Here is a 109,774-nt window from a genome sequence, read left to right as displayed (position 1 = left end):
TAAAATGCAAGGTGGTTATTTTTAATACTGTTGAAATATGTGACTTCTCAGTGTATTTCCATTGTCTCTCTCATTTTCTAGATAGTTCAGTTCAGTCCAGTCAGTGCTCAGGAGGCTGTCAGCAGTCACTTCCGTGAAGCCCGCCCAGCCTCGGTGTGTGAGGGATGCTGGCAGTGGCTTCTTCACGCATTGGAAGCCCATGGAATTGACAAAGAATACCATGTTGCTGAGCATGATAATAAGTCATTTCACTTCACTAGTTAGTACTGGAGCAGCATTCTCGGAGGAATGCAGTGCTCAAAGCCCAAACTCCCTCGGGAGCTCATTCAGCTTTTGCAGTGGTTGCCAGAACTGGATAGTCACTTACAGAACAGTGCAGGGCAGGAGAGCAACTTTAAAAGCACAGGGTAAAAAGCACAACATGCAGTTAAAATGCAACTAGAGACTAATTTTAAATATTAGTTTTAGTTTTAATATTCCGATATTTACAAACATTTGTTCTTATGTAAAATAATTAACTTTCTTTTGGGGAAGTAAGCATCTGGCTTTTATAATAGCACCAGCCAACAAGTTCAACCAATACCATACCATGGGAGGGCTTACCCGTAACAATATCCTGCTCTACACAGGTTAGGTCCCTTTGGACTCTGCATGTAACAAAATGGATTGTAATGATAACTCAGTGACTCTGATCACTGCAGTTTTAATGCCAAATAACACATGTGCTATAATCTGTCTGTGAGTCTCTGAGGCGATTTATCAGTAAGGTGAATTTGTGCTGTTGGCTGAGAGTTGTGAGACTGTTCTGAACTGCAAGTCCTGTCTGCTGCCCCCTGTTTCTTTCTGCTGCTTCTCTTGGTCGGTCGGTAGGTTGCTAGTTTTTTGTTTTGTTTTGAGGATTGGACTCTTCATTAGATTGATTCATTTTACCCAGCAACAGCCACAGAACTTGTCAAACTCTTAGAGAAAAAAGGTGGCAACATTTGTCATTCATACTCCAGACTGTTGTTGGGATGTGTGTATGCTAAGAGGCACAGTGGGAATTGCAAGACTGGCCAGAGCCCTGGGAGCCTTGACTCGGAACCAGAGCCTCATAACCAGTCAGCTCATTGCCTGGACCACAAACCTGTGCTTGAAGGAAGCTGGAACTCTTTGTGCATGAAGCCTTGTCTCACACTGTCAGATGATTAGGAAGCAATTATCCCCATCAGGACCCCACTGGTGAAGGTTCAGAGTAGATCATTAGTCAGGTGTTTCCTCAGATGAAAAATAACAAGGTTAGCTAATGATATCATCATTCCAAAACTTGCCTGCAATTTTGGTAAAGTGGTGGTGAACCCACCCTGTAACTCTAGCTCAAAATGTTTTTACATTCCTTAACTTTTCCTACCTGCTGCAAAAATGAATTGCAGTCAGAAACTTGTCAATTCTTGGTCACTTTGCAAGTATATGAATGTTTTGCAGATGTCCATAGTATTGGCAAAACAATTATTTAATTCAAATAAATTACATTATCCTTCAAAAGAGAGGCTCGTCCCATTCAGACACTCTGGAGAATTGCCCTTTAAGTTAAATAGTTATTTAAAGACAGAGACATATGAAACCATGACTTGAATGGTTTAGAGGCTGGGCCTCTGTTATGAATTAGTTTAAAAGCCAAGGTCATAAATTGAATCAATAGTCAATTTCCCTTTGACATAGGGAAAAGTTGATTTAGATCAATAACTCTTTTGAAGGTTGTGGCTGACCTGTTCATACGATGTCACCTCCTTGTTGGCCTGGTGTGGAGAGAGGAGTGATCGTGAAGATGCAACCTACACAGTGGGGCCTAATGTTCCAGAAGCCTGGGCCCCAGGGCCCAGTTTAGCAAGCACTGATTTAGGCAATCAATAATAAATAGGTTGATTACTTTTCAGTAGTGTTAAAACAAAGGGTTGCATGTTCAAAAAAACAGCTGGTGGGAACTGATACTCTGGGCATCCTGCTGTGACTTGTCCATTTTCCCAGTGACTTCTAGGAGTATGAAACCCATTTAGAGGAAAACAGTTTTCAGGCATATATTTGTTTTTTCAGAAAGTCTAGTGTTCTTCAGACCCTGAAGCAGTCCTTAGTACAAAGATATTTTGCTAAACAAATTATGCATTTAAAAAGTTAAACTATTCTTTGTGTTTCTGACCAAAATTTAGTGTTAAAGAAGCTTGACAAGCATATCTTCTGTCCTCCCCATCACATATACACACGGACCACAAGAAATTTCGAAATAGCAGAGAAGAATATTTGAAACTTACAAAGATTTGCCTGGCGAATGTGGCTCGGTGGATTGAGTTGTCCCATGGACTGAGAGGTCCCAGTTCAATTCTGGTCAGGGCACAAGCGCAGATTGTGGGCTCAATCCCCAGCAGGGGGCGTGCAGGAGGCAGCCAATTGTTTCTCATATGGATGTTTCTATCTCTCCAAAAAAATCAATAAAAACATTTAAGGAAAACTTACGAAGATTTGTCATGAGGATACACATACAGCCACTAAACTTATGGGAGAGGAAATAGGGACCAACAGTGGAGGCCAACACCATCTGGGAATTGGTGCACAGATGAGTGCTTCTTTGGCTTCTAATATTTCCATTTGATCTTCACTGTTATCTTCATAAAAATGAAGTGTCAACAGGCAACTACTTTCAGAAAACTACTGCTATCTAGAAGAATCCATTCAAATCCCTGCCTCCATCTCAGAACCGGTAGTAGCATCCTGATAGGGGTGATCCTGTATCTTCCATCTAATTGCTCTTCTCTCGAGGAAGTCTTTTTTAGGAAGAGTTCCAATCAATGGCCTTCAGATACTGGTCCACAGACAAGATATATACCAGTCCAGCCCCCGCCCCTCAAAACAAAGTCTGCCCATGCCTTGGCCACACCAGCTCCTGATTTTTCCCAGCCGCCTCCTGCTTGCTGCGCTTCTTGAGGTTTGCTGCTCAGAATGGCAGTGTTCACTGCATGTTCATTGGTATGCCATTCATTTTTCTTAAAACTTCTAAAGCTCAGCAGTATATGAAGGAAAATACCTGGGAAGGATACTTGATTTTTGTTAACTTTTTAATTTTGTCTAAGTGACTAAAAGCAGAAATATGCCAGTGCTTGGCACCAAGTCTTTATACAGTGACACATTCCCCCAAGTCTGCCTCAGCACTCTCTGCCAGCATCGCCAATCTTAGTTGAAGAGCAGGGACACGGGCTCCTGGTCTGCTTACTTTCACCTAGATTACCTTGGCAAATTTGAATAAAGTAGCACTATTGGGTGACAAGTTGGCAAGTCTCCCTCCTCAATGTAAAGAACACTGTATCTTACAGTGTCACACCAAACTCACAGATTAAGCAACTTTGCTTTCACCCCAGGTCACAAATGACAGTCTCGCAGCTTTGCAGCTCACCTCATTTATGGATTTAAATGAGACCAAGGCCGTGCTACTCGCTGCCAAAATCAGAGAGGTGGATGGAAAGTATTCTCCTGCCTGATGATCTTCTACATTTCAGCTTAGGTCATGTTACTACCCAAAGTTCTATATCTTTTGCATAGTTCAAGTTACTAATTTCTGTCAGGGTTAGACAGTCTTTTGTTGCTGCTGCTGCTTTCTGGGTTGGCTGCATGAGGAAACTGTCATGTATGAGTGGGATGCCTTGCTAAGAAAGCACTGTCTTCCTTTCATCCTTTTCTTTCCTTCCTCAGTGTGTGCTTGTTTCAGTGTACTGTGGTGGGGCTTAGAGCTTTACAGAGATTATCACTATACGATACATGCGTATTATATGGATCCCTATAATTGCAGAGAGCTCTGCATGTCAGTAGTTTTTAAGCAACTGAATTATCTCATGCTCTGGTTTTAGCAGACATAGGAGCTGAGCCCCCACCACTGCCACACTCCATGCTCCCATCCTTGTTGTGCCTCACTTATAATGGTGCTTCTTCAGTTGTCTTTTCTTACATTTTTATTTGTAAGGTGCTGTATATAACTTGAATATATTATGCACATATCCTACCCAATGGGTAGAATAAACATTAACACTGTAATATAATGTACAGATACCAATTTTAAAAGAAATGGCATAGAATTTGTGAATTTCTATGTGCTTTGTTCTCTTTTGTAAGGAAATTTGCAAATGGATGCATACAGATAAAAGTCTATGTAGTTTATTTTCCTATTAAATATCAATATTATTACACGAGGGGAAAAGTCTGAACAAGCAAGCCACAGTTTATGACCAGCGTATGTATAGCAATTGAGAGTTGCATCCTTGCTGTGAAAACACTTTTAAAAAATAAGTTTAAAAAATTCCATAGCTTTTTGGTCACCACTACATGCTTCTTCTTTTAATCTCTTAATGCTCTGTTGGACAAGTGTTAGAAAAAACTTTTTTTGATTTTTCAACTTGTTTTATGAAAAGACATTATGCAGCATAGAATAGACCCCAGAGAAAGTACACATTTTGTGAAATTACATCCAACGTAATTTGTCCTGCAGCAGAGGCTTTTGTTCAGTACAGAGGCTTTTATGACCATCTGTGTCCTGAGTCTCTCCCTGCCTTTTTCTTTCACAAATTGAAGCTGTAGAGCCAATGAAATAACAGTAGAATTGTAGGGAAAGAATACCTCAGGAAAATTGAATCCACTAATAAGACCCCATTCTTCAAAAAAAAATGTCATTGTGGATTACGAGTTATGATTATCAGAGAATTAGCTATCAGCCTGCTAAGTGAAGAATCTTATGATGTCTCATGGTGATCTTGACCCAAAAACAAATTACTTTTGCCACCAGTTAGGGATTACATTTGCAGTTGCGTGCTATGTCACACTTCTCTTATACAGTGTCTACTTCTAGCTCAGTTTTTAGTGTCTGACTGTGACCTCTGCATTTATCCTCAAATATTCTAATATTACAAAAAAAAAGCCTACAATAACATGTTTACTGAACCAATGTTGAACATGGGTGTGAGCATCCTTTCCAGTGTAGCCTGTCACTAGAGGATATTAATTCCAATAAATTCCATGGTTTATATTTGCTCTGTGGTGTATGTTCTGGTCTTGAAAATCACAATAGGATCATACCCTTATCGTCCAGAAAAAAAATTATTACCAATTATCCTTAAACTGAAAATGCCTCTACAATGCAGCTCTTTATGCTAAATGGACTAACCAGAGATCATTTATTATCTGTTTTGAAAGATCCATGAAAAGATCATTCTCTTGTGTGTTCTCTATCCTGTCCCGCCCCCACTGTCTGCTCCATTGTATACTTCAGGGCTCCCCTATGCTTCAGCATTAAGAACAGAGGCTCATTACTGTCAGGAACAACACTCCCACCCCTCCAGGTTTGATCTCTTGTTGAGTGTGGGTATCATCAGAGAATGTTCTGGACTCAGAGGTACTAAAATTTGTTACCACACCATTGCTTTCCTTCTATAGAATGAACTGAGGCTTAAACTTTACTGTTAATAATACTGGTTCATTTCAATGGTATATTGTTATTTTTCATTTCATGGTTTTCAAAAATCACGTTTTCTAATTGTATACTTGTCTAGTGTAAAACTGTTTTAAAGTATGTAATACTATTCACAGCATTTAGTTCATTTAATTATTATAAATCAGATTACTTAAAAGTACAACTGTATTTGTATTTTTCAAGTTGATCACATGAGTTATGATAGTCAGAAGTCATTAAAGTATTTTTTAACAGCCATTTGTGCTTACTTTTCAAAATAATTCCTAGTTATATACTGAAAAAATTCCACCTGTTGTGTATCTGCCTCTTTTTAACTGAGCAATGGTGATGTAGTTCTTAGACCTAAGGTCTGTAATTGCAATACTTTTAAAGAAAGATGTTGCTATAAGTGCTGTTAAAGTTATGAAATCAGCTTTTTCTGCTTGTTCTTAATGCTGTGGTCAAACCATAGCACAACATTATTAAAAATAATCAGTGATATACATGTGTCCTAGTTTGTTTTTTAATCTTTCAAAAACAAAGCACATGTGGCAGGGCAGGGAGGGGGACTACATATGTTTTATCTTTTTTTAATTTATTTATTTTTTATTTATTAATTTATTTTTGTTACAGATGTTTCTCATTTTCCCACCAGACACCCTCCTCCTGATCCTGACCTACCCCCTTCCCGCCCCCCCCCCCCCATAGTATTGTTGTCTACGTCCATTGCTTACCCCTACATGCATATAAGTTCTTTGGTTTACCTCATCTCTTCCCCCACCCCCTCCTCTGAAGTTTGTCAGCCTGAAACATACTCCTTTCTATATCTCTGGGTCTATTTTGTTTATAAGCTTTTTTTGTTCATTATATTCCACAAATAAGTGAGATTGTGTGGTATTTGTCTTTCTCTGATTGGTTTATTTCACTTAGCATAATGCTCTCCAGGTTCTTCCGTGTCATTTCAAAATACAGATCTTTCTTTCTTATAGCTGCATAGTATTCCACTGCATATATGTACCACAGCTTTTCTACCCATTTATCTATTGATGGACACTTGGGCTGTTTCCAGATCTTAGCAATTGTAAATAGTACTGCTATGCACATAAGAGTACATATATTCTTTCTGATGGGTGTTTCGGGCTTCTTAGACTATATTCCCACAAGTGGGATGACTGGGTCGAATGGCAGTTCAATTCTTAATTTTTTTAAGAAACACCATGTCGATTTCCATAGTGGCTACACCAGTCTGCATTCCCACCAGCAATGTACTACAGTCCCCTTTTCCCCATATCCTTGCCAGCACTTGTTTGATAATTTGTTGATGGCGCCATTCTGGCAGGTGTGAGGTGATACCTAATAGTCATTTTAATTTGCATTTCTCTAATGATTAGTGATGCTGAGCATTTTTTCTTATGTCTCTTGGCCATTTGCATGTGCTTTTTGGAGAGGTGTCTATTTAGGTCCTTTTCCCATTATTTAGTTGGGTTCTTTGTCTTCCTTTGTTGAGTTGTATGAATACTCTATATATTTTGGAAATTAACCCCTTATCTGATGTATTGTTGGTAATTATGCTCTTCCATATAATGTGTTCCCTTTCCATTTCAATGCTTGTTTCTTTTGCTGTACAGAAGCTTTTTAGTTTGATGTGGCCCCATGTATTCATTTTATCCATTGATTCTTTTGCCTTAGGTGAAAATTCTGCTATGTGTGATGTCTGAAATTTTGTTGCCTACATTTTCTTCTAAGATTTTTATAGATTCATTGGTCACATTTAAGTCTTTTATCCATTTTGAATTTATTCCTGTGTGTGGTGTAACTTGGTGGTCTAGTTTAATTTTTTTGCATGTAGCTGTCCAATTTTCCCAACACCATTTATTTTTTTCCTTGTTAAAATATTATACTGCTTGAGTACATAGACATTTTATGCAACCAGGGCAGAGGCTGTGGATGACTCATATTTCCAATTGGGGTGGGGGGTATTCTTTTGGTCTGTAATATTGAGTCAATCGGTGAATATGGCTCTCAATCAAAACCAGACAGAATTTAGCATCCTTATCCTTTCTGTTCCTCTCAAGATGCTTTTGAACAGCAACAGCTTTCTTAATTAAATGGTAGAGATCCTCAAAAAGATCAGGAGCAAGTCTTTTGGACTTAAGAATTCTCAAGATTCTATTGTCTGTCACAAAGCGTGCTTGTGCTATGCCACGTGAATCTCTCAAGATCACATTGATTTGTGAGGGAGTCAGGCCCTTCTTGTAGATTTGCTCCTTCACATCGACAGATGTCAACTTCAGCCAGATGGGGATGCTGCGGTGGTATGGCAGAGCCGACTGGGATAGGACCTTTCCAGGAACGGGCATGCGAACCATGATGGCGGCTGACTGAAAGTGGAAAAGAACCCAACACCATTTATTAAAGAGGCTGTCTTTACTCCAAAGTATGCTTTTGCCACGTTTGTCTTGGGTCAATTTCTGGGTTCTCTGTTCTGTTCCATTGATCTATTTGCCTGTTCTTGTGCCAGTACCAGGCTGTTTTGCTTATAATGGCTTTGTAGTATAACCTGAAATCCAGTAATGTGATCCCTCCTACTTCTTCTTTTTCAAGATTGCTGTGGCTATTCAGGGTCTTTTTTGGTTCCATATAAACTTTTGAAGTTTTTGTTCTAGTTCTGTGAGATATGTTGTTGGTGTTTTGATGGGGATTGCATTGAATTTTAGATTGCTATGGGTAGTATGGATATTTTAATGATGTTAATTCTTCCAGTCCGAGAACAAGGTATATGCTTCCACTTTTTTATATCTTCCTCTGTTTCTTTTTTTCAATGTCCTGTAGTTTTCTGAGAACATGTCTTTACTTTTTTGATTAAGTTTATTCCTAAGTATCTTAATTTTTTTTCTGCAATGATAAATAGAATTGTATTTTTAGTTTCTCTTTCTGTGAGTTTATTATTGGTGTATAAAAATGCCATCGATTTCTTAATGTTAGTTTTGTATCCTGCTACCTTGCCAAATTTATTTATTAAATCTAGTAAATTTTTTGCCCTGGCCGGATTGGCTCAGCGATTAGAGTGTCAGCCTGTGGTCCAGAGAGACCCAGGTTTGGTTCCTGCTAAGGGCACGTACCTCAGTTGCAGTTTGTCCCCGCACCTGGTTGGGTCGTGTGGGTGGCAACCACTCGATGTGTCCCTCACTCACTCTCTCTCTCCCACTCTATCTGAACAAAAAATGGAAAACTGTCCTCGGGTGAGGATAAAATAAATAAATAAATATAGTAAACTTTGGATGGAGTCTTCAGGGTTTTTTATGTACAATATCATGTCATCTGCAAATAATGAGTTTCACTTTCTTCTTTCTAATTGGATCCCTTTCATTTTTCCTTCCGGTCTGATTGCTGTGGCTAAGTCTTCCAGTACTATGTTAAATAAGAGTGGCAAAAGTGAGCATCCTTGTCTTGTTCCTGTTCTTTAAAAAAATTATTTTAATTTTTGCCCATTGAGTATGATGTTGGCTGTAGGTTTTTCATATATGGCCTTTATGGTGTCAAGACATGCTCCCTCTCTTTTCATATTGTTGAGTGCTTTTATCAGAAATGGGTGCTGGATTTTGTTCAATGCTTTTTCAGTGTCTGTTGACATGATCATATGCTTTTTTTTTGTTGGTTTGTTTTTAATCCACACCCAAGGACATTTTTTTTGCATTTATCTTCAGATAGAGCAGGAGGGTGAGAGGGGGAAGAAAGAGAGAGAGAGAGAGAAACATCGATGTGAGAGGGACACATCAAGTGGCTGCCATCTGTATGACCCCAACCAGGGCCAGGGATAAACTGCAACTGAGGTATGTGCTCTTAGTGGGAACCTAACCCGGACTCTTTGGTCCACGGCCCGACACTCTAACTGCTGAGCCAAAACTGCAAGGGCTTGATCATAAGGTTTTTATCTTTAATTTTGTTTATGTGGTGTATCACATTTATTGATTTGTGAATATTGTACCAGCTTTGCATCCCTGGAATGAATCCCACTTGGTCATGGAGAATAATTTTTTAAATGCATTGCTAGATCTGATTTGCTAATATTTTGTTCAGGATTTTGGCATCTGTGTTCATCAGGGATATTGGCCTGTAGTTTTCTTTCTTTGTAGTGTCTTTTTTCTGGTTTTGGAATTAGAATTATGCTTGCCTTATAAAACAAGTTTGGAAGTCTTCCTTCTTCGTGAATTCTTTGAAATAGTTTGAGGAGAATGGATATTAGTTCTTTGAATGTTCAGTAAAATTCCCCCGTGAAGCCGTCCGGGTCTGGGCGTTTGTTTGCTGGGAGAATCTTGATTAAATCTTCAATTTGTTTTGTTGTTATTGGTCTGTTCAAGTTTTCTATGTCTTTCTGGTTCAGTTTTGGGAGACTATGTGTTTCTAGAAATTTGTCTATTTTGCTTAGATTGTCAATTTTGTTGCCATATAATTGTTTATAATATTTGTTAATGATCCTTTGCATTTCTGTGGTGTCAGTTATTATTTTTCCTCTTTTATTTCTGATTTTGTGTATTTGGGTTCTCTTTCTTTGTTTCTTGGTGAGTCTAGTTAAGGGTTCATCAGCCTTACTTATCTCTTCAAAGAACCAACTCTTTGTTTCATTGATTCTTTAAATTGGTTTTTTTTTTTTTGGTCTTCATGTCATTTTTTTTTTTTTTTCTCTGATCTTTACTATTTCCTTTCCTCTACCTGCTCTGGGGTTTTTTGTTTGTTTGTTTGTTTTCTTTCTAGTTCTCTAAGTTGTGAGGTTAGATAGTCAATTAGAAATGTTTCTTGTTTCCTGAAGTAGGCCTGTACTCCTATGTTTGTTCATGTTCATTGGTTTCCAGGAAGTTTTTAATTTCTTCCTTGATCTCCTTGGTAACCTATTCATTGTTTAATAACATGCTATTTGGCCTCCATGAGTTTAAATGTTTTTGCTGTAACTGATTGCTAGTTTCATGTTATTGTGATCTGAGAGGATGCTTAATATGATTTCAATCTTCTTATACTAGTAGAGACTTAGTTTGTATGCTAACATGTGGTCTGTCTTTGAGAATGTCCCATGTGCACTTGAGAAGAATGTGAACTCTGTAGTTTTGGGGTGTAATTCTGTGTAGATATCTATTAAATCCATTTGATGTAGTGGGTCATTTAGACTTTCTGTATCCTTATTAATTTTTTGCCTAGAGTATCTATCCAGTGATGTCAGTGGGGTGTTGAAATCCCCTGTTATGATTGTATAGCTGTCAATTTCTTCTTTGTAGTCCTTCAGAAGTTTTTAAATATATTTTGGTGCTCCCTCTTTGGATGCATATATGTTTACCAAGGTTATATCTTCCTTTTGGATCAATCATTTTAATATTATGTAGTGGCCTTCTTTGTCTCTAGTTACAGCCTTATTTTGAAGTGAATTTTATTGGTTATGAGTATTGCTACCCCAGCTTTTTTTTTCTTTCCATTTGCTTGGAAATTTTTTTTCCATCCCTTCACTTTCAACCTATGTGAATCATTTGTTGTGAGGTGCATCTTTTGCATACAACATATACATGAATCATGCTTTCTTATCCAATCAACTAATCTATGTCTTTTGATTAGAGCATTTAATCCATTTACATTTAACATTATTATTGATATCTACTTATTTATTGCCATTTTTGTTTATTGTGTTTATATTTTTCTTCCTCTTTCTTCTACTAATTACAGAAATCATTTTAACATTTCTTGCAGTGCTGGTTTGGTGCTAATATATTCCTTTAACCTTTTTGTCTGGGAAGCTCTTTATTTGACCTTCTATTTTGAATGATAGCCTAGCTGAATAGAATAGTCTTGATTTCAGATCATTGTTTTTCATTACCTTGATTACTTCATGCCATTCCCTTCTGACCTATAGTGTTTCTGTTGAAAAGTCAGCTGATAGCCTTATGGGGGCTCCTTTGTCAGTAACCTGTTGCTTATCTCTAGCTGCCTTTATTAGGATTCTCTCCTTGTCTCCAATTTTTGGCATTTTAATTTTATGTGTGCTAATTGGGGCCTGCATGGGTTCTTCTTACTGGGGGCTCTATGTGCTTCTTATACTTGCATGCCATTTTCCTTCACCAAGTCAGGGATGTTTTCTATCACTACTTCAAATATATTCTCTAACCCTTGCTCCTTTTTTTCTTCTTCTGGAAGTCCTATGATGCGGATGTTGTTATGTTTCATATAGTCCCACAGTTGTCTTAGGCTGTATTCCTGTGGGGTTTTTTTTGTTTTTGTTTTTAATTTTTTTTCTTTATTGATTTTTAGAGAAAGGGGAAGGGAGAGTGAGAGAGAGATACAAACATCAATGAAAGAGAACATCCATTGGCCCACTCTTGCATGCCCCCAAATGGGGACTTGGGTCATAACCTGACCAGGAATTGAATTGGAAACCTCTTACTATCTGGGTTGACACTCAACCACAGAGGCACATCGGCCAGGCCACACCTGTTTTTCACTTGTTTTTCTCTTTTTGGTTCTCTGATTGAGCAGTTTTTTCTACCCTGTCTTCTAATTCACTGACCGATCCTTGGCTTCTTCTACTCTGCTGGTTATTCCTTCCAATGTGTTGTTGTTATTTTTTAAAAAAATATTAATTTATATATTTATTTATTTTTGTTACAAATGTTTCTCTTTTTCTCCCCATTAACACCCTACTACCCCTCTGTCCCCACATTGTCCCCAGCTTTCTTGTCCATGTCCATTAGTTATATATACATGTATATAAGTCTGTGGTTTATCTCCCTCCCCGAGCCCCTCTTCTGAGGATTGTCAGTCTGGACACTACTTCCACATTTTTGGAACTACCCTGTTCTTAAGACTGTTATGTTCATTATATTTCACAAATAAGTGAGATAATATGATGCTTGTCTTTCTCTGCTTGGCTTGTTTCGCTTAAGATAATACTTTCCAGGTCCCTCCATGTCGTCTCAAAAAATGAAAGATCTTTCTTTCTTACAGCTGCATAGTACTCCATTGTGTATATGTACCACTGCTTTTTTATTCATTTGTCTACGGATGGACACTTGGGCTGTCCAGATCTTAGCTATTGTAAATAGTGCTGCTACAAACATGGGGATACATATATTCTTTCTGATTGGTGTTTTAGGTTTCTTAGGGTATATTCCTAGAAGTGGAATTACTGGGTCAATGAAAGCTCAATTTTTAATTTTTTGAGGTAACATCATAGTGTTTTCCATAGTGGCTGCACTAGTCTGTATTCCCACCAGCAGTGTACTAGAGTCCCCTTTTCTCCACACCCTTGCCAACACTTGTTGTTGGATGACTTGTTGATGGCAGCTATTCTGACAGGTGTCAGGTGATGCCTCATTGTTTTAATTTGCATCTCTCTGATGATTAGTGATGTAGAGCATTTCTTCATATGTCTCTTGGCCATTTTTTTTTTTTTTTTTTTAAATTTCTTTATTAAAAGAATTCTCCCATTGACCCCCTCCTCCCCACTCCCACCCCCCTCCCACCTTTTCCCATACTATTGTCCATGTCCATTGGTTATGCATATAAGTTCTTTGGTTTATTTCTTCCCACCCCCCCAACCCCTTTCCCTTTGAGGTTTGTCAGTCTAGCAATGAATTTGTGCTTCTCAATCCCTTCACCTTTTTCATCCATTCCCCCAACCCCTTTCCCAACTGGCAACCAACAAAATATTCTCTGTATCTATGAGAATGTTCCTGTTCTTCCTGTTCATTTTGTTTGTAGATTCCATTGTTGATAGATATGTATTCATTGCCATTTTGTTTGTTCCTACATTTTATCTTTTTCTTTAAAAAGACCCTTCATCATTTCATATAATAACGGTTTGGTAGTGATGAACTCCTTTAACTTTTTCTTGTCTGGGAAAGTTTTTATATGTCCATCGATTCTAAATGACAGCTTTGCAGGATAGAGTAATTTTGGTTGTAGGTTCTTGGTTTTCATCACTCTGAATATTTCTTGCCACTCCCTTCTGGCCTGCAAAGTTTCTTTTGAGAAATCAGCTGACAGCCTAATGGGAACTCCCTTGTAGGTAACTAGCTGCCTTTCTCTTGCTGCTTTTAGGATTCTCTCTTTGTCTTGAACCTTTTGCATTTTGATGATGATGTGTCTTGGTGTGGGCCTCTTGGGGTTCATCTTGTTTGGGACTCTCTGTGCTTCCTGGACTTGTATGTCTGTTTCCTTCACCAAGTTAGGAAAGTTTTCTGCCATTATTGTTTCAAACAGGTTTTCGATTTCTTGTTCTCTCTCTTCTCCTTCCGGCACCCCCAAGATGCGAATGTTGGCACGCTTGAAGTCGTCCCAGAGGCTCCTTACACTATCCTCATTTTTTTGGATTCTTTTTTCTTTTTGCTGTTCTGGTTGGGCGTTTTTTGCTTCCTTATATTCCAAATCGATGGTTTGCTCCTTGGATTTACGTACTCTATTATTGAAGCTATGTAAATTATTCTTTATTTCAGTTAAAGCCTCCTTCGTTTCTAACTGTGCAGCGATCGTTTCTGACTGGTACTTTTTTATGCTCTTGAGGCCCTCACTGAGTTCATTGAGCATCCTTATAAGCAGTATTTTGAACTCAGCATCTGTTAGGTTGCTTATCTCCATTTCGCTTAGTTCTTTTCTTGGGGTTTTGTTCTGTTCTTTCATTTGGGACCTGTTTCTTTGTATCCTCATTTTGCTGCCTTCCTGTGTTTGTTTCTGTGTATTACTTAATGAGAGGTATGGGGCTCGCTGAGACCCGATGCTGCTCGTTTGAAAGAATTTAGGAAAAACCTGAAGCAGGACCCAAGACAGGCCAATCCTATGGTTAAGCAAGTAGCAACAGCTTGGGTGGGCCTGAAAGTTGGGTGGGGCGGGGCCTCAGGGAGTCAGCAGGGCGGGGCTACCAGTATGAGCCAGGTTGCTGGAGTCCCAGATATGGCGACTGTCTGCCGCCCCAGGGAAGGGCTCACCAAAGGAACAAAGGCCTCTGACAGCACGTTTGTCCCCGAGAAAGCCCCCTCTCCAGCCCTCGCTCCAGTGCCAAACAGCTCAGTTCCTCCCTGTATTTCTCTGGTGCCCCTGGAGCTGCCTCCCCTCCGAGCTTGGAGGGAGAGAGTCCGACCAGTCTGTGCGCGGGCCCTTTAGGGAGCTGCCTGTGGCTCCAGCCAGGTCAGCTTCCCTGAGCCTCAGTTTCTGCTGGTTTTTCCAGCCAGAAGTTATGGGGACTTCTCTTCCTGGCACTGGAAACCTGAGCGGGGCACCTGGTGTGGGACGGGGACCCCTCAGTCCTCAGGAAGGACCTTCCCAGCCTCGGGAGCCTCCTGATTTTTATCCGCCACACTTGGGTGTGGGACCAGCCCGTCGCGCCGCCGCCGTGCCGCTGCCGCCACCCCTCGCGCCGCCGCCCCTCCTACCAGTCTGGATGTAGCTGCCTTTTTTTTTAATTCCGTAGTTGTAGGACTTCCATTCAGCTTGATTTCAGGCGGTTTTGGATGATGGTTGTTCTGTAGTTTTGTTGTAACTTGGATGTGGTTGTGGGAGGACGCGATACTGCGTTTCCCTACGCCGCCATCTTGACCGGAAGTCCTCTCTCTTGGCCATTTGTATGTCCTGTTTGGAGATGTGTTTGTTCAGCTCCTCTCCCATTTTTTAATTGGGTTCTTTGTCTTCCTTTTGTTGAGTTGTATGAGCACTCTATATATATTGGAAATTAACCCCTTATCTGATACATCATTGGCAATGATGTTCTCCCATACAGTGGGTTGCCTTTCCATTTTGATGATTGTTTCTTTTACTGTGCAGAAGCTTTTTAGTTTGATGTAGTCTCATGTGTTCATTTTTTCCTTTGTTTCTGTGTCTTAGGTGATATATCAGTGAAAATTCTGCGTCGTATGATGTCAGAAATTTTGTTGCCTACATTTTCTACTAGAATTTTTATGGATTCATAGGTCACATTTAAGTCTTTTATCCATTTTGAGTTTATTTTTATGTATGGTGTAAGTTGATGGTCTAGTTTCTTTTTTTTTGCATGTAGCTGTCCAATTTTCCCAACACCATTTATTAAAGAGGCTGTCTTTACTCCACTGTATGCTCTTGCCAACTTTGTCAAATATTAATTGAGCATATTGCCTTGGGTCCATTTCTGGGTTTTCAGTTGTGTTTCACTGGCCTATATGCTTGTTCTTGTGCCAGTACCAGGCTGTTTTCATTACAGTCGTTTTGTAGTATAACCTGATATCTGCTATTGTGATACCACCTACTTTGTCCTTCTTTTTCAAAATTGCTGTGGCTATTCGGGAACTTTTTTGTTCCATATGAACTTTTGAAGTATTTGTTCTAGTTCTGCGACATATGTGGTTGGTGTTTTGATGGGGATTGCATTGAATCTATAGATTTCTTTGGGTAGTATGGACATTTAAATGATGTTAATTCTTCCAATCCATGAACAGGGTATGTGCTTCCACTTTTTTATATCTTCTTCTATTCCTTTTTTCAATTTCCTGTAGTTTTTTGCAAATAGGTCCTTTACTTCTTTGGTTAAGTTTATTCCTAGGTATCTTTTTTTTTTTTTTTTGGCGTGATGGTAAATGGGATTGTTTTTTCAGTTTCTCTTTCTGTGAGTTTATCATTGGTGTACAAGAATGCCGTCGATTTCTTGACGTTAATTTTGTATCCTGCTACATTGCCAAATTCATTTATTAAGTCCAGTCGATTTTTGATGGAGTCTTTAGGGTTTTCTATGTATAATATCATGTCATCTGCAAATAATGACCGTTTCACTTCCTCCTTTCCAATTTGGATCCCTTTTATTTTTTCCTCATGTCTGATTGCTGTGGCTAAGACTTCCAGTACAATGTTAAATAAGAGTGGCGAAAGTGGACATCCCTGTCTTGTTCCTGTTCTTAATGGAAATCATTTTAGTTTCTGTCCATTGAGTATGATGTTGGCTGTAGGTCTTTCATATATGGCCTTTATTATATCGAGATATGATCCCTCTATTCCTACATTGCTGAGCGTTTTTATCAGAAATGGATGCTGGATTTTGTCGAATGCTTTTTCAGCATCTAAGGATATGAGCATGTGGTTTTTATTCTTCATTTTGTTTATGTTGGGTATCACATTTATTGATTTGAGAATATTGTACCAGCCTTGAATACCTGGAATAAATCCCACTTGGTCATGGTGAATAATTTTTTTGATGTATTGCTGGATCTGATTTGCTAGTATTTAGTTCAGGATTTTGGCATCTATGTTCATCAGGAATATTGGCCTGTAGTTTCCTTTCTTTGTAGTGTCTTTTCCTGGTTTTGGAATTAGAATTATGCTGGCCTCATAGAACGTGTTTGGAAGTCTTCCTTCTTCTTGAATTTTTTGAAATAGTTTTAGGAGAATGGGTGTTAGTTCCTATTTGAATGTTCGGTAAAACTCACCCGTGAAGCCATCTGGGCCTGGGCTCTTGTTTGCTGGGAGAGTCTTGATTACCTCCTCAATTTCCTTATTTGTTATTGGTCTATTGAAGTTTTCTGTCTCTTCCTGGTCCAGTTTTGGGAGACTGTATGTTTCTAGAAATTTGTCCATTTCACATAGATTGTCAAATTTGTTGCCATATAGTTGTTCATAGTTAACAATTTTTTGTATTTCTCTGGTGTTGGTTGTTACTTCTCTTTCATTTCTGATTTTGTGTATTTGAGTTCTCTCTCTTTATTTCTTGGTGAGTCTAGCTAAGGGTCCGTCGATCTTGTTTATCTTTTAAAAAAAGCATCTCTTTGTTTCATTGATCCTTTGAATTGTTTTTTTGGTCTCTATGTCATTTATTTCTGCTCTGATCTTTACTATTTTCTTCCTTCTACTTGCTCTGGGGTTTTCTTATTGTTTGCTTTCTAATTCTTTAAGTTGTGAGGTTAGACAGTCAATTAGAAAATTTTTTTGTTTCTTGAGGTAGGCGTGTAGTGCAATGAACTTCCCTCTCAGGACTGCTTTTGCTGTATCCCATAGATTTTGTATTGTTGTGTGTTCATTTTCATTAGTTTCCAGGAAGTTTTTAATTTCTTCCTTGATCTCCTCGGTAACCAATTCATTGTTTAATAATATGTTATTTAGCCTCCAGGTGTTGAAATGTCTTTGCATGTTCTTGTTGCAATTGATTTCTAGTTTCATGCCATTGTGATCTGAGAAGATGCTTGATATGATTTCAATCTTCTTGAACTTGTAGAGATTTAGTTTGTGTCCTATCATGTGGTCTATCTTTGAGAATGTCCCATGTGCACTTGAGAAAAATGTGTATTCTGTAGTTTTGGGGTGTAATTCTCTGTAGATATCTATTAAATCCATTTGGTCTAGTGCTTCATTTAGAGTCTTTGTTTCCTTGCTAATTTTTTGCCTAGAGGATCTATCCCGTGCTGTCAACGGGGTGTTGAAGTCCTCTGCTATGAATGTATTGCTGTTGATTTCTTCTTTGAAGTCCTCCAGAAGATTTTTAATATATTTTGATGCTCCTATTTTGGGTGCATATATGTTTATCAAGGTTATATGTTCCTGTTGGATAGATCCTTTCAATATTATGTAGTGGCTTTCTTTGTCTCTAGTTATGGCCTTCATTTTGAAATCTATTTTATCAGATATGAATTTTGCTACCCCAGCTTTTTTTGCTTTCCATTTGCTTGGAAAATTTTTTTCAATCCCTTCACTTTCAATCTATGTGAGTCTTTTGTTGTGATGTGGGTCTCTTGTAAACAACATATAGATGAGTCATGCTTTCTTATCCAATCAGCTACTCTGTGTCTTTTTATGGGAGCATTCAATCCATTTACATTTAAGGTGATTATTGATATGTACTTATTTATTGCCATTTTTGTTTAGTGTGGTTCTATTTTGCTTCCCATTTCTACTGCTAATTACAGCAGTCCTTTTAACATTTCTTGCAGTGCTGGTTTGGTGCTAATGTATTCCCTTAGCCTTTTTTTTTGTCTGGGAAGCTCTTTATTTGACCTTCTATTTTGAATGATAGCCTTGCTGGGTAGAGTAGTCTTGGATTCAGATTCTTGTTTTTCATGACTTTGATTATTTCATGCCATTCCCTTCTGGCCTGTAGTGTTTCTTGTGAGAAGCCAGTTGAGAGCCTTATGGGGTTTTCTTTGTAGATAACCTGTTGCTTATCTCTTGCTGCTTTTAGGATTCTCTCTTTGTCTTTAATTTGTGGCATTTTAATTACTATGTGTCTTGGTGTGGGCCTGTTTGGGTTCTTCTTACTTGGGACTCTGTGTGCTTCTTGAGCTTGAATGCCTTCTTCCTTCACCAAATTAGGGAAGTTTTCTGTCACTATTTCTTAGAATATATTCTCTATCCCTTGTTCATTTTCTCCTTCTTCGGGGACTGCTATGATGCAAATATTATTACATTTATAGTTGTCCCACAGTTCTCTTCAGCTGTCTTCCTGTTTTTTAATAGTTTTCTCCTTTTGTTTTTCTTATTGGTTGATTTTTTCTACCCTGTCTTCTACTTCACTGATGCGGTCCTCAGCTTCCTCTACTCTGCTTTTTAAACCTTCCAATGTGTTTTTCATTTCTGAGCTGTCATTTTTTATCTCTTCTTGGTGGTTTTTAACTTACAATTGGCTAATTTTCAGCATCTCTATGTCCTTAGTCATGCTGTTGAGCTTCCTCAAGATCATGGCTCTGAATTCTAGCTCTGTTAACATGCCTAATTGCTCCACATTGATCTCATCTTCGGTGGAGGTCTCTCGCTTTTTCACTTGGCTTCTGTTTCTGTGTTTTACTATTGTGCCTATCACAGTGGGCTTTGGAGCCTGTCAAGTTTTCCCTGTGGTTGTTGGTGTTCTGCTGTTTGTGGCTCCCTCTCCTGGCTTTAGATGAGCAAGGGAAGACCCACGTTAAACACCACTGTCAAGTGTTACTTTCCTGGTTAAAGTTGCTAGCCCAGGAAAGGTACTGTTAACCTCTAGCTTTTTGCCTGGAGGCCAGCAGTCAAGGTTACTTGATGAGTTTTGGGTTGTCAGTTGATTGAAAAACTCCCTCAGGTGCTCAGCATAAGGGGATTTCACGAGGGTGGGGCAGATGCTGGTTGTTAATGAGCTTCAATTAGCACTTCAAAGGCCCACAGGGTGGGGTTGGATCTCTGAGGGAGGGGCTCCTGCCTCTTCCCAGAGCCCTGGGAAGGAGCAATATGGCCACCATCCTGCGTGGCTTCCACTCAGCAAAAGCTCTGAGTGCCCTCCAAATCCTGAGTGTACCGACACAGTTCCAGTCCAGTCTGCCCTCCCTCTGCTGGAGCCGAAGGTGAGTGGCTGTGGTTTTTTTAGCCTCTGTCCCGGCTCTGTGCTGTGGACCCGCTTGGGAGCGTAACCCGAGGGCTCCGCTCACAGCTAACGCCGCTGCCGAGCTGCCGACCGTGGGCTCCCAGCCCCCGTCTTGCGCCTTCGCCAACCTACCAGGATCGAGTCAGTGTCCCTGGTTGTATGGTCCTCGGAAACTGCTTTTCTGTTGGTTTTTCCCATCGATTTGTCTGTGTTATAGTTGTAATTCCAGTTTGGTTCTGGGAGACCGTCTGTGTAGCTTCCGTTCACTCTGCTGCCATTTTGGAATCCTGTCAATTTCTTGATATTAATTTTATATCCTGCTACTTTGCCAAATTCATTTATTAAGTCTAGTAAATTTTGGATGGAATCTCTAGGGTTTTTTTTATGTATAATATCATGTCATCTGCAAATAATGATAGTTTCACTTCCTCCTTTTCAATTTGGATCCCTTTTATTTTTTCTTCCTGTCTGATCGCTGTGGCTAAGAATTCCAGTACTATGTTAAATAAGAGTGGTGAAAGTGGGCATCCTTGTCTTGTGCCTGTTCTTAAGGGAAATGCTTTTAGTTTTTGTCCATTGAGTATAATGTTGGCTGTAGGTCTTTCATATATGACCTTTATTATGTTGAGATACGATCCCTTTATTCCCAAATTGCTGAGCATTTTTATCAGAAATGGTTGCTGGATTTTGTCCAAAGCTTTTTCAGCATTTATTGATATGTTCATATGGTTTTTATCTTTCATTTTGTTTATGTGGTGTTTCACATTATTGATTTGTGAATATTGTACCAGCTTTGCATCCCTGGAATGAATCCCACTTGGTCATGGAGAATAATTTTTTAAATGCATTGCTAGATCTGATTTGCTAATATTTTGTTCAGGATTTTGGCATCTGTGTTCATCAGGGATATTGGCCTGTAGTTTTCTTTCTTTGTAGTGTCTTTTTCTGGTTTTGGGATTAGAATTATGCTGGCCTCATAAAACAAGTTTGGAAGTCTTCCTTCTTCTTGAATTCTTTGAAATAGTTTGAGGAGAATGGATATTAGTTCTTCTTTGAATGTTCAGTAAAATTCCCCTGTGAAGCCGTCCGGGCCTGGGCGTTTGTTTGCTGGGAGAATCTTGATTAAATCTTCAATTTGTTTTGTTGTTATTGGTCTGTTCAAGTTTTCTATGTCTTTCTGGTTCGGTTTTCGGAGACTGTGTGTTTCTAGAAATTTGTCTATTTTGCTTAGATTGTCGAGTTTGTTTCCATATTTGTTCATAATATTTGTTAACAATCCGTTGTATTTCTGTGGTATCAGTTATTATTTCTTCTCTTTCATTTCTGATTTTGTGTATTTGGGTTCTCTCTGTTTCATGGTGAGTCTAGCTAAGGGTCCATCAATCTTGTTTGTCTTTGCAAAGAACCAGCTCTTTGTTTCGTTGATCCTTTGAATTGTTTTTTTTGGTCTCCATGTCATTTATTTCTGCTCTGATCTTTACTATTTCCTGCCTTCTACTTGCTCTGGGGTTTTCTTATTGGTTGCCTTCTAGTTCTTTAAGTTGTGAGGTTAGATATTCTATTAGACATTTTTCTTGTTTCTTGAGGTAGGTCTGTAGTGCTATGAACTTCCCTCTCAGAACTGCTTTTGCTGCATCCCATAGATTTTGTTTTGTTGTGTGTTCATTTTTATTGGTTTTCAGGAAGTTTTTAATTTCTTCCTTAATCTCCTCGGTAACCCATTCATTGTTCAATAACATGCTATTTAGCATCCATATTTTCAAATGTCTTTCCTTTTTCTTGTTGCAATTGATTTCTAGTTTCATGCCATTGTGATCTGAGAACATGCTTGATATGTTTTCAATCTTCTTGAACTTGTAGAGACATAGTTTGTGTCCTAAGAAGTCTCTATCTTTGAGAATGTCTCATGTGCACTTGAGAAGAATGTGAATTCTGCAGGTTTTGGGTGCAATTCTCTGTAGATATCTATTAAATCCATTTGATCTAGCACTTAATTTAGAGTCTCTGTTTTCTTGTTGTTGTTGTTTTTTTTTGTCTGGAGGATCTATCCAGTGCTGTCAACGGGGTGTTGAAGTCCCCTGCTATGATTGTGTTGCTGTCAATTTCTCCTTGGAAGTCCTCCAGAAGATTTTTAATATATTTTGTTGCTCCTATATTGGGTGCATATGTTTACCAAGGTTATAGCCTCTTGTTGGATAGATCATTTCAATATTAGGTAGTAGCCCTCTTTGTCTTTAATCATGGCCTTCATTTTGAAATTTATTTGAACAGATATGAGTATTGCTACCCCAGCTTTTTTTTTCTTTTCCTTTTCTTGGAAGACTTTTTTCCATCCCTTCACTTTCAACCCATGTGAGTCTTTTGTTGTGAGTTGGGTGTCTTGTAAACAATATATAGATGAGTCATTCTTTTTTATCCAGCTAGCTACTCTGTGTCTCTTTATCAGAGGATTCAGACCATTTACATTTAAGGTGATTACTGAAATGTCCTTATTTGTTGCCATTTTTGTTTGGTGTGGTTGTATTTTTCTTCCTATTTCTTGTACTAATTGCTGCAGTCCTTTTAACATTTCTTGCAGTGCTGGTTTTTTTTGTTTTGTTTTGTTTTGTTTGGTCTGGGAAGCTCTTTATTTGACCTTCTATTTTGAATGATATCCTTGCTGGATATAGTAGTCTTGGATTCAGATCCTTGTTTTCCATGACCTTGATTACTGCATGCCATTCCCATCTGGCCTTTAATGTTTCTGTTGAGAAATCAGCTGATAGCCTTTTGGGGGTTCCTTTGTAGGTAACCTGTTGTTTATCTTTTGCTTCCTTTAGAAGTCTTTCTTTGTCTTTAATTTTTGGCATTCTAATTATTATGTGTCTTGATGTGGGGCTTTTTGGGTTCTTCTTACTTGGGGCTCTTTGTGTTTCTTCAACTTAAATGTTTTCTTCATTTAGGAAAGTTTTTGTTACTATTTTTTCAAATATATTCTCTAATCCTTTCCCACTTTCTTCTTCTTTGGGGAGTCCTATGATGCAAATATTATTACGTTTCTAGTTGTCCCACCGTTCTCTGAAGCTGTCTTTTTGTTTTTCAATTGTTTTTTCCTTTGGTTTTCTGATTGGTTGATTTTTTTCTACCCTGTCTTCTAATTCACTGATCCGGTCCTCAGCTTCCTCTACTCTGCTGGTTAGTCCTTCCAGTATGTTCTTTATTTCTGCTATGTCATGCTTCATTTCCATTTGGTTGGTTTTCAGTGTTTCTATATCTTTACTCATGGTGTTGATGACCTTACTTTTGCTGTTGAGCCTTCTCAAGATCATGGCTGTGAACTCTTTCTCTGATAAGGTGCTTAACTGCATTTCATTTATCTCATCTTTGATAGAGTTCTTTTCTTTCATTTGGGATTTTGTTTTTATCTGTTTGTTTCACCATTTTGGCTATCTCAGTGGTTTTTGGAGCCTGCTAAAATTATTCTGTGGGTGTTGGTGTTCTGCTGTTTGTGGCTCTCTCTACTGGGTTTGGATGAGGATTGGAGGGCCTACGTTAAATACCACTGCCAAGTCTTACTTCCTGGGTAGATTTGCAAGCCCAGGAAAGGTGGTTATCCTCCAGATTTTTGCCTGGAGGGTAGTAGTCTCAGTTCCTCAAGGCCTTGGAATGTAGACCTGGTGTTCTGTGTAAGAGGATTTCCAGAGGGTGGGACAGATGCTGGTTGTTAATGAGCCTCAATTTGCATTTCTTTGCCTCACCTGGAAGGAGCTGAATCTCCAAAGGTCGGGCTGCTGCTTCTCTCCCCAGCTCTGGGAAGGAGCAAACTGGCCACCCTGCTTTGTGGCTGTGACTCAGCAAAAACTCTAAGCGCCCTTTAAATCTCAGGTGTCCTTACAAAGTTCTAGTCCAGTCTGCCCGCCCTCTGCCAGAGCCCCAGGTTAGTGGCTGTAGTCAATTCAGTGCTCTGTTTCAGCCCTCTGTGCTGTGGAGCATGCTTGGTATTTTATTCCCAAGGGCACTGCTGACAGCTTAGACCACTGCTGTTTGTGGGCTCCCAGCCCACCACCCTCTCGTGCCTCTGCAGATCCTACCAGTGTCCCTGGTTACATGGTCTTGTCCCGCTGCTTTTATCCAATGATTTGTTTTTATTTTAGTTGTAATTCTTGTTTGGTCCTGGGAGATGTTTTTGTAGCTTTCATTCACTCCACCGCCATCTTTAACCTGAATCCTAATGTGTTCTTTATTGCTGCTATGTCATTCTTTATTTTTAATTGGTTGATTTTCAATGCTTCTATATCTATATTCATGCTGTTGAGATTACTCATGATTATTATTCTGATCTCTCCCTCTGATATCTTGCTTAGTTCCCTTTCATTTATTTCATCCTTTGTCAAATTATCTTGTTCTTTCATTTGGGATTTGTTTCTTTGTTTCACCCTTTTGGCTATCAGTGGGTTTTGGAGCCTGCCAATTTTCCCTGTGGGTGTTGGTGTTTCACTGGTTGTGGCTTTCTCTACTGGGTTTGGATGAGTGTGGGAGGACCCACATTAACCACCACTGTCAAGTTTAATTTTCTGGGTAGATTTGCAATCCCAGAAAAGGTTCAGTTATCTTCTAGCTTTTTGACTGGAGGCTAATAGTCTCAATTACTTGATGAGCATTTGGTTGTAGCCCTTAACTGAATGAAAAAAATCCCTGTGTTCAGGGTAAGAGAATTTCCAGTGGGTGGGGCAGATGATTGCTGGCTGTTAATGAACCTGAATTTGCATTTCTTTGGCCTGGCCTGGTGGTATTAAATTACTGAGGGAGGAGCTGTACCTTCTCCCTGGGGCTCTGGGGCTCTTTGAGTAAGATGGCTACTATTTTAGGAGGGAGTGAGTCAGTACAAATCTTTCAGTGCCCTCCATGTCCCGAGTCTCTCCACACAGTTCTAATCCAGTCTTCCCTCCCTCTGCCAGAGCTGAAGGTGAGTAGCTGTAGCTAATTTAGTGCTCTGTCCCAGCTCTCTGTGCTGTGGAGCTGGCTTGGGATTTTAACCCTGAGGAAGCTGCTCACAGCTAAAACAGCTGCTATCCATTGGCTCCCATCCTGCCCTTTTGCACCTCTTCAGTTCCTACCAGGCTCTATTTAGGGTTCTTTTTCTGTCCCTGGTTATATGGGTTCTCTCTAGCTGCTTTTCTATTGGTTTCCCCCAGCAATTTGTCCTTATTTTAGTTGTATTCCAGTTTGGTCCTAGGAGATGCTCTGTGTAGCTTCCATTCACTCTGCTGCCATTTTGGAATCACTGATTCCATGTGTTTTAAAACCCATCTCAAAGAAACATGTCTTTGCCCTAGCTAACCTTTCCATTCAGTTTGTCTTGATTCTGACTTAAAAAAAAATTATTATATCCTACTATAAACAACTCTGACCAGATCATACTGTATGATTCTTTCCTCAATTCTGTGTTCTCCACAGAATATTCAGGAGTTGACCTTAGGTCTCATCATGAGAAGAACCATTGAGAACTGCTTCACCTGAGCTGAGGTGCCTGGAGATGAGTTGGCAGCTATCTTCAAAGTTTCTGGATGGCTGTTGCAGAGAAACTGAGGTCAGCTCAGCCCAAAGCATGGATAAGATTTCTAACATAATAACTTATATTATGGTATTTTATAAAGGAAATTAGAAAGCTCTAAGGAGAAAAATAGATGTAAGAAAAGGATTTCTTTTCCTTAAAACAGGAACTAGTCATTGATAAACCACACTGTGCTCTGCAATAAATTCTATAGTCTTATTCAGCAGATCATTTGAGAAATATTAAAGAATTCCCCGAATTTGCTATTCTTGAGTAAAGCTAAGATTAGTGTAAAAATTCCTCATGGGGAAAGTTCTGCTCAGAAGGAATAACGGGATTCTGGACTTGAGATTCCTATGTGATGATTCTATTCAGTAAACCCTGGGGTCAGTTTGTGATAACAGAGAAACAGCAGAGAACTCCCACCCCTGCCCCACCATAGGAATCTGCACCAAGTGTCATCTGGTAGCTGACTCATTGTGGGGTCCCCTAAAAGCAAAGACTGAGTCAAGGATCTGGATGCAGGTAGCTTACCTAGAGCTGTTCCCAGAGGAGGAAGCTGGTGAATAAGTGAGGAGGGAGAGATAGTAAATGTGCTCGAACTGGTTTCTACTCTAGGCAACAGGGGCTAGTATGGCACCAAGAAACCACGTAGGAAAGGAGCACGGGACACCAATCCCAGTGCCCTGGCTGTGGACTGAGCAACCTCTGAAGACTTCAGAAGAAGCCCCAAGGCAGAATAACACTGACATTTAATGCCTGGAAGGGTCCAGTATACACAGTAACTGTCTAGACTGGAGCCTAAATGACAGTGACCAAGGAACTTTGGAGGAGGCTCTCACACCTCTACAACAGTGCACACCAGTCCTTGAAAGTACCAGGTACTGCCTGCCAGAGAGAGAAATGCCAAGATCTGGACCCAGTTTTTCAGGATAGGCTTACACTAAGTACAGGACATATACGGAGTCCCACACCTCCTCCCCTTGAGGATGTTCTTAAGTTCTGTCTGGGCTTCCTTGTGCCCCAACCTGAGAATTCAGGGAGCTCTCCACTAGACTTCAGTGCTACTGAAACGTGCCCACACCAGACCCCAGACTCCTACAATCTCTGGCTGTCTTTGGCTGACTGTTCATTGGTTTGTTTGTGAAACAGCAGAGCTGCCAACTGCTAAACAGGTCAACTAGGAGCCACACTCATGAGGCTGCCCTCTCCCTGTACCTTCAGAACATTTACACATGCAGGTCATGCTTAGAAGAATCCTCCAGAATTTTTCAGAGGTCCACCTATAGTGAGCCTTGGAATAAAACACCATATTCTGACCCTGTGATACTTGCACAGAACAGTGTATAATGAGTCTGTTACTTAGAACATCATAATCAGGTTTCTCTTATTACACTGTTTTGATGTTTTGCGCTAAATGCGTTCTAATTAAAATGTGCTTTTTTCCTAATCCTCACTCAAGGATATGTTTCTATTGATTTTTAGGGAGAGAAGGAAAAGAGAGAGAGAGATGTGAGAAACATAGATTAATTGCCTCCCACACATGCCCTGACTAGGGATAGAATCTGCAGCCCTTTGGTGTATGGGACAATGCTCCAACCAACTGAGACACCCAGCCAGGGCAAAATGCACATTTAAAATAGCAGCCAAAAAGTAAAGGCTTTATGTTTATAAAGGTCTGTGTTTTAATGCCATGTTTCTGTCCAGACCTCAGGTTTTCCCCTAATAGTGCAAATCTCATTCACCCTACTTTCTACTCCCACTGTGAAGAAAAGAGATTAGCTGTGCAAAAGCTACAGTTTAATCATTGGAACACAACATAGTGGTAACTGAAATAGAGAACCTGAAAGGCCTTACCAGGAAGCATTTACATATATTGACAAATAGTTGCATAGAGTAGCTCTTGCGTAATTTAACCTGTTTACACAGCCATTTATTTGCATTTATACAGTTGTACTGTCATTACTGTTATCAGGCATCTGTAAACAGAAAATGTCTTAGTGAACAGAATAAGCATGTTTTGAAACCAAAGGACAAATGTCTGGTCTCTCCACTGTGCTGGGTGGCCATCCCCTTGCCTAGTCTTCAACTGTGCTGCTGCTCGAGCAAGGGCTCTGTTCGTCACGCCGGACTTTGGCATGGGACTCAGAGGTGATTTAGCACCTGTCTCACTTCTGTGAGATTTCCTATTTAGTTAAATGGCAACACAGGCTTTGGAGCCCATAGACCTGGATAGGTGAAATATTAGCTTTGCCTCAAGTTAATGTCCCTAAAGGGCACATATACAACAGGAACACCAATAGGAAAGTCTGGAGGAGGAAGTGTGCTTGCCATGCAGGTCCCTCAACAAGGAAGGGCCTGTAACTTTCATATTCTAGGTTTGATTTCAGATATATTTTGTGTCCAGCTAGTGTGGCTCAGTGGTTTAGCATCAACCCATGCACCAAGAGGTCACTGGTTTGATTCCCAGTCAGGACACATGCCCAGGTTGTGGGCCCAATTCCTAGTGGGGGTCATGCAGGAGGCAGCCAATCGATGTTTCTAGCTCTCTCTCTAAAATCAATAAAGAAAAAAAATAAATAATAAAATAAAATAAATTTTGCCCAAATACTACAGACTTGTAAATAGCACTTTGTCCTGTAATGCTCGCTACACTAACCACTGCAGCTTCAAATGCCAGTTAAAGAAAGAGGCATCAATTTTAATGCTCTAGCAATTAATTAGTACCATGAAGGGTTGGAGTACCCGATGTCAAGCTGAAGACTAAATCATCATGCTTGAAATTTTCTTCACATAGGTTGTTTTTAAACTCATCTTTATTGTTGAATGCATTACAGATTTCCCCCTTTTTTCCCCATTGACCCTCTCCTCCCCAAGCCCGCCTCCCCCCAGCCTTCTCCACACTACTGTCGGTGTCCATTGTTTATGCATATATACATAGAAGTTCTTTGGTTTATCTTATCACACCCTCCCTCCCCTCTTCCCTTTGAGGTTCATCAGTCTAACAACCAATTTGTACTTCTTAATTCCTTCATCTTTATCGCCCATCCCTTCAGCCCCCGTCCATCTGGCAAGCAACAAAAAGTTCCCAGTATCTATGTGTCTGTTTCTGTTCTGCTTGGTTGTTTTGTTTGTAGATTCAAATTGTCGATAGATATCTATTAATTGACATTTTATTGTTCATATTTTTGTTCTTCTTCTCTTTCAAGAAGACACTTCAACATTTCATATAATACTGGTTTGGTGGTGATGACACTCTTTTAACATTTTCTGTCTGGGAAACTCTTGATATGGCCATCGATTCTAAATGATAGCTTTGCGGGAGAGTAATCTTGGTTGTAGGTCACCTTGTATTCATCACCTTGAATATCTCTTGCCACTCCTTTCTGGTCTGCAAAGTTTCCTTTGAGAAATAAGCTGACAGTTTAATGGGAGCTCCTTTGTAGGTAACAAACTACTTTTCCCTTGCTGCTTTTAAGATTCTGTCTTGAACCTTTTGCATTTTGATTATGATGTGTCTTGGTGTGGTCTTTGGGTTGATCTTGTTTGGGACTCTGTGCTTCCTGGACTTGTATGTCTGTTTCCTTCACCAAGTTAGGGAAGTTTTCTGTCATTATTGTTTCAAAGAGGCTTTCAATTTCTTGTTCACTCTCTTCTCCTTCTGGCACCTCTATGATGCTAATGTTGGCATGATTAAAGTTGTCCCAAAGGCTCCTTACACTATCCTCATTTTTTTTTTTTTTAAATTCTTTTTTTCTTTTTGCTGTTCTGATTGGGTGTTTTCTGCTTTCTTATATTCCAAATCAATGGTTTGCTTCTTGGCTATACCTTGGCTTTACACTACTATTGATTCCCTGTAAATTATTTCAGTTAGTGCATCCTTCATTTCTGACTGGTCCTTTTTTACGTTGTTGATGTTCTCACTAAGTTTCTTGGAGGTCTCCTTAAGTTCCTTGAATGGCTCACCAAGTTCCTTGAGTAACCTTATAACCTGTTTTGAACTTTGCATCTGATTGATTATCTCCATTTTGTTTAATTCCTTTCCTGGAGTTTTGTTTTTTTCTTTCATTTGGAACATGTTTCTTTGTCTCCTCATTTTGGCTGCTTCCCTGTGATTATTTCTACGTATTAGGTAGAGTGCTGTCTCCTAGGCTTTGTAGGGTGGCCTACTGCTGTAGGATCCAGTGGCACAGCCTCCCTGATCACTCCAGCTGGGCCCTCGAGGTGCACCCCTAGTCTGGACTATACACACTTCTGTTGCAACTGAGTCTGGGTTGCTGTTGGCACATCAGTGAGAGGGATTTACTCAGGCTGATCAGCTGCAAAGATTGGCTGTGCCCATTGACTACTGGCCTCTGACTACCTTGGAGGATCAGCTGTGTAGGGGCCCACCACACAGAGCAAGATTTACTTCAGTAAGGCTCTGGTACCCATTGAGTACACTCATTGAGTGTGCCACTTGTGGGGGTGGTAGTGTTTTGATGTGGTCTGAAGCTGTCCACTGGGTGTGCTGGCTCTGGGGCAAGGTCAGCCACTGCCTGTGTTTTATCTGAGGCCACTCAGAGTCAGCTACAAAGTGATCTGCTAATGTCTGCTTCTTGTGCTGGGCTTGGAGCTGCCCAGGAAAAGCCAAGTTGTGAACCAAGGCTGGCTGCTTCTAGTGCCAGGCCTGGGGTCACTTAACAAGTATTGGGCTCACTGAGACCAGATGCTGCTTGTTTGAGAGATTTTTGGAAACTCTGAAGCAGGATACAAGATGGGCTAATCTTATGGAAAAGCCTTTGGAAACAGCTTGGGTGGGTCCAAAAGTTGGGTGAAGTGGGGCCTCAGGGAATCACCAGGGCGGGGCAAACAGTGTGGATTAGGTTGCTGGAGTTCCAGATACAGCAGCTGTCTGCCACCCCAGGGAAGGCTTACCAAAGAAACATCAGCCTCCGCCAGCTCATCTGTCCAGGAGAAAGCCACCTCTCCAGCCCTCGTACTGAGGCCAAACAGCTCAGTTCTTGCCTGTATGTCTCTGGTGCCCCTCAAGCTGCCTTCTCTCCAAGCTAAGAGGAAGCAAGTTCAAGTCTGTGCTTGTGCCCTGTAAGAGGAACTACCTGGGGTTCCAGCAGCCGCAGCCTCCCACAGTCTCAGTTCTTGCTGGTTTTACAGCCAGAAGTTATGGGGACTTTTCTTCCTGGTACTGGAACCCTGAGCTGGGGGACTGGGATGGGACGAAGACCCCTCACTCCTCAAGGAGGACCTTCCCAACCGAGGTGTCCCTCCAGATTTTTATCCACTACACGAGGTTGTGGGACCACCCGTCCACACCTCCGCCCCTCCTACCAGTCTCGATGTGGTGGCTTTAGTTTCATAGCTGTAGGATGTCCATTCAGCTTGATTTCAGGCGGTTCTGAATGCTGGTTGTGCTGTAGTCTAGTTGTAATTTTGATGTGGTTGTGGGAGGACGCAATACCACATTTACCTACGCCACCTTGACCGGAAATCCCCATAGGTTTTAAGTAAAACACATTTATTTTCCCCATTATTCTATATGTACACAGAACTTTTGGTTAATGAACTGCATTGTGAGGGGAGGACTGTTAGTATTTCTTACAGTCCTAGTAATAAAATGTGAAATTCTACAGGGAGAGTAGTTTTAAATGTTGATTTGAGCACTATTACTTAGTGTTCTCTCCTCTTTCCCATTTTAGACCTGAAGTAGACTCTGGCTGAACCTCAGGCTCCAAGTGCTGGGATCTTGCACTTCAAGGCACCCCCGCTTTTTCACATCTGGAACCCATGACATGTTCTTTACTTCTCTTTGCTAATATTAGCACAATCACTCTCTTCTGGACCATTATCCACAAGCACTAGGTTTTGTCTTACCAACCTCTTCTAAACATACACGCTTTTTCTCAGTACTGAAATTTCTTTCACTATCTGCTCGTCTCCTTCTGCAAGGGTGTCACTACGCATAGCTAAAGGAGAGGGAGAGAGACAAGATGCTGCAACCTGCCCAGGCCTTTGCATTCATATGGAGGGGCTGCTGCCCACACCATATTTGGTTCTCAGCACCCTTGCTGTGGATCTGTGAAGCGTACATGCATGCTACCAACACGTGAGTGACAGAGAGGAACGCAAGGCAAATGTAGCACAGCAAGTTTTAGACTATCAAGTCCATTACACACTGTTCCTGCAGAGAGTCCATGTAACGTCAAGATGACACTGTGAAGAACACAGCTTTCCTCTACCACATCATGGTACTGCACAGCTGTCACATGGTGTGTGAAGTGCCAGGATTTATGTTTGCTCATTTTCATGGGATTCAGAGAGGCCAACCTGTGTCCTTTGGTGAAATCTAAAATTCTTAATCAGGAATATAATGAACTTCTCAGTGCTAAAATTTGCCACTAATGCCAGCTTCTGATTGCATCAGATGTTCCAGTGATGGGCTCCAAGTAATGGAAAATTCCAATCTGAGCTGGCTCTAAGTGTGCCACAGATACAAACTCAGACATCATGACCGTTATCATGACCCTCCAGCCAGGGGCAATAGGAAAAAGCAAACTCACTTTTTACCAAGAGGGCAATAAGGGTATTTCCTAAGGTCAAATCTTCTTTGGATATATAAAACATTAAACATGTACAGATGTATAAAGACTAGATCTAATTACCAAAGTTTAGATTACTTGCTCTCAAGCATAGGTTTAGGTGTTTGAAAATAGCTAACTGCTTTGCCAACAACCTAGACAGTAATGACGCAGCAGTGCACTGGCTGCGGCAAGCTTTCCCACCTAGCAGTCTGAGAGAAAAATGAAGGTGGAGCATGAGAAAAGGTAGTGAATGCTTCCTTCTGTAATCACACATGAGATAACAGAATAGCTACTCTCTCCTCTTCCTATTATTCTAAAGAAAACAGAAGATGAAAATAGAACCCAAACGAATTAAGGAAAAATTAAAAGCCTAAAGATGGAAGGTACCAGCAGGAAAGCAGGTAAGGAATATTAATACATTGGCTTTAGCTGTAAAAATACAAAGACTTTCAAAAGTCCCAAAGCATGTATTTGCTTTATTTTAGTGCCCCGATGAGAAGAAAAATATTAACTGAAAGTTGAGATCTGAATTTCAGATCCAGCTCTCCCATGACTCCTTCAAGTAAAAATATTGGCCTGTTTCCTAAAATTACCCACTAAAGGCAAAAGTCTATAGAAAATCTCTGTAAGTCTGAGATTTGACTCAAAATTCCTATTAATCTAAAATGCTTCCAAAATAATGCAGTTGCTAAATGGTCTAGATTTTCAACAAAAGTTGATTATGTTTTGTAAACTAAAGTGTTTGACAATATTTTCAGCTTTTTTGGGAAACAAAGATATCCTTTATTTCTCACCTTTTTTTCTGTGAGGAATGCAAATTACCACTCATCATATCCTGCATCTTCTTCAACAAGGGAATAAAAAGTTCATGTTGTTGGAGCACCATGGCAACCGAGCCCTGTAATTCTATCTCCAGACAGAGCTGAAGGGCGGTCAGAGCGGTTGGCATTTGAGGACTTCGCAGATCTCACTTTTGGCACTCTGAGTGTAAGAGAAAACCAAAGTAGCCACTATTCTTAGAAAAGTAAAGCAACCTCAACAATTAAGTCACCATATTAGGTGTCTAAAGAAAATATTCATTCAAATTCAATAAAATATAGTCAAAATATGGTTCGATCATTTACAGAATCTCTAATCTAGTACTTAGAGGTGCATACAGGGTAATAACTGACATATCTGTGTGTATACAGAAAATTCTGTACTTAATTTAAAATTCCATTTTAAGGAGTCTGGTATAAGCGAAGATAAAGAATTGACATTATTTCATGTCATATGCTTAAACTTTATGTAATTATCATAATAAAAGGCTGACTTTCACCACGTACTTGACTAAAAAGTAAGGGAACAACTTCAAGCTTACTGTACCACTAGAGATGGAGAGGGAGAACTGGCATGCCACCACAAAGTGAGCCATGCTCATGGGCAAACTTGCCTTTTTCTGTCTAACTTCAAAGAGTTTTCTAACATTTAAATTGGTCACATTTCAAAACAGACAAAACTGGACAGTGAGAGGAAGAAAGAAAAAAGGTTCTATGCTATCCTCACTTTCATGCAGAATGAGGATATATTTTGATTTTGGCAGCATGTGGAACATCTTTTAACCATCTTAGGACTTCTGCTCTTATGGACAACATTGTCCCAAAGAAAACACTGTGAAAGTGCCTTCTATTTCATCTTATTTTACTCTTATCTATAAAAAGAAACCACATAGTCTGAGATTGAGTTGGGCAGCCTATGTACCTCCCCATGATGACGGTCTAATCAAGTGTTCAGAATAACGATTCTTAATGTTATACTCTGACCCAAAGGTTTCTGAAATCAAGATGCATTCTTTCTACTTAGATCATTTTTATCAAAATAGGCAGATAATTGCCACAAGATAATCACGATCTGTAATTATTATTGTTGGTGACTGTCAATGATGCATAGGGAAGAATACAGCTTGATTTTCAAAGCCTAACCTTGAAGAAGCATGACAATCAAAAACTTACCTTGTCTAGTTAAAATAAACCAAATCTCACAGAGGGAAAAATATATCCAATTGGCCTGACTTGGCACTTCTCAAATATGAACTATAAGCTCAAAGTGCAGGAGAAAGATCTTTCAAGCATCAGAGGGCCAGGGCAAAATGCATGGCTGCTGATGAATTCTGGGAAGGAGTGGGTTGTCTAGATAGACCATTCAAGTCTCTAAGGTAAGAATGAAGACTTGAATCTATTGTACCTTCAGGTACATGATGCAAAATCTTTTGGAAACCCATTTAATACTAACTTGGTACTTATATAACACACAGATGGACCACCAGAAACTGTACAGTTAATATTCATAATGAACAAAAGTACCTACCCTCTGGTTCTATAGCTTTCTAGTTTAGGTAGTTAAATTCAAAGGTGGCAGAGAGGCCCACACTTTTCTACATGAATCTTCCTATGCTACTTGGGTATGTAGGCCAATGTAGTCTCATGCACTGTTGACCAAGGCACAGATAAACTCAAGTAGTAAGCTTTTATTATTTTCAGAAAAACTTTTTTTCTTTATTGATTTTAGAGAAAGAAAGGAGAGGGAGAAAGAAACACTGATGAGAGAGAACATCGACTGGCCGCCTTTTGCATGCCCCCTACTGGGGATTTGGCTCACAACCTGGGCATGTGCCCTGACCAGGAATTGATCTGGTGACCTCTTGGTGCATGGGTGGATGCTCAACCAATGAGCCACATCGGCCGGGTGCAGTTTTGAAAATCTGAAGTAAATGAAGGTCCCCATAACAAAAAAAACAAAACAAAAAAAACCAAAACTGTAGCCAACCGAATATGTCTATTACATTACCATTAAAATAAGTATTTTTTTCAGAAAGAATCCTTTAATAATTCAGAAATGTGTCTCACATTTTGTAAAAATGATATTTCAAAAATGCCACTCACATTTTCTGCCTTAGTTGCTAAAATCACCTTCTTTCCATTTCATTACTATCACCATATTCTACAGTGGCCTGTTCACCCTGTCCAAATTGGTTAAGAAATCCTGAAGATGGCCTGACCCAGTTGAAAAGAACACAGGAAAAAGCTACATGGGTCTAATATACAACTTGCTTCTTTTCTTCAAATACATCTTCTGCCCAAACTATTAAGATCTTTTAAATTCCTGAAATTACCTTCTAAGATGACTGAAATAAGACAGCCAATAGCTCATTTCATCCTGGAGCAGAGAGGACTACAATGGTATCTTTCATTTGTAAATGGGGAACAGGGGACCAGATTCTATAAAAAATAAACTGAAGATTATATTTTAAGGCATAATTTTATTATTTTCACTACTGGAAGCAAGGTAATCTCAATATATGTATTCCTTTTCTCCTTTGTTGAGGTCTGTAAACAGCACTTCTTATATACAAAAGGTTTCAATAAAAGACATTTTTGTGGTACTTTTAAAAGGTTGGCTTTACTATTATTCTTGAATAAGCTACATGTCTTACCTAATCTTTTCAATTGTTGATTTGCTGAGCAAACCCTTTTCATCTACTTTATATAAATTAAATCTCAGTCATAGCCTCTTTATCTTGACAACACATTCTACTTAAATACAGACATGCAAATTAGGTGGGGGCTGCTCTGCCTTGGAACTCACAGAATTTATGGGCCAATTAATCTGAAAGATAAGGTTTATTGTAAATGGAATGGGGTTTATTATATATTGCAAACTATATGTATTTACTATTTATATAGCTTAATAATTTATTTAACTTCATACAACATATTACAGGTATCCCCTTTTAAGCTTCTTGTTGCTTATCTTAAAGACTAGGTTAGCAATATGCTAGCAACAGCATTTGACGTGATACAAATATTTCTGATGCCAATGTCAAATCTTCAGAGAATTTTTTTTTGTCATTTTTAAAATATTTATTGCTTAGATGATTTGATACAGAACAGCTTTTCTCCTCATTTTGAATTTGGAAGTACTATACAACTGAATACAAACAGTAACAAAAGTACCAAAATTAATCTTGTGATTCTATTCATGTGGCATAAACCAGTTCTGTACACATATGTAGCAGTTTTTAAGTTCCCTTTAGAAAAATCTTAATTCTACACATTTATTATTGTTTCCTGTTTAATGCATGGGTTGAAATCACTAGGATCAACTTATTTCTTGGAGGAAAGGAAAGAGGTGAACAGAGAGTTTGAAGGTATGAGGAATCTTTTTGAAATTGGCATCCAACCATCACACACTTCCCTTGGGGGGCTGCTTGGAAAAACAGCCCTTTGGGTTTTTGTTTTGTTTTCAGAGCCAAGAGTTTCACATAGTGAGTGAATCTCAGCATTGTGTCCACAAATCAAAGAGAAAAACTTGCACCTTCAAAAACTTTTCAGAAGACCACACACACACACACACACACACACACACACACACGTAAAAGCCCTGAGAGGTGAAAGAGAATCAAATAAAATGTATAGAAACAAGTTAGTTGGACATGCAAACTAAGCTATGATTCACACAGAGTTTAGATAAACCACTATTTCACAGTTTAATATTGGGGGGAGGAGCAGAAAAACACATATATAATACATTTCTCAACCAAACTAATAAAATGTGGCAAGACCTTATTGATTGCGAGGGTATAGATGAAGGCTAAATAAAGCTTTAAATCAATAGTGATTGTTGCAAGCTGCAGCCCAGTGTTGTAATTTTTTTTCCCCCACAAGGAAATAAGATTTAATTCTACAAATTTACAAGCCAAGAGAAAACAAATGAAACGTGGAAAACCAAACAAGACCAGCAGTCCAGGACTCGAGGTCACTATTCACTGCAGCCCAGGCTGCAGCAGCTACATCTCACTGCAGCACAGAGTTACATTACTGCTTGTCCACAAGGTTGCCAGTTTTAGTGTGGAGAGTTGCAAAGAAAAAGACAACACTAGAAACCTCAAATGATAGTAACTATAAAAATAACAGAAACAATCCTCATAAAAAATAAAGGGAGGTATGAACTGGTTTTAACTAAGCAGGCCACATTTGGTAGGAAGTGATATGGAGATCACCGGTTCTGATGAGTATTCACCTAGAGTAAATAAAACCTCATTTTGAAACTGGTTCAAAATCCCTAATACAGTGAAAAATTATAAATACCTCAACTTTTTCCCTTTCACATGCAAAGATATCACTTTTCATCAATTCAAAAATATATAAGGAGGGAGGTGAAAGTGGGGATCAGGGGGTCAATGGGGGAAAAAGGGACATCTGTAATGATTTCAACAATAAAAATTTAAAAATTACACACACACACACACACACACACACACACACACACACACGCACAGATCTTCCTTTGAAGTCCGGGCAGTTGGATTTTGGCCACCAGAAACTGGTGAGGAATTCAGAGAACTTTTTTACTAGAGAATTTCAAAACACTCATCAGCATTTCACTTTTTATAACTGAGTAACTGCAACATAAGTATGAAACTGGATGGCAACAAAACTCAAATGGACTGAATAAAAGGTGGATATGCAAGAAAATCAAATTTTAGTCTCAGGATTATTAGTGATTTTTAAGAACCCACAATTTATCCCCATTGGAAAATATGTCCCATGCAACGTACAGTGAAAGGAAATTGTTTTAGAAGAGTTTCAGCCCAGACGGTGTGGCTCAGTAGTTGAGCGTTGACCCATGTACCAAGAGGCTGGCTGCTGGTTTGATTCACGGTCAGGGCACATGCCCAGGTTGTGGGCCCAATCTCCAGTGGGGGGCCATGCATGGGGCAGCCAGTTGATGTTCTCTCTCATTGATGTTTCTGTCTCTCTCTGCCTCTCCCTTCCTCTCTGTCTTTAAAATAAAATAAAATAGTTCCATAAAATGCAAGATATTACAACACAGGATATTAAAGCGCAAGTCATTAAAAAAATAAGAAACAAGAAATGTGTATCTTAGCATTTCATATCTGAAAATATGTGAACTATTTAATATACAACCTAAAACATGTCAATTATATTCACATTTGAAAATATGCTCTCAACTTGAAATTGCAAGTTAAACTCTGTATGAGAAGACAAACCATTCTCCTGATCAGCACTGCACATGGCATAACGAAAACTGCTGTCCCCTCCACTCACTACTCTGCCCCACCCACAAAAGAAAATTCCAACCACAGCATAATAATTTAATAAGTGTTCCAATTTAATGATTAAATGTATCAAATGTAAACATTTTTTTCCCTTTAAAGTATTTACTAAATTTGGCCAAACTAAATATTAAATACAAAATCCTGCCAAATAGCAGTGATTTCTGCAGGATTGTTTCTGGCGGTCCCTCTGACAATCTAAACAAACAGTCTAGGAAGAGGCCGTTCTTTCTTCTAAATATCAAATCAAGGGTGAGAACTGAAGTAAAAAGTAGTTAAAACAGACACAGACGCCTTAAACATACCTGGTACACAATCATGACAACTTTCATATTTGACAGTAGTTGAATTTCATTCCAAGCAGATAATTTAATGATAGCTTTTCTATAAAAAATTTCAAGTAAAATGCTCAAGCAAGGATTCAATATAAGGGAAAGAGCAGCAGCTACAATTTCAAAATGTATTCCATAATGAGGTCAACATTAACTTTGAGAGAAGACACTGGGAAAAAGCGCTGGCTTTCGGAGACTAAGACCTGCCATGTGGCAGGGAGAGAGAGCTCTGTGACAACCTAGTGCCATTTTCCATCCTTCTAAACCTGTATTTTCTTGAGAACCACAACCTTGAGTTACTGTTTAAGATAATCTGATTTCAATAATAAACTTAAGGTATAATTATTTTAACGTTTTCTCTAAAAAATTAGTTGAAAAGGACACACAAAAAATTCACAGTAGTTTTATGTTCTATGAGAAAAGGTACTATGGCCAAATATATTTGCTTTAAAATTTTGATTATAACCAGCTTCAGGTAAAAGTCATTTTTAAATGGTCAATTTTTCTTTTATATATAACCAATACATTTTATTTACATGTATGACTTAATTTTTATTCAACTTTTTTCATATAAAGTCTATTATTTTAACTGGTATGTTAACTGTTATACAATTATAGAAACATTAAATATCCTCTTATTCACAGGCAGATTTGATGATAAAAGTACATCTCCATATTGAAAAGGAGAACTGAATATAGTTAAAACTTCAATGAATAACAAAGATGAAAACCCAGCATTAACTTCCTGTCTAGTGCCACATCAATTATTCACAAGTCAATCGCCTCATCTGCCTAAAGTATAGCTGAACATAAAACAAGTATGCTTCTGAAGACCTTGAAAAAGAGCTCTGATTTAGACATTAACCACTGCTTAATGCTGCTATTGATGTGAAATTCTTATACGGGGTCATTTTATTCTTTAAAAAAAAAAAAACAACAAAAAAAAACCCACTGATTTTCCTAGTGACATTTAACATTAAAAAAGTTATCTTAGTTCTTTAACCCTCAGAGAATTGGTATATTTAGGCAACTAACCAAAAATATACTCAGGAGCATGTATTTTTGTCCCTGATCCCTAAAGGGTTAAAGTGCAGAAATTGTTTCTAATTTCTTACATAAGGCAAGCTATTCCACTTTTTTTTTAAAAGAAACTTTTTCTTTGGTTTCTTGTAATTTTTCAGTAAGTCTATCCTTCGTTTCTTCCATTTTCTCTGTGAGAAGTTCCTTTGTCTCTTCCATCCTATCTTGTAGATACTCCTTAACAGGAGGTGGTGTTGACATGTAGCCGTGACTACGCAAATACTTCACAGTGAAGGAGGTTCCCCCCAAAGTCACAGTATATCGGGCAGGTGTTGCAATCTGAAGAAAAAAAGCAAACAGGTAGATCAACCCTGCTGATTTACAGACACTATCGAGAACTAAACTACTTTAGACAGTATGAGGCAAGCATGGGCCAAACGTTTCTTCTTTACTGAACTTAGTTTAGTTTCATTTTCAAATCTCTTTCATTTGACTTTTTCAGGACTTATGCTCCTTCCTTATTACAATCTGCCCTGGGTCTGGAATCACAACCAGAATCTCCAGGAGGCCAAGTGGTAAAATGGTACACATGTTGCAGACATACACAGGTTTAACTCTGATCAGAATTTAAGAGCCAAAACTAAATAGTAGACAAACTGGTCAAAGAGAATCTTAAAAGCAGAGGGTCTGCACGACACTGAGGCTTTTGTATTAAAATTCAGAATCGTAATTATAGGTGTACCAGATAACAAAAGCCTCTGAAAGAACTGCGTATGCTATCCCCAATTTCCCTCTTCATTTTCTCTTGAACTTAGCCTACCCAAAGTTTCTTTTACCCCCACCCCCTACATAAAAACTGCTCCACCGTGGAACAGAGTTCTGTGAACCCCGAAAACCAACTGAGACAGCTTTATGGTGCACATCCTCTGCTTGGCCGCTAGGCTCCTAGGTCCCTGGCCTTCTATTTCAGAGGTTGCCCCTTTTCAGTGGTCCTTGCTGATTCCTCCTCCTGCTGAACACCTCTGAACACAGTGGGACAGCCTTCAGTGCCTGGACCCTTTTTCTCCACCTACCTCATTCTCTTGGCGATCTTGTATAGTTTTATGTCTGTAGTGCCATCTGTGTGTTGATGATTCTTAAATTTAGATTTACAGACTCAGTTTTTTCCCTAAATTCCAGTATATACTACCACCTACTCATTTCCACCCTGATGCCTAACAAGATCTCAAAACGGTCATGTGTTCAAAACTGACCTTCTGATATTCAATGGTCCTACTAAACCTACTCTTCTCAAAGACGTCTACATCTCAAGAAATGACAACTGCATTCTTCAGTTGCTCAAGCCCCAAACCTGTTAGATATTTTCAAAATATATCCAGAATCTACCTACTTCTTACCACCTCTCCAGCTACCACCTGGGTCCTAGCCACTAGGACCTGGCAGGCCTGTAGGCTTCTACCCTTGCCCTGTGAGACTGTTTTCAATACACCAGCTAAAGTATTTTGTTAAAAGAAGTCGGATGCTTGAAATTGCCCAGTGACTTTCCATCTGATCCTTAGAGCAAAAGCCAGAGTGCTCAGTGCTCAAAAAGTCTGGCAGGCTGCCCTGATGTGGCTACTCTTTTGCCTGTGACCCTGCTCATTCATTCCAGCCACATTGGTTCCTCCTGTTCTCTCACATACTCCAGGGATCCTATAGCCTCAGGACTTTGTACTTTGGTTTCCCCTGCTTGAAATATTCTTCTCCCACACAGCTGCCTCATTAACTTGCTCACCTTCTTGCAACCCTCCTTCTGAAAAACACCAAGCAGCAACACAAACACAGCTCTCATACCTGGTTTGTTCTTTCCTCTTAGCACTTACTATCATATAAATACAGTATGTGCGTGTGTGTGTGTACTTTTTAAATCTTCCCTTCTTTGTCTCTCTAACCACCTCCCACCATTAGAACACAAACTCCACGAGAGCATGTATTTTGCACCATTTTGTTTAATTACGGTATTATCAGTACATAGCACTGGCATTTGGCACACAGTAGGGCCCAAGAAATTTGAATCAACTCAAACAATGGTGCATTACAAGAACAGTACAAGGGGGTTATGAATGTGTCCTAGCCAAGGCCACGAGGTCATACTCACAGGTTATTTATTTATTTTTTTCATCTTTGCCACAACTCTTTGGGGTCTTGCCTTACCAAAGCAGTAAGTCTCAGTATTTGTTGCTCTACTTGAGACTGTGGGTTATAGTAAATACCCGAGAGAATCTCCCTCCACATTTCCTTCCTTGCAGAGGAACACTGAGTGAGAAGAAACACTGCTAACAGTAATCTGCCTACACATAGTTTCACATTTCAATCCAAACCCAACAATCACACACTGAGCACTGATTTGCCAACAAAGCACAATACCAGACATATGGAACGCACAGAGAAAGAAGATGTGATTCTAATTCCCTGGGCACTCATAATCAAATAAAGAAAACAAACATTAAAAAATAAAAGTAGCCCTGGCTGGTTTGGCTCAGCAGTTAGAGCGTTGGCCTGTGGACCAGAGAGTCCCGGGTTCGGTTCCCGCTAAGGGCATGTTCCTCGGTTGCAATCTGTCCCAGGCCCCAGTTGGGGTCGTGTGGGTGGCAACCACTTGATGTGTCTCTCTTACACTGGTGTTTCTCTCTCTTCCTCCCTCTCCCCCTCCTGCTCTATCTGAAGATAAATGCAAAAATGTCCTCGGGTGAGGATATAAATAAAAAATAAAATAAAATAAAATAAAATAAAATAAAATAAAATAAAATAAAATAAAATAAAATAAAATAAAATAAAATAAAATGAAATAAAATAAAAGTAACATAGAGACTGTGATATAAACTATATTAGAGCTATACATGTTATGGGAGCATGGGATAAGGAGCAATTATAATTAAGGAAAAAGTTTAAATCATTATCAAATAGTTTGATTTATTAAAGTTAAATTATACTCACTATAACAATAAACTTGATAACTTATAAATTTAATAAGTTTTAATGTTGAAAAACGGCAATTTAGCTTAGCTTGCTAGTCAAAATTATAAGAAGCAAATCTTCCAAGATTTCAGAGAAATCTAATACGGATGACAGAATAAAATAATTTTTGTTTTTAGTACTATTAAATAAAACCATAATTCTAACGATTTTTACAAAATTAAAGTAAAATAACACCTAGTTTCCAAATGTTTTCTACCTGTTATTTTCTTTCTTAGCATGAAGCTCTAAAGAACCTCAGAATTATTTGTCAATTGAGAAAAATGAGGTTAATTCCACAATTTACATTGATTCTCCTCTTCTGAAACAAAGACCCACAGGTACAGAAACTATTTATAATGATGTCATTGTCTAAGTCCAGAAAATTATAAAGTCTATGAACTTCTAAAATGAAACATACATAAATCTAATAACTAAGTCTAAGGTTTATCACAAAACAACTTGAATTAAACTTTATTATTTATTAATAAGATGAACTATTATAAATAGTAAGATAAACACTAAATTTCACTTACAAGTCAGGTGGCATGTGGATCTCTGAACAAGGAAAATTAACATACTATCAATAGGAAAAACATCAAAAAGATGACATGTACCTTAGAAATTCAAAAGTTTCACCTTTGATCACAGCAGGTTATGAATGATCTACCTATTTTCAAGGCACTCTTCCTAAACCATCATTTTATATACACTTAAAAATTTAAACTTTAATTATTAGACATGTAAGACATAAAATAATTTAAGTTAAAAAGAATTAATGGATGCTAACATTGAGTTTTCTGGAAAACTGAGCAGTTAGTTTATCGGTTAAGTATGAGGAGTAATTCCTAATAGTACCTACCTTAAACAAGGCATATGCTGTTAGTGCATTTCCACTCTGGGAATTTTTCAGAATGTTTACTATGCTGTCAGGTAACCCAATAAGCTCTAGAAAAGGAACGACATTCACTCCTCTAAGAAAGAAACAAAAAGTAATTTACATATACATACACACATATATATATGTATATATGTATAAACAACAATTTTAGGGATACATAGTTTAAAAAGATTATCTGAAAACACCAAAACTAAATTTTGCTTAAAAGTCAGTTTTACATTATCAAGCATTTTAATTTCACTCTAAAAGACTATGTACGCAAACACCAGTGTCGTGTTATAGCTTACTGTGTGCAACTTCTGCTTCTGTATGTAGATACCTCTAATAGCATATTCAAAAAATAAAAATAAAAAAAACATTTATCAGAGAAAAATCAATACCTTTATGTAACCTAGGAGAAAAGTATCAGAATCACTTACCTGATCTCAGTTTCCTCAACTAAACACCACTTCCTTAGAATATTCCAACACAAACTTCAAGACCTAAGATTTTCTCTAATATTACATGTAAAACTATACTACTATTGTAAAAGTAAGTTATATAACATTACTTATTGTATTACTATGCAAAGAATAAATAATTCTATGGGTTTGATGAAAACTTGTTTTTCTAAATGGATGCTTTCACACTATTATCAAGCTTAATAGGCAGGTGAAGAAAAATTACCATAAATTGCAACAAATTTTTGGAGAAAGGAAGAGAAGGCAGAGAAAGTCTCTAATCTGAGCTGTTAAGCCCTAATTTATATGTAATTTTCCTGATTATAAAAATTTTATTACACTGGCATGTGCATGCATGTGTGTGCTCACACTCGTGTGCTCTCTCATCATATATATTGCAGATATTGTGAAACTCGTCACCTCTAAATCAGAACAAGACTCTTGTTCTATGACTCTCCTACATGAACATAATATAATTATCACACTCAGGAAATTGGCCCAGTATGTCCCTTAATGCTATCCTGTCATGTCTCCCTAGTCTCCTTTTCTCTAGGAATGCTACCCAGGACTTTTTTGTTGAGGAAGGCAGCAAGTCTTTCTTCACAGTGAAATTTTTAAGCTTTCAGTCCAGTTGCATGGTAGACTATCCCTGAATTTGCATTTGTCTGATTGTTTCCTTGTGACTAGATTCTGGTTAAATGTTTTTCAACAGGAAAACTGCACAGTTGATTCCACACAGTTCATTTCTGTGCATCAACAGGGGCTATATAATGTCAATTTGTTCCATGTTAAGTTTGACTCTTGGTTAAGGTAGGGTCCACAGATTGCTCCACTATACACAATACTCTTTCTCTTTGTAATTCAGAAAAAAATTGCCTAGATCCATTATTATGGTAGTTGCAAACTCCCAATTTATTATTAATATTAAAACATAATTTGGTTAACTGGGGAAAAGTTGTCCTTCTCTGTGACTTCACTATAATACTAAGAAACAAGAAATTACTCAACAGATATGACTGAACATCAAGAAAAATTACCTGTCATCTACAAGAGAAAACCAGATAACTGAAGTAATCTTTAAAGAGTTTAAGGAAAACATCAATTACAAATCCAATCTGGTTTCTTCAATCTTCACTGTCAGTTCCTTTAAACACCTCTTTCTTAGACAGAATCCTATTAAAGGAAGACTAAAATACCATAAAGACTTTGGATCTAATAGTCGCTATGTAGAGTAACATCCTACCAGAACACGCTAATTACGTTCCAGTAGCAATACAATTATAAAAATATTTCACTAATCATTTCCTAGTTCAGATTAAGTCCAGTATGTAAAATCTACATTGTTTAACAGCAATCATGAAAGGAATAAAAAGACAAACACTTGGCCAACTAAAAGACAAAACTTGGTGATTTAAAATAAAACTATCATAAAGACCAAATAATAATTACCTCAGAAACCTTGTAGAAGTATCCTTTGTAAAATAAAGAAACAAACACCTGCTTCCACTTATTTCTAAAATACTGATTGAATGACTTGATTTTATAAAATATAAAAATAATTTTCACTTTCTTTGGAATTGCTAAATATGACTATTAATGAGGGTTTGATTCAAATAATAATACCCACTTTTGCCACATTTTATTCTGAACTTCCCACGGCTTGACAAAAATTTCTGCTTCACAAACTGGCCGCTTTATGGGTGTTTCTACTGATGCAGAAGCACACAAGGGCAAAGACACATTCACAGTCTGGATAAAATGCAGTAAAAATCAGTCAGGATTTTGCCTCAGAATGGATCTCGAGCTTTAGGAACCTGAGGCCCAAAACATGAGGCATATAAACATAGGGACAAAACCATCACCACAGAGCTACATTTGACCAAACAGAGGGACTGCAGGTTAGAGGACATAATATATCCGCAAGCTTTTGCCAGACAGAAGAGACAACAAAGCTTAGTTTAAAATAAAATCCATTACTGTGCACAATTTAGATCTCCCTGAAATAAAATGTTTCAAAATCCTGAGATCTGGATCACTGAATTAACTAAATAAAGAATAGCATTTTAGCCCTGGCCAGTTTGGCTCAGCAGTTAGAGCATCGGCCCACAGACCAGAGAGTCCCGGGTTTGGTTCCCACTAAGGGCACATACCTTGGTTGCAGTTTATCCCCAGCCCTGGTTGGGGTCGTGTGGGTGGCAACCACTCGATCTGTCTCTCTCACATCGATGTTTCTCTCTCTCTTCCTCCCTCTCTCCCTCCTGCTCTATCTAAAGATAAATGCAAAAATGTCTTCAGGTGAGGATAAAAAAAGTGGCATTTTACTTTATAGTGACTAGCAAGGCAGTAGGCTAACTGTCCTGAGTGACTAAAACAAATATTGGTCAGTAATGCGGTGTGACTTCTAATGCCCATTCTTCAAGTTACAAATTATTTTTCTTCTTTCTTTTAATATTAAATAGGGAACTAGCAAATAATAGAGAACCTTTACTAGCTAAATTTTAAAAAATTAAAATAAAGCCAGCCACTTGTCAGTTATATTTTAAAAAACTGTATTTAATACAATCAACTCCGATTTTACAATAAAATCATCTCACAATGAATGACACACTGCCATTCGAACATACCCTAAATCCTTATTTTTTAAGCATTACTTGAGATAAGATTTTCACTTACAACAAATCAACTTTCAACTTCTGAAGTATTAAGGATTCAATAAAAACATTAAGGACTATGCTGGAAAGTAAACACATCCTACAAAATAAAAACTTTTAGCTATGAGATGCTATAACAGAACTGGACCAGTAGTCATAGCTGGGCAGTAGTGGTAGGTCTGGCAAGTGAATTCGCATGCTGGCAAATAGCCAAAAGAAAAGTTCTGATGGGAAAGGGGTGTGATTTCAAAGTGGATAGCCTTATCACCATGCTTACACACAGAAAAGAGAGGGACAGATAAAACTAAGAAAGGTGCACTCTGCCCTGGCTGGTTTGGCTCAGCGGATAGAGTGTTGACCTGTGGTCCAGAGAGACCCAGATTTGGATCCCGCTAAGGGCACATACCTCGGTTACAGTGTTTCCCCAACCCTGGTTGGACCGTGCAGGAGGCAGCCACTTGATGTGTCCCTTTCACGTTGATATTTCTCTTTCTCTCTCTCCCTCCCACTCTATCTGAACAAAAAATCAAAAAATGTCCTCAGGTGAGGATAAAAATAAATAAATAAATAGAAAGGTGCACTCCATAGGGGATAGCAGAATGTCACAACTGCCTCAGATGCCAGATAGCAATGAAAAAAATCTTAAGAATTCGTATCACTAGGTCATTTGATGTCTGATTTTTTAGAATTTTTAACTCAACAAGGAAAAGTAAGGGAAACAAAAGTACTCTTTTAAAAATAGTCCAAATGAAACTCTCATATTCAATTCATTAAAAACTTAGATTTCTCCCTCCAAGGTCAGAAGACTGAATGTGTATTAAGGGCAACTTAAGAAAGGCAGAAAAAAATATTTCTCATGTCATCTTTCATAATACTCAATCAGAAAAATCTGCTATGGCTCAAAAAAGAAAATTTAATATATAAAAAGCCATTAATTAGCCCTGGCCAGTTTGGCTCAGCGGTTAGAGCGTCAGCCTGCTGTCCAGAGAGACCCTGGTTTGGTTCCCACTAGGGGCACGTACCTCGGCTGCAGTTTGTCCCTGGCCCTGGATGGTTCGTGTGGGTGGCAACAACTCGATGTGTCCCTTTCACGTCGATGTTTTTCTCTCTCTCTCTTTCTCTCTTCCTCTCTCCCTCCCACTCTATTTGAACAAAAAATGGAAAAATGTCCTTGGGTGAGGATTAAAAAAAAAAGCCATTAATTAGGTAAAAAACCTGAATGCCTATAATAAAGCAAAATGGTATACACTTTTATGCTCTGCTAATAAGCTAAGGGCAGTTTTAAAGACTTCTATAAAAATTATACATGTCTAGAAAATGTCATTAATTAACAAAAAGAGAATTCCATAAAGTATACATACAAGGACCTTCTGAGAAATAAACAACAACAAACTATTCTAAAGAAAGATATAATTAAATAACAAAAACACAACGGAAAGAAAGCTATTAAGAGAAACAGAACAGCATCAATTACACAAGGTTAAAAAAATCCTTGTAGAACTCTTGTAAAAATCTCTAATCCAGTGTTTCCCAAGAATAAGTATAATCTTAATCCCATCATCTTTTTTTCTTTTGGTACATGCCCCTGGTGGGAACCGAACCTGGGACTCTCTGGTCCGCAGGCCAAGGCTCCAACCGCTGAGCCAAACTGGCTAGGGCCATCATCTTTTAATTTAATAAATAATAAACTTTTTCCAAGGAGTGAGCTTCATATACAAAATTACTACCTTTTACTAATACCCTTAATATCAAGCTAGTAAATATAACTGAAAATCAATGGACTTTTGGAAAGCAGTAATTCTAATCCTATTAGGAGTATTTACTAAAATGCCAAAGTGGTCTCCATTGTGCTGTTCTCATTGTCCACAGGACAATGACCTCACTGGGCTTGATCATGTCCAAACCAGTACAAGAAAAGCCCACACAGCAGGTTCAAAGGAACAGGCACAGGTTGGTACCCGATGGGTTCTGCTAGAGGCAGAAACAAACTGAATAACATCGGGAAGCTGATTCTATGTGTATTCCTGCTCTTAAAGCAGTGTGAATAACAGAACTTAGCTTAAAAAAAGGAATAGCATTTAACAAGGAACATTTAGGAATTCTATGATTTATAATATTGGCAGGCTAAGCCTACCTAATTAATTTTTTAAAAAAGTTTATTTTATTGAGGTAAGAACACCTGACATTATATCCTCTTACCAAAATTTTAAGTGTAAAAGAAATTAACTTCTGGTAAGAATAAAAGATATTACACTGACATTTTGTAGATATGGTAACATTAAAATATAAGTCTACAATTTGTTCAAGTTTGTGCCTATAACAGATATTAGCCAGGCTTTGGCAAAAATATCTTACTAATTTCCATCCTGACAAGTTTGGGTCAGTGATTAGAATGTCGGCCCTAAGACTAGAGAGTGTCTGGTTCAATTCCGGTCAAAGGTACGTAATTCAGTTTTGGTTTGGTCCCTAGCCCTGGTCAGGGTTGTTCGGGAGGCAACCAATCAATGTGTCTCTCTCACATTGATGTTTCTCTCCCTCTCCTTCCCTCCCACTCTGTCTGAAGAAAAATATCCTCGGATGTGGATTAAAAAAATCTTATTAACTCCCCACTAAAATCATACACATGGAAAAATAACAGATATCTTTTTACATTTATGAACACTTTAAGAAATATGTAAGTACAGAACTTCTGGTACTGCCAAATTTCCAAAATATGATTTTATCTCTGTGCTACTCTAAATGTTGGTAGGAGATGAGCACAGTGATGAGCATGAGCTTTGAAATCAGACTCTGACTTATTCTGGGGAATGACAAGTTATTTTGGTTTATTCTTAATCTGTTTTCTCATTAATAAAATGAGAATAACTGCACAACCTGCTTCATAAGATTGCTGTGAGGATTAAATGGGATAATACAGTTTAAAAATTTAGCAGTACTTGATGTACACAGTAAGCAAACATTAGCTGTTATTATTAAAATGTGAAAAAATTATGAAAAGTAGTCACTATCATTTAAAGCAGTTAAAAAACTAAGGCTTTCAAAACTAGTACACTTAAGAAGATTAACATTTTGATAAAACAGGGAAAGGTGCTCAACCAAGGAAAAACTTACTTTATGGCTGCATAATAAAATGTTCCAAACCAAACACCAGAAGTTATTAGATGCACTGGAATCAAAACTTTTCCATATTGTCTAAATGTTTTCTTAAATCGTTGATAAAGGCTAATAGATTTGTCATGTAAAGGATCAGGTTCTTCCTTTTTTTCTGAAGGAGTTCCTGGAGATGTGGCATTGGATGACATAACCCTCTTAGAGAAAGTATCTTGCTCCCACTGTTTATGGTGAAGCCCCCGTTGGGGTGAATAAGCATCAAATGGCTTTCTTTCCTTTGCAGTGCACTGGGCAGAAGATAAATGCAGCCATTGTTTCTGAGGGCCCAGTACCAAAACTACTCTGGATTCAGCTGTATACAAAAGTAACGGTCCCTTTATATTTTGACAGTGTCCAAAAAGACCAGCTTTATATGGTTCCATGTATGTCCTATGTGCCATCTGGAATACAGTCCTTGGTACATTCCATTGCATTTTGAAGAATGGGTGATGGATGGATTTCAGCTTCTACAGAGAATAGATTAAAAAATTAGATGATATAGATTCCCATTTTAAACGAATCCACTTAAAAATAAGTCAGGAAGTAAAAGGATAGACATTGCTACCAAATCCATGAAATTAAGGTATACAGTTGTAACACAACGCAATTTTAAAATCTCCTAAAAACACATCATTTAAATATGATAGAATAAACAAGTCTAGGAGACATCATGAAGGGTAATGTTTTGAAGTTATGTTATTACTATGAAATGGATATTTGTAGGGCTCTGTTACTCTATAAAGCAGTGTAGTATAATGAAAAGAAGTCTTAGGTTCTAGAAGCAAAAGACCTGGGCCCTCCCTAATCTTTTGGGGACTTAATTCCATGCAATTCCCTTTTAGACACCAAACCCAAGTCTACCAGTAAAATGATGATTACTTCACAGGTTATTACAGAAATATGAAATTTCTGTTGTAAAAGTGCTTTTTAAACTAACAAGCATCATATTAAGTGTTAGTTATTATAAAAATTAAGGTCTGATGAATAGTTGATATCAGGTATCATTTATTCTATAAGGCCTTTAGACTAAATTATATAAAACTGTGAATATTGGCTGGTGAGAAGAGAAATGGACTTTTCCTGACAGCTCTAACTTTCTGTCAGAAAAGTAGTTATTATGTAATTTTAAAAGAACATGGACTTTGGAATAAGAGGGATCCAACTGAGTTAATAGTGGTATCATTTTGAGCAAATTACTTGGCCTCTCTAGATACAGGTTTCCCCACTGGTATAATAGAATTATAGTATGTATTACTATATAGCAAATCAGTTCCTCTCTCTCGGTATCAGGAAGTACCACTGACCCCTAATCTTCACTCCCATTACACGCCTGTTAACTTACTACTTCTAATACATTGAGAACAGATAATCTTACTTTTAAAATGGTATGCCAAATAAGAGTCAACAAGACTTGAGTTAGCACCCCAGTATATCAGCACTTGAATAAATACAACTACTCCACTACACTTTACATGAATATTTGTTATCTCGGGACAAGCTGACTGTCATCAAATAAAAACATTCACTAATGAATTGTCCCCCTATAAAATTAATCCCAACTCATCCCCCCCTAATTAATAATTAACATTAGCTCCTATCATGTTCTCAGAGATAATCCAACAACACAATGCAAATGAGTTGTGAAATGAAACTGCAAATCTCTCAAAATGAGCAGGCTCCCAGGAAGACTTTAAAGGTGGTGTTAGAAATTGCTACAGTCAAAAGCAATGTAAAAGTCAAGCAACAATTTGAAGAATCAGACCAGTTAACAACCAAAGTGAAAAGCTACAGGGATACAGAAAAGTGTTTCAAATAAAGAATGATTTCCATATTAAATGACTAAGAAAGGCCATAGAGAAAAATGATTGAGCCTTTAATTATTTTTACAAAACTGACTTATTATTTCTTCTGAAAGTCAAATATTGAGTAAAAGATGTATTAGATCCATCCCAGGCAACAGCAGCACAGATCGGCAGCTGAGACCCATCCCCAAAAGCTTCAGTAGAGGCTGAGTAGGAGCTGAGCCTCACCAGACAGCAGTGCTACCCAGCTGACAGTGGCAGGACCTGGGGCTCCAATGGGGCCTGTGCGATCCAGATGCCCACGGGACCAGTAGGGAGTCGGGGCTCCAGTGGGGCCTGTGTGATACAGCTGCCTGCAGTGCCAATGAGGAGCATGGCTAAAGGGGGCCTAAGTGATACAGCTGCTAGCAGCACTGGTGACTGGTGGGGATTGTGGCTTTAGTGGGGCCCATGTGATGCAGCAGCAGTGCCTACTAGGACAGACCAATACCAGCCGCCAGTAGTCAATCCTCAAAGACCCACAGCAGGCAAGAGGTGATGCACCAGAACAATCTGGGAGGCATAGCAGCCTTATTTGATACAATGACCTGCTTAAACATCCCAACATCCCTCACTGGCTCTAGAACTACCAGATGGCTAAAATGGGGAGACAAAGAAATAACACCCAAATGAAAGAAAAGGAAGAACCACCAGAAAAAGAACTATATGAAATGGACGAAAGCAATTTGTCACATAAAGAATTCAAAGCAGTGACTTTAAGGGTCCTCAAACAATTCAGCGAGAACTGCAAGCAACTTATTGAGAATTACAGATGGCTCAGCAGGAACTACATCACTTAAAAAAAGAGGTAGAAGCTATGAATAAAAATCAAGAGGAAATAAAGAACAATATAGTTGATATGAAAAAAATACCTTAGAAGGATTCAATAGATTAGAAGAAGATGAGGACTGAATTAGTGAGCTAGAAGACAAAATAGAAAAAAATGCCCAAATAGAACAGCAAATGGGGAAAAAATAAAAAAAAAATAAAAAATAAAAAAAAACAGGAGGAGAGTTTAAGGGAGCTTTGGGACAAAACAAAACATAACAACACTTGCATTATAGGGGTACTGGAAGGAGAAGAATCAGAGAAAGGAATAGAGAACCTGTTTGCAGAAATAATGACAAAATTTCTCAAATTTGGTGAAGGAAAATGTCACACAAGTCCAGGAAACAGAGTCCCAAGCAAGATGAGCCCCCAAAGACCCACAACTACATGCATAATTAATATGGCAAACATTAAAGACAAAAAAAGAATCTTAAAGGAAGCAAGCGAGAGACAGAAAGTTACCTACAAGGGAGCTCCCATTAGACTGTCAGTTGATTTCTCAATAGAAACACTGCAGGCCAGAAGGGAGTGGCTTGAAGTGCACAAAGTAATGAAATGCAAGAAGCTGAATCCAAGACTACTTTATCCAGCAAGGCTATCATTCAAAATTGAAGGTGAAATAAAGAGCTTCACAGACAAAAAAAAAGCTAAAGAAATTGACCACCACCAAACCAGCACTGCAAGAAATGCTAAAGAGACTGCTGTAAGAAGAAGAAACAGAGAGACACAGAGAGAGGAAAACAGGCATAAAATAAAAATGGCAACTCATAAGTATATATCCATAATAACCTTAAATGTAAATAGCTTAAATGTTCCAATCAAAAGACATAGGGTAGCTGATGGGATAAGAAAATATGACCCATATATTTGCTGTCTACAAGAGACCCACCTCACAACCAAATACTCACACAGGATGAAAATGAAGGGATGGAAAACACTTTTCCAGGCAAATAGAAATGAAAAAAAAAGCTGGTGTAGCAATACTCATATCTGCTAAGACAGACTTCAAAAAGAGGACCATAATAAGAGACAAATAAGGTCACTACATAATATTAAAGGAAACAAGCCATCAAGAGAATTTAACCCTGGTAAACATATATGCACCAAACAGGAGCATAAAAATATGTTAAAAATGTCAGGGGGACTTCAAAGGAGAGATCAATAGTAATACAATCACAGTGGGTGACTTTAACACCCCACTGACACTACTGAATAGATCTTCTAGACAAAAAATTAACAGGGACACACAGTCCTTAAGTTACCAACTAGATCAGCTGGACTTAATTGATATTTACAGAACATTTCACCCCAAAGCTGCAGAATATACATTCTTCTCAGTGCACACGGGACATTCTCAAAGACAGACATGTTAGGACACGAAGTAAATCTCCACAAATTCAAGAAGACCGAAATCATATCAAGCATCTTCTCAGATCACAATGGCATGAAACTAGAAATCAATTACAACAAAAACATTCAAACACATGGAGGCTAAATAGCATGTTATTAAACAATGAATGGGTTACCAAGGAGATCAAGGAAGAAATTAAAAACTTCCTGGAAACCAATGAAAATGAAAACACAACATCACAAAATCTATAAGATGCAGCAAAAGCAGTCTTGAGAGGGAAATTCATAGCACTACAGGCTTACCGCAAGAAACAAGAAAAATTCCTAATTGGATTCCTAACCCTACAGCTCAAAGAAGTAGAAAGTAAACAAAAAGAAAAACCCAGAGCAAGTAGAACGAAAGAAATAGTGCAGGTAAGAACAAAAATAAATGACACAGAAACTAAAAAAAAAAAACAATTCAAAAGATCAATGAAACAAAGAACTGGTTTTTTGCAAAGATAAACAAGACTGATGGACCCTTAGCCAGACTTACCAAGAAACAAAAAAAAGAAGACCCAAATAAACAGAATCAGAAACGAAAGAGGAGAAATAACAACTGACACCACAGAAACACAAAGGATCATTAAAACATACTACAAACAATTATATGCCAACAAATTGGAAGATCTGGGCAAAATGGACAAATTTCTAGAAACACAGTCTCCCAAAACTGAACCAGAAAGAGATAGAAAACTTGCATAGACCAATAACAATTAAGGAAATTGAAGATATGATCAAGAAACTGACCCGGGCCCTTCATGGGGGAAATTTACCAAACATTCAAAGAAGAAGTAACACTCATTTTCCTTAAACTATTCCAAAAAATTCAAAAGACTTCCAAACTCGTTTTATGAGGCCAACATAATTCTAATTCCAAAACCAGATAATGACACTACAAAGAAAGAAAACAGGCCAATATCCCTGATGAACACAGATGTAAAAATCCTGAACAAAATATTAGCAAACCAGATCCAGCAACAACACATCAAAAAATTATTCATCATGACCAAGCAGGATTCATACCAGGGATGCAAATCTGGTATAATATTCACAAATCAATAAATGAGATATCACATAAACAAAATTAAAGATTAAAAACCATATAATTATATTAATAGACACTGAAAAAGCATTAGACAAAATCCAGCACCTATTTCTGATAAAAACGCTCAGCACTGTGGGAATAGAGGAATCATATCTCAACATAATAAAGGCCATATATGAAAAACCTACAGCCAACATCATACTCAATGGGCAAAAACTACAAGCATTTCCCTTGAGAACAGAAAAAGACACGGATACCCACTTTTGCCACTCTTATTAAACATAGTACTGGAAGTCAGCCACAGCAATTAGACATGAAGAAAAAATTAAAGGGATCCCAATTGGAAAGAAAGAAGTGAAACTTCATTATTTGCAGATGACATAATATTGTACATAGAAAACCCCAAAGACTCCATCAGAAATCTACTAGATTTAATAAACGAATTTGGCAAAGCTGCAGGATATAAAATTAACATCAAGAAATTAACAGCATTCTATGTTCTCTCTCTCTCTCCCATTTTTTTTTTTGTGGGAGGCAACCAAATTTTTGGTGGTCTTGTTTCAACAAGGCAGGGAAAAAAAAAGAAAAGAAAAGAAACTGAGAGCATTTTTATACACCAATAATGAACTCAATGAAAGAGAAACTAAAAAAAAAAAATTCCATTTTCCATTATGGCAAAAATAATGAAGATACCTAGGAACAAACTTAACCAAAGAAGTAAAGGACTTGTTCTCAGAAAACTACAGGACATTGAAAAATGAAACAGAGGAAGATATAAAAGAGTGGGAGCATATACCTTGTTCATGGATTGGAAGAATTAAAATATCCATACCACCCAAAGCAATCCATAGATTCAATGCAATCCCCATCAAAATACTAATGACATATTTCACAGAAATAGAACAAATACTCCAAAAATTTATACGGAACCAAAAAAGACCCCGAAAAGCTATAGCAATCTAGAAAAAGAATAACAAAGTAGGAGGGATCACAATACCAGACATCAGGTTATAGTACAAAGCCACTGTAATCAAAGCAGCCAAGTACTGGCACAAGAATAGGCATATAGATCAATGGAACAGAACAGAGAACCCAGAAATTGATCTAAGTCATTATGCTCAATTAATATTTGACAAAAGTGGCAAGAGCATACAATGGAGTAAAGACAGCCTCTTCAATAAATGGTGTTGGGAAAATTGGACAGCTACATGCAAAATATTTAAAGTAGACCACCAACTTACACCATACACAAGAATAAACTCAAAATAAATAAAAGACTTAAATGTGACCAATAAATCCATAAAAAACCTAGAAGAAAATGTAGGCAATAAAATTTGAGATAACACACACAGCAGAATTTTCAATGATATAATGCCTAAGGCAATGGAAGCAAAGGAAAAAATGAACACATGGGACTACAACAAACTAAAAAGCTTCTGTACAGCAAAAGAAACAATCATCCTAATTGCCAATGAGATGTCAGATAAGGAGCTAATTTCCAAAATATATAGAGTACTCATACAACTCAACAAAAGGAAGACAAATAACCCAAATAAAAAATGGGCAGAGGACCTAAAGAGACATCTCCCCAAACAGGGCATACAAATAGTCAAGAGACATGTGAAAAAATGCTCAGAGAAATGCAAAGTGAAATGACTATGAGGTGTAATCTCACACCTACCAAAATGGCTGTCATCAACAAATCATCAAACAACAAGTGCTGGCTAGGGTGTGGAGAAAAGGGGACTCTAGTATACTGCTGGTGGGAGTGCAGACTGGCAACAGCCACTATGAAAAACAATATAGTGTTTCTTCAAAAAATTAAAATTGAACTACCATTTGATCTAGTGACCCCACTCCTTGGTATATACCCTAAGAAGTCTGAAACACCAATCAGAAAGAATATATGTACTCCTATGTTCATAGCAGCACTATTCACAATCACTAAGATCTGGTGTCCATCAATAGATGAGTGGATAAAAAAGCTGAGGTACATATGCATAATGGAACACTATACAGCTATAAGAAAAAGAGATCTATTATTCTCTGAGACGACATGAAGGGACCTGGAGAGCATTATGTTAAGCAAAATAAGCCAACCAGAGAAAGAGAAATACCACATGATCTCACTTATTTGTGGAATACAATGAGCAAAATAAGCAAAATAAGCTGAGACATAGAATGGAGTATGGTTCAGAGTGAGAAACCTCAGAGGAGGAGGGGAGGGGAGAAGGATGAGATAAACCAAAGAACTTGTATGTGAGTATGCGTAACCAATGGACATAGACAATAATGCTGGGGTGTTGGTTGGTGCAGGATAGGGAGGAGGGTGTCTGGGGGTGGGGGGAAACATCTGTAACAAAAATAAATTAATAAAAATTGAACACAAAACAAAAAAAACTCCAGAGCCCTGGCTGGTTTAGCTCAGTGGCTGGAATGTTGGCCCATGGACCAGTCACAGTTTTGATTCCAGTCAAGGTCATGTACCTTGGTTGCGGTTCAGTCCCTGACCCTGGTCCGGGTCATGCGGGAGCCAGCCAATCCATGTGTCTCTCTCACATTGATGTTTCTCTCTCTCTCTCTCTCTCTCTTTTTCTCCCTCCCCCTCCCACTCTGTCTGAAAACAAGTGGAAAAATATCCTCGGGTAAGGATTTAGAAAAAAGCAAAACAAAACAAAAAACCCCTAAAGAACAACAAAAAATAACCCATTAATTTAATTATAAGCAAATATTGATTAAAAGCATTAAAAACAAACAGGGTGTTAATTTTCACATATGACATATGGACTTTAAATTTTGTCCAACAAATCCAAAATCTGTTAAATTGAGGTCCCAAAAATCAAGGGTTTATTTTAAATAAGTCAAGTGGATTAATGTACAGCATGACTATCGTTAATAACACTGTATTATATATTTGAAAACTGCTAAGAAAGTAAATCTAAAAGTTCTCATCACAATCAGCTACAATATTACAATATCTTGCTAAGTGATAGCAATTTTTCAGCTCCATTATAATCTTACCAGACTATGGTCATATATGCAGACTGTGGCATATGCAGACTGCCATTGGCCCAAGCACTATTATGCAGCACATAAACTGTAGTTTAACAATCCCAAGAAAGAAAAACCTCCTTGTGAGAACAAAAGCTCTTCACTTCAACATCTCTGAAGACAGAGAATCTACCTATCTCGTTGACTGCTTGTGACAGATATTGCAGACTGGGGCAAAAGCTTTATTTCTACTCCTGTGTAACGTATTTTACTTCACCTTTGAGACTGGGAAGTTCAAGACAGTTTCTAGACTCCCTTTCAGAAAATATATTTCTGCCACAAAGTTACCAACGTAAGATTTGCAAAGTGGAAAGAAGTCAATCTCCAGTTTGTTAGTTCAGCTAGTTCTGTGGGTATGCTTTGGAAAATCTGAAATTTCACTCCCATAGAGTCACCTCATTATATGCAGCACTATTGTGGTTTCAACACCATACAATTATACCTCAAGGAATGTGCCTTCATGGTACATTAAGAAAAGAACACAGCTACTACACAACAGCTCGCATGACGTGGTCAGGATTGAGCCTCAGTCATCCAGCCTCAGGGAGATCCCAACCACAAACAGGACAACAATTAAGATCCAATTACAAAAGGAGAGCACAAATAACCCAAAGAAGGGACATTCCTAGAGCATCCAGCCCAGGAGGTCAAAGACACTACACCACTGGGTACTACAGGACACAATACATAAGGCCACTCTATGAAGACTAAGAGTCATAGCAGTTCTATCTAATACATAGAAACAAACACAAAGAGATAGCTAAAATGGGAAAACTAAGAAACAACCCTCAAATGAAAGAATAGGATAAATTTTCAGAAAGAGAGCTAAATAAAATGGAGGCAAGCAATTTTTAAAACATAGAGTTCAGAGTAATGGATATAAGGATGCTCAAGGAACTTAGTGAGAATTAAAAAGAACATGGGAACCACAGGAACATACTGGGAACTACATAAGCATGAAAAGGGACATAGAAACCATAAATAAGAACCAGTCAGAAATGAAGAATACCACATCTTACATCAATAATACACTAAAAGGAATCGAAAGGTCAGATGAGCCTGGCTGGTGTGGTTCAGTGGCTGAGTGTTGACCCATGCACTGAGAGGTCACCGGTTTAATTCCCAGCCAGGGCACATGCCTAGGTTGTGGGCCAAATCCCCAGTGGGGTAACATGCAGGAGGTGGCCAACCGATGTTCTCTCTCATCGATGTTTCTATCTCTCCTTCTTCCTTCCTCTCTGTCTAAAATTAATAAAGAAAAATAATTTTTTTAAAAAAGTAGGTTGGATGAAGTAGAGGATAGAATCAGCAATTTGGAAGAAAAGGGGAAGAAAATCACAAAGTCAAAGTAACAACAAAAATTTTTAAAAATGAGGATAGTTTAAGGAAAATCTGGGACAGCATGAAACAACAATACTCATATCACAGAGGTACCAGAAAGAGAAGAAAGTGAGCAAGGGATAAAATAAAAAACCGGTTTGAAGAAATAATGACAGAAAGCTTCCCTAACTGGTGAAGGAAAAAGTCATATAAGTTCAGAAAGCATTGGGAGTCCCATTCAAGATGAACCCAGGGACCCATACCAAGACATATCACAATTAAAAGACAAAGAGAGAATCTTAAAGGCAGCAAGAGAGAGATAGTTACCTATAAGGGAGCCACCATTATGCTGACAGCTGATTTTCAACAGAAACACTTCAGGCCAAAAGGGATTGCAATGCATGAAATATTCAAAGCAAAGCAAGGACATGAAACCAAGACTACTCTATCCAACAAGGATATAATTTAAAATGGAAGGCAAAATAAAGAACTTCCCAGACTTAAGAAATGGCTAAAGAAGTTCATTATCACCAAACCAGTATTGCAAGAAATGTTAAAGGGACTGCATTAAGAAGAAATAGAGAGAGGGACGGACATAGGTATAAAAAAGAAAATGGCAATAAATAAGTACCCATCAATAACAATCTTAAATGTAAATGGATTAAGAGCTCCAAGCAAACGATATTGGGTACCTGAATGAATAAGACCCATATATATACTGTATACAAGAGACCCACCTCAGACCAAAAGATTCACACAGAATGAAAGTGAAGAGATGAGAACACATATCCCATGCAAATGAAAACAAACAAACAAACAAAAGAAGAAGCTGGGGTAGTAGCAATACTCATATCTAACACAACAAACTTCAAAGCAAAGAAAGCCATTTTGTCTAAAAGGATCGAACCAAAAAGAGAACATAACCCTAGTAAAAAACATATATGTACCTAATATAGGAGGTACCTAAATATATTAAAAACAAAAACTGTTGGTCAACTTAAGAGAGAGATCAGCAGCAATACAGTCATAGTAGGGGACTTAAATACCACATTATAATCACTGGATAAATCTTCCACACAAAAAATCAATTAGGAAACAGCGACCTTAAATGACACACAGGATCAGATGGATTTAATTTACATTTACAAAACATTTCATTCACAAACGTGCAGAATATACATTCTCAAGTACAAAAAAAATTCTCAAAGACAGAGCAAATATTAGAACACAAAAAAAAGTCTTAATGCATTCAGGAAGGTTGAAATCATACCAAACATCCTCTTAAATCAAAAGAGCATAAACTAGAAAACAATTACAATGAAAAAAACCCCCCAAAACCAAAAACCTTGAAAACACTCAAAGGTATGATAAGTAGCATGTTAATAAACAATGAATGGGTTACCAATGAAATCAAGGAAGAACTAAAATTACACAAAATGAATTAAAATGAACACACAACCCAAAATCTATGGGACATAGTGAAAGTAGTCCTGAGAAGGATGTTCATAACATTACAGGCCTACCTCAAGCAGCAAAAAAAATTGCAAATAAAATTGCAAATAAACAGTCTGACCCTACACCTAAAAGAACAACAAAGACAATAACAAGAAAAGCCCAGAGTAAGCTGAAGGAAGGAAATAATAAAGATAAGAGTGGAAATATATGACAAAGAGTCTGGAAAACAATACAAAAGATCAATGAAACCAACAGTTGGTTCTTTGAAACGATAAACAAGGTTGATAAACTTTATCCAGACTCACCAAAAAAACAGAGAGGATGCAAATAAATAAAAATCAGAATAGAAAGAGATGAAGTAACAACTGACATCTCAGAAATGCAAAGGACATACTATGTTAAGAACATACTATGAACAACTATATGGCAACAAATTGGACAATATGGATGAAATGGACAAATCCCTAGAAACATACAATCTTTCAAAACTGAATCAGGAATACTCAGAAAGCCTGAATAGACCAATAACAACTAATGAAACTGAAGCAGTAATAAAAAACTTCCTCAAACAAGTCTTGGATCAGAAGGCTTTGCAAGTGTACTTTACCAAACATTCAAAAAGAACTAACACCTACCCTTCTCAAACTATTCCAAAAAATTCAAGAGGAGGGATGACTTCCAAACTCTTTTTATGAGGTGAGCATAATCCTAATTATAAAACCAGATAAAGACACTACAAAGAAAAAATACTGTAGGCCAATATCCCTGATGAGCATAGATGCTAAAATGCTCAACAAAATATTAGCAAACTGGATCCAGCAATACATTAAAAAGATCATACAACACAACCACATGGGATATATTCTGGGGATGCAAGGTTGGTACAATATATGCAAATCAATAAATGTGACTCATCACATATACCAAATAAAAGATAACAATCACATAATCATATCAATAGATGTAGAAAAAGCATTTGACTAAATCCAGCACCCATTTATGATAAAAACTCTCAGCAAGGTGGGAATCGAGGGACCATAATAAAGGTCATATATGGAAAACATATGCACCCCTATGTTCATAGCCAATATCATAAATAATGGGCAAAACTAAAAGCATTTCCCTTGAGATTAGGAACAGAACAGGAATGTCCATTTTTACCACTCTTATTCGATATAGTGCTGGAAATCCTAGCCACAGAGCTCAGACAAGAAATAAAAGGTATCCACATTGGAAAGGAGGAAGTAAAATTGTTATTAATCGAGATGGCATAATATTGTACATAAAAAGAACTTAAAGACTCCACCAGAAAACTATTAGATCTAATAAATGAATTCAGCAAAGTAGGATACAAAATTAATATTCAGAAATTGGTGGCATTTTTATACACCAAAATAAAGTCTCAGAAAGAGAAACTAAGAAAACAATGCCATTTACTATTGCAACAAAAAATAAGGTGCCTAGGAATAAACTTAACCACGGAAGTAAAACACCTGTACTCTGAAAACAATAGGACATTGAAGAAAAAACTAGAAGATGATGCAAACAAGTGGAAGCATATACCATGTTCATGGATTAGAAGAATTAACATCATTAAAATGTCCACACTACCCCCAAAAATCTATAGATTCAATGCAATTCCTATAAAAATACCAACAGTATATTTCACAGAAATAGAACAAATATTCCAAAATATATATGGAACCAAAAAAGACCCCAAATAGCTACGGCAATATTGACAAAGAACAACATTGGAGGAATCACAATACCAGATATCTAGCTATACTATCAAGTATGAAGTTTCCTCAAAAAATTAAAAATAGAACTGCCATTTGACTCAGTGATACCACTTCTAGAAATACATTCTAAGAATCCTGAAACATCAATCAGAAACAACATATGCACCCCTATGTTCATAGCTGTGTTATTTATGATAGCCAAAATATGGAAATAGCCCAGGTGCCAATCAATAGATAAGTGGATAAAAATGCTGTGATATATTTACACAATGAAATACTATGCAGCTGTAAAAATGAAGGAACTCTTACTCTTTGCCACAGCATGAATGGACATGGAGATCATTACATTAAGCAAAATAAGCTAGTCAAAGAAAAACAAATACCATATAATCTCATTTATTTATGAATATAATGAACAAAACAGAACCAGAGATGCCCAGCCAGTGTGACTCATTTGGTTGAGTGTTGTCCCATGCCCCAAGAGTTTTCTAGTTTGGATCTGGATCAGGGCACATGCCCGGTTGCTGGCTTGATCCCCAGTAGGGGACATGCAGGAGTCAGTCCATCAATGTTTCTCTCTCATCCATGTTTCTATTTCTCTCTCCCTCTCCCTTCCTCTCTCTGTAAAATAGAAACATCTATATCTAAATCTATATCTGTATCTGTATCTATATATTTCGGATACATGGAACAAACTGACAAATGTCAGAAGGGACTGGGGATGAAGGAGACTGGATAAAGGTGAAATAATTAGCTAAGGAACATATATGCATAGCTCATGGACATAGACAATAGTGTGGGGAGGGCAAAAGGAGGGGTGGGGGAGGGCTAGGTGAAGGTAAGCAAAGGTAGGGAAAAATAGGGGAAATCTGCAATAGTGGCAACAATAAAAAATTTTAAATAAAAAATCATTTGTGGAATTTTAGCATATAAAGTATATTATAAATAATAGCTTGAATAAATGGTTCTTTTTACTTAGAAAAATAAAGTTCTCATTACAAGAAATACTGTAACTATATGTGGTGATGGATGTTAACTAGACTTACTGGGCTAAATATTTCACAATATATACAATCAAACTGTTATATTGTATAATTGAAATATATAATATTATATATTAATTATACCTCAATTTTTAAAAAGAGATGCTCAAATATCATGTGTCACTAGGAAGTTGCAAATTTAAAAAAGAGATACTATTACACACCTTTCAGAATAACTAATATCCAAAACACTGACAATATGAAATTCTGTGGAGAATGGACATACAGGAACTCTCATTCATTGCTACTTGGAATGTAAAATGGTATAGTCAGTTTGGAACACCGTTTGGCTGTTTCTTACAAAGCTAAACATAGGCTTACCATACTATCCATCAACAGCACTCCTCAGTACTTACACAAATGAGCTGAAAAAGTTATATCCACAAAAACACCTGCACAAAAATGTTTACAGCAGATTTATTCATAACTGCCCCAATCTGGAAGCAACCAAGACGTCCTAACGAATATGTGAATACATAAGCAAACTGAGGTACCTCCACACAATAGAATATTTAGTAACCAAAAGATGCCCTAACTAGCGTGGCTCAATTGGTTTAGCATCGTCCCTTACACCAAGAGGTCAACAAGTAGATTCCAGGTCAGGGCACATGCCAGGATTACAGGCTCAATCCACAGTAGGGGGCATGTAGGAGGCAATCGATGTTTCTCTCTCACTGATGTTTTGCTTTCTCTCTCCCTCTTCCCCTCTCTCTCTAAAAATCAATAAAAACATTAACAAAGAAACAGAAGAAGAAATGAGTGCCCTGGCCAGTGTTGCTCAGTGGTTAAGAGTGTCATTCTGTGCCCCAAAGGGTCGCAGGCTTAATTCCTGGTCACGGCACATACCGAGGTTGTGGGTTCAGTCTCTGATTAGGATGTATGAGTGAGGCAACCAATCAATGTTGCTCTCTCACATCAATGTCTCTCTCTCTCTCTAGAATCAAAAAACAACATATCCTCGGGTAAGATTAAAAAAAAAAGAAAGAAAGGAGCTATCAAGCTATGAAAAGACATAAAGGAATTTTAAACACATGGTGCTAAGAGAAAGAAATCAGTTGGAAAAGGCTGTATGATTTTACCTATATGACATTCTGGGAAAGGCAAAACTACAGACACAGTAAACAGATCACTAGCTTCCCAGAGCTCCAAGATAGGGGAGTAAAGGGATAAATAGGTAGAGCAAAAGGCATTTTTAGGATACATCCTAATCATACTGTGAAACTATACAGTATGGCTGTAATGGTGGATAAATGTCATATATTTGTCAAAACCCATAGAACTATACAGTACAATACAAAGAGTGAATTCTAATTATCAACATTGGTTGATCAATTCCAACAAATGTACCACACTAATAACAAGATGTTAAAAATAGGGGAAAGGGGGGGGATTATATGGGTATTCTATGTACCATATCTCTAATTTTTAAAAAAGTACCCCAGGGCCTTGCCAGATACAATAGATATGTAGTATAGCCTTAACCTGAAGTACAGGTACATCAAAGGATGAATACAGAACTCATCAGGTGAAAACATAATAAAAGGAATAAGTGAAGAAAAGAACTGCCTCTAATTATACAAACTCCCTCAATTATCATAAATAGAACTCATCAGGTGAAAACATAATTAAAGGAATAAGTAAAGAAAAGAACTGCCTCGAGTAACTGAATAGACACCTCTCCAAATAGGACATACAAATGGCTAAGAAACATATGAACAAATGCTCATCATCACTAATCATCAGAGAGATGCAAATTAAAACAACAATGAGGTATTACCTCACACCTGTCAGAATGGCTGCCATCAACAATTCATCAAACAACAAATGTTGGCAAGGGTGTGGAGAAAAGGGGACTCTAATACACTGCTGGTGGGAATGCAGACTGGTGCAGCCACTATGGAAAACAATATGGTGTTACCTCAAAAAATTAAAAATTGAACTTCCATTTGACCCAGTGATCCCACTTTTAGAAATATACCCTAAGAAGCCTGAAACACCAATCAGAAAGAATATATGTACCCCCATGTTTGTAGCAGCACGATTTACAATAGCTAAGATCTGGAAACAGCCCAGTGTCCATCAGTAGACGAATGGATAAAAAGCAGTGGTACATATACACAATGGAGTACTATGCAGCTGTAAGAAAGAACGATCTCTTATCCATTGAGACTACATGGAGGGACCTGGAAAGTATCATCCTAAGTGAAAGAAACCAAACAGAGAAAGACAAGTTTCATATGATCTCACTTATATATGGAATATAATGAACATAACAGTCTGAAGAATGTGGTAGTCCCAGAGACGTGGAAGTGGGGTACAGGCTGACAATCCCTTAAAGAGGGGGGTGGTGGGGAGAGATAAAGCACAGAACTTATATGCATGTATGCATGACCAACAAACTGGGGAAAGGGCAGGGAGGGAGAGGGAGGGGGGAATCAGTGGGGGAAAAAGGAGAAACATCTGTAACAAAAATTAATTAATAAAAAAATAAAATAAAAAATAGAGAGGTTGAAAACTGGCGGCGGAGTGAACGGAAGCTACACAGACCGTCTCCCAGAACCAAACTGGAATTACAACTATAACACAGAAAAATTGACGGGAAAAAGCAACAGAAAAGCAGCTTGCGAGGACCATACAACGAGGGACACTGACTCCATCCCGGTAGGCTTTCGAAGGCGTGAGACGGGGGCTGTGAGCCCACAGTCGGCAGCTTGGCAGCTGCCTTAGCTGGAAGCAGCGCCCTCAGGTTACACTCCCTGGCAGCTCCAGAACACAGAGCCGAACAGAGGCTAAAACAGCCACAGCCACTTACCTTGGGCTCCAGCAGAGGGAGGGCAGACTGGACTGGAACTGCGTGGGGACACACGGGATTTGTAGGGTACCCAGAGCGTTTGCAGAGTGCCAGCCACCCAGGACGGTGGCCACATTGCTCCTTCCCAGGGCTCTGAGGAGAGGCAGCAGCCCCTGGCTCGGAGATCCAACCCCACCCAGTGGGCCATTGAAGTGCTAATTGAGGCTCATTAACAACCAGCATCTGCCCCACCCTCGTAAAAGCCCCTTGTGCTGAGCACCTGAGGGAGTTTTTCAATCAACTGACAACCCAAAACTCATCAAGTAACCTCGACTGCTAGCCTCAGGCAAAAAGCTAGAGGATAACAGTACATTTCTTGGGCTGGCAACTTTAACCAGGAAAGTAAGACTTGACTGTAGTGTTTAACATGGGTCCTCCCTCGCTCATCTAAACACAGGAGAGGGAGCCACAAACAGCAGAACACCAACACCCACAGGGAAAACTTGACAGGCTCCAAAGCCCACAGTGATAGCCAAAATGGTGAAACACAGAAACAGAAGCCAAATGAAAGAGCAAGACACCTCCACCGAAGATGAGATCAATGTGGAGCAATTAGGCATGTTAACAGAGCTAGAATTCAGAGCCATGATCTTGAGGAAGCGGAACAGCATGAGTAAGGACATAGAGATGCTGAAAATAAGCCAACTAGAAATTAAAAACCATCAAGAAAAGATAAAAAATGACATATCAGAAATGAAAAACACATTGGAAGGTTTAAAAAGCAGAGTAGAGGAAGCTGAGGACCGGATCAGTGAATTAGAACACAGGGTAGGAAAAAAATCAACCAATCAGAAAAACAAATGGAAAAAACTATTAAAAAACAGGAAGACAGCTTAAGAGAACTGTGGGACAACAGGAAACGTAATAATATTCGCATCATAGGAGTCCCCGAAGAAGAAGAAAATGAGCAAGGGATAGAGAATATATTCAAAAAAATAGTGACAGAAAACTTCCCTAATTTGGTGAAGGAAGAAGGCATCCAAGTTGAAGAAGCACAGAGAGTCCCAAGTAAGAAGAACCCAAACAGGCCCACACCAAGACACATAGTAATTAAAATGCCACAAATTAAATACAGAGAGAGAATCCTAAAAGCAGCAAGAGATAAGCAACAGATTACCTACAAAGGAAACCCCATAAGGCTCTCAGCTGACTTCTCACAAGAAACACTACAGGCCAGAAGGGAATGGTATGAAGTAATCAAAGTCATGAAAAACAATAATCTGAATCCAAGACTACTCTACCCAGCTAGGCTATCATTCAAAATAGAAAGTCAAATAAAGAGCTTCCCAGACAAAAAAAAGGCTAAGGGAATACATTAGCACCAAACCAGCACTGCAAGAAATGTTAAAAGGACTGCTGTAATTAGCAGTAGAAATGGGAAGAAAAATGGAACCACACTAAACAAAAATGGCAATAAATAAGTACATATCAATAATCACCTTAAATGTAAATGGATTGAATGCTCCCATAAAAAGACACAGAGTAGCTGATTGGATAAGAAAGCATGACTCATCTATGTTGTTTGCAAGAGACCCACCTCTCAACAAAAGACTCACATAGGTTGAAAGTGAAGGGATGGAAAAAAATTTTCCAAGCAAATGGAAAGGAAAAAAAAGCTGGGGTAGCAATTCTCATATCGGATAAAATAGATTTCAAAACGAAGACCATAACTAGAGACAAAGAAGGCCACTACATAATATTGAAAAGATATATCCAACAGGAAGTTATAACCTTGATAAACATATATGCACCCAATATAGGAGCACCAAAATATATTAAAAATCTTCTGGAGGACTTCCAAGGAGAAATCGACAACAATACAATCATAGCAGGGGACTTCAACACCCCGTTGACAGCAATGGATAGATCCTCTAGGCAAAAAATTAGCAAGGAAACAGAGACTCTAAATGAAGCACTAGACCAAATGGATTTAATAGATATCTACAGAGAATTACACCCCAAAACTACAGAATACACATTCTTCTCAAGTGCACATGGGACATTCTCAAAGATAGACCACATGATGGGACACAAACTAAATCTCTACAAGTTCAAGAAGATTGAAATCATATCAAGCATCTTCTCAGATCACAATGGCATGAAACTAGAAATCAATTGCAAGAAGAACATGCAAAGACATTTCAACACATGGAGGCTGAATAGCATGTTATTAAACAATGAATGGGTCACCGAGGAGATCAAGGAAGAAATTAAAAACTCCCTGGAAACCACTGAAAAGGAACACGCAACAACACAAAATCTATGGGATGCAGCGAAAGCAGTTCTGAGAGGGAAGTTTATAGCACTACAGGCCTACCTCATAAAACAAGAAAAATTTCTAATTGACTGTCTAACCTCACAAGTTAAAGAATTAGAAAGCAAACAAACAAGAAAACCCCAGAGCAAGTAGAAGGAAGTAAATAGTAAAGATCAGAGCAGAAATAAATGACATAGAGACCAAAAAAACAATTCAAAAGATCAATGAAACAAAGAGCTGGTTTTTCGAAAAAATAAACAAGATTGATGGACCCTTAGCTAGAGTCACCAAGAAACAAAGAGAGAGAACCCAAATACACAAAATCAGAAATGAAAGAGGAGAAGTAACAACCAACACCACGGAAATACAAAAGATCGTTAACAACTACTATGAACAACTATATGGCAACAAATTCGACAATCTAAGCGAAATGGACAAATTTCTAGAAACACACAGACTCCCAAAACAGGACCAGGAAGAGATAGAAAACTTGAACAGACCAATAACAACTAAGGAAATTGAAGAGGTAATAAAGACTCTCCCAGCAAACAAAAGCCCAGGCCCAGATGGCTTCACGGGGGAGTTTTACCGAACATTCAAAAAAGAACTAAAACTCATTCTCCTCAAACTATTTCAAAAAATTCAAGAAGAGACCTGGCCAGTTTGGCTCAGTGGTTAGAGTGCGGGCCTGCGGTCTGGAGAGACCCGGGATCGGTTCCCGCTAAGGGCACGTACTTCGGTTGCAGTTTGTCCCAGGCCCTGGTTGGTCGTGCGGGTGGCAGCCACTGGATGTGTCCCTTCACGTCGATGCTTCTCTCTCTCTCTCCCTTCCTCTCTCTCCCTCCCACTCTATCTGTACAAAAAAATGGAAAAATATCCTCGGGTGAGGGTAAAAAAAAAAAAAAAAAAAAAATTCAAGAAGGAAGACTTCCAAACACGTTCTACGAGGCCAGCATAATTCTAATTCCAAAACTAGAAAAAGACACTACGAAGAAAGAAAACTACAGGCCAATATCCCTGATGAACATAGACGCCAAAATCCTGAACAAAATATTAGCAAATCGGATCCAGAAATACATCAAAAAAATTATTCACCATGACCAAGTGGGATTCATTCCAGGGATGCAAGGCTGGTACAACATTCGCAAATCAATAAATGTGATACACCACATAAACAAAATGAAGAATAAAAACCACATGATCATATCAATAGATGCTGAAAAAGCATTCGACAAAATCCAGCATCCATTTCTGATAAAAACGCTCAGCAATGTGGGAATAGAGGTATCATATCTCAACATAATAAAGGCCATATATGAAAGACCTACAGCCAACATCATACTCAATGGACAGAAACTAAAAAAATTTCCATTAAGAACAGGAACAAGACAAGGATGTCCACTTTTGCCACTCTTATTTAACATTGTACTGGAAGTCTTAGCCACAGCAATCAGACATGAAGAAAAAATATAAGGGATCCAAATTGGAAAGGAGGAAGTGAAACTGTCATTATTTGCAGATGACATGATATTATACATAGAAAACCCTAAAGACTCCATCAAAAATCTACTAGACTTAATCAACGAATTTGGCAAAGTAGCAGGATACAAAATTAACGTCAAGAAATCGACGGCATTCTTGTACACCAATGATGAACTCACAGAAAGAGAAACTGAAAAAACAATCCCATTTACCATCGCGCCAAAAAAATTAAGATACCTAGGAATAAACTTAACCAAAGAAGTAAAGGACCTATTTGCAGAAAACTACAGGTCATTTAAAAAAGAAATAGAGGAAGACATAAAAAAGTGGAAGCACATACCCTGTTCATGGGTTGGAAGAATTAACATAATTAAAATGTCCATACTACCCAAAGCAATCTATAGATTCAATGCAATCCCCATCAAAATACCAACGACATATTTCATAGAACTAGAACAAATACTTCAAAAGTTCATATGGAACCAAAAAAGACCCCGAATAGCCACAGCAATCTTGAAAAAGAAGAACAAAGTAGCTGGGATCACAATACCAGATATCAGGTTATACTACAAAACGACTGTAACCAAAACAGCCTGGTACTGGCACAAGAACAGGCATATAGACCAGTGGAACAGAACTGAAAACCCAGAAATGGACCCAAAGCAATACGCTCAATTAATATTTGACAAAGGTGGCAAGAGCATACGGTGGAGTAAAGACAGCCTCTTTAATAAATGGTGTTTGGAAAATTGGACAGCTACATGCAAAAAAATGAAACTAGACCATCAACTTACACCATACACAAAAATAAACTCGAAATGGATAAAAGACTTAAATGTGACCCGTGAATCCATAAAAATTCTAGAAGAAAATGTAGGCAACAAAATTTCGGACATCATATGGAGCAGAATTTTCACTGATACATCACCTAAGGCAACAGAAACAAAGGAAAAAATGAACACATGGGACTACATCAAACTAAAAAGCTTCTGCACAGCAAAAGAAACAATCATCAAAATGGAAAGGCAACCCACTGTATGGGAGAACATCATTGCCAATGATGTATCAGATAAGTGGTTAATTTCCAATATATATAGAGTGCTCATACAACTCCACAAAAGGAAGACAAAGAACCCAATTAAAAAATGGGCAGAGGAGCTGAATAGACACCTCTCCAAATAGGACATACAAATGGCCAAGAGACATATGAAGAAATGCTCAATATCACTAATCATCAGAAAGATGCAAATTAAAACAACAATGAGGTATCACCTCATACCTGTCAGAATGGCCGCCATCAACAAATCATCAAACAACAAGTGTTGGCAAGGGTGTGGAGAAAAGGGGACTCTAATACACTGCTGGTGGGAATGCAGACTGGTGTAGCCGCTGTGGAAAACAATATGGTGTTACCTCAAAAAAATAAAAATTGAACTTCCATTTGACCCAGTGATCCCACTTCTAGGAATATACCCTAAGAAACCTGAAACACCAATCAGGAAGAATATATGTACCCCCATGTTCATAGCAGCACTATTTACAATAGCTAAGAATGGGAAACAGCCCAAGTGTCCATCAGTAGATGAATGGATAAAAAAGTTGTGGTACATATACACAATGGAGTACTATGCAGCGGTAAGAAAGAAAGATCTCTTATCCTTTGAGACGACACGGAGGGACCTGGAAAGTATTATCCTAAGTGAAAGAAGTCAAGCAGAAAAAGACAAATACCACATGATCTCACTTATATATGGAATATAATGAACATAACAGTCTGAGGAATACAGTAGACCCAGACACATGGAAGTAGGGCACAGACTGACATCCTTCAGAAGAGGGGGTGGGGGGGGTGGGGGGGTGGCAAGAGATAAACCACAGACCTTATATGCATGTATGCATGATCAATGGACGTGGACAACTAAGCCGGGGACAGGGCGGGGGTGGGGTGGGGAGGGTGGTGCCAATGGGGTAAAAAAGCTAAAAGATCTGTAACAAAAAAATAAATAAAAAATTAAAAAAAAAAATAGAAAGAAAAAAAAAAAGAACTGCCTCTAATTATACAAACTCCCTCAATTATCATAAATAGGCCATTTTTCTTCTTTCAACAGATTAATATTCTAATTTATTCATTTCAATCTATTCAATCACATCTTGAGTGGTTTTTTAAATCAAATTTAGTTTGCTGCTCAGAAAAAGTAAAAGGATGTAAGTTTATTTGTAGTACTTTCTGGGCTGTTACTTTACTGTTCCCTAATGCATTTGATGGATTCAATTTAATCTTTATTATAAGCCATATCCTGAAACTATTTGGCTTTTGAGCTTTCTCATTACAGAACTAAGGCACATGAACAAGCTGTGGTAATGATGGAGCCATGGTTAAATTCTTAATCTTCATAAAAGGTTCAATTCTACCCCCTAGTGAATCCAAAAGAAGTAACATTTATTCACTGATTTCTAGAGCAGCCTTAAATATGAACTGTATCACTTGTAAAGAAAATCAATACCAACTTACACAAAAATGTATATATATTTATCTCTTTTCATAGATTCTAAGTTCTGTAAGGCAAGCCATGTTGATCTGTAATGCTAACAATGATCTGGTTCTACTTCCACCTTTTCAGCTCTGGCAGATATTATGCCATTGCAGTGTGAAGAATACAGCCTTTGCTATAAAAAAGATCTGAGTTCCAATCCCTTCAGGCATTACTTTACTTAGCTTCTGTCCTCATCCCTAAAGTAGGGTCAATTGATTAAATTTTTATGATATGGTATTTATGATGAGTAAATAAGATAAAGTATAAGTATCCAGCACTTAGTATGCTGTATCAATTGATAGTTACAATTTCCCTCCTTTACCTTCTCATCCACTAACCTGGTTAAACCAAGCTCATATTCTTATTTCATCTAAACTTTTGCTATTATTCCGTTTGGATGACCCATACAAAATTCCAGTTTCTCTGGTTATGTCTTCGGCATTGAAATCATTGGATACTGTTCCACAACTGAAATCCTGAAAATACACTATCTCACTCTCTGTATCCTTTTCTACTTCTAGCCTCCACTCCCTTTAGTTTCAGGGACCTGCCCCTCCTTACCTCTCATCCCCCCCTTTTCCTTCAAATCTAACAACTCCTCCTGTTTTCACTCAGAAGTCTTTATCTAGCCTAGAGTCTACAGTGCATAACTTGAATTACTACTTTGTCTTTCTGCAGTACAAGCCCATAAAATCTAACCCAGAGCCACTCCAACCATTTATTGTTCCCCAAACTACATCTTTCATAGCTAACAAAAACCACAAAAGTGAGTGAATTAGTACCAGCATACATTGAAGGTACATCACCCTTATCTTACAAAGGCTCTGAATGCAAACAAAACAAAACAAAACAAAACAAAACAAAACAAAACAAAACAAAAGGCTCTGAATGTTGCATGACAACCCAGGATGGTTCCTGATCAGCTTCCTCTCCTCTTACTCTGAATGATCATTCCACACCTTTCCCAATCTCCTTAAGTCTCTTATATTATATACTTTTAGCTGATGATAAAATATACACCAGATCATGTCTCTACTCTGTTTAAACTCTCTAATTTCTCTTAGAGTAAGATGATAATAAATCCTTACAATAGCCCCCAATGCCTTATATAATCTCCTTCCTTTCCCTCTCTGAATGTATCCCCTAAGCCACACAAGCCTCCTTGCAGTTCTTCCAACATGCTAAAAAGGCTCCTGCCTTAAGAATTATGCAGTAGCTATTTTCTCTGCTAGAAAGTCTTTTCAAGTTAGCATGGCTAACTCATTTGCTTCCTACAAGTCTTGGTTCAAATGCAACCAGCTCCATGACGCCTACTTTGACCATTCTATTTAAAATTGCAACACTGCTCCCAATCCTCACCTCCCTTCCAGCTCTCACATCCCTACCTTCCTTATCTTGCTCAAATTGTTTCTTTTTTCATAGCACTTATCTTTTAATATCCTATACAATTAACTTATTTACTGTTTACTACTTATAGTTCCACAAGGACAGAGTTTTGTTTTTGTTGTTGTCGCTCCCCCACTCCGTTTTGTTCTCTGTTGCATCCCAGGCACCTAAAACAAAGGGCTGGCTGGTTGGTCCATAGGAGGCACTCAATAAATACTTGTTTAATAAATAAACAATCAGATAAAGCTAACACCCTCTTCCCGTTAAAATTGATGGGTGGGGGAGGGGGGCTGGTGGGGGGGGTTAATTTTCTCATCTTCAGCCTTCCCCTTTCCAAGGTTACCTGCATTCACACCCATCCAAGGCTCCATTAACTCCTTTCTCAGAAAATAAACTATCCAAACATTCAAAAGCCAGTCTTTCATTTGTATTTTGAGTTAACTTCTTCCTGTTTTAGACTGCTCAACCACATTTTTCTTGTACTTTTTTTACTGTTATTCTCATTCCTATACTTCTACTGTCCTCTCCTCTGAGGTCTTATACTTCAGTATATTGATATGCCATTAAGAAAACAGGTCCCTCTGTAATATCTGCCCAATTACAATTATCCTCGCTGAATTCTAGGATCCCCAGTTCAGTAGCAGCAGCTCCTGCTGTAATTTCTGACCCACAGAGAAGAGCAATCATGGAACTCTTCACGGATACTGGGGTTCCTGACAAATTTACTTCTCAAAATCATGGTGAAAGGCATCTCCTATGAATCCTCCAAAGGTGATAAATCCACTCTATAATTCCAGTCTCCCTAAGCCTTTAGATTCTTTCCTCTATAGTATACCAAGCCAGATCTGGAATTTTAACTTCATTGAGCATAGCCTTTGGTCCATGTTTCAGCCAAACAACCAAACTGTTAGAGCCCTCTCTAACACCTCAAGCTGTTAACAGTGAATCCAGAATCTCTTAGCAGTCCTGTATCAATAAATTCGGCCTGATCTGACCTTATGTTTCTTCCACAATTATGCCACACTTTTGATATCCATCTTCATACATATTCCCCAGATATCTATCTGTGGAATATTTTTTTTTTTAAATCAGTTTTTTAAGAGTACAGCCCACTTCTTCATGGGTCACACTCTGTAGCTGACCCTTGGGAGCGTGCTGAGGTAGTTCTTGAGGAGAATCGGCAATATTTTGCAAGGCAATTACCTCAGGAAAGGCCATTATAGATTCTTCACTCAAACGAGGTTAACTTCCTCAAGCAGGTGGCAAAAAAGACTGAGAAAAATTTAGGGGCTCAGCACTCTATTCCAAATTTGAGGATCTCATGCCTTCCCAATCAATGCCCTCATTTTAATAGCAGACACCCTATTAGATTGGGAATTCATTTGCATTATAATTCAGCCATTTTTCAGGATGAGACTTTGGGTTTAATTTTCAGCAATCTCAGCTCTGTAGTTATAGGAGAAAAGAGTTTCTTTAGAGAAGACACAGAAACGTTCACGTCAATTATGCAGAGCTTGAGCTGGGAGTTTGGAGATGTGAGCTTGTCCTTTTCTTTCTCCACTTTTTCTGCAATTAGGAGCAACCAGTCAGTCTCATTAGACTTGTTAATTTGACAAAAATGTTTTAACTCATCAAATACACGGTCATCCAAAACTCTGTCTTTTGTAAATATTTAAATAGGAGTATCCGATGGTGATATTTTGTGTATCTCTATTGCCATATTACACCCTAGATTATCAGTGTCCTTTATACCACTGGAAGTAGTTATTTGTGCCTTTCAATCTGATCAGATTCGAGAACTGACTGCACAAACACCATAATCAATTCAGAGAAATCATCTTAAAAAACAAGTTTTAAAATTGATTTTAGAGAGAGGAAGGGAGAGACAGAGAGAGAGAAAAAATGGATTTCTTGTTCCACTTATTTATGCATTCCTTGGTTGACTCTTGTACGTGCCCTGACTGGGAATTGAACTGCATAGATAACTCATTTTTTTAAAATGTTTTTATTGAGTTGAGTGAGAGAGGAAGGGAGGAAGGGTGAGGGAAGAGGGATAGAGGGAGGGAGGGAGGGGGGAGAGGGGAAACGGGGGAGGGGGAGGGGGAGAGGAAGGAGGGGGGGGACGACATTGATGTGAGAAAGAAACTCAATCAGTGCCTCTCATACGCATACTGATTAGAAATTGAACCCACAACCTGGGCATGTGCCCTAACCTGGAATCAAACCAGTGACCTTTTGGTGCATGGGATACAGCACTAAACCAACTAAGCCACATGGGCTAGGACAATAACTCATTCTTAAGATTCTGTTCCTCTAACTGTGGTTCTCAACCTTCCTAATGCTGCAACCCTTTAATACAGTTCCTCATGCTGTGGTGACCCCCAACCATAAAATTATTTTTGTTGCTATTTCATAACTGTAATTTTGCTACTGTTATATCTTAGGTGACCCGTGAAAGGGTCATTCGACCCCCAAAGGGGTCGTGACCCACAGGTTGAGAACTGCTGCTCTAGAACCGCTCTTGGTACCAAAATGTGACTCAGATAGGGGTCTCCAGAGATAAAAAACCAATAGGAGCAAAATATATGCATATATCTACCTATCTCTCTTTAGATAAATACATATTTATATCTATTAGAAATCTATTGGGTTTTTAATCAAATAGATAGATATACATTTATTTTAAGGAACTGGCTCACACGCTTGTGGGGCTAGCAACTCTGAAAATGTGTAGGGCAGATCTGTAGGCTGGAAATAGGCAGAAATGGATGCTGCAGTTTTAAGGAAGAATTTTTTCTGCTTGAGACACTTCAATTTGAAATTTAGGCCTTCAACTGATTTGGTAAGGAACAGCCACATTACTGAGGGTAATCTCCTTTACTTAAAGTCAATAGACTTTAGATGTTAATCACATCTTCAAAATACCAAGACAGTAACACTTAGATTAGTGTTTGATAAAATAAGTAGGTACTACACTACAGCCTACTTAATATATAAAACAAATCTCTACACATAATAAACTTAGAGATTTCTCAACCAAATCTTACTTTCCACTATAGAAAATACCTTTTAAATAAGAATATCTTATGTGCTCCAAAAAGGCAGTAAAATTTTAGTAGGGGTGCTTTGTGAGTGGACTGGAGAACAGTCCTTCCTCAAAGACTTTTTGGAGAAATAGACCTTCCATAAACCACCTCTCTTTCTTACCTCCAAGTACATCATTTTTAGGAAGCTATAACATTGTATCTACATTTTAAAAACAGTGTTTATGTTTCAAAAACGTGATCTTCAATTCTATACCAGAAATCACACTTTAAAACTGTAAGTCAGGGTGTTCTCATTTTGAGAACTAGTGACTTAAAAAAAGGATGGGTCGGGCTAGTGTAGCTCAGTGGCTGAGCGTCTACCCTTGCACAAAGAGGTTGCAGGTTTGCTTGCCGGTCAGGGCACATTCCCAGGTTGTGGGCTAAATGCCCATTGTGGGGCGTGCAGGAGCTGGCCAACAGATGTTCTCTCTCATTGATGTTTCTCTCTCTCTCTCCCCTGTCCCTTCCTCTCTCTCTAAAATCAATAAAGAAAAAAAATTAAAGAAAAAAGGATGGTATCTACTGAACTTGTTGCTTGCCTTTACTCTGACCAGAAAATTTACAAGTTGCTACTTCATTTTCTCTTACTGACAAAGTGTAATTCAAACCAGAAGAAATCCAAACCAGGTGGTGTGAGTGGGTGAATAATGGGCCAAATAATCAAAACAGCAGATAAAGAAATCTTATAAATTCGTTGAGATAATTCATCTGTCCTATTTTTTAAAATTGATTTTTAAAAACCTTTCTTGGCAATTCATTCATTCAATTAGCACCACTATATGTTAAAGGTACCCATGTAAAATCCCTGAATAAAATGATGATCCTGTCTCGGTGGGTCTTATCTATTTTATTTTAATCTGAACATTAAACATTAAGCATCATGCATTAAGAATTATAAAAATATTTTCTGAAAATCTACTATGTGTCAGCTAACTTTTAGTTCTGAGTTTGATTTTCTGGCAGGCACTGTTCCATTATTAGCATAGAGTCTGGTCTGTGGAGCCTGACCGCCTGGGTCCAAATCCTAGTTCCACTAATTTCCAGATGCACAACCTTGGCCCAGTTATTTAATCTTCATCTATAATTCAAAAATAATCATAACAACTATCCCACTGGATTACGTAAGAATTAAGTGAGTTCAGATGTGTAAAGCACTTAATCTGGCACACAGCAGGTACTAAAATATTAGCTATTTTAATTTTAATTCAATTTCCAGAAAAACAGATATTACACATGTAATAATGGGAAAAATAACACCAACAGTAACTTTCAAAACATTTTTATCTGGAACATTTACTCCCTCCATTATTGTTTTCAAGGGTTCTATCCTCAACTGAATTACATGACTTCCAGTTAAGCATTAAGAAAACTACAAAATGTGAGCTTTATATATCCCACACACAACATCAATCCACGGTGGAATCTGTATAAACACATAGGAAGAAACTTTTAATCTAATGAGAAAATTTTAACAAAACCAAACTTTGATTAATTTTTCCTAAAATTACAACCGCAACTATCTCAAGAATCTTTAGAATCAGAACCAGCCAATATGGACTGTGTAATTGCCTATTTCTAATGCCTGGATGTGTAAATAGTATGTTCAGTCTCTAAGACCCATTTGTTTGCCGTTGTCAATATAATAAAGTTGATTCTCAACCCAGGTCACTGAATATAGATACAAACATAGTCCATATTTGCTGGTTTCCATATTTGGCATCCATATTTGTTAAAAATAGGCCCCATTCATTTTTGGTCCAAAGTTTATAAGGGGTCAACAACCTCAGAAGGTTAGTGCCCACAATTTAGAAGTGACTAGACTGTAAAGAAAGTACATGCTGCGAATGTTGTCTTCCCCGAAGCAAAGCCTATTCATTAATATAACTGCCCTTACTGACAAGTAGGCAGGCTAGTAAAACACATTTCAAAGCTAGTTTTAAAGGGATCCATTTTGGTAAAGGATAATTCAAGACTGCAAATGTGATCATGTTTTTACACCTTTAAGGTGGGGGAGGTGTTGAGGCACAATAAAGTTGATATGTACACACGTCAATTATTTTAGTTCCCAGGTTCGGTTTTGACCCCAATCTCAAACTGAAAGCCCTCAACTATTGAGCTTTCCAGTTTCAGTACAGTAGGTGCCACCGACTCTCCAATGGAAAGCTGAGGATGGACAAAGGATCTGTTGTCTCCTTCAACCATCCCATATCAAAGTCCAGACAACACAGACTATTACACTATGAGGCTTTTCTAAGGATAGGTTTGGGCTTCCCCGTTGTCCAGAATCTTGACAGTCGAGAAAGGCCTCCCTAGAGGGAGATACAGCACCGCTTCGCAAGTAAGGCGGTAGGGAATGATCTGCCAAGTCCGTACGGAAAAGTAAGATATTGCTCATTCTTAGACAACTTCGACAATGGGGCACCCATACCCTTCCTCAGCACGTTTCTGAGGAAGGGAACAGTAGAGTGTGAAGGGTTACAGAGCAGAAAGCTAAAAAAAAAACATACAAAAAACAGTCCCCAAGGCAGATTTGCCAGGGCACAGGCACGACAGAGAAGGGCGGGGGTGACCTCTTTCGGCCGCCGGGGGTGGTGGGGCGGCTAAGTGTGGATGACCCCAGCCCTGCAGGCAGATCTCTGCCACAGCCCGAGGAACTGTGCACGCCGGGCAGTTGTCAGATTCGCGTTCGGGATCTGCTCCCCAACGCGCACGGGGTTGAAGGTGCCCTCTCCACCCCTCCCGCTGCCCTTAAAGGTCTGGGCCCAAGATACCTCTTAGGACGTTGAGGCCACCGCCGCTTCCCGCCGCACAGGCCGGACGACAGGACCTCAGAAGCCACGGCGATGTCACTCTACAGAGCGACCTGGCCGAGCGCGGGTCTGAGTGCCGGAACCCGCGGGGCTGAGGTGGACACTCACCTCCTAGCCCTTAGCCCCAGCAGCCGCGCCCACTAGCAACGTGCTCGCGACTGCCGAAGCCCGCTGGGTGCGTCCCTGAGCACGCCGCTGCGCACAGCACGACGGGACTCGTAGTTTCGGCGCGAAGGTCGCGCGACGCTCCACTCTCCGCCGAGAGCGACGTCACGTGACCAGCGCCCTTCCGAAGTGGCGTAACTACACTAGAGCGGCGCGGCTCGCCGCTTGGGCAAATAGAACCGTAGGAGGCTGTATGGGTGAGTGTGGCGGCTAGAACTTCGGCCCTTCCTTTCTTTGTTTTTGGGTCCTCCGCCGCCATCGAGGTGGAGGGGCACTCTTCTGATAGGAGCTCGCTTTGTTGTTGCCTTGTGCCTTCAGTATCCTTCGCGAGGGGTATATTGTGCCCTCAGCGTGGAGCAAATTGGGCAGTACTTGTGGGAGTCGGCGGACGCTGCTGCTCCTTCAGACCTAGCGAGACTGGGTGCGGAGAAGCCGGTGGAGCTGCATTAGGCCGCACTTCAAGGCTGCACTGAGAGGGCGGGCTAGGGAGGGAGTGTCCGATGTGAAGCTGCGTTTGTATGTCTTGAGCGGCGAATCAGAAACTTGAGCTGGAGGTTTGGTTACGACCTAGGCCGCGTCAGTGACGGAAGAAGGTGAACTTGGCTGCAAAATTCCCTTCGTGCCTTGTCGCGTCGTCTTGGGCCTTCGAGTTTACCCAGCCTGGCTGGCGGGTCGGGATGGAGAGCTTATCCTGATGGAGCGTAAGCCCGGCGGTCCTAGCGCAGTGCTCGGTTCTCTGAGGAACTGAAGTGACTGGGACAGCTTGCCTTAGAGGTGTAAGGAAACCCAGGTCGAAATGTCTATTTGGTCATCTTACTGCGTAGCCAACTCGATGTCAGTTGACTCTTTTCCATAAGCTCCTTCCTCCAGGATTCTGAAGGGCAACAATTCTAGCGCTTGGAGTTTATTCATTATTACACTTTGGCGTTGGGTTTCAAACATTCTCACCCATTTCTGCCGTCATTAGGAATTCTTTGTCATTTATTCTGGCCGAATTGATTGTTTTTATGACATCTTATCTGTGGAAATAGAGTAGCGTATATAAATAAAATTCACACCTATTCCCAATACAAATTTCAGGTGTTGATTACAGCTAAAGATAATACATCACATTGGTTTATTTAAATTTAAAGCCTATTTCTGTTCTTTATTAGGAAATAAATGGCAGGAGAAGATAGGGATTTGATCATTTGGAGGCCAGTTTTACTAGATAATCATTTTAAGTAGTCATTCTGAAAATTGCTTTTTGGGGTGATTTTTTTATTTTTTTTACCTCCACCCTTGATTTAGCTCCTCCTATTTTGGACTGTATTAGTGTTTTGTTACCTCAAACCTTGGGCAGTTCCTATCCCTTGAAACCTTTCCCAGTTCACAGTGACTTGTTTTACTCATTCCCTTAAGCCACTTTATTTCTTACTCCCACATTAGCATATTCAGGAATTTCTTTACTCAAAAGACTCCCCCCCCTTCCCTTTATAACTTTCAGGTTTTGAATTTACTGTATCTCACCAATTTTTGGACTTATGCTCTCCCTTCTCCATTTGTTTTGAATAGTACAGTATAACATTTTAATAATGGTGTGCATATAAGCTGTAAGCTTCTTGATCACTAATTCACACAGTGCTTCATTGTGCTTCTCTGTACTAGGAGTTGAGTAAATTTGTTAAGTGACAATAAATGGATCACCCTAATAATAATTCCTGTCCAGTAGGTAGTTCACTTACTTCCCTCCGGATCCCATTAGGCCTAAGAACATTTGAAAGAGACTTAATGGTTATTCAGTTGCAGGCGGTGTCTTGAAACTTCTTGTCCAAAGCCACACTCATCACTTTCTTCCTAATTCTGACACTATTGTGAAATAGGGGTTTCAGAAGTTAACTGTAAGCTCCCAGACTTTTCTTGTTCTTGGTGCCCTTAGTGTCTCTGTTTTTTTTTGTTGTTGTTGTTCTTGTTGCTTGTTTGTTTTTTTCCAGTGTCTCCAGGCCAAAAGAAATACCTAACAATACCACTCATAAGTGGTTTAGGCCAAAGAATTTAAGTATTTATTTCCTAGCAACTTTATTTAAAAACTAATAATACATAAACTGAACAAAAAAATGATATTTGTGTTTAATTTTTAGTTAACCAAGAGTTCTTACTAATGGAATCTGTGCACCTGTTGGGTACCATACAACTTCTCAAGCCTTGAAACAAGATTTGCCATCACCGCCTTCATTTCCTGTTTAACTGATTTTCTTTGGTACCACAAAAATCTCAGCTTCCCAAAGTTATGATGTCATTGAAAGGGATGTAGTGCAATCTACTTAGCTTAAATTGTGCTCTACTTGAACTTGTATCTGTAATATCTTCTAGATAATCAGATATCACTGTGCTTCCCTTAAAATTTTAAAATATTCAATTCTATCTGTATGAGTTTGTGTGCCCAGCATACAATTTGGGAACCAAGGCTATAGAGGAAGGGTCACGATGGAAAAGGAACTTGTATGCCCCCCTACTTCATTTGTCAATTTTAATGCAAATAGTGACTTTTATGGATAAGATTGTTAGAAGTGTTTGGGGATTATAATTAGTACTCCCACATTAGTATATTCAGAAATTCATATTAATATATGCTAATTAACATTGTTTTCATAAGATTTTTTTTAGAACTTGTAGTTGATCACTAAAACTAAGTGGTTAGCATCTGGTTAAAATTGTTTTAATGTGTTTATAAGTAATATCAGATTTTTGCCATTTCAGTGTTAGTTCTTGAAGTTTTACTATCTAAGTAATCAAAAATGGAAAATTCTGCAAAAGCAGAGGAATGTGAAAAGATCTCTCTTCAAGAAACAAAAGTATCAATAAATTCGGAAACAGAGTCTTCATTCAATACTAATGAAAACACAACCACTCCTGGGACTGCCCTTTTAGAACAAACTCCTACCTGTGGGCAGCTAGACACCCCAAAAAAGAGAAAAATGGAGTTTGCAGATGACCTTGTAAAGGAGAGTTCCAATTGTGGGGAAGATACTCCATCTAGGAAAAGAAAAGTTCATGCTGAAATTGTCCCAGAGGAAAAAGATTCTGGTAACAATGAAGGCATTTCAAGGAAAAGAAGAATGGAAACTGATGATTTTTCAAAAGATGAACCTTCTCCTGCAGATGGCATTCAGAAAAAGAGAAAAATAGAACTTGAGGATGTTTCTGAAAAGCAAAGAGTATGTTGAATGTATTTTCTTTTATTCATAATGGAATATGTCAAATTGAAATGTGGAGCAGCTGTGAAATAATAACTGTTTTTTACATAATCTTAATAACTTTAGAATTTTTTTTTATTGTGTTAAGATAGAGTAAGCTTTTAACTCTTGTATTTTCATTGTTTTTACTTAGGTGAAACTTCTGCTAATGAGATAATTTTTAGGATATCGGAACTCTTCTTTGACTAGAAACTTGAAAGCTAGTTTTTATAGTTTGCTTTTTCTTAGCATTTAAAAAAGACAAGAGTATGAAGTCCAGGTGATTTACCTTTGTTAATTTTTGTTAGGTGTTCATCTCTTTTTGTATCTGAAATAGTATTACTTAAAATGATAAATTTGAAATCATACCCAGCTTTACATTCCTTTCTTAATGTAATTTCTTTATATAATTTCAACTTCTTGTTTGGGTAGTTACATACAATTTTAGCTAAATGGATGCAGAAGCCTGTTATTTAAATAGCAGGGAAACTGTAGAGCAAGGAATCGCAACTCATTTTCGTCTGGGAATACCTTATTGTGAAGGACTCTTAGACAAAATCTGGATTTGGAGGAAGAGAGAGCTTCAATGAATGAGTAAAATTCTGCCATCAGCTGTGAAGAGGAAAGGGGCAGATAGGCTAAGCATTTGTTGTTAGTGGAGTGTGAAGCCTTGTAACAGAGAGGAGTTTGTATTATAAACTTAGTTTTCAAACTTTTACTAGCAGTAGAAAAAAATTTTTCTCAAGTAAAAATCTTAAACTTGAACCTGATAATGTAAAATAGGTAAAAATGAACTAGGGAAATGTGGGGATCTTGAAGCTCTTTTACCTACCATGGGTTTTTTTTTTGCTTAGGGCCTTAAATAGGGAGAACAAATTGAAATGTTAAATTAGATGAAAAACAAATAATAGTAGGAATCACTTACACTGAACATAGGCTATTGAGTTCTGATACCTTTTTGTGTATGATCTCATTGTAATGCTCACAACTATTTTATAATTATATAATATAATTTATTCCTATTTTATTTTTTTGTAGGAACCCCATCCATTGACAGGCATTTATTGGCTTGAATAAGTCAGAACTCTGGAAGAGTAGTTGTTTTATTAAAAGCATTAATACCAAAATTATACAGATGAAAGATCAAGATGAAAATTTTTAATCTAGAGATGTTTTTAAAAATAGAGCACAGAGGGAAACAAGTCTTATGTCTGATTACAATTAGTGGAATTTCTATGGTTAATGTCATTGTTTAATGAAATTTACCAATTTCAGTAGCATTTTATCGTTATATATGTCAGATACTCTTTTAAATTTATTTTTGCCATGTTCTAATCCTTAATTTTGTTCCATTCTCTCTTATTTTTAGAACTTAGAAGAAAGACACAGCTCAACAGTGGCTGCCCACTACAATGAACTTCAGGAAGTTGGTTTGGAGAAGCGTAGCCAAAGTCGTATTTTTTACCTAAGAAACTTTAATAATTGGATGAAAAGTGTCCTCATTGGTATGATTATTTTTTGATTTATAGTTTGAAAATTTTAATTTCATCTTATGCCTCATTTTCCCCCCTAAATGGTTAACCATACAGCAAGTTGCTAGATCTAATTCTTGTTCATTTAATTATCAAATCTTGGCTTTATAAAACTGAATCGAAAGCTAAAAGTAGGCCTTTGAGATAAATTCTTTTTATTGACTACATAAGATATTAATGATTGTTTAATGGATATTAAGTTGAAAACTTAACCAGGCTTTCAAAAGGTAGTGTGCTCCTTTTATACTTAGAGATTATGCTATTCAGTAATTATTCTATTTCACTCTAATAGTTTTGGAGCAATGACATGTTCGATTAAACATTAAGGTTCCATTAAGTCAAGGAAATTGTCAGTATCATAATTTTTTTATTTCAAGGCCTTTAGTGAGTTGGTAAAGTCCATCTAACTTATTTTTCCTGTATGGTGTTTGAGGAGAAAATAAAGTTTATATTGAGGATTAATGAAGACATTCATCTTTTTGGATTCAGCTTTTTATCTATGGAAACTTAACTTTGAAATTAAAATGGAAGTCAGTGAAAGAATATGATTCAAGATGTATTTATTGCTTTGTATATCTAGTACATCAGATAAACTATCACATAAGTTTAGGATTTTAAAAAGCCAGTGTATTTTGAAGTTTTTCACAGTAAGATTTTTGTTTTTGGTTTTTTAAAGCCAGTCTTAGGAAAAGTGAAAATGCTTTCTTCATTACACTGGAAAGAAAGTGCTAATTATGGGTACTTTCTACTAAGTTTGATGATAATTTACTAACTTTTAAAGATAAATTAGACATTGTGAGAAGTATTAAGAATGGAAACGGCTTATTTTATCAAACACATTTTGATATTTTTTATGTCATTTTTGTTTTTAATCATGTTTTATTATAAAAATATGATTTATTTGACTCTGCCAGTTGTCAGCTAGGGTAATTGAGTGTCAGTTTCTTTCTTTCTCTGTCTCTCTCTGTTTCTCTCTCATTAAGATTAATATGTCATTTGTAGGTTATACTTTTAAGGTAATCTTTGGACCTTAGTCCTAATTTATTTTCTCTTGCTTTCCTTCTGCAGATCCAATGATGCAGATGACTTATCCTTGGGTATTTTTTAATGATGTGTCATTTGTTCATGTATTTATTCATTAAAAGACTTATCAGACTTAGCAAAAATTTATCTCAGCATATTCATGGTATTTTCCTTCTTCAGCTGTTCCAGCAACTCTCTCAATGGGTGCTTTGCCATCTGCACCTTGCCTTTCTGATTCTAATGCAGTCTTGTGGTCTATGCCAAGCTCCCTGTGGCTTTTTCCTTTCTCTTCATAACATCCGTTCTTTGTCATTTATTTTCTCTTTCTTGTTGATGCTGATAGCTTAGTAAATAGTTGAGTACTATTCTTGAATGTGATGAAGATATCTTTGGGTAATGTTTCATGATGATTTCTCTCATTAGTCTTAGTATATGGAAATAAAGAGATTTTATAATTTTTTTTACTTTTTTAGTATTTTTATGCTATTGGTTAAGATTCATAGCAGAAAGTTAAATATGAAACACTTGCATTTCTGCTGACATTACATTAAGATCCTGTGAACAGTGAAAGGCAGAAGCATTTATACAGAATATGTTATCAATTAAAATAATACACATGAAATAGAAAGTTTTAAGCTCAGAGTGGTAAAGTCAGAAGGAGTTGTTCTAGGATGCAGTAATGTATGAAATTTTAGAATTGTTAAATACTTTAGTCATCTAAGAATATTAAGATGCCTGTCACTGGTATTTGAAGCATTTGGATATTGATATATGGGGACCTACTGATATTACTTGTTGGCTTTTAATGTGATTTGGTAGATTGAAATGAAAGTTTTCATTTTTTTACTTCAGAGTGTTTAAGAATTCTGATAATAGTAAAATTAAGGGTAAATATAGTTTTCTGACTAGTTCTTGTATGTTTCTTGGTGGTTAGCCTGACATCTTTTATGACAATCAAACACTCTTATTCCAAAATTATTTTTATTAATTTAGGTGTATAATAAGCTAAACACTTAGATTTGGAAAGAGAAAAATATAAAAAATTATGAAAAGTTTTTCTCTTATCATGAACAATTGTTGAGTCTTTTTGTATTAAAGTGTCTGCTGTTGAATGTTGAATCAGATTCTGAAAGTAACCTTCAAAAACCTGTCTTAACTTTCTGAAATACCAGACTTTTCATCTTTAATGCTAGAGGATAAAGTTAATTAACTCTTAGTCATATTTTGAAATGTTTATCAAAAGTTATAAATTACATAAATGAAAATATAATTTGTATTACATGTCAGGCAGAAGTTAATAGGTTATTAGAGGCAACAGTTTATGCTCTGGTGAAAATGAAGATCTTTTATTATGACTTATTTCTCTGTTTTAGGGGAATTTTTAGAAAAGTTGCGACAGAAAAAAAAGCATGACATTACTGTTTTGGACCTGGGATGTGGTAAAGGTGGAGATTTGCTCAAGTGGAAAAAGGGAAGAATTAACAAGCTCGTTTGTACTGGTAAGATAAATAATGGTGTGGAAAAGAGTAATTTGTGTTCCGTCAGAGAAATGGAAAATAAGACTGATCTCTATCAAAATAAAATATTTTATTTCACTAAATATTTTATTTCAAGATAATCTGGGTCTATGCATGAAACGGATGTTTTTAAAATGCGATATGAGACTTTACTGATGGCGGTGTAGTATATAGTCAGTGTAGAGTAACATGTTCTTCCTAAAAGGAAGGAAGCAATCAAAGATGACTGGAGTCATGTCTAAAGTACAAACTTGAAAAGATTAGACAGTTTTCTTACAAAAAGAACAGTGGTTATAATGAGTTGAAACTCATCAAAGGAAAAAAAATTTATTGTTCGCCATTAGAGGTTGCTGCAAAACTTACTCATTATACTGAAATTCATAAATTAGGAGGGGAGGCATGGATTGAGTATTTATCTTCCCTACCCTATATGAACCATATTTTAAGGTAACCAAATTGTTGAAAAGGAAATTCCTCTATATTGAAAAGTCATGATGAATAAATGCAGGAGGAATGATGAAAGTCACAGTTTTTCCACCTTGATGAGATAATAGACCCTAAGCAACAATCATAAACAGTTGCTAAAGTTGTTAGGTAAAGTTGAAAGGAACTTAACTGAATTAATCAAGCACCTGAACCCATTGGTTAGTCTTAACACTAAAGTGGAACAAACAGGCATTATGTTCTTCCCAATGTGATGAGTAGTAGGAAGTGCACAACACCATCTATGAAATATTGCCATAATTGGCATTTATTAATTTTTTTGCTTTTAAGAACACTGTACAGTCTTAAAAATGCTTAGGACCCCAGAAAGCTTTTGTGATTGTGGTTATATTAATTGATGATAATAATTAAAACAAAATGTTTTTTCCTTTATTGATTTTACAGAGAGAAGTGAGAGGGAGAGAGACATAGAAACATGGATGAGAGAGAACATCGATTGGCCGCCTCCTGCATGCCCCTCACTGGGGACTGGGCCCACAGCCTGGGCATGTGTTCTGACGGGAATTGAACCGGCGACCTCTTGGTACATGGGTTGACACTCAACCACTGAGCCACACCGGCTGGACAATAATTAAAACAATTTAAAAAATATTTTTAATCCACCTGACGCAGATTGAACATCTTCCCATGCCATGGACTGAGAGGTCCTCATTCGATTCCCGGTCAGGGCACATGCATGGATTTTGGGCTCAACCCCTGTAGAGAGCATGCAGGAGCCCTGGCCAGTTTGGCTCAGCGGTTAGAGCGTCGGCCTGCGGTCCGGAGAGACCCGGGTTCGGTTCCCGCTAGGGGCACGTACTTTGGTTGCAGTTTGTCCCCGGCCCTGGTTGGTCGTGCGGGTGGCAGTCACTCGATGTGTCCCTTCACGTCGATGTTTCTCTCTCTCTCCCTTCCTCTCTCTCCCTCCCACTCTATCTGAACAAAAAATGGAAAAATATCCTCGGGTGAGGATAAAAAAAAAAAAAGAAAAAGTAGAGAGCATGCAGGAGGCAGCTAGCTGATCAGTATCTCTCTCTCTCACATTGATGTTCCTATTTCTCTCCCCTTTCTTCTCTCTCTCAAAAAAATCAATAAAAATATATATTTTAAAACTTTTCTAATCCATTAAAAAAGTAAAATTTAGCCCTGGCCATCTTGGCTCAGCAGTTAGAGCATCAGCTTGCAGTCCAGAGAGACCCGGGTTCGGTTCCCGCTAATGGCACATACCTCAGTTGCAGTTTGTCCCCGGCCCTGGTTGGGTCATGCGGGTGGCAGCCTCTCGATGTGTCCCTTTCACGTCGATGTTTCGCGCTCTCTCTGTCCCTCACATTCTATCTGAACAAAATATGGAAAAATGTCCTTGGGTGAGGATAAAAAAAATAAATAAAATTTAGTGAGAAGATTGGCATTTAAAAAATACTTTTGCAAATCCCTTTCCATTCTGGATTAATAGACAATTGGATTCTCACACCCGTTTCTGCATTTAGTATGTTTTATAAGTAATTGTAAAATGCAGATGTATTTTAATAGCCTTTTCAGATAAGATACTCATCTTTGATACCACATCAAAACTTGACAGGTTCCTTAAAGATCCACAGTGTGGAATCTGAAACTATATTGATGAACTTTTCATAACCTGTTACATTTAATTCCATTGGTTTATCTTGCGATTTGAATGGCTGTTTTGCCCTATGAGATTTTGTAATATTTAGAAAATAATGTTTACTAAAGTTATGTTGACATCTAGAAGTCACATTTGTTTAATATCATTACCAATCAGAGAAATAGTGGCAAGATGCCCAGCTCATGGTGGTAGAAGTTTTTCTGAATTGTAATTTTCAATTGAAAGCTCAGATTTTATCACTGGTAAAAAAAATATGTCTGTAGTTTTTCTCTAGGTGACATGACAGGCTCACTTTGTTTATTTTCAAGAAAATGTCTGCCATATTACCATGTCTGAATAACCAGTTTGTCTGTCAGTGGTTCGTTCGTTCTTTTTTTTTTTTTTTTTTAAAATCCTGACCCGGGGATATTTTTCCATTTTTATTTTCAGACAGAGTGGAAGAGGGACAGAGAGAGAGAGAGAAACCTTGATCGGCTGCCTCCCGCATGACCCCAAGACTCTTTGATCCGAGGGCCAACGCTCTAACCGCTGAGCCAAACCAGCCAGGGCTGTCAGTGGTTCTTTCAAGTGAAAACACTTTTTTATGAAATAATTGTCCAGTCAGTTCACAGCACAGTTACACTAGTCTTGTTCATACTTTTTTATATAGCAGAAATTTTTTGTTATTTTTCATCACATAGAATATTTAAAAGATGTATTCAAGAGCCAAGATTTAATAAAATTAACTTATACTGCTTTGTGAAGGATATTCTTAAATGAAACTGGCCCCTCTTCCCCAATGCTAGTTTTACAGTGCTGAAGGATATAAGTATTACCATTACCAGTACCATCTGGTGCCACTAACTTGTATTCATGATAAGGTGCCAGCATTTTATCTACTATTGCTTTTGCTCCATCAGTGCAAATCTCAACACAGAAAAGGGCAAATAACATTTTATTAAGAAAATATAAATTTGATATTTCCAAAATTGGGCATACAGTGTTAGGTTTTATAATTCAAATTGAAATCTAAACTTTCTGCTCTTAACTTTGAATAAGCATTTGAAAATCATTATAGCCATGGCCAGTATGGCTCAGCAGTTAGAACGTTGGCCTGTGCACCCACGGGTCCTGGGTTCGATTCCCAGTCAAGGGCATGTATCTTGATTGCAGGTTTGACCCCTGGCCCTGGTTGGGGTCCTGCGGGAGGCAGCCAGTCGATGTGTCTCTCTCATGTTGATGTTTCTCTTTCTCCCTCCATCTCTTTCACTCTATTTAAAAATCAATGGAAAAATATCCTCAGGTGAGGATTAAAATAAATAAATAAAATTAAAAAATCAAAATCGTTATAAAATTTTTCTGTTATAGGTACCTATTTAGAAAGCTTTTTATTTTATTTTACTTTATTTTATTTTATTTTATTTATTTATTTTTTTTATTTTTTTTTATTTTTATTTTTATTTTTTTTATTTTTTTTATCCTCACCCGAGGACACTTTTCCATTCTTTGTTCAGATAGAGCAGGAGGGAGAGAGAGAGAGAGAGAAACATCGACGTGAAAGAGACACATCGAGTGGCTGCCACCCGCACGACCCAACCAGGGCCGGGGACAAACCGCAACCGAGGTACGTGCCCTTACCGGGAACCGAACCCGGGTCTCTCTGGACCGCAGGCCGACGCTCTAACCGCTGTGCCAAACCGGCCAGGGCAAAAGCTTTTAATGTCTTTAAAAAAAATAATAGGACATTTACATTGGAACAAAGACTTTGCTTTTGTTTGAAGGAAGTAGAACCTTTTTGCTTACAGTAAGGCTAGATTTCATTTGAAAGTTTTTCCGTTGAAGTCAATGTATCGATTTGTGCCATCTTTGCTTTACATTTTGTTATCTTTGTGGGTCTTTCTTGACAGTCACTAACACCCTTCCCCTTCCAGATATTGCTGATGTTTCTGTCAAACAGTGTCAGCAGCGGTATGAGGACATGAAAAATCGTCGTGATAATGAATACATTTTCAGTGCAGAATTTATAACTGCTGATTGTTCAAAGGTATAAGGTTTTTTTTTAATTTGTCAATTTATATTTTATATATTTAGTTTGGGTAAATGATTTGTTTAAAAAATTAGCTTTTTTAAAAAAAATTGTGGTTTGAATTATTAAAAATCTTATAATGCATTTCATTTCAACTAAAATTCTCTCAGGATCAATTTTTTTTAATAATCCTCTGAGTACCTCTGAGAGTTTTTTGCTTTTAATAATTTGAACTTTTGAAATCACTTGTTACTTTTCCATTTGGACAAACTTTATTTCCCAGGTTTTAAAATAGAACTGCATTTATTTTTGTTCACCTTGTAATTTATGAGGCTAGATACTCAACATATTATATAGTCTGATTTTTTTTCACCTTCTATCTGTTTCTGAATTGTTTAATAATTATAAAATTTAAGAACTAAAGAGACACTTTGATGGTGAAAGTCTTACCTTGAATGTTATGTTTTTTGTCTGAGTTAGCTCATGAAGCTATTAGAGGTATCTTTAATCATCCTACACATGTTGTCAGCAATTTTGAAAGTGAGAGGGAAAGTGGTAATATACTGCTAGAATGTTAAAAACACTAGTGTATTTTTTAACCCTAAGGCCTGCTTTGTGGGATTTTTTTTTAACTCAAGTTATTGTTCAATGTCATTTTACTTGAGCTTTCAAGTAAAGTCAAATAAAAGGATCAAATCCTTTAAATGTCATATTTGATTGATACATTCTAACATGATTTCAGAATCTATAGTTTTTTAAAATTCCTATGAAAATGGGAACCAAATATTGAATAAAAATGGAAAAATGATTTCATTATGACCCTTGTTATACATGAGAGAAAGGGTAGGTCAGTTGGAGGGCATGTTTACTTTTATGTTAAGGACCCTAATTCTAGAAATAAATTTACTAAAAATTTTTTATTTTGTACTTTAACATATTTACCCACTCTAATTTGCTTTAGGAACTTTTGATTGACAAATTTTGTGACCCAGAAATGCGCTTTGACATCTGCAGTTGTCAGTTTGCCTGTCATTACTCATTTGAGTCCTATGAGCAGGCTGACATGATGCTCAGAAATGCTTGTGAGAGACTTAGTCCTGGAGGCTATTTTATTGGTACCACTCCCAATAGCTTTGAACTGATGTAAGTACTTTCAGATATATTGTGCTTTACAGTAAACTCAGTATTAAGCTTTTTTAAAGTATCGGTGTTTATCAGAGAGCTTTTATAAAATATGCCATGTTGATCTTAGAAGGGCTAAACATTTTGATAATGTATTTGAGTAGATATTCAGAATTTAAGTTCAAATGACAGATTTACATACAGATGAACCTTTGAAACATCTTAATATAGCCCTGGCCAGTTTGGCTCATTGGTTAGAGCATCTGCCTGCGGTCCAGAGAGAGTCAGGTTCAGTTCCCACTAGGGCACGTACCTCGGTTGCAGTTTGTCCCCAGCCCCGGTTGGGATGGTGCGGGAGGCAGCCACTCGATATATCCCTTTCATGTCGATGTTTCTCACTTCCTGTCTCTCCCTCACACTCTATCTGAACAAAAAATGAAAAAAATGTCCTCTGGTGAGGATTAAAACAAAAACAAAAGCAAAACAAAACAAAACAAAAACATCTTAATGTATAAGTTGGAGGGTGATGTTATATGGAGCCAAATGGACAAGCTGCAGATCAGATTCCAAGGCACAGAGAATTAACCATCATGATAGTGAATTCTACCCTCCAGCCTAATTTTATTATTACTGTGATTGTTAATTATCTTTCAGTATATTGCTTCTTAAAAGTAGCTCAGATTCTATTAAAAAGCTAATCATTTGTCTTTTAAAATTACATTATGTAGTTTTTTCATATGCATAATCTGATCAAAATCTGAGATGATAGCAATTTTAATTTTTGTATTTTGGTTTGGGGAAAACTCTTATAGAAGACGCCTTGAAGCTTCAGAATCAGAATCATTTGGAAATGAAATATATACTGTGAAATTTCAGAAGAAAGGAGATTATCCTTTATTTGGCTGCAAGTATGACTTCAATTTGGAAGGTGTTGTGGATGTCCCTGAATTCTTGGTCTATTTTCCATTACTAAATGAGTAAGAATGTTGTTAATTTGTTACTATTCATTCTCTTTTTTGCCTTCAGAGAGGAAGAAAAGGAGGAGGGAAACCTGTATTTCTAGTCATTTCTTAATTTATAGGGGTCCCAAAGTAAAAATAATGGCCTTGTTAAAAAATAAAAGACTTCAAATCCAGTGTTGATGCTATAGCTCTCTTGATAGCCTTACTTGGTTTTCTTTTATTACTGGAATTATTTTATCTTGTAAGTAAGAAAGGGATTCTATTACCTTTAACTTGTGTCAAAAGATACCTGACATTACAAATAGCCAAATATTAAAAAAAAAAAAAAAAAAAATCAACCACTTTTAATAACTTGGGAATATCAAATGAATTCTTCTTTTGACAGGGATGTGTATTAAAAGTTATTTTACATTTCACTGTAGCTCTGAAATTGTCTATGTCTCATAGGCAATGTTGATAATAAAATCCTAATTCAGGAATACATTCACTCATGCATCTGAATTCCTAGGAGTCCTGGGGACTCTATAGACATGGGGAAAGTTGGAGTACCAGACTTCATCAGGTAAGGCTTCGAGGCCTTATGAGATACCTTGGTCTTGGGGTTTTCCTTAATAGGGAGAGTGGAAGAGTCAACTTAAATGTAGGCCATATCACAGGTGACCAAATTTTATTTCATATTTTTTAAAAACAGAAGTATTTTTTTAACTGAGGGAGAAAAAGAGCTTTACTGTCTGCTTACTTTTAGTTGGTGATTATTTCAGTTGTGTCTCAGCTGGTAAAATTACGGATATAGGATTTTCAGGAGTTCTACAATACATATAAATAACTTAGAAAACGTTAACATTTTATATATTAAGTAGAGTGTGACTGAACGTGATAAAAATACTGTGTACAAGTTATAAACATAAATTGTAAAATTTAAAATTTTAAATGACATTTTTGTTCTTAAAATGAGTAAACTTTTGGAAAATGTTACTGCTTCTCAACTTTATAATATAAGAAATTAAATACTTAGTGTGTTGTTTAATGTTTTTTGTTAGATTGATGTTTTTAATTAACAAAATTGGCGATTGACTTTTATTTAGTGCTAAGCACTAGCAATTTTTTCTACTTAATTTGCCTAATGAGCCCTGGCCGGTTTGGCTCAGCGGTTAGAGCGTCCGCCTGCGGTCCAGAGAGACCCGGGTTCGGTTCCCGCTAAGGGCATGTACCTTGGTTGCAGTTTGTCCCCGGCCCTGGTTGGTCGTGTGGGTGGCAGCCACTCTATGTGTCCCTTTCACATCGATGTTTCCCTCTCTCTCTCTTCCTCTCGCTCCCTCCCACTCTGTCTGTACAAAAAATGGAAAAATGTCCTCGGGTGAGGATAAAAAAATAAAAATAAAAAAAAATTTGCCTAATGATGTATAAACACAGGTCAACACTTTAATATCTAAATTTTTAAAAATTATTTATTGAAATAGGTATTTTGTGAGACAGATTCCAACAACGCATAGGGATTTTTGAGATGCCCTTTGCCATTTCATTAAGAAACTGAACAAAAACATAATTAGCTTTCATATGGCAGACCTATTTAAATTGGTCAAATTTAGTTTTAGTTCTTTGTAATTATAATATTTCTTAAGTATAAAACTTGGTTTTATTTCCAAAGGCTTATTTTGGAGATTTATGATAGAGAAGGAACTGCCTGGAGAAGAGATTTTTATCTTTACTCATGTTGTGTTTCCAAGGAAGGCTAATTTAAATTACAGGGAATCCTGCCCCCTCAACTATCATCTCACAAGCCCTCAGCGTTTTTCAGGGGTTTCTTTTTCCCTTTTTTCCTTTTCTCCTTTATTTGCTCCCTCATGGTGTCTATAGATACATAGTTAAAACTTTGGCAAATGCAGCAGGGGGGATAAAAAACATACAAAAAGTGTAACCGGGAGACCTAATGTAATTGAGGATTTAAGGAAGCTATATGTGAAGAAAGTGATACTTAAGTCAAGATCTAAAAGATGTATACGAGTTAGCCAGTTAAACACTGGAATGAAGAATCTCCTAGACACAAGGGACAATATGTATGAAGGACCTGAAATGGGAAAGAGCTTGGCTAGTTCAATATGCTGAAGGAAAGCCATTGAAGTACATTTTATAGTTGAATGAAGAGGGTGTAGTGCCATGTTGAATACAGAGGGCAATAGAGAGGGGGCAATAGCATGAGGACTTCCAGGATTTCTGGCATGAATCATTAACAGGATTTACTAAAATAGCAAAGATTGGCAGAGAAACAGTCTAGTAAGGTTCAGCCTTAGATGTGGGAAGTTAGAGAATGCCTTTGCCATATCTTGGTGGAGATTACTAGTAAGCGATAAAATAAATGAGTGGGACAAGAGAAAGCTGAGTACAGATAGCTATTTGCATGCTGGGTAAAATCAGGGGAGTGAAAATGAGTAAAGGCTCTGGGCCAAACTTCAGAACCTTAAAGATTAGAAGTTGGGTAAAAAAAAAACCCTGTGAAACAAACTGAATAAGCAGCCCAAGATGTAGGATAAAAATTAATAGTGTATCTTGCCACAGAACCCAAGGAGAATATTTTAAGAAGGAAGTTGGCAGCTGTTTTAAACACTGGTGTGAGGGGTCAAGTTAAATAAAATGGATTCTATAGAAAAGTGTTCCTTATAGCTCTATTTTCATCTCACAGTCTTTCATTTTGTTTTCTGACCCCTTTGTACATTAATAGAGAGAGGCCCCTACAACCCATTGAGATATGGAAGGCATATTTTCTTATAGGCATGGTTAGTGGTATGTTGCTCATCATTCACTTTACATCATTTTATTGTGAATATATAAAGGAGATTTGGTAGCTTTTTTAGTTAAGTCCAGAAGATGTCACTGTTGTGTGAAAGTAAGCTATTAAGAAATTACACACATTTTAGAAGTCCTTTCATTACGTAATCTTCTTTTGGACAGAATGGTGAAGAAGTACAATATGAAACTAGTCTACAAAAAAACATTTCTGGAATTCTATGAGGAAAAGATTAAGAACAATGAAAATAAAATGCTGTTAAAACGAATGCAGGCTCTGGAGGTAAGAATTTTGAAATGGTGTAAACATTCCAAGTTATGGTAAACTTGTTTGGCTGTGGGACACTTAATACTGATATAAATTACACAGATTGTTTATAACTACCCTAGTTTCTTCAGCACCTAGGACAGAGTTTGGTACAGAGACTTTCCATGTTAGGTGCCCAGTAATACTTGAATGAATGAGTGAGTGATGCTATCATCAATTTTTATTTTCTAGATAGTAATTCTTTAAAATAAGATTTCTCAACCTTTGGACTGGATAATTCTTTGCTATAGGGGCTGTTCTGTGCACTGTAGGATATTCAAAAGCATCCCTGGCCTCTCCACACTAGATGCCAGTAATACCCCTGCCCCCAGTTGTGACAGCCAAAAATGTCACTAGACATTGCCAAATATCCCCTGGGATTCAAAATCACTTTCAGTTGAGAACCACTTCTGTACAATGCCTTTTTGTTACTCAGAAATTTAAAACCTTTCTGGCCAGGGTCCAAGACAAGCTCATACCATGTATAATTTTGTTCTTTGTGACTGTCTAGCAAGATTCCAGTCTTGAGACAATATTGGTCCTGAGACATTCTTTAGCTCCTGGACTCTTCTCTGCTTCCCCTAAAGCAGTAGTGAAAGTAGTCTACAAGCTTTAAACACAGGGTACAGACATTGATTAATTAGATTTCCTTATGTATTTGAACAATATTTAATTGGATAGATCTGAAATAGGGAGCATTTTGTTACTAATCAGTGGTCATATTAAATAAAATTTTTTAGAGAGTTTATTTAATTTAGAATATTTTAAAAGTATTTTAAGCATACTCATTTTTATCCTTATAATTACCTCATGAAGTAGGCAAAGCAGCCGCTTTTTCTATATTTAAATGGGGAGTCCAAGGCTCAGAGATGATAAATGGCTTGTTTGGGTCACATGTACATTTTAGCAAGTTTAGAAAAAAACAGTTTTTCAGCTTTATAATCATGTTGTTTGGTCTTTTAAAATGATCAATAGGGAAGTGAAACTAGATGTTTGTTTACAGGCAAATAATCACATGGAGGAATCTTATTACACTCATAAATTGAGGGAAAAAATTTACAACAGAATAGTTCAGCAGACATTCAAATTAAAGTTACACTTTGTGATGCAGTGAAACTACAAATATGGGATTGAAGATTAAAAAGAATTTAGTGATGACAAGCGATATTTCTTATATCTTGTGTTAAGATGCGATCAAGAGTATAGTGGCTAAGTGCTAACAGTATGGAAGTCCAAAAAGCCAAATACTTTTTAGACAGTAAATAAATAGCTACATTTCTAATGTCTCTGCTCACTGTAAGATATTTATAAAGAAAAAGGAAAAAGAAGATAGCAAAGTAGACCTTCCCAGATCATTTCCTTAAAATTTCATCAGGGAGATCTGGGTCTAAAGTTGTTCCTTGCCCTGGCCAGTTTGGCTCAGCGGTTAGAGCGTCGGCCTGCGGTCCGGAGAGACCCGGGTTTGGTTCCCGCTAAGGGCACGTACTTCGGTTGCAGTTTGTCCCCGGCCCTGGTTGGTCGTGCGGGTGGCGGCCACTCGATGTGTCCCTTCACGTCGATGTTTCTCACTCTCTCTCCCTTCCTCTCTCTCCCTCCCATTCTATCTGTACAAAAAATGGAAAAATGTCCTCGGGTGAGGATTAAAAAAAAAATAAAAAATAAAAAAAAAAATAAAGTTGTTCCTTGCTAGCTGGTTTGTTGTAAGAAGACAGACATAAAGAATATGTAACTTTTATAAAGTAGATGGTGGTTATGTTAAATATTCTATGTGTTTGATGTTTTGATTTACATGTATTTACAAAGTACTATTCTTCACAGTATAAAGAGAAATTAGTTAAAATGGACTATAAATAGTTCTTGAGGTAATTTGAATAAACATTTGACCAGCATACCCTTAAAAACACTTTTTTTTGGTGACCCTTCTTAGATTCTTATGGGAATCTGGAGATTACCTGTATTTTGGAGGCTGGATTATTTTCCTTGTCTTGTTAAACTCACAGGGTTCTCTGTAGACTTGAGGTTTTTTGTTTGTTTGTTTGTTTTGTATTGTTTCTAATTGCTGTTCATGCCTTCCGTGGCTATTAAATCTACAAGGCTCAAACTAATATTTAGCTCATTTTACTATCTTCCTTCAGCTTTGTGTTGTAACAGAAAAAGCCTTTGACTAGGAATCAGGGAGATGCAAGTGTTTGCTGCCAAATGGTCCTTGATGGTGATTAAATGATACAATTTAGTTCAACTTTAAATATTCTGATTATGATCAAAGTTCACCATAACAGCTGCTTTGTTAAAAGATGCCTGCCACCACCCATATTTGTTTTTCATATTTCACAAGTATATGTAGTTTGTCTTCCTGAAGTAATACTTGGGGAATTATTTTATTTCAGTCATTTAATATATTTAATTCTGAATTGTAAATTTCATTGTGATATCTTAAGGAAATTCACTTGCTTCCCTAGCCATATCCTGCAAACGAGAATTCCAAACTTGCTTCTGAAAAGGTGGATGACTATGAACATGCAGCACAGTACATGAAGAACAGTCAAGTAAGATTGCCTTTGGTAAGTTTTCATCTTTTAACATATTTTATAAAAAAATGAAAAAAGCATATATGGAAACTTTGGAAATTATTCCATTGGTTTACAGAACTTGGGTTTACTGAGTTACAAATCAGATACACGTTAATCTGTTTCCCCTAAGTCATGATGACTTTTTATAACTACAGAATGTAGAATAAAATGTACTTCATTGAACTGAGAATGCAGTGCTAAATGTGAAGTAGTAAAAGTGGGGGAAAAGTCAATAGGCGTGGTTTGAGTTTCCTTACTATATCATTATATCTTAACCTAGGTACTACTATCCCATGTTGTACCGTAGATAAAATTCAGGGGCTCATGAATTTAGATGGTAAAAAATTAAATTTTCATTTTCACTGACTTCTATAAGGAAGTTTACATTTTATTTTCTCTTATGAACGTAATAATACCGTAGTGGTATTGTCTGTGTAGCTATGACTTTGTAAATTATAGATATTTGCATAACACATTTCAGTTGACATCTTAGAATATTGTTTACATTCATCATTTCTTCAAAATTACATTAGTTACTAGAATTGCCACTATATCTTGTTAGTCATTGCATTACTATGTCAAAATATTTTTTAGTATTTTGAAAACTATTTTAAATATAACTTAGTTCTTTTGCATGATATGTAATTTATTTGGTGGTTCCTTTGTAAAAACACAAAAATAGTATTTCCTTCTGCAGGGCTATTTGATGTTTTGAGATAGGCATTTTTATTTTTTTATTTTCCAAGTTAAATACACAAGATAGATGTGTGTTCTAGTTACACACACACACACACATACACGAATACCCTCTTTATGCAAATTCATAAGAGAATCAGTTGTTTAGAGAATTTGGCAGAAGGGCAGGTGTTGAGAAGATGGTGTTAAAGGTTAATCTCATTGATTTATTTTATAGGTTCAGATCACAATAATATTTACAGTAATTTGTATATATATTGCAAAGATAGGGTTATTTAGAGACCTATGCCCATTGAAAAATAAGTGCATATATGTTATACACACACACACACACACAGTTTACCCTTGAACAACATAGGAGTCAGCGGCACTGACCCCTTGCACAGTTGAAAATCCATGTATAACTTTTGATTCCCCCCAAATTTAACTATTAATAGCCTACTTTTGACCGAAGCCTTAGTGATAACATAAATAGTTAATTAGCACATATTTTGTATGTTAAATGTATTTTATAAAGTAAGCTAGAAACATGCATTTCAAACTTGTGTTGTTCAGAGGTCAACTGTACTTCCATATTCAATCTGAAATTTTTCTCTTTCTTTTTTTCTGTTTTGTAATTTTAGGGAACCTTAAGTAAATCAGAATGGGAAGCTACAAGTGAGTATATCATCAGTGTAGATTTACTGACATTTTCAGATTGTTTCAAAGTGATCATTAAAATCTGTAAACTTGAGAGGTTTTCTGACGCTTATTAGGCTGTGTATGCACTTATGTTTATACAAAATTCCTATTTGTGTCCAATTCCCCCTTTTTGCACAGCTGTTTAGTGCCAAGAGAAAATATATGCATAATGTTGCTTAATATAAACTTTCATGAACATTCTTAAACATTTTCATTGCCTACTCATTAACTACATAGCCATCTGTATTTGATGTCTTTACCTCAGATTTCCATTGGGGAATTTTGGCTTATACAACACTACCATGTACTTTGTTTGATTTTGGCCACTCTGATGTTGACAGTGAAGGTATAATAAATGCTGGAACATTTAGTGAAGGAACATGAGTGGATATTTTAGAGGGGTAGGAACAGGCCTGAGGTGGAGACATTCTAAAGTGAGGTACCTGTCCTTGGAAGAAAAGTCAGAGGCCTGGCAAATCTGTAGTTCTTCAGCAAATGGATGTTGAGGAAGTCAGCTCCCAGAGCCTCACTATTAAGATAATGGTAATACCCTTATGGGTTGCCCTGAGGACTTTAAAGGTAGTTCCCACTGTTCGTTTAAATACTTAATGATTATGTTGAAGGTACAAGTAGTACTCAAAACATTGAGTATTGACTTACATAAAGTTCCATGAAAGGGATATAGGGGATTAAAAAAGAAACAAGTTATAATCTTGCCTTCCAGAAGTATACTATTTAATGAAAGAAACAGACACAAATAAATGCACTAGCTGGGCAAAAAAATTTTAAGTGCTAAAGTTACTGTAATGGGAAAAAATGGGTGAAGGAGAGGTTAATGAAAACTCGTGAAGCCTGAGAAATAATATTTGATATTATCGAGTATTTAACATGTGCCTAGGCACTATTTTAAGCTTTCCATATGTTGTAACTCACTTAATCCTCACAACTTTACAAGTAGACTACTATTTATTTTATCTACTTTTCACAGATGAGAAAGCAATTAAATAACTTGGCCAAAGTCGCAGAGCTAATCCAAGTGTTCCATACTCATAACCTTGGCCTCATGACAGCCCACGTGAAAGGAAACTTTCTTAGGACTTGCTGAATTTGATAAAGAGAAAAAGGAAAGAAGACAAATATGGCTAACATTCTGAGCTTGTCTCAGAATATTGGTACCCTTAGTAGAAATGAGATTGGAAGCTGTGTTAGAGACATAATCTTTGACACGTGAGACGTGTGCATAAACCTACACATGTCATTACTTTTCCCAAACTGGAGATAGCTCATCTATCTTAGATATGCCATCAGTCCCAGAGTACACTGTGAAAGCAAACAGCTTTGGTCGAAAGACTTGATGGTGTGAGGGCTGTAGCTTATAGCTATATTTTAATATTAATTGTAGACTTTAGCAATAACATACAAATGAATTAGATAGCCCCAGACAGTTGAGGAGGAGATGGGTTAGAGATGTGAAAAGAAACACAAAAGGAGCAGTGGCTAAATTGCAGCTAGGATCTAACTCTCTAGGTCACTCAGCTCTTTGATAGGTACACTATTCTAAACTAGAGGCCTTTGTGGGCTGTAAAGTATCTTGCCTAATGTCACAGTCTAATAAATGTAAGAAGTTATATTTTGAACTCCTACTGGTCTAATCATTAAACTCTTATTACCCCAGCCTGCTGCTCCTAGAAAATGCTTTAAATATGAAAAGAAAGTAGAGAATTGTTGCTGAGTTACTTTTAGAAGTGGTTCAAGATTTGTTTCTTTAAATCCTAGTTGAAATGCCGGAGCAAAAGGCTTTTTTTTAAATCTTCACCGGAGGACATTTTTCCATTTTTTGTTCAGATAGAGTGGGAGGGAGAGAGAGGAAGAGAGCGAGAGAAACATTGACGTGAAAGGGACACATCGAGTGGCTGCCTCCCCGCACGACCCAATCAGGGCCGGGGACAAACTGCAACCAAGGTACATGCCCTTAGTAGGAACCGAACCTGGGTCTCTCTGGACTGCAGGCCAATGCTCTTAACCGCTGAGCCAAACCAGCCAGGGCACAAAAGGCATTTTAATATGAATGAGACGTTCAGAATGTTTGAATTAGAAATGAAAGTTACAGTTGCTTTTCTGAAATCAAACACTGCATCTTAGTGGTTTTAAATGACCCTCAATGAGGAAAGGACAGGACTGTGGGTTGTTTGCAGTAGGTACAGGTGTTTGGGGTGGGTTGGGCAGGGTTGTACATAACCTTAGAGCACAGGGCAAAGTTAAGTAATGCTGGTCTGTACCGAAGCTCTTGTGAATAGACTGTTTTGCTTCCTTATCCTCTAGAGGAGAATCTTCAGTGTTAATGATTATCCTGCCTATTTTCTATCTACCTATCTACTATACTGTTTCATTGCGCCAAAAAAAAAAAAAAAATTGGTACTAGCAGATAGGGAGCAGAGAATAGCATGGGCAAATTAGTGTTTTGGAAAGACTGGTATTATGCTATTCCTGTACAGGTTAGGTTGGAAGGGCAAAAGCTGAAGGAATGGGAGGTTGTTATGTGGTCTGCCATCCTTCATATGTTCCCTGTTTAAGTTGACTCGGAGCAAGGACTCCCAAGTTATGTATGTGGTCTGTTATCGCTAGTTGAATGAATGGCCTAGCACACACCCTGAACATTCTTGTGATCTTTTGAGGATTTGTCATCTTTTCAGGTATCTTCTTACCATAAAATCTGTTGGTATCATATTAGAATATATTGTAGGTTTGAACTTCAGTGTGATTCAGAATGGAGAACCTTAGATGCTTTTAGATGTCTTTGAATACACATCAAAGCAGGAAATTTTATTTAAGGGAGATAATGCCCTTGGGGCTGGATTCATAGAGGAATCTGGATTCATAGAGGAATATCACTGTTGGGCACAGATTAATATTTCAAAGCATCCCTACAACACAGCAATTTGGTCATTGGAATTTTAACATGCATGTTATAAATATTCCTTATAATTTTTCTCCTTAGTTTTTTTTCTGAATAGAAAACTTATTCTATCTATCTGTCTTGCTCTGGGTAAAAAAAAAATGTCATAAGATTTTTTTAGTTTTAACTTCTCTGCTTTTATACTTTTTGTTTGTTTGTTTGTTTGTTTTGTTTTTTGTTTTTCATCCTCACCTGAGGACATTTTTCCATTTTTTGTACAGATAGAGTGGGAGGGAGAGAGAGGAAGAGAGAGAGAGAGAAACATCGATATGAAAGGGACACATCGAGTGGCTGCCACCCGCCCGACCAACCAGGGCCGGGAACAAACTACAACCGAGGTACATGCCCTTAGCGGGAACCGAACCCGGGTCTCTCCGGACCGCAGGCCGATGCTCTAACCGCTGAGCCAAACTGGCCAGAGCCATATCTGCTTTTTAAATTACTCAAAATACTTGAGAAACTCATAGAAATAATGAGATGTTTTTCCTCATCAAAAGCTGCTTTGAAGTCCTAACAATTTTCACCAAATTAGAAATAGGATTGAGATTGTTTTGTTTTCCCTGACAATATGAGAAACCAAACTCTAACTTTCACTTATTTTCTTTTTAGGTATTTACTTGGTTTTTGCATTTGAGAAGCAGCAGTGAGCACCAGAACAGCTATATTCCATCTCACACAGATTTGAATCATCCACCTTAGATAGATTTGACAACTTTCTGTTTGTTTATTTTCATTATTCTAAATGTACAGGATGCTGCCGGAAACTCCGGTTTATACATTTGATATTTGCTGTCTGTGACAGATGATCTTTTGTGTGTGTACATAAGAATAAGTTGGGACCTTTGTCTTTAAAAGTCTATTTTTAATGTTCTAAGAATTCCATTTGCCTCTACTCTCTTAGCTCATAAAAATGATAATATGACTTGTTAAAGCTGCCGAACTCTTTCCACAGTGCTCTGATTTGTTCAGTCTGTTTACAGTATTAAATTTATTACAGTTGTAGAGTTGATGAGGGAGTGTAATGGTTTGCAGGTATGTTTTCTCATTTCTATAGTTTTATATAGTGTTTTTCAAGATTAAATGGACTGCATTTCTGTACAATTGAATGTAAGAAGTGTTCAGTAGGTACTGCTAAAGTTACAAATTTAAAACTAAATTTTAGATGGTCATAATGGTTATTTACCTAGAATTTTAGTCAGTTATTATATATTATAAATAGTAACTACTTTGTTTGCTATAATGGTACATTTCTGGAACTGGATAGAACATTTTGGTTGCTAGCATAGAATTGGTTTAGATTTTGTGGGTTTTCTCTGAAGAAATTTCTACCAATTAATGTTTCTAGGTAAAAAGAATCTAATTAGATTTACCTGTCTTCATTGAACAAAATGCCATAGTTGTTTTTTCTCAAGATATAATGAAAACTTCTCCTATGTACACCCGTTGCACATTATTGTCAGATTTAGATATGGAACTGCCATCAGAGGATGTGACTGTGAAAAAAAAAGGTGATAAACTTTAGATTAATTTTCCCATGTTAGGTCTAGGTTACTGGTACTAGTGCAATAGATCCGTTACTCCCTTCTGCCCAGAAAGAAGCAGGAGAATCTATTCCTTAATTACAATGTTGTACTTTTCATAGTAGGATCCAGTATCTCATCACCATTCAGAATTTATATTTGCCCTTCAAAACCGTTGCAATCATCAGCCCTGGCTTCTTGCTTGACTACTCTTCCAAAACTGACAGCTAGGTGAACTGTTGTCCTTACTTCACATCACTGTTTAGAAAACTTGCCAATTTTTAGATGTAGTAAAAAACTTAAAAGAACAAAGCAGAGCAATTGTTGCGTATTTTAAAAATCATTTCTTGTTTTTCCTAAATTTTTTTTATTATTATTGATTTTAGAGAGAGAAAGGGGGAGAGAGAGAGAAAACATCAATTGGCCACCTCCTGCATGTTCCCTGACTGGGGATTTGGCCCACAATCTGGGCATGTGCCCTGACAGGGAAAATCAAACTGGTGACCTCTTGGTGCATGAGTCGACACTCAACCACTGGGCCACACCGGCTGGGCTAAAAATCATTTCTTTAAGGCATGCTTAAAAGACATTACTTTCTATAATAATCCTGAGTAATTGTTTAAAATGTATGATTCTCAGTTTGTTTATATATATATATATGTTATTATTCTTGGTGTTGGAGTAGCAAATCTTTTAGCAAGCATGGGTTACCCAATTTCTGTTTCTTCTGCAGCCGGTCAATCTCCAAACTGTTACCAGTTTACAAAAATTAAGTATTTTTGCCTTGGTGGAGGTTGTCATAAATCATTTGGGGAAATAAATAATAGTACTTCTGATTATGGTGGCTGCTGTTAGATAGCTAAGGTTTTTATATTGGTGCTGAGGAGGTAGAAATGGTGGACTCTATTACATATCCAGGTTTAGTTTAGTTCTGGAGGAAGTACCAGAGTATTGTGAAAGTTCAGTAGAACATGAGACGATTCTTTATTATTTCCTATCACTATTGTCATTTAATGGTCTTAATTAATTCTAAGCAAATAATAAAAGCTTTTTAGCCTCCTTCTGCTCTTTTTTACTCCATGGATAATTTGGAGAAAAGAAGAATCCTCCAAAGGATGGAATAACTGTTGGTAATGGAAAGAAAAGAGAAAAGGAAGGTCCAGGGCATGGGCAGAAAGGAGCAGAAGAGATCCTGAACAGGACTGGGGTCTGAATGAGCTGTTGTGTGTGCAGAAGAGGCGCAGAGTCACACCTGTGAGGATGTGGAGTTCCAGAAGTTACCCTTTCCTTTGAGCTTTGTTGGCCTCAGTGCCTTCTCTGCACCTCCCTCCATTCCCCCATGTCTCCTTGCTGCAATGAAGTGTCTGGGTGGTGACTCAAGAAAAACTGTTAGGACCATCAGCACCAAGGCAAAAGCTTGTAGGACTTTCCCACGCTCACACATCCGCAGTCTAAATATTTGCTGATTTTCTATTCAAGACTTGTAACTATTAGGAAACTGACGGATATGGCTTTTCACTATCAGGTCATTTAGTTTGTCCTTCTGAGGATGAAAGTAGAAATGAAGATCAAATCATCATTTGTTGAAAGAACACAACATGAGATTGTAATGACTGCTCTAGGAAAATGGTTGGATTAAGGTATGACCAAGAATGCTCAAATTGAATTCTTGGGGCCTAAAATAGAATATACTAAAGGAGACTTCCGGTCAAGATGGCGACGTAGGGAAACGCAGTATCGCGTTCTCCCACAACCACATCCAAGTTACAACAAAACTACAGAACAACCATCATCCCAAACCGCCTGAAATCAAGCTGAATGGAAGTCCTACAACTACGGAATTTAAAAAAAAGGCAGCTACATCCAGACTGGTAGGAGGGGTGGCGGCGCGAGGGGTGGCGGCAGCGGCAACGGCGGCGGCGTGACGGGCTGGTCCCACACCCAAGTGTGGCGGATAAAAATCAGGAGGCTCCCGCGGCTGGGAAGGTCCTTCCTGAGGACTGAGGGGTCCCCGTCCCACACCAGGTGCCCCGCTCAGGTTTCCAGTGCCAGGAAGAGAATCCCCATAACTTCTGGCTGGAAAAACCAGCAGAAACTGAGGCTCAGGGAAGCTGACCTGGCTGGAGCCACAGGCAGCTCCCTAAAGGGCCCGCGCACAGACTGGTCGGACTCTCTCCCTCTAAGCTCGGAGGGGAGGCAGCTCCAGGGGCACCAGAGAAATACAGGGAGGAACTGAGCTGTTTGGCACTGGAGCGAGGGCTGGAGAGGGGGCTTTCTCGGGGACAAACGTGCTGTCAGAGGCCTTTGTTCCTTTGGTGAGCCCTTCCCTGGGGCGGCAGACAGTCGCCATATCTGGGACTCCAGCAACCTGGCTCACACTGGTAGCCCCGCCCTGGTGACTCCCTGAGGCCCCGCCCCACCCAACTTTCAGGCCCACCCAAGCTGTTGCCACTTGCTTAACCATAGGATTGGCCTGTCTTGGATCCTGCTTCAGGTTTTTCCTAAATTCTTTCAAACGAGCAGCATCGGGTCTCAGCGAGCCCCATACCTCTCATTAAGTAATACACAGAAACAAACACAGGGAGGCAGCAAAATGAGGATACAAAGAAACAGGTCCCAAATGAAAGAACAGAACAAAACCCCAAGAAAACAACTAAGCGAAATGGAGATAAGCAACCTAACAGATGCTGAGTTCAAAATACTGCTTATAAGGATGCTCAATGAACTCAGTGAGGGCCTCAAGAGCATAAAAAAGTACCAGTCAGAAACAATCGCTGCACAGTTAGAAACGAAGGAGGCTTTAACTGAAATAAAGAATAATTTACATAGCTTCAATAATAGAGTACGTAAATCCAAGGAGCAAACCATCGATTTGGAATATAAGGAAGCAAAAAACGCCCAACCAGAACAGCAAAAAGAAAAAAGAATCCAAAAAAATGAGGATAGAGTAAGGAGCCTCTGGGACAACTTCAAGCGTGCCAACATTCGCATCTTGGGGGTGCCGGAAGGAGAAGAGAGAGAACAAGAAATCGAAAACCTGTTTGAAACAATAATGGCAGAAAACTTTCCTAACTTGGTGAAGGAAACAGACATACAAGTCCAGGAAGCACAGAGAGTCCCAAACAAGATGAACCCCAAGAGGCCCACACCAAGACACATCATCATCAAAATGCAAAAGGTTCAAGACAAAGAGAGAATCCTAAAAGCAGCAAGAGAAAGGCAGCTAGTTACCTACAAGGGAGTTCCCATTAGGCTGTCAGCTGATTTCTCAAAAGAAACTTTGCAGGCCAGAAGGGAGTGGCAAGAAATATTCAGAGTGATGAAAACCAAGAACCTACAACCAAAATTACTCTATCCTGCAAAGCTGTCATTTAGAATCGATGGACATATAAAAACTTTCCCAGACAAGAAAAAGTTAAAGGAGTTCATCACTACCAAACCGTTATTATATGAAATGATGAAGGGTCTTTTTAAAGAAAAAGATAAAATGTAGGAACAAACAAAATGGCAATGAATACATATCTATCAACAATGGAATCTACAAACAAAATGAACAGGAAGAACAGGAACATTCTCATAGATACAGAGAATATTTTGTTGGTTGCCAGTTGGGAAAGGGGTTGGTGGAATGGATGAAAAAGGTGAAGGGATTAAGAAGCACAAATTCATTGCTAGACTGACAAACCTCAAAGGGAAAGGGGTTGGGGGGGTGGGAAGAAATAAACCAAAGAACTTATATGCATAACCAATGGACACGGACAATAGTATGGGAAAAGGTGGGAGGGGGGCGGGAGTGGGGAGGAGGGGGTCAATGGTGGAAAAACTGTGGAACATCTGTAATACATTTTACATCCAACAATAAAGATGTGGGGGGAAAAAAAAAAAAAGAGACACCCAACTGTGGGCTGCATATATCATAAGACATACAGAGAGGGTTCCAAATTCCCAATGTCACCCTCTATTTCTTAGCCCCATACTATTCAGAAAATGTTTCATACCACATCAGTTTGTTGTTCCACTTATTTATGCATTTGTCAGTTGATTCTTGTATGTGCCCTGACTGGGGATCAAACCTGCAACCTTGGCTTATTGGGACGATGCTCTAACCAACTGAGCTGCCCAGCCAGGGCTTTTCATACCAGTCCTGATAAACTAGCATTCTCAGGAAAGAAGGTTGTGATATGCTGCTGTTATAAAATACTGAAATTATGTTAAATTATACATGGGAGGTATTATTTATTTATTGAGGTTGGTGCTCCCAAACTGTATTCTCCAGAATATTGTTCCATGGGCTGTTCAGGTAAAATTTCAAAAGAAAATTGTCGGGGGAGGTAAACAGGGGGATTGTCTGTGGGAAATGACTTGCGGATATGCAAGGTTAAATAAAGATCAACAAGTCTATTCAAAAAAAAAAAAAAAAAAAGAATATACTAAAGGAAAGGCACTACATGGCCATAGTGTTCAGGGAAAGTGACCAATTCCAGCTGCATTCAAAGGGGAGGTATCCTAACCTACAGACAGCAGGGAGCCTGCAGGTAGTACTCTGCTCTTTCTTCTGTGTCCACCAAGCCTTTTGTTCTAGTGTGACTCCCCAAAGAAATTAGCGTTCAGGGAGAGAAGGCATCAATTAGAGACTTTGACCTCTATTAACTATCCCTTATATCAGTACAGTTTCCTATCTTAACCCCTCCCCAAACTTGGAAATTGAGGAAATATGATTGCTGTCTAAATTTATGTTAATAGCATTAATAGGGCATCAGAGCAGAGGTGTACAAAGGGAGACAGGCTTTGAGGCAGGGTGCAGTGTTGATCATCACTGGAGAGGTAGAAAAAGCATTGTCAGCTATCAGATGTTCAGACCTCCAGTCCTATTAGCTCTTTTTGGGAATGTATTCTTCAGCCTTCATTAGCATATTGCCATTATGTTATTTTGATACTCTTCAAGTATCCTTCTAATGAAGATTGGGCTTGTGTAGGTCTGCATTCAGGGGGAAAATGCCAGT

General features: G+C 37.9%; 3 protein-coding genes across 6 annotated transcripts; 1 reads left to right on the top strand and 2 right to left on the bottom strand.

Moving 5' to 3' along the window:
• Positions 1 to 7,419: 7,419 nt before the first annotated feature.
• On the bottom strand, positions 7,420 to 7,836 carry LOC118618786 (40S ribosomal protein S13-like). Its single transcript, XM_036245267.1, has one exon. It carries the CDS (start codon positions 7,834 to 7,836, stop codon positions 7,420 to 7,422), a length of 417 nt encoding a protein of 138 aa, XP_036101160.1.
• Positions 7,837 to 38,917: 31,081 nt separating this feature from the next.
• FAM210A (family with sequence similarity 210 member A) lies at positions 38,918 to 79,751 on the bottom strand. 2 transcript variants are annotated; one of them, XM_036245118.1, is made up of 4 exons: positions 79,571 to 79,751; positions 49,451 to 49,956; positions 43,210 to 43,321; positions 38,918 to 39,692 (listed from the first exon to the last, which is right to left on the bottom strand). In XM_036245118.1, exons 2-4 carry the CDS (start codon positions 49,921 to 49,923, stop codon positions 39,459 to 39,461), a joined length of 819 nt encoding a protein of 272 aa, XP_036101011.1. In that variant the 5' UTR covers positions 49,924 to 49,956; positions 79,571 to 79,751; the 3' UTR covers positions 38,918 to 39,458. The 2 variants fall into 2 exon arrangements, with proteins under 2 accessions (XP_036101011.1, XP_036101012.1); XM_036245119.1 differs by having other exon boundaries at positions 79,718 to 79,745.
• A 154-nt stretch (positions 79,752 to 79,905) lies between these two features.
• On the top strand, positions 79,906 to 105,133 carry RNMT (RNA guanine-7 methyltransferase). 3 transcript variants are annotated; one of them, XM_036245426.1, is made up of 11 exons: positions 79,915 to 79,971; positions 82,514 to 82,971; positions 84,359 to 84,494; positions 86,918 to 87,043; positions 91,079 to 91,191; positions 92,135 to 92,316; positions 93,108 to 93,203; positions 96,207 to 96,324; positions 98,808 to 98,909; positions 100,238 to 100,271; positions 103,861 to 105,133. In XM_036245426.1, exons 2-11 carry the CDS (start codon positions 82,552 to 82,554, stop codon positions 103,896 to 103,898), a joined length of 1,365 nt encoding a protein of 454 aa, XP_036101319.1. In that variant the 5' UTR covers positions 79,915 to 79,971; positions 82,514 to 82,551; the 3' UTR covers positions 103,899 to 105,133. The 3 variants fall into 3 exon arrangements, with proteins under 3 accessions (XP_036101320.1, XP_036101319.1, XP_036101318.1); XM_036245425.1 differs by having other exon boundaries at positions 93,108 to 93,272; positions 103,861 to 104,184; XM_036245427.1 differs by lacking the exons at positions 96,207 to 96,324; positions 98,808 to 98,909; positions 100,238 to 100,271; positions 103,861 to 105,133 and adding an exon at positions 93,705 to 93,809 and having other exon boundaries at positions 79,906 to 79,971; positions 93,108 to 93,272.
• Positions 105,134 to 109,774: the final 4,641 nt, after the last annotated feature.

This window comes from Molossus molossus, unplaced genomic scaffold, assembly GCF_014108415.1.
Source record: "Molossus molossus isolate mMolMol1 unplaced genomic scaffold, mMolMol1.p scaffold_m16_p_6, whole genome shotgun sequence".
Classification (NCBI taxonomy): domain Eukaryota; kingdom Metazoa; phylum Chordata; class Mammalia; order Chiroptera; family Molossidae; genus Molossus; species Molossus molossus.
Note: the sequence above shows the minus strand (reverse complement) of the source record. Positions and strands in the feature narration are given on the sequence as shown.

Coding starts and splice junctions, on each gene's coding strand:
- LOC118618786 (XM_036245267.1), bottom strand. CDS start 7,836: ATGGTTCGCATGCCCGTTCCTGGAAAGGTCCTATCCCAGTCGGCTCTG.
- RNMT (XM_036245425.1), top strand. CDS start 82,552: ATGGAAAATTCTGCAAAAGCAGAGGAATGTGAAAAGATCTCTCTTCAA. Junction 87,044..91,078: donor TAACAAGCTCGTTTGTACTG/GTAAGATAAATA, acceptor TTCCCCTTCCAG/ATATTGCTGATGTTTCTGTC. Junction 93,273..96,206: donor TATTTTCCATTACTAAATGA/GTAAGAATGTTG, acceptor TCTTTTGGACAG/AATGGTGAAGAAGTACAATA.
- FAM210A (XM_036245118.1), bottom strand. CDS start 49,923: ATGCAATGGAATGTACCAAGGACTGTATTCCAGATGGCACATAGGACA. Junction 43,322..49,450: donor TTTTATTATGCAGCCATAAA/GTAAGTTTTTCC, acceptor TTTCTTTCTTAG/AGGAGTGAATGTCGTTCCTT. Junction 39,693..43,209: donor CAGCATATGCCTTGTTTAAG/GTAGGTACTATT, acceptor TTTTTTCTTCAG/ATTGCAACACCTGCCCGATA.